Source organism: Petaurus breviceps, unplaced genomic scaffold (genome assembly GCF_028583685.1).
Source record: "Petaurus breviceps papuanus isolate PSGF00001 unplaced genomic scaffold, PetGlider_PUasm1.0 90925, whole genome shotgun sequence".
NCBI lineage: Eukaryota > Metazoa > Chordata > Mammalia > Diprotodontia > Petauridae > Petaurus > Petaurus breviceps.
In genome coordinates, this window is record NW_027187380.1 from 13012139 (window position 1) to 13132715 (window position 120577).

The 120577-nt window shown below is 41.1% G+C and overlaps 5 protein-coding genes across 11 annotated transcripts in view; 3 read left to right on the forward strand and 2 right to left on the reverse strand.

Annotated features, from left to right (window-relative positions):
• The window catches only part of SUMO2 (small ubiquitin like modifier 2), a 12732-nt gene extending 6162 nt beyond the window's left edge, over positions 1-6570 (forward strand). Inside the window, exons 3-4 of the mRNA XM_069076455.1 lie at positions 2624-2695; positions 5903-6570. Of these exons, the coding sequence (XP_068932556.1) occupies positions 2624-2695; positions 5903-5965 (135 nt within the window). The 3' untranslated portion in view covers positions 5966-6570. The remainder of the gene's footprint in view (positions 1-2623; positions 2696-5902) is intronic.
• A 28615-nt stretch (positions 6571-35185) lies between these two features.
• On the forward strand, positions 35186-50922 carry JPT1 (Jupiter microtubule associated homolog 1). Of its 3 annotated transcripts, none has more exons than XM_069076456.1 (5): positions 35186-35397; positions 41792-41934; positions 42330-42421; positions 44122-44140; positions 49922-50922. In XM_069076456.1, exons 1-5 carry the CDS (start codon positions 35342-35344, stop codon positions 50068-50070), a joined length of 459 nt encoding a protein of 152 aa, XP_068932557.1. In that variant the 5' UTR covers positions 35186-35341; the 3' UTR covers positions 50071-50922. The 3 variants fall into 3 exon arrangements, with proteins under 3 accessions (XP_068932557.1, XP_068932558.1, XP_068932559.1); XM_069076457.1 differs by lacking the exon at positions 49922-50922 and adding an exon at positions 48787-48881; XM_069076458.1 differs by lacking the exon at positions 35186-35397 and adding an exon at positions 36047-36065.
• Positions 50923-53869: 2947 nt separating this feature from the next.
• Positions 53870-55707, forward strand: NT5C (5', 3'-nucleotidase, cytosolic). Its single transcript, XM_069076465.1, is given in 6 exon segments — positions 53870-54108; positions 54418-54510; positions 54610-54670; positions 55071-55148; positions 55150-55196; positions 55288-55707. Coding segments are annotated over 6 exon segments (585 nt in total). The 5' UTR covers positions 53870-53929; the 3' UTR covers positions 55415-55707.
• A 528-nt stretch (positions 55708-56235) lies between these two features.
• On the reverse strand, positions 56236-82661 carry ARMC7 (armadillo repeat containing 7). The gene is made up of 5 exons (XM_069076464.1): positions 82476-82661; positions 80189-80340; positions 77817-77978; positions 72991-73134; positions 56236-57460 (listed from the first exon to the last, which is right to left on the reverse strand). Exons 3-5 carry the CDS (start codon positions 77905-77907, stop codon positions 57123-57125), a joined length of 573 nt encoding a protein of 190 aa, XP_068932565.1. The 5' UTR covers positions 77908-77978; positions 80189-80340; positions 82476-82661; the 3' UTR covers positions 56236-57122.
• A 4054-nt stretch (positions 82662-86715) lies between these two features.
• On the reverse strand, positions 86716-113344 carry SLC16A5 (solute carrier family 16 member 5). Of its 5 annotated transcripts, none has more exons than XM_069076460.1 (6): positions 113167-113344; positions 112491-112689; positions 99958-100175; positions 92286-92429; positions 91077-91874; positions 86716-90474 (listed from the first exon to the last, which is right to left on the reverse strand). In XM_069076460.1, the coding sequence occupies exons 3-6, from the start codon at positions 100154-100156 to the stop codon at positions 90224-90226; spliced, it is 1392 nt and encodes a 463-aa protein (XP_068932561.1). In that variant the 5' UTR covers positions 100157-100175; positions 112491-112689; positions 113167-113344; the 3' UTR covers positions 86716-90223. The 5 variants fall into 5 exon arrangements, with proteins under 5 accessions (XP_068932561.1, XP_068932562.1, XP_068932560.1 ...); XM_069076461.1 differs by having other exon boundaries at positions 112491-112692; XM_069076459.1 differs by lacking the exon at positions 112491-112689.
• Positions 113345-120577: the final 7233 nt, after the last annotated feature.

A 120577-nucleotide genomic window follows, 5' to 3' on the forward strand; every position in this document is an offset into this window, starting at 1 on the left:
AAAGACAATATAAAAGTTACTGCTTAACCTGCGTCTTTTTTTTTTTTTTTGAGGGGGAAAGGTAGGGCAATTAGGGTTAAGTGACTTGCCCAAGGTCACACGGCTAGTTTTGTGTTGTGTCTAAGGCCAAATTTGAACTCGGGTCCTCCTGAATCCAAAGCCAGTGCCACCTAGCTACCCCCTTAAGCTGCATCTTGAAGGAAGAAGAGCATTGTGTGAACTGGAGGTGAGGAGAAAGTGAATCACAAGTATGAGAGAGAGCTAAGTTTCAAGGCACAGAGAAGGTCAGTTTGGCTGGACCATAGCAAATATGATATCTATAGTGTCAAAGATAAGTTTGGGGCCAAGTCATGACGGACTTAAATAGCCAAATAGGAGTTTATATGTTCTCAGAGGCAGTAGCAAACCTCTAAGCAAATACTTTTGCTTCTGAGCCTCATATTCTTTATCTGTAAAATATGCACAGTATCAGACAGCTGTTGAGAATCAAATGAAAGAATGTGTACTTTGTAGACCTCCAAGCACTGTATAAATGTCATCTGTTACTGTTTCAGTTTGTTATAAACGAAATAACTATTTGGGTGCATTTGTGATCTCTGAAGTGAATAGCCTTACTGGTGAAGATGATAAATCCTCCATCCTTTCTTTTGTGTGGTTGTCACCTGTCTGGCCCTAGATTTAGCTGAGCTCTATCACCAGCTGACTTACTGGACAATGCAAACTGAATGGATGCCTCATTCAGATCTCAAACTCAACATCTCCTAAGAAATTACCCTTTCTTTCAAAACCCATCTCTCTTCTCAAACTTTCAATCCATCAGTCACAGTCTTTGTAATTTTTGATCCTTAAATCTGTGTTCCTGAAACATCTTCCACATCACTTCCCTTTTCTCATACAGCTACCATCCTACTTCAGATCTTTGTTACCTCTAACTTAGATTATTATAATTACCTCCTAGCACTCCATTCTCTCCCATGTAGACATTTCCACACATCTCTTATAGTGATATACCTAAAACAAAAGTCTGACCATATGATTCAGTAAACTCTAAATGACTCTTTATTACCATGATGGTCAAATATCAAACCCCTCTGTATGACATTTAAAGCACTTAGTGACCTGACTACAAACCTACCTTTCCAGCCATATTATAATTCCCATTCATGTATTCCTTGGTCCAACCAAACTGTTGTTTCTACATGATTTCAATCCCCCATCTATCTTACTTGCCCAGACTTTCCCTTATGCCTGAAAAATGCACTTCCTCTTCACCTTCTAGAATCCCTTGTTTCCTTCAAAACTAAACCCTAATTTCATCTGCATGAGACCTTTCTTCATTGTTCTCCCCTCAAAAGTTAACTTTATATGTTTTTAATGTATGCACATGTTGTCTCCTGTGTAGAGTGTAAATTTGAGAGATTATATTACAAACTTTTGTGTGTTTTTTTCTTTTTATTCCCAGTGTCTGGTGCATGGGTGTTTAATAAATGCTTCTTGATTGGTTGATGTAGCTCTTTCTTAAAGGATCAATCTACCTTATATTCTAGAGGTCTGTTTCTCTATCTTCATACTTAGAAAATACCACAATAGTGTAGAGAGGAGTCAAGTAATTGCATAGAATACAGGCCCCGAAATCATGAAGACCAGGGGTCAAGACCTCTGACATCTGCTAGTTCTGTGATCTTAGCAACCTTCCGTGCCCCAGAGAACTTCTGACTATGTTACTGAGAAGCTGGTTTTTCATATCAGTGAAGAGAGACCAATTTAATCTGTAAAGATTAATTCCTATCATACCCCCAATTTAGAATAATTGTAGCTCTTAATCTATCCATTATTCCTCATTCTTGATATATGAACAGAAGGCCTCACTTTCTGACTGTGTGTTCTGAATGGTGCCTACCCTACTCATACACAAATCACCATTAGCTGCATGCTTTAGCCTGTATTGATCTATCATATATCTTTCTATTTGGATCACTTTGGATGATAAGATATACTGAATTAGAGTTCTTGTCTTTCTTGATTTGCTTTTCTTTAATTGCTACTAGCTTTTAGATAGAAAAATTTTATGCTTTTAAAATTCCCCATCAATTTATAACCCAGTAGGGAACTATTTTATACAATGATTAGACAAGTCACCAATATTGGTTCCTATATAAGCCACCTTGGAATGTAACCCTTACTTAAAAGGCAAATTAATCAACTTCAGATAACTTCAAAGACTGTGAATGATATTAGAAAATGCTTTAAGAGATCAGCTACATCAACCCTTTCATTTTACAGATGAGGAAACAGCAAGACAGGTTAAATGCCTTATCAATTGGGTCACTAGTGGCAGAGATGAGACTAGAACCCTAGTGGTGTATATTCTCAAATTGAGGTAAATGGTTGATGTATATTCAGGCACTGGTTCTGGAACTTAGAGTAGCTTATGGCTGGCAGATACTTGCCCATGGTCAGAGACAGGGATTTAAGCCTAGGCCAGCTCTTTGCCTACTATTGTACACTGATTCTAGAGTGTATAAATTGAGCCATATTGTATACATCTAAAGTTAGGGTCAGGCCTCCATATAGCCTTACAAGTAGTAGTCATATCATAACCTATTTTTTGTCCTTTGTTCAGGGTTTGTCAATGAGGCAAATCAGATTCCGATTTGATGGGCAACCAATCAATGAAACAGATACACCTGCACAGGTAAGATTTTCCATTATAATTTCTAGAATTCTTATTTCATATAATTTTTAGGAATTAAAGTGAAGTAATTGTAACAATGGTTTATAAAAGCTTCTCTTTTTGACTTAATCCCAGTCACCCATGTTCTTCTTGTAAAATCATCTCATTCATTTCTTCCAATTTCTTGTATCTGATCAATCACTAGGTTTCATCAAAATCTCTGTAATAACTTTCATCCATCTTTCCATTTCTATTATCACCACTATAATTCAAGCCCTTGATTACTTAACATTGGGCCTATTGTAAGGTACCTAAAGTAGGCACCCATGTCTACCATTGTACCAGTTCGTCCTATACATCACTGCCAGAGTAATCTTCCTAATGCATACCTCTAACCATGTTGATAATAGCTTGCATTATATAACATTTTCAAAATGTTTTCCTCTCAACAGTCTTGTGAAGGCCAGTTCTGTAAGTATCAACATTTTATAGGTGAAAAAACTCCAGGTTCAGATTTTCCTTACTATTTCTCATTGTGGGGCCTGGCCTCTGCTGAAAAACGTTGAGCCACATCTCAGTGTCTGCTAGGTAAAGCTCAAGCTTCCTTAACATCCATGTCCTTCTGCAATCTGATTCCTACCTGCATCTTTATCCTTAGGCGCTAGGCTGGTGGCTGACAACTGACTTATATACTCACTGTTGTTACACTTTACCTTCTCTGCCTCCTTTTCTCATCATTGTACCTATGCCTGTCATCTCACTTTCTTCCCAAATATATCCACTAATCAAAATCTACATGGGTATTTCCTTCAAGGACAAGTTTAAATGCTCCCCCTCCTTGAATTGTTTCTTGACCTCTGAGGCCAGGTGAATCTTGTTCCCTAGTTGTTTGACTGCTGATATTACATGTGCAATGAGTGTTTTGGCTACAAAAACTCTTAAAGACAGTCTATTTTGAGGTTGTGAGCTTCTTTGGTAGAAGGCGTTTTCACTCTCATTAATTCATAGATTCATTTATTAAGTGCCTTCTGTGTCCTAGGCACTGAAGATACAAAAAGAAAATGCATGAAACAACTCCTTCCTGCGAGGGTGTATTTTATAGGGGAAGCAATACAAATAGATACAGAATAAATAGAAAGGAGTTAAAATATAAGGCAGTTTGAGAGTGAGGGCACTAGCGGTTGGTGGTATCAAGGAAGGCTTCCTGTAGAACTTGTATCTTCCCCAGCCTATGCTGGCGATGTTCTTCACATAAGCACTTAATAAAATGCTTACTGAGGGGCAGCCAGGTAGCACAGCGAGTAGGAGTACCGGCTCCAGTGTCGGGATGACATGTAGATTGGAGTACCGGCTCCAGTGTCGGGATGACATGTGGATTGAATCCGGGCTCAGACACTTATTATCCACCCAGAAACACCTGGCTGTGTAACCTTGAGCAAGTTACTTAACCCCAATTGCTCAAAAAAATAAATAAATAAAATGCTTACTGTTTGTCCTTTTATGGAGATATGTTGACACATTCTTTGGAAACTACTTGTTTTAGTATCAGTAGTCTGAGTAAAAGATATAGAAATATTTCAGTTCTAAAATTTGATAATTTGTGACAGCTTTATTTTAGTGCTGGCATGGTGGAGTCTTATATCTTGGGGATCTGAATTTTAAATGTTTAATCTTGTGATTACTATAAAAACCTACCCAGTCAAAAACAAGTCCACTAGTTTAGTAAGTGAGGGGTGTTTAAGTTTTGAAACTAAAATGCATTCAACTAATTAGGATTTTGCTATCTTATGCCTTCAAGAATAATAGTGCATTTTGGAATTGCTCAGAAATCTTCTGATAGCAGGGAAAAAAAATAATTTTATTCCTCCACTTTAGTAGTAGTAGCATCTCAATCATTAGTGATATACTCTAGCCTTGAAAGAGGTACAAGAGCTGTACTTGGGATCTCAGGTACACTGTCAAATTTCTGCAGTGTTTTTTGCAGTATAATGAATAATTATCTGTAAGTAGTTTTAAATGCTGTCAGATGGTGAACAATATGAGTCAAATTATATTCATGTCACTTTGCTTTGCCTTCTATTTTTGTGATTTGTAATTGCATGTTGGAAAACAAATATGTTTCTATAGCATGTTAATAAGCCTTTGTACATACATAGTAGCAAATTTTTATGCAAATCTAAAACAGTATTTAGAGATAAGATAAACCTATTCACTGCAAAGACAAGATGAATTATTTTGTCATTAGTATTACTTTACCCAAAGTATTTGGGTTCCCTCCCTGCCTCGGACCCCCTCACTGATAGTTTCTATTTATCATATTCATTAGTTGTTTAGTAGTTTCTATTTATCATATTCATTAGTTGTTTAGTAGTTTCTATTTATCATATTCATTAGTTGTTTAGTACCTTAGCGTTCAGCCTCAGTTTTGGTGAACTTGAGTTCTTAGTTCTTAGATGATTATCATGACATCATATAATATAGTACTTTTGATGGTAGTACAGTGTTTGGTTAAATATGTATAGTAACTGGTTGTACACTTAGGGTAAAAAATGACTACTTTTGGGGATCGCTGGGGGGATGCAGTGAGTAGAGTGCCGGCCCCAGAGTCAGGAGGACCTGAATTTGGATCTGGCCTAAGACACTTAACGCACACACAAAAATAATACAAGCCGTGTGACCTTGGGCAAGTTACTTAACCCCAATTGCCCACCAAAAAGAAAAAAAAATGACTACTTTTCTCAGTACATGATCCCTACAATAAGTCTGAGTTGTACTTATATTTTTAAATGATGAGAAAATGTTGCTATTTTAGAAGTTCAACCAAAACAGTGTTTTCAGTGAACAAAATGTCCCAAGGTTTTGAGAAAGGAAGTTGGTTTTAAATTTTGTCTAAGAAACACATATCTGGAACAGCTGTTTATAATATAGTACACTTTAGCAATCCTTTTTTCAAAAATCATGGGCAGTTTAGCTATAAGATTTTTTTAAAAGCTATCTGCTACAGGGAGAAGAAAAAGTTTTAAGGTTTGTAATGGATTGACAGTAAGTATAGGTTGTAAGATTCCCGAGATTTTGTAAAATCTAGGTTTTATTTTGCAAATCTAGGTTAAATGGGAGCTTATAACTCTTCTCAGAGCAGCCAATCAGGTCACAATATTATAAATATAAAATGTTTAAAGGATAATAAAGCAGAGCTAAAAAGTTTTCTTTTTTCCTTGTGCTATATAGTTGGAAATGGAGGATGAAGATACAATTGATGTATTCCAGCAGCAGACAGGAGGCGATTACTAAAAAGAGAATCTACAACTCTACTCCAGAACTGTGCTCCCAAGGAAAACAATACATTCACAATTAGAAAACCAAGATTTGGTTCATCCACATCCTGACTACTGCAGTATAGTTTTCTCTCTTCTTTGATTATTCCCTTCCCCATTCCTTTATTGTACATAAAGTAACTGGTGTATGTGCACAGGCATAATGCGTATTTTTTTTTAACTAAATGGCCGATGGTATGTTTTGATCAACATGAAATGGAGATGGGGAGGGGAAAAAACAAACTGGTTCTGTGAAAATATCCCTTTTCTCCATTAGTGGCATGCTCATTCAACTTTTATCTTTATATTCCAGTAAGTTATTTTGCTCTCACTGTTTAACAACAAAAAAAAAACCCACAAAAAAATCCTTGCATACCTTGTTTGATTGGATAATTTCAATGTTTTTCTTTTATCATTGTAAAACCAAGGACAATTTTATAACTTTTTTGTACGTAGCTGTTACATGTAGGGCAATCTCTGTCTCTCAGTAGGGATAAATTACTATAAAGAAATTGATCCTAGATAGTTTTCCCTTCAAGTCAAACATCTTGTTGTTTAAATAAACTTCTTGTTTAAAATAAACTGTTTTCTTTAATTATTCTCAAGAAACTGTTAAGAAATGGTGATGTAGAGAAACATAGTTTAATTAGCATACTAAAAGAGAAAGGTTAAATGATTAAAACTTATTTTCTTAAAATTAGCAGTCAGTGAAACATTTCTGTTGGCATTAATGATTAAGATTTAGTAAATAGTCTTTATAAATATATTTTCTTGTATGCTCAGTTTTGCATTGATTTCAGAAATTCAAAGGATTATGTGAAGATTAAAGGAAGAAAATGAAATGTGATGTGCAATGTATGGCTCTCTTGTGCTCATTATTCTGTGGAAGGAAGGTTTAGCTTCAGAAGAACCGAGGAAGGCAGTAAGTTGAGTGGCACCAATCCCACAAGAAGTTATCCCATAGTGAGACGAGATTTGGGAATTTGTAAGTATATAATTAGTAACAGGAACAATAACTTTAAATTTCATTTGTTTTTAAAAATTATGAAGGTGGCAATAAATGTCTTATTTTGGGGTTTTCTATCTCATTCATTCTTTGTCTATACATACTTGACAAACTGAGGCAGGAGAAGGGAGGAGGTGGTATTTTTCTGCTTGTGGTATTGGCAGAGGAAGGAGGAGGAACTGTCCCTTGGTTCAGGTTCACTTTTGGTTTTGATTTTTTTCCGTTTTTCAACCGTATTCGTGTGAGAATCTTAAATGGGTTTTTAACAGAGATACTCCCATCATTCACTTGGAAAATTCAAGCTGATTTTCATTGTTAGATAAGTTATATTTGAGTGACATCATTCTGAAAGCTAATTTCCTTAAGAATGCTGTTTTAACTTGTGAATATGAATAAGGAAAGATTAGTTGAAATTTTAATTTTTGAAAGGGTAAGAAAACAGCTGCTAATATTTATAGAATCTGTGACTTTCTGTAGATCTATTCCCCCCATAGTAGAGAGTGTTCTCCATCTCTGACCTAGTGAGTGCTCTTGGAGAGTTTTTTGGCCCATCTGGTTATGAGCCTCTCTGAATTTAGCTAAGCTGGTCCTTGGATGTGCAAATGTACAGTCTATCACCAGGTCTGAACTTAAAACCTTTCCAACTTTGTAGGATTTGCCAGATCTTGTGTTCTTCTGGAAAGACCTTTGAGAACCAAACCATTGTCACCTCATGTCATGATCATAGGAGAGCTTTTTATCAGTTGTATTGTTGAAAATAATAGTAGTTGGAAAGATGTTAAATCTTTTTGATGATTTTTATTTCTTTTTGGAGGGCAGTTGGGTTAAGTGACTTGCCCAAGGTCCCACGGCTAGTAAATGTTAAGTGTCTGAGGCCGAATTTGAATTCAGATTCCAGGGCAGGTGCTCTATTTACTGTGCCACCTAGCTGTCCGTGGTGATTATTACTGGTAAAAAATTAATGATTTCTAAGAGGGTACAGTCTTAGTTCTGAGGCTGTTCCTTTCCCCTTCCCCCTCCCCTCATAGGTTACATACTTGGAAATGAAACCAGGCATTTATAAAGTGAATTTATTCCCCATCTTACTCTAACATCATATGAACTTATTCCACAATGTAACTTGGAGGAAAACAAATTGTTCCAATTGTAGCAGTGGGTCAGAGACAGATATTAGACTTTTGGGATTATACCTATTCAAGATTTTTTGCAAGTTATTGAAACTAAAATTACAAAAGGAGTGCAGTAAAGTTCAGTCCACAAAAGGTTTGTGTTAGCATACTCGAATTTGTTCAAGTGTGATGTCTTTGAGTTTGTGTCTTAATAGTTTCAGCCTTGACCAGTAAAATTTAATATGTTTTTAGCTTTGTCAGTATAAGGATGGGAAGTTTCCCTTTGACTTATGAAGCATGCTATATATTCATTTGCTATAAAAGTATTTTCAAAATCACAGTTGAGTTTCAAAATTTACCTTTTTATTAGCCAGAATAATCTGTGGGGCTTACCAAATCATGCTTCTTTGCGTCACTTAGGATAACTGAAGCTATAGTTGTAGAGTCAGGAAATGTGAATTCAATTCCATTTTGTCCTTCTGAATCTTGAAAACTGAAACACTTAGGCTCCAGAACTCAACTATACAAATATAAAATGGAGAAATACGATAAAACAGTGATTCCTGAAGAAAACATCTGGTGGTTTTGTTGAAATTCTAGCTCAGGGAAAACCAAATAAGCCTTTTGTATGTTACATACATAGATACTAACCAGGAAGCTTTGGGAGAATTCTTGTACAAGTAAGTAGTAGTTATCAGAAACTCAAGTGCTTTTATCTAGAGGACCTAGTGAGAACTCCATCTCATACGTAAATTGGAGTTCCTACTCTTGAAGTTGGCAGTCGTTGAAAAATTCTGACTTTGGCTATGGAGCTAAATTTTAACTAACCAATATCGAGTAAGATGTTTGTTTAGAGATGGGTAGCAACATTGGCCAGCTATGAAATTGTACCCTATCTATCAGGGAAGACAGAAATGAGTCAAGTAAGTAACAAATATAGCTGAGAGTTAGAGCTTTACCATAACACCAGTGCATATAAACTTTATTTTATTGAACCAACCCTTTTCCTCAATTGTGTCAGAGCAGAGGACTGATGAACTGTGAGCAGAAATACAAGCCAAGAAACAAGGAGGGGTGAAAGTAAAAGGACTCAAATTCCATACTCTAGAGAGGCACCTTACTATTGAAACAATGGCAGAAGTTGGAGCTGTGCAATGAAGTGCTGTACCCGACTGACATCCCCTACGTGGTGCTAGAGAGCAGTTAATGCTGCTCACTGTATCTCAGTCTGTGGGTATAAAGGTGTACTACATGATGGTTTGGGACTTTAGGTCAAGAGAGAACACTCAACCAGTAAGAAACAAGATTTGAGTGGCCGAAGAGCAGATGCCATTAAGAAGTGGGGATTGTCCTAGATGTGTTAAAAGAAAAGTTACCAATATGTATTGCCTATTTGGAAAATGTAAGTTCAAAAAACTTGCTTGCATTGGTTTTGGTTTTGGTTATTTTTTTTAGTTTTTGAAAGAAGTGGAAATGGATCATTTTACCAAATACACCTACATGCATGTGCTACCTGGAACTAAAAAGCTTTCATGGTTGTTGAGATGTTGCAAAATCATTTTTCAGTGTATAAATTCCCTTCTAGGATCCCTTCTGAACAATGCTGAAACTTTGAGAACTTGTCAATTAAAAAGTTAACTTTGGCAACTATTAAGAAATCAAGAGTTTTAACTTACTGTCCCCAAGGAGACCCACAACCTGTGTGTTTCAGTTGCACATAAATGAATGTGATAGGAAAGCTGAGACCTAAAAAGTTTCAGTGGAGCCAATGTAACATATTTAGTGCATGAGTACTACTCTACTAGAAATGATACAAACATGTTTGGGTAAGAGGCAACACTTACCTATTGACTTCTTTTTTGGAGTTGTAGCAGTTAGAAATGATACAGATAAAACTAGTAAGTATATTTTATGGTTGAGAAAGAAGATGAAGAAAGCTTAGCTAACTATAATTTTAGCTCTAAAAAGCTTTCTCAGAAATTAAACAGAGGTGTGGTCTGAGTTCCTTATCAAGAACTAGTACCAAGTGAAAGGTTTTGAAGAGGCTTCATGACTCAAGGCACATGCAGGTTAACAGACAAGATGCTATTTTGCTTTAAGAGCCTGCGTAACTTGCCATTTTACAGAATTGGGGGAGAGTTGTCTAAAAATTGTTCATATAACTTGCTCATAGGCTCCTGATGAAGAGGAGAACTTAATAATGGATAATTAACCAGACTCCAAGGATAGCAGACTGGCCACTAATTGCTTTTTTTCAATTAGCAAACATTATTTTCTCCTTCCCCCAATTGTGAGGAAAAACTCAAAATAAGCAGTCAAGCAAAATAAGATTTTGAATTGATTATGTTTAAAAAAATCTACATCACATTCGTATCTTGTATCCATCACTTGTTGAGAGGTAGGTAACCTGATAAATCGTTAGTCCTCTGTAATTGTGGTTGATCATGTAATTGATCAAAGGTCTATCAAACTTTTTGGTCTATACAGTGTCATTGTATAGCTGCCTACTTGACGCATAAAAGTCTGAGCAAGGAACTAGTTGAGTAGACATTGTCTTCAAATGAAGAAGATTGTGTCATAATGCAGTCAACTTACCTAGAAGGGCTATGACCTCAACACAGAAGTAGGATGATCCTGCGTAGGATTTTAGCTGTAGAGCACCATAGGATACAACAACAAATTTAAGAGTTTCTAAATGCAGATTATCAGCCTGTACAATCAAGTAAAATTGTTTATATGTTTAGCAGTATCAAATCATAAACAGATTTTTCTTACGTTTCATGTTTGCCATTTAATTTGGTCCTTAGCCTTATTAAATACTAAGTAATTTCAGATAACATAAAAATGTAAATAAGAAATCTAGACATCTTAACCAAAAACTTTGTGTAGACAATTGAATTGATCAGAGTTTCTCAGGATACAAAGCTAACTCACAAAAAGAATCTACATCATTTTCTGGTACTAAAAGTAATGAAAACATCTTAAGAAAGGAATGCCCTTTTTAAAATACTAATTAATAACCAACAATTATTTGGGCATTAGCTTACCTAGAAATACACACGATTTGGATTAGATTAAGTATAAAATGTCAAAAGTAAAACCTAAATAATTGAAGGGCCATTTGATTGTTTATATATGGGTTGGATTAACAAAGTAAAAAACTATATATGCAGATACTCCCGAAAGTAAGTGTATTTATTGAATGTAATGCAAGTCAAAAGAAAACAGAAATGTTAGAGGGTAAAACCAGTTTAAAGTAAGGTTGGCAAGAGATCCTTAGTAAGCTAGGTTATTTTTTTTTTTTAAGTATGAAATGCCTCCCCCCCCCAGAAATGTGTGTGTGTGTTTAAAGTAAGTTTTTTTTTGCCATCAAGGACAATAAAACCATATTTGGACAGTTACCATCCCAGCCCCAGATTATAGGAGAGGGAGAAATAAAACCAAAGAGAACAAAAATGGGAGGGGGACAGGAAGCCATAGGAATTAGATCAGAGGAGATCCATGAAGAAGGAAATCCAATTGTAAGGGACCTAAAGGAAGGGAAACTCATAGTTTAAAAAGACCATTGAGAACATAACATTAAGAAATACTGACCTCTTGGCCTAATCTCTCCTCTGTGTAAACTCTGTGTGAAACATAAACATGAATCAAGGATATAAGATGCAGGAGGCAAAGATAAAGAAAATGCTAGTCATGCTTAAGGAGTTTGTTGGTCAGCAAGTCTAAGTATTTACTTGGTGCTAGGCACTGTATTTACAACTTGATACAGGATTGTACAGGAGATAATAAATATGTAGAAGAGATCAAACCAGAACAGAAGAGCCTCAAAAGGAGTTGTCACTTCTTATAGGATAGCAAGGGAAAGTGTCACGATATTGGTAGCATCTAAGGATGTCAGCCAGCAAGAAAGAGAATCCATTTTGGACATGGGAATAAGCACATGTAAATGAATAGAGGTGGGAGCCAAAGATTGGAGAATAGCATGTAATGCAATTTAACTGGAATTAAAGTGGTGTAAAATAAGGCTGAAAAATTAGTGATGCCAAGTTGTGTAGATCTTAAGTGTGCTAGGAACAGCTCTTCATGGGCTAGATTGTTTTTCTCTAAAAGCAATGAAACCCTCCTCAAGACTTAAGTGGTCTTCAGAATCCTTGTGGCCACATAAATCAGTAACTGTTTCTGACAAGGTATGCCTATCATGGTCATGGTCAATGTGGTGGCAAGCTACAGCCACCTGAACCAATGCTACGTAACATTGTACCTACAAACGTACAGATATCTTGCCAAATATTTCCTTGCTATTATTAAGTAAACTGTTAAATGTTATGTTGCATATGTGTGTCTCACTTTGTTCCATTCCCAAGCCTGAACAACCAGACAAGGCAGAATTGGGCCCGATGGTGGCTGAAGTAGGAAAAGGGCAGTGAGGAGAAAAGGGAGCACCTGTTAGATGCTCAGTTTTGGGAACTTTGTACCCTGTGACCACTGTGCTTCTGAGCAAATACTCCAAATTCTATCCATGATAGGAAGGGGAAGCCCCAGCTAATCCAGTGGGATTACAAAGTAAACTATACACATGTCAATGTGACTGAATCGCTAAGAACCACATACTGAAAATGTAAATGTGCTTTGAATTTACAAAACTTTGTGTTGGGGATGATTGTAGCACCAGGCCCATCTGCTTTAATGGTAGGACCAGGTTCTCCCTAAACACTAATTTTGGGTCTTCCAAGAATTGTATTGAATATGCTGCTTGGGGCTCCTCCTAGCATTTAGGAGGCTCTTTAATGCATCATAACATTGATTTGGTTAAGACTCTTTAGTTCAAAATACTGGGGAAGGCACTTACAAAGATAATATGAATTCTCCCCAGTCCCTCAGAACTTTGTAGGATTGGGGATGTGTATAAATGAATTAAATTAACCCTAGTTGATTTACTGAGGTCAGCAAATATTTAAGGGGAAAATGAAAATGAATAATAGGTCAAAATACAATGTTGATGACAAGGATCATTAAGTACCTATCATCCTCAAAATAAATAGCCCTTGCCCTCAAGGAGCTTGCATTTCTATGCAATTAGGGACAATGGTAACAATGAATTGGTATAATACACAAAGAGCCCAAGAGGATCAAAAAAACTAGTTAAATTAGTATTGCTATGTTAAAATCAAAATATGTATCATTTGGGGTGGTTTAGTGATCTATAAGAAATACAAGTTAGGGACACAATCATTTGCAATTCCACGTTTTGTAGTTATAGCTTGGATGAACAATTTGTTCTGTTCGTGTTCATATATATGAATCACTTTTCAGTGGATGTAAAAATAAAATGTATACTTGAAAAATAAAAGTAATTGTTATTGCAAACTATTTTCTCATGTGAGCCTCATAACTCTTTAAAATTAAATAGTAGCTCCTACACAAATAAATATGTACAAAGTGCTTTCTGCATATTATTTCTTTTCATCCTTGAGATCCCCACCACTTAGGCCCTGTGAGTTAAAGGCTATTTTCCCCATCTTACAGATGAAGAAACAGACCTCAGTCTGTTAAAATCACAGCTATCATGTGAGAGATGGGATTTGAATTCATCAAGTCTAACACTATCCACTATCTAGTTAATAGAGGTATGTTCATCTTTTGTTATTTTGAAAAAACATTGATTCATACACTGTTACTCCAGCAACAGATTAAGACCACCCTAGCCAAATCAGGAGCTCATCATCAATTTTTTGTCATTTCAGTTGTGTCCCACTCTTCATGACCCCATTTAGAGTTTTCTTGGCAAAAATGCTGGGGTGGTTTGCCATTTCCTTCTCCAATGACAAAAACAAGGTTAAGTGACTTGCCCAGGGTCACACAGTGTCTGAGGCCAGATTTGAACTTGAGTCTTCCTGACTCTAGTCCTGGTGCTGTATCTACTGTGCCATCTAGCTGCCCACTCATCAATAGGCTATTTGATAATGAATTCTTCAGACATGACAACCCATTAAATAAAAATACAGAATGACTCCTCAGTCCTTTTTATGCTTCTGCAGAAGAGTCTTAAGAATGACAGGGTTTTTGACTGTCTATAAACACTAATTTAGATATTCATCCCCTAAACGTGAGGCCATTTTCTGGCAAATGTACTTTAAACCACTGGAGGAACTTTGTTATATAAGTTTTTATATTCTCAAAATGCAAATTAAACCAAAAGACAAAAAGTTGCAGGATGTCAGTTTTTCCATAGAGATAAAAGGTGACAGATTTAGTTTTATTTTGTATATAAGACCAAAAAGAAACATTTGGTAGGATTTGGGGTCATAATATTACAGTGTTCCTGATGAGTATTTACTGCAAGAGCATGTTTTCATGTCAGTTGGTTTGCAGATTTTTTGAAAATGGTTCACATCCCTATCTTTTGAAAAATGGCTCCCTTAAGTCTCAGGTGGTAGGAGCAGCATCTGCCCTCAACCAGGCTAGGCCACTTAGTCCATAAAGGGAATAACTGTCCTCAAGATTGAATTGTATTACAATGATCTAAAGCAATTCCAAGACTCATGATGGAAAATGCTATTCACATATGGAGAAAGAACTATGGAGTCTGAATGTGGATCAAATCATTCCATTTTCACTTTTTTTTCTTATGTTTTTTCCTTTTATCTGATTCTTCTTTCACAACATGACTAATGTAGAAATATGTTTAATATGATTGTACATGTATACCATATCAGATTGCTTGCCATTTTGGAGGAGGGGAAGGAAGGAGGAAAAAAAATTTAGAACTCAAAATCTTATAAAAGTGAATGTTGCAAACTAAATTTTATTTTATTTTTTTATTTTTACTTTTTTTGCTGTGTGGAGGGCAGTTGAGGTTAAGTGAAAGATTGAATTGTATCAGAGAATTTAGGTTCAGACCATTAATATAGCTTCCTGACTGCATAAGTAAATGCAGTACACAAGAAATTGGATCTCCATGCTTGAGACCCTCAACTAACTGGGTCAGTGACCATGGCATACATGGAGATGGGACCTACATTGAGCTGAATCTGTGTTACATTCTTGATTATCTCCCTGCTATCATCAGGCAAACCTTTTTGTTAAAAGTTACATGGTCCCTGAGTGTCTCATTTTGTTCTGATCCTGGATCATTGGAGGAACCTGAGTCAGACCTGGCCCAGAATATTTGGCACAGCTAAAAGGAATTGACTTGAATGATCTCCTAAAAGTGAAGGAAGAGCAATGTAGAGGCAGGTAGGAGCCTAGGTAAGACAGTGCCTTGATATGTGACCATGGCAACCTAAGGTTCTGGCCTATTATCATAAATCTCAATGGGACAGGGAAGGAACATCCATTAACTCTCTAGGATTTGGGATTAAACAGTCTACATATTCAGCAACTAGAGATATGTCATGCACTGAGCCTTTAAGAATCATACACTAAATATAATAGACATTACAAATTCTTGAATTTGTATAACTTTATATTGGGGGGTGATTGTGATCTCCAGATCTTTTAGCTCTGGTGGGCCAGGGCCATCCCTGAAGAATGTTAATTTTAGGATTACCTAAAACTGTACTGAATAGACTGTCCTTGGAAGTCTATATGCATCATTAAAAACTGTCACATTTGGGGCAGCTAGGTGGCACAGTGAGTAAAGCACCAGCCCTGGAGTCAGGAGGACCCGAGTTCGGTTCCTGCCTCAGACACTTAACACCCACACAAAAAAAACTAGCTGTGTAACCCTGGGCAAGTTACTTAACCTTGATTGCCCTCCAAAAGGCAAAATAGCCCCCCAAAACTGTCACATTCGGAGTGGCTAGGTGGCGCAGTGAGTCAGGAGCCCTGGAGTCAGGAGGACCTGAGTTAAAATCCGGCCTCAGACACTTAACACTTACTAGCTGTGTGACCTTGGGCAAGTCACTTAACTGCCCTCCAAAAAAAAAAAAACCCTGTCACATTCACTTGGTTGAGACACCCTTTTCCCCAGGAAAGACACTTGAAAAAACAAAGCTAGAGCTTCTCAAGGATTCTCAATCTCAAGGATTCTAAATAACTTTCCAGAATTGAGGATATGTACAAATACAACTTAGCTTATTTCCCGAGGGGCTGATGTATCATGTTTCATAAGAGAACCAACTTCCACTCTTGCTCTAGAACATGTGGCATGTAATTTGCTGAGACTTCCAGTGTAGGCCCTGGGTGTCTTCTCTCCACCTTGGCAGAAAAGGAATAATTCACACATGAAAACTAGAATACATGTCCTGGCCTAGACAAGCCTGAGACTTAACTAACTCCTTTTCTTCATGTTTTTTTTGTTGAGCATAGGTGAGCTCTGATCTCAAAATGAACACTCTACCCTTGATGGCAGCCTCATGAATTCAAGAGATTGGGAGCTCCTGGATCCCTCAGTTGGATCTGATGGACAGAAGAAAGACTCTTCATTGGAAAAGAATGATTACCAACAGAAGGAGCCTAAGCCTCTGCCTGACTGGTCAGAACTCCAAGCTATTCATATAGTTATTCCTGACCTTGTCAATATGTTGGACCAGCCAGTTGCAGTGACCCCTTGACCTTTGGACAGTCGTAGGGGATAGTAGAGTGAGCCCTGGGAGGAGGGAAGCAGTGGAATCACTCTGACCATGGCTGAGGAGCAGTGTCAGCATGTGCGACCCTGTCAGAGGGGTCAGTGCAGGTCCCCGTTGGAGGGTATAGAAATGCGAGAACCACCAGAAGCAATAGCAGACATGTCCATAGTGAATCTTTTGCTTATTACACTTTAGACTTGGTAAGACTCCTCCACATTTCTGCCAGTATAGTACCCAAGGGTCAAAGAACAGCTTTTCCCAGGGAAGGATAGGAGGAGCAAGAGGTTGCATTGTTGGGTAGGGCTGAAACTGCCTCCACACACCCACCCAAATCCTATGGAAGATGGAACAGTCTCTCAACATTGGTCCTTAATATTTGACAAATATCTGCTCTCCACTCCCAAGGCCCTCACAAAAGGACTCCCAGGAAGGGGAAAGTTCTAGATGATGAGCTGGAGAAATGGTGGATGGGTAGCAAAGAGTCAGTGTCAATCCTACCACTAGCATGCTACAGGGGAATGGAATCACCTCTTTGCTAACTGCATGTGACTTACATGTAAGGAGAATTGGTGGCTGTGCTGTAAGTGACTACACTTACTAAGCTCTGGGCTTGGTACTGCTTCTGCTCGCTGAGACCCTTTTGAATATTCAGTAAGGACACAGGCCTGCTTTTATCCAGTGTGAACTTCAAAGATTTGGCATCACACACCACAGGCACCAGAAGCAGAGGCTCCCAAAGTGGGCAACACCATCCCCAGAGGGACATTAGAGATCCAGGGGGGTGGTAGTAGCCTCAGGTGTAATTGGGGGGCATTAAATAAAAATAAGAGGGTGGTAGAAGCATAAGGAAAGAAGAAAATAAAATTTTGAAAAATTCATTCATACATGTTTCATCTGATAGGTAACAATTAAAATCGGAGTGATTATATTATTTTCCAAATAACCACACAAAATACAAGTTATAAGAGATTAGTGGTCAAGTCTGCCCAACAGGTCTTAACAAGCAAGAGTTGGCAAGTTGGTGGCCCCCCCCTTGTGGGGAAGTCAAGTATGCATTGGCAGGAATATTTGCATGTAATGACTTGATTACAATATGATACTATATGGTTATATGATGCAATAATGCATAAAAAATTTTCAATGCAGGAAAAAACCCTCAAATTTACAAAAAGTTATCAAATTATAAGATGCATCATTTGATAAGATTCATATTTTTTTTGAAGTGACGAAAATAAGAAAGTAGATTCCCAGGAGGGCACTAAGTAAATTTTTTTTTAAAGGGGGCAGTAGACCAAATAAGTTTGGGAACCTCTGCACTAGATGGAGATCCAAGACTTGGTCTTTCTGAAGCGGCTAGGTGAGCCTGGGATTTCTGGGTTTGTTCTCTGTGGCTACCTTTGTATTCTTTCAAGGGACTCTATATATTAATATCATTTTGAGGTCTTTTGGTTTTAGTTTTCTTTGCACTTAGCTGCTCCAGTGTTCTTCAAGCAGGTTTCTAGAATCCTAGAGGTCAAGATTGTTAGGTAATGACCCTAAAGCCATTTAAATGCAGGATCCCCCTAAAAACTAGCTACTTTGCCATCAAGAGTTTGGATGGAATAGGTGCTAGTTTTTTTCCTAAAAGGCAATGGAACTATTCTTAATATTTAATTGGTCCATGGAACTAGGACTAGAATTATTTTTTAAATATTTTATTTTTCCCCCCGATTACATATAAAAACAATGGAGTGGTTTGCCATTTCCTTCTCAGTGGATTAAGGCAAATAGGGGTTAAGTGCCTTGCCCAGAGTCACACAGCTAGTAAGTGTCTGAGGCCTAATTTAAACTCAGGTCTTCTTGACTCCCAGCCCAGCTCTTTATCCACTGAATCAAATAGCTGCCTCTTGTTGATACTATATCAGTTACTTTAGTTATTTTGTATATTGTTCCTTTGACTCTGATTTCTTCTGTACCTTAAAAAGGTAGTAAAAGGAGTGTTCTTTTTGTTTTACTGCCCCTTTATGAACTTATTTTCTTTTTTAAAAAAAATTAAAAATTTTTTTTTCAGTTGCATATAAACAAAAATTTTTGACATTTGTTTTTTAAGATTTTGAGTTCTAGGGTCGGGTAGGTGGTGAAGTGAATAAAGCACCAGCCCTAGACTCTGGAGAACCTGAGTTCAACTTCAGCCTCAGACACTTAATACTTACTAGCTCGGGCAAGTCACTTAACCCCAATTGCCCTGCCTTTCCCCCTTTAAAAAAAGCAAAATAAATAATAAATAAAGCAGATAAAAAAAACAGACTAATAAAGTTTTTTAAAAGTACGCTTAAATTAATATTCATTAAAAAAAAGATTTTTGAGTTCCAAATTCTCTCCCTCCCTTCTTCCCCTTCTTGAGAAGGCAAGCAATTTTATATAAATTATACATGTGCAGTCATGTAAAACATTTTCATATTAGCTATTTTGCAAAAGAAAATGCAGACCCCAAAACCCAAGAATAATAAAGTAAAAACAGTAATGCTTCAATATACATTCAGATTCCTTCAGTTCTTTTTCTGGAGGTGGTTAGCATTTTTCATCATAAGTCCTTCAGAATTGTATGAATTTATTTATTTTCTATATATAGCTTTTAAAATAATTGTTTATATGTATATCTTTGGGAAGGGGGGAATTAGCTTTCTTTCCTCCATCAAATTGACTCCAGTGCTTCATTTTGGTATGGAAATGGCATTGCATTCTGGGAGGCTATGCTAGCAGAAAATGTGCTCTTCAAGGTTCTATCACGGTGGGTAGTTTTCAAATAGGATTCCAAAAATAGAGTAACTGCTTTCTGAGGCCCAGCCTAAAATACAGAGAGGACAATCACCAGTGAGCTAGGTGGCCCAGAGTGCAGGTCGTGGTGTCAGGAGAACCTGAGTTCAAATCTAGCCTCAGACATTTACTAGCTGTGCCACTCTGGGTAAGTAATTTAACCCTGTTTGCATCAGTTTCCTCATCTCTAAAAATGATCTGAAGAAGAAAATGTCAAACCACTCCAGGATCTTTGCCAAGAACACCTCAAATGGAATCACAAAGAGTTAGACATGACTGAAACAACTTAACAATAGTGGATAGACTTCTTCATGAGTTCAAATCCAGCCTTACTAGCTGTGTGATCCTGGGTAAGTGACTTAATCCCTGTTTACCTCATTTATAAAATGAACCAAAGACTCAGATATAACTCAACAACAACAAAGGTATTTAAAAAATACTTATACATTTTCCTCCCATCTTCATGGATAAGTAAGCTTCTTAAAAAAAAAAAAAACAGCTACATGGCCCAATGAATAGAGCACCAGCCCTGGAGTCAGGAGGACTGAGTTCAAATCTGGCCTCAGACACTTAACACTAGCTGTGTAACCTTGGGCAAGTCACTTAACCCCAATTTATTGGCATACAGTTGGGCAAAATAGCTCCTAATCATTGTTTTGATTTCCTCTTCATTGGTGGTGAATTCACCCTTTTTATTTTTGATGCTGGTTATTTGGTTTTCTTCTTTCTTTTTTTTTAAATCAAATTAACCAAAGGTTTATCTGTTTTATTAGTTCAATATTTTTCTTAATTTCAATTTTATTAATCTCTCCTTTGGTTTTTAGAATTTCTAATTTGGTATTTAATTGGGGATTTTTAATTTGTTCTTTTTCTAGTTGTTTTAGTTGTATGCCCAATTCATTGATCTCTTCTTTCTCTATTTTATTCACATAAGCATTGAGAGATATAAAACTTCCCCTAAAAACTGCTTTCACTACATCCTATAAATTTTGGTATGTTATCTCATTATTGTCATTCTCTTGAATGAAGTTATTGATTGTTTCTATGATTTGTTGTTTGACCCTCTTAGATTATTATTAGATTATTTAGTTTCCAATTAATTTTTAGTCTATCTTTCCATGGCCCTTTATTGCATGTAATTTTTATTGCATCATGATCTGAAAAGGTTGCATTTAATATTTCTGTCTTTTGAATTGAATTGTGAGGGTTTATGCCTTAATTCATGATCCATTTTTATGTAGGTGCCATGTACTGTCAAGAAATAGGTATTGGGGCGGCTAGGTGGCAAAGTGAGTAAAGCACCGGCCCCGGAGTTGGGAGGACCTGAATTCAACTCTGGTTTCAGATACAACATACACACAAAAAACTAGCCGTGTGACCTTGGGCAAGTTACTTAACCCCAATTGCCCTCCAAAAGGCAAAAAAAAAAAAAAATAGGTATATTCCTTTCTAGTCCCATTCAGTTTTCTCCAGAGATCAGCCATATCTAACTTTTCTAAAATTCTATTCATCTCCTTAACTTCTTTCTTGTTTATTTTGTGGTTAGATATATCTAGTTCTGAGAGGGTGAGATTGAGGTCCTCCACTAGTATAGTTTTGTTATCTATTTCTTCCTGTAACTCCCTTAACTTCTTCTCTAAGAATTTGGATGCTCTACCACTTGGTGTATATATGCTTAGTAATGATATTATTTCATTGTCCATGTTACTTTTTGTTTTCCTTTTTTTTTTCTTTGGAGGGGGGAAGGCAGGGCAATTGGGGTTAAGTGGCTTGCCCAAGGCCACATGGCTAGTTTTGTATTAAGTGTCTGAGGCCGGATTTGAACTCAGGTCCTCCTGACTCCAGGGCCAACACTCTATTTACTGGGTCACCTAGCCACCCCCATGGTACTTTTTAGCAGGATTGTAATTTCTGTCTTTATCTATTTTAATTAGATCTATTTTAGCTTTTTCTTTGTCTGAGATCAGGATTGCTACCCCTGCCTTTTTTTACTTCAGCTGAAGCATAATATATTCTGCTCCAGCCTTTTACCTTTACTCTATGTGTATCTTTCTGCTTCAAATTTGTTTCTAGTAAACAACATATTGTAAGATTGTGGTTCTTAATCCATTTTGCCATTTACTTCCATTTTATGGGAGAGTTCATTCCATTCACATTCATAATTACAATTATTATCTGTGTCTTTCTCTCCATCCTATTCCTCTGCTGCACCCCCCACCTGCTATTTATGCTTTCCTCTCTCCTTTTTCCCTTGCCCTCCTTACTAGAATTTTGCTTTTGACTACTGCCTCCCTCAGTCTGCCCTCCCTTCTATCCACCCTCTCCCTTTTCTTTCCTCTTTCCTCTCCTACTTCCTATATGGTAAGTTAGATTTCTATATCTAACTGATTATGTTATTCCCTCTTTGAGCCAAACCTGACTAGAGTAAGGTTCAAACAATGCTCTTCTCTCTCCCTTCTTTCCCTCTCCTCTAATAGGCTTTTTTTTTTTTAAGCAATTGGGGTTAAGTAACTTGCTCAAGGTTACATGGCCAGTTATTTCTGGGTGTGGTGCTAAGTATCTGAGCCAGGATTTTATCCCAGGTCATCCCAACACTGGACACTGGAGCCAGTGCTCTTACTCGCTGTGCTACCTGGCCGCCCCTCTAATAGGCTTTTGTTTCTTTTCATTTGATGTAATTTACCCTTGTCTGTCTCCTCCTTTCTTATCCTCCCAGTACAATCCCTTTTACCTCTTAATTAGATTTTTTTTTATCATCACAACAAAGTCAACCCATGCCTTCAGTCTATGTATAGCCCTTTTAAATGGCATAATAACAGTACATTTCTCAAGAGTTACAAGTGTCATCTTACCTTGTTGGGATGCAAACAGTTTGCTCTAATTAATTACATGTTGTTGTTTTCTTTTCTGTTTACCTTTTCATGTCTCTCTTGAGTCTTGTATTTGATGATCAAATTCTCTGTTGAACTCTGGTCTTTTTATCAGGAAGTCCCCTATTTCACTGAATGCTGTAATGTAATACCAAGCAAAGGCAACTTCCCAGGTTCGAAATACCAGCATAGGTGCTCTCTATTTTATTCAGTAACAAACCCAGAACGGAGAAGATCAAAACATGACATCATTCAAAATACAGCATTTACTAAGTGTGATTAAATAATCTCCAAGGCCTACCCCACCCCAGGACTTTCCAATCATTCAATCAATTACAAAGTCTCTGTTCCAAATACTTCTCCACCCCTAGGCTATACCTTAATTAAGTCCACCACAAAGCCCCTCTTCTCAAATGGAGATTAGTTTCCAAACATAAGTAAAATACATTCATTTGCTCAACCATAGAACACAAAAAGGTCAAAAGTTCCCCACCCCTGGATCACGATTGAATCTACCCCAGAGTTACATCAAGTTTAAACACAGCACTTAATACCCAAATGGAGGTCTTTTCTTCATCTTGACACGAGGCAAGTTCTCAGCAATCTTAGTTCCTGGGGAGACAAGGCTTAGCAAGGCCATAAGATACATTGCCAGTCCCTTCATGAATTTATCCTCTGTCTGTAGAACAGTCCTAGAACCCCTGAACACATTAGCAAAGCCCTCTCCCAGGATTTCTGTAAACATACAACAAGAAAATCCTTCTTCAGGGCTTCTAAACCAACAGAAAGGCTCCCAGACCCCTGCAACAACAGCACTGTCCTTCACCAGTGGACAGTATTCATTCTGTCTGCCGGACAGTCTCCAGACCCCTGCAACAACAGTACTGTCCCTCACCAGTGGACAGTATTCACTCTCAGTACTGTCCCTCACCAGTGGACAGTATTCACTCTCTGTCTGCAGGACAGTCTCAGGCCTTCTTAACCAAATGCCAGGTTCCAGGACTTCTTCAACAGGACAGTCTTTCACCAGTGGACAAATCTGGCAAAATAACATCAAAACAGACAGACAAAGTACCAGCAAAACAGCCATGTCTCCTCAGTCCTTGGCAGCTCAGGGGGCAGGTCTCAAAAGTCCAGGGCAATTCAAAGCGGCCACCAGCAATCTCTCAGTCTCTCTCTCTTCACGAGGTGCTGCTTCCAAAAAGAACTTCCGCCTCTCTCTTGTCTCTCCAAATCTACGTCACCAGCTCCTCCCAGTCAGGACTTTCTTTTCACATCAAAAAGTCCATCCCACAGGTGGGATTAACAAGCTCTGGGTTTTAATACAATCAATTTGAAAACCAAGCCAATACAGGGGAATCTTTAATTGCCATTACTATCACAAATGCTCACCTCCTCCCCTAAAAGATTATGCTCAATTTCAATGGGTAGTTGATTCTTGATTGTAATCCAAGCACCTTGGCTTTATGGAATGTCATATTCCATGCCCTCTGATATTTTAATGTAGGATCTTCAAGGTTCTACATAATCCTGACTGTAGTTCCATGATATTTAAATTATTTCTTTCTGACTGCTTGTATTTTCTCTTTGGCCTGGTAGTAGTTCCTCTTTGGAACTTAGAAACAATATTCCTTGACATTTTGAATTTGGAATCTCTTTCAGGGGGTGATGAGTGGATTCTTTGGATGACTATTTTACCTTCTGGTTCTAGAACCTCAGGGCAGTTTCCCTTGATGATTTCTTGAAAGATGCTATCCAGGCTATTTTTTTTTTCATTATGGTTTTCATGTAGAACAATAATTTTTAAATTGTCTCTCCTAGATCTATTTTCCAGATCAGTTGTTTTACCAATAAGGTATTTTACATTTTCTTCTATTTTTTTCATTCTTTTGTTTCTGTTTGACTGATTCTTGATATCTCACAAAGTCATTAGTTACTTGCCCAATTCTAATTTTTAACAAATTTTTTTTTTGCTTTTTGGAGGGCAATTGGGGTTAAGTAACTTGCCCAAGGTTACACGGCTAGTTGTGTGTGTGTGTGTGTGTGTGTGTGTGTGTGTGGGTGTGGGTGTGGGTGTGGGTGTGGGTGTGGGTGTTAAGTGTCTGAGGCCAGAACCAAACTTGTGTCCTCCTGATTCCGGGGCCAGTGCTTTACTCACTGGGCCACCTAGCCGCCCCTAAGGTTACAAAAGTAGATCCAGGGGCAGATCGTGAAAGCCTTTTTTTTTTCTTTTTGGAGAAGGAAAGGCTGGGAAATTGGGGTTAAATGACTTGCCTAAGGTCACACAGCTAGTAAGTGTTAAGTGTCTGAGGCCGGATTTGAACTGAGGTCCTCCTGACTCCAGGGCTTTCACTGCGCCACCTAGCCGCCCCAACAAATTGTTTTCTTCTATTAGATTTTGTACCTCCTTTTCCATTTGGCCCATTTTACTTTTTTAGGAGTTCTCTTCAGTGAGTTTTTGTGCCTCCTTTTCCATTTGGCCAAATCTACTTTTTAAGGAGTTGTTTTCTTCAGTGTACTTCCCCCCCCCCCCCAATTTGGCCAATTGCATTTTTAAAGGACTGGTTCTCTTCAGGGTACTTTTTTTTTGGACCAATTGTATTTTTTAAGAACTTGTCTTCTACAGTCAATTTTTGTCCTTCCTTTTCTAAGCTATTGACTCTCTCATATTCTTCTTATTTCTTTTCCCAATTTTTATTTTACTTCTCTTATTTGACTTTTAAAATCTTTCTTGAGCTCTTCCAAGAAGACTTTTTGGGTTTGAGACAGTTCATATTTCCCTTTGAGGTTTCAGGTGGGAGTATATTGACAAGGTTGCCTTTTTCTGAATTTGTGCCTTGATCTTCCCTGTCCCCATAATAAAAATCCGTGGTCATTGTCCGTCTCTGATTTTTGCTCATGATGTTTTCCTATTTCCTGGTTTTCAAAGTTGAGCTCTCCTGCTACAGTGCAGGGTGCACTTATCCAAGCTTCTTGTACTGGGAGCCCAGAACCTGGCCACTGACTTTGTATTTTGGGGCCTCGGGTGCTGGTAGCTGGAGACTGTAAGGGTCTGGCAGCTTACCTGGTGCTGAGCTGAGTTAAGCAACACTGGAGCTCTTGGAGTGGGGATGGGGAGTCTGGCCCCTGGGGGATGCCTGCTCATTAAGGCTTCTTTAAAGAACCCAAATGTTTGGCTGCTGGAGGATGTCTGTCAGCCTAGAACTGTGCCTCCTGGAGTTGTGCTGAAGAGCTGGGAGATCTGGCTGCTGGAGAACACTGATGTGGTTTTCCAAGCTGGTATCTACCTGTAATGGCAAGCAAAGAAGTAGTTAACACCTTGTTTCAGTTCATGATTATATCATTTATTAAGATACAGAACTTGTGAATCCCACAACTTGTGAACCCTAGAAGTTGTGAACTCCTGTTGCATTAACAACAGGAAGGGGAGGAGCTAATGACCAAATATAAGGAGAGGCCCAGCCTGGAGAGAGCAGAACTGGGAAGGGAGCTCTTGTGGTAGAGAAGGAAAAAGCTTTTGGTATCCTGGCACTCCATGGTTGTCTGTTCTGTCCCTGTTGATGTTTGTGATACTGTCTACAGAAGCCCTAGGACATTACGGGAAGCCCTGAAAGAAGATTTTCTGGTTGTCTGTTTACAAAAGTCCTGGAGGAGGGTTTTGGAGGTTTTGGGACTTTACTGATGATTTGTATTGACCTCTTGGACCTTGTTTGTGGATCTGTGTTGATTTCACAGGCAGATAGTGAATTGATGATGGTGCTGGCAATGTGTGTGAATATTATTGTGGCTCTGTCAAGCTTTGTCTTCCCAGAAACAGGAACTGTGAATGACTTGAAGTGGACTGGACACTGTGAGCTTCAATATGGAATGGAAACTAGACAAGAAACTGGATGAAGAACTAGACAAGGGGCTTGATAAGGAACTAGGAGCTGCCTGCCTTTGAACCCAAGTGACAGTTGTGTAAATTCAGGCAGTAGCTAGGACCATGGAAGAGGAACCATGGAAGCTGAGAGCCAGCCAATCAAGATGAAAAGATTTCTTCTTAGCTACCTGATGCTGACTGAGAAGATTATGATTTACTGTGACCTAGGGGTAGAGAACTTTGACCTTTGTGCTTTGTGTCCATTAAGGAGACAAGCCTCTTTAAGGATGATTGAATTAAGGACTTACTAAAAGATTGAGTTACTAAGTGATTGAGTACTTTGTTTAAAACTATATGTGGCCACTTTGGTGAAAACTATGTGGTCATTTTTGTGATTAAGTTGTTATTTGATTTCTGTGAATGTTTTGCCTTAATTTACTGCTGAATAAATAGAGTTCACTATATTATGTAATCAGAACCCTGAAGCTGTTCCCAGAAGCAGTCCTCTGGAAAGCTGCCTGTGCTTGGCTTTACAACTAGTTCCCCTGCCTCTGGTGAGGTACTCAGGGGTCCTGGTATTGGTGCTTGTCTGCTCCACCACCCTGGGGCTCAGGATCTCTCCCTGGTTTGCTGAGGGGGGATTGCTGCTGGCTTGCTGGGATGCCTCCCATCCTTTACTGCTCTCAGAGTGAGAGGGACCTTTCCCATTAATCCCCTAAACTTCCTGGGAAACAAGACTGTTGCTCCCCATCTTTCTGCTGTTCCAGCGTTTTTCTTAGGGTGATATTTTCTGGGTTTTCAGAGGTCAATAAGGAAGGGTAAGTGCAACTTAATTCTTACTCTGCCATCTTGGCTCCCAGAAGCCTACCTGTACTCTTACCAATATCAGAGGGAGATGAATCAGGATCTTAGGTTGGTAAGTAACCCAAAGAGGCTCCTGGTCTCTATAGCAAAGAGCTGATTAGAAACCTGGACAAAGGGAAGGTCAAATTTCCTGAGCCAGACAGCAGGAGAAGAGTAGGATATGGGAAAAATCTGCCCTGTCTAAATTCTCCCATCCTTTTCATTCCTGTTATTTCCCATTATTCTTACTGATCTTTTTTCTATATAGCTTTTATTAATGTTTAATGTTAAATCTATAGAATATTTCAGATGATACAGCTATCTTTACTATACTGGCTTGACCTAGTCATTTACAATGATTATCTCTCCAATTGCTCCCTTATTTCTATAAACAATATTTTGTAGTATCTTTTTTTTTTGGCCTTTTTTTTGAAGGGGCAATTGGGGTTGTGACTTGCCCAAGGTCACATGGCTAGTGTGAAGTGTCTGAGGCTGGATTTGAACTCAGGTCCTCCTGACTCCAGGACTGGTGCTCTATTCACTGCTTCACCTAGCCGCCCCTGTAGTTATCTTTTAAATTGGTCTTCTGGAGATATGAGAGAATAGTTCACACTGTTTTCTGGACTACAGCATATGGTGTCAGACATTTTCTATATCTTGAATTGCTTTGCTGATTTTTCCCCTTCTTTTTTTATTCTTTGTTATAAGGGAATGGTTGTTTGGGAGTGAGGGAAGAGCAGGGTACATTGAGAAATGTAGATGATGTAAAAACATGAGATGTGAATAAATATATATTTTAAGAATAAATAAATCTTCTTTGTGACTTGGTAGGTATTTGATACATTTTGCCCAAGAATCTATTACATTTTTACCATTATTGCAAATGATGTTTTTCTTGCTGTCTCAGTTTCCTCATCTATGTACCTCAAAGGATCCTTGAACTATCTCATCAGAGACAGATGTGACAACAAAGTACCATCCAAATGCAGGCTATTATTGTTGTTGATATCATCATCATATTGTTAACGGTGTTACAGCATTAGAACACATAGTTATAGAGATTAGTTATCCAGAAACTTGCAATAATTTTATTGTTTTTGTGTGAAGTATACCACCATAGCCTGGTCTTTTTGATGTCATACTGCTTTTCCTAATTTAACTTTTCCTCATAATTCATATTGGAATGTGGTGCTTTTCAGCAGATGTGTTGACCTAACAGAGACAGTATTTGGTCAGTATGTAGCCTGCTTAGAGCCCCAGGGGTTAATCCAGGCAAATGAATGTAGTCATTCTCTAAAAGATTTTCAGCTACCAGAGCTCAAGCTTTCTGGCATAGTCTCTGAAAATATAGGATCACTTCTACACCACAACAAAATGCTGCTAGAGTAAAGATTTAGTGGGGCTTCTGTGATGATAGACTCATATGTCTTTCATCCAAAGATCAGTCTTGATAAAATGAGAAAGGATTACTACTAGTATGGCTGTAGGTTGATGAGGTTGTTTTTTAAATTTTCACTAGAGATACTCTGCAAGACAATTTTAAAGTTTACAGAAGGGTTATGCATTTTCTTTGTGGAGGAAATAGCCACATTGATAAAATCACAGATTCTTGAAGTATTGAAAGACTCATCTTTCTGAGTTCAAATCTGACCTCAGACAGTTACTAATTGTGTGACTCTAGGAAAGTCACTTAACATTCTTTACTTCATCTGTAAAATGAGCTGGAAAAGGAAATGGCAAACCTCTCCAGGATCATTACTAAGTCCCCAGATGGGGTCATGAAGAATCAGACATGACTGAAAATAATTAAATAATAACAACGATGAATCATACTGTGGCATTTTTGTAGGCATAAGCATAAATGTAATATTAGAACCCCCAGGCAAAATTTTGGCAAAGATATTAAGCTCTAGCCATTGCCCCTATAAATGCCATTAAAGTTCAAGGATACTGTCTTTGTGCATCTTAAAGTATTTTGTAGGATACTTGATTTGATAGCTGTGGCCTAGCCATTCCTATGGATTTAGCAAAAGTAATGTTATGACCTGAAAAATTTGATTGGATTGGATCATCATTCTATTAGGTTCTTTTGCTTCTGTATGTTGTGTACCTAGTATGTTCTATTGATTGACTTTTCCATTTTTTTTTTTTTAAGCAATCGGGGTTAAGTAACTTGCTCAAGGTTACACGGCCAGGTGTTTCTGGGTGGGTGCTAAGTGTCTGAGCCTGGATACAACCCCAGGTCATCCCGACTCTGGGGCCAGTGCTCTTACTCGCTGTGCTACCTGGCTGCCCCAAAAGCTTGCTTGACTTTTCCATTTTTTAAAGCAATACCAAATTATCTTGATTATTACAAAAAATGCATCATTATAGAGTCCCCACAAAATTTTCAGATATATCTACTTTTCTATATTTTTCTTGACTCTTGCATTTGCATTTCAAAGTTTCTACTCAGCTCAGATCTTTTCAGTGGAAAGAATAGAAGTCCTCTTACTCATTATAGTTCCATTTATCTTTCTCTTGTAGGATTTTATTCAGTTTTGTTAGATAGGTTATGCTTAGTTGAATTTTTCTTTTGCCTTTTGGAATATCATACTCCAAGCTCTCTTCTTCTTTAAAGTGATAGTGGCCAAATTTTATGTGATGATGACTGTGGCTCCTTGGTATTTGAATTATTTATTTCTGACCGCTTGCAATATTTTTTCTTTGACATGGAAGTTCTGGATTATTGCTATTATATTCCTGGGGCTTTTCATTTGGGATTTTTTTTCAGGAAGTAAGTAGTGGTTTCTATTTTTTATTCTCTGGTTCTAATAAGATTGTGAAGTTTCCTTTCATGATTTCATTCATTACAGTATTCAGGATTTTTAAAAATTGTTTTAAAAATAATTTTTAAATTAGGTTAAAAAAAGTTTTCAGCTAGTCCAGTGATTCTTAGATTATCTTGACTTGGTTTCTATGTCAGTTGTTTTTTGATAGGAAATACCTTATGTTTTGTTCATTTTTTTTTCAATTTTTATATTTTGTTCTATTATTTCTTGTGGTTTCAAGAAGTCATGGATTTCTGCTCAGTATATTGTAATTTTCACAGATTCTGTCACTTGGTTAAGGTTTTATACCTGTTGTACCAACTATTTATTCTCCCTTCAATTCTTTCCTCTAAAACTCTCATTTTAAATACCATTTTAAACTCTTGGTCCATTTCTTCTAGGAATGCTAGAAGACTGTGATCAAGCTGTGTCTTTGTTTGAAGCTTATAAATACTGTGACTTTTTTTTCTTCTAGATTTGTGTCTTGACCATCTGAACTATTTGTTGCATTTATCATTGCTGAATTGTGTTTTTTTTTAAAAAACTGGTTTTCTAGTCTTACACTTTAAGTTGGAACATTCTGTAAGAGCAAAGCTCTACTCTACATTCTGGAAGGAATGGTAGTTCCTTGTTTGTTCTTGATTTGTATTTGCTGGTGTCTTACCTTCAATTCCTTCAAGTACTAAGTGCTATGTTCTTCAAGGATTTTAAAGCCAGTATAGACCAGAGGGCAGTTTACTTTCAGAGCCCTAGGATATTATCTGATCTCAGGCTTGCTCTCATCACTGCCCTGGGGCCTGGACTTTGCAGATTGTTGACCTCATTTTAGGTTTAGAACGACATGGTCTTATCCCTACTCCACCCCTTCCTTGGTTCACCCCAAAATACAAACTTATGGGCTTTTGGTTTCCCTCTTCTACCCCTGGTTCTTGTGTTGGGTAGATTCTTTGTCCTATGCTTCCAGACTTGACTTTTCAGACTGGATCTCTTCCCTTTTCCCAAGGGGAACATAAGTGAACTCTCCAAGGTTCCATGCATCCCTTCTGTTTTGCAAGCTAAGAGGTTTCCTTGTGCTGTAGTTCCAGGCTGGACTTTTCTGGTTATCTTTTTCTGAGATCTATGCTGGAAAAACACATTCGCTAATTTTTTTTCCTTGGATTTGTTTTTAATAATTCAGTTGGTACTCTTTTTTAAAAAAATACTTGTTGGGATTAAGTGTGTGAGAACTTGGTTATTCTGCTGTTGCTCACTCTACCATATTAAATCTCCGCTAATCAACAGAATTTTAATAGAATGAGTGGTGTCCTGGACACACTGGTAAATATAAGTCCCTAGCTCTCTAGAAGATGACATTCTAATAGAACAATGAATAATGTAATTTTTTACATTTTTGTAGGTGCTGAAATAAGGTGGATTACTGAAATCTACAGTATTTAAAACCGCCTCAGTGGCTCAAATGGACTTATCTAAGTGCATAAAACCTTGGAATTGTAATGCAAGTGTTTTGGAAAAATTGTAAGTAGGACAGAAAATAGCGTTGAGGGGTAAAAAAGGCCTCATCAGGAGGAGATAACCATCTACTCTACTTTTACCCCTGGTATTTGCTGCAGGCTGTGATATGGCAATAAGCCATCCTCAGAAGTTCCAAATATTTTTGCATTTGTTGCAGGGATCTGTTTACCCCAACAGGTGGAAATGTGTCATGCCTAAAGGATACCAACAGCTGCAGGAGCCTGGGCTTTTCAGAAGCGGTCTTAAGGAATAAGTTGGAGGCCATTCCTTGTTACTGTGGCACAAATGAAGTTTGTCAGAGTCCCCAAACTGAAATAATGGCTATTTTTGTCAGCTCCATGTCACCTGTTACATCTAAATGTAAAATGTGAAAATATCAGGTCTTAGCCACGTGCTATGAAGGATTCCCCTTCCCCACATTCTTTTGGAGGTAGAATAATTCTGGAGGATTTCTGATTTCACTTCTACTACTGATTCAGTGCCTCCAATTTGGATTTCAGTTTGCCTACCTGATCACACAGCAGGTGTTTAATAAAATGATGGTTTAATGGTAGTTGTAATAATATGTACTTCTTATACAAATGTGGCATTACTTAAGCAGTCTACCATCAATTTGGCATATGATGTGAATTATTTTTCCAGTAGTAGTAATGGATTTTCTCTTTGCATTTTGATATTTTAACATAGAAAGTCAAAGCTGAGAGAGACCAAAGAGATCATCTAGTCTCAGCTCACATTTTATAGATGGGGAAATTGAGGCCCAGAGAGGCAGACTAAGTTTCTAAACTGGCAGAGTGGCTAGTGGGAGAGCTAAGAACTTAAGCTGGAGTCACTATTCCCAAATCACTGCTGTTTTCCATCACACCATGATGATTTGCAGTTTCATTTTTTCAGCACCTATTTATTGCCTATTCTCTTTTGTAACCGGGGAAATATATTTTTGAGACAACTGATCCTGAGGAAAAGTATGTGGGCATGGGATGGCAGCTGTAGCAGAAAGACACCCTGCCCTAGGAGTCAGAAGACCCAGGCCCTGGTCCTGACTCTGCCACTAACACTATAGAACTTTGGAGTTCTTGATTTTCAAACTTTTTGATTTCTACCTCAATTTTTTCCCCTATAAAAAGAATTTAGACTGGAGAATTTCTAAGATCTTTTCAAGCTCTTTCTGTGGTTGTGGAATCAAATCTATGATTTTGGTTTCATCAGTCCTGTCTTGTAATGAGCAGAGCTAACAAATCACAGCCAGCCATTTTAGGCTCCCCGGAAAAATTGCTATTTTGTTCAATTCTACATCTGTTACATTTGGGTATTAGTATTCAAATATAAGGCCTTGCCAAAGGATTCTCCCTCTCCAGCCTTATTCATCAAGTGGGATGAATGTCAATTGTCTAAGGGCAGAGAACTCTTAGGAATGAAAAGTCATAGACAGTATAATATGGAAGTTGGCATTCTCTTGCTCTTTTGTTCCCCTATCAAGTACTTATAAACCTTTGCTATGTCCAGGTCACTTATTATAAGTGCTTTGAAGGATAGAGAATGGACAATGAAAGGATCACAGGCTTTAGAATTGGAAGGGACCTTAGATGTAGTGGCTATATAGATGAGGAAACTGGGACTTGGGGGTTGTGGTGGGGGAAGTAAAGACAAATATAACAGTCAATGTCAGAAGTGACTGGAGGGGATATAATATGGTGTAGTGGAATGCCTAATGATCTTTCTGGGTCTGTTTCCTCATCTATATAGCCACTACATCTAAGGTCCCTTCCAATTCTAAAGCCTTACTCTAAATCTAATGCAAATATCCACCAAATATTCAAACATCAGGGGCAAAATTTTGTTACAAAATGAATCTGCTGGACCAATCAATCTACCCACAAGCATTAAGTGTCTACTCTGTTCTGCATTGTGCTAGGTGCTGGACAAAGAAGAAAATGAAACAATCCCTGCTTACAAGGAGTTCACTTCTTACCAGAGGAGACAACATGTACATAAATAATATATACAGAATAAATACAAGGTAAATTTGTTTGGGGGTGGGTGGGTGGGAAAAGGGCACTAGCTATCTTTAAATCGCTAAAAAAAAATGAAAAATTCTTCTTTTAGTTGAAACACCCTGTGATGAAGTACAAGAAAGCCTGATGATTCCCAATAGTACTGAAGTACCCTAATATTCTTTTTCGCGTTTGTTGTTCAGTTGCTTTTAGACTGTCTGTTTTCAGACTGTCTCCAACTTTTTGTGACCCCATTGGAGTTTTCTTGGCAGAGATACTGGAGTAGTTTGCCATTTCCTTCTCCAACTCATTTTTCAGATGAGGAAACCAAGGCAAACAGGATTAAGTAAGTTGCCCAGGGTCACACAGTTGTATCTGAGGCCAGATTTGAACTCAAGAAGATGAGTCCTCCTGATTTCAGGTTGGACACTCTATCCACTGTGACACATAGCTGCCCTGCCCCATGTTCCACCTCCACATTATTATACAATTTTGCAAAGAGTTTTTCATTTAATAGACTTTTTTTTTAAGGAATGCATAATGAGGTTATAAAGTCCAGGTAGGGCCAGGTTGTGAAGGGCTTTAAAAGGCAAAAAAGAAAGTTTATATATTATCCTAGAAACAAGAGGAAGTCACCAGAGTTTATTGAGTCACTTAACTGATATGGATCTGCCCTACACTTTAAAAATGTCACTTTGGTAGCAGTAGAGGATAGATTGGAATGGAGAGAAACTAGAGCCCCCGGGAGATTGGTTAGAACCCTGAACTAGGGTGATGATTGAGTGGAGAGAAGGGAGTATAAAGGAGAGACATCATAGAGACAGAAATGACAAGATTTGATGGAGTAGATATGAGGGATGAGAGAGGAGAAGTCAGGATAACCCAGAGATTGTGAACCTAGGTGCCTAGGAGAATGATAGTTCCCTTGACAATAATAGAGAAGTTTGGAAGATGGGTGGGTTTGGAAATAAAGACAATTCTGTTTTAGACATTTTGACTCTGACTTGACTATATCCAGTTTCCAATGTCCAACAGGTGGAGCTCAGGAGAAAACCTGGGGCTGGATATATGGATCTGGGAATCATCTGCATAGCTAATTGAACCCATAGGAGTGGATGAGATCACCCAAGGACATAATACGTAGAGAAAAGTGGAAATGGATAAAGCATAGGGAGACACCCAAAATGAATGGGAGAGGAATAGAAGAAAGTCCAGTTAGAAGACTAGGAAGGGAGTGGTCAGACCGGTAGGTGGAGTACAACTAAGACGCCTAAGGAAAGAATGTCCAGGAGGAGAAAGAGATCAATATTGTTAAATACTGGAGAGAGTTCAAGAAGAATGAGAATTTAGAAAAGACATATTCGATTTGGCAATTAGAAAATCAAGGGTATCCCACAAGCACCTAGCAACAGTCCTTACACACAGTAGGCGTTTAATAAGTGTGTTGAACTCATTGAACCTAGAGAATACTAAATAAAAAACCAACCTTAAGAAAGGTCACAAGGCTGCTCAATTTTCAAATGTTAAGCTGTTGAAATAAGAAGGAGGCCTTTTTTCTTTATTCCTTCCCCCCCACCCTCGGCCAGTAGTTCTCTTTATTGTACTCCCTTATAATTGACAGGGAGTTTAGCCCAATCACCTCCACAGATTTCGGGGAGGGGGGCGGACCCTGCAGAACCACGGCTTCTCTAGGAAAGGGGGCGGGTCTCCGTGGCTTCTTAGACCGCGGCATTGTGGCTGCCTGGCAGTCCATCGAACCAATGGAAACGAAAGGACCGGTTTGAATGACCCAATCCCAGGTGGGGAAGAGGTGGGGTCTTGGCCCCCTATAAAATGAGCGGCCAGGGGCGGAGTGGGGTAGAGGGTGGGTTTTTTTTGTGTGTGAGTCAGTGATTGTGTTCAGTGGGACCTTGTGGAGAGCCTCGCCGCTCTCTGTTCGCCCATTCGTCCACCCCCGCCCCGGTCCGGCTCCGGCTTCGTCATGACCACCACCACCACCTTCAAGGGCGTCGACCCCAATGGCAGGAATAGCTCCCGGTAAGCGGAGGAGGAGGAAGAGGAGGAGGATCCCCGGATCGGGGGAGGGGAGGGGAGAGGAAGGGAAGGGAGGGGAAGCCTGAGGCTGGGACCCCTGATCCCGGAGTCCGGCCCGCTCGGCTGTGCTGGAGGGCGTGGGTGGAGCCGTGGGATGCCTCGGGTGGCCGCCGATTTGGGCAGTTGGCCGGCGTCCCGTCCCCCCTGCTTTTCCTCTGGGCTGGCTGAGTGGGTCCCCCCTCCCCTGGGCGATGGAGAAAGAGGGAGCGAGCGCAGGCTCCTTTGTGTGAGGGGCCGAGCAGGCGCTGGCCGCCCCACCCGGCTCACCTGCCGGGACGTGGACTCGGGGCTTGTGGTCCGAATCCCCTGCCCAAGCCGGGCCGGCCTGGGCTTTGTAATGGGGGGGCCGGTGGCCTTCTAGGGGAGGCGGTGGGGAGCTGCTCGAGAACCCCCTCTCCCTCAGCGGTACAGACACATACTCATCAAGTTCAGCCCCGCTCCCAGCCTGAGGTACCTGTCTGCAGTAGCCCGGACTTGTCTCGTCTCGCCCCCCACCCCCAATGCCGAGCTCGGTCTCCCAGCACCCCTCTTCCTGCCCCTCTGCCGGGAGGGTGTTCTAGTGTGTATCCCACTCTCTCCTCGCAGGACTGGATTGGGAAAGGCTTGAGAAAGTAAGTAACCTTCCCGGTGACAAAGGAAGGCTCTCCACCCCACCCACTCTCTCCCCTGTCCAAGCCCACCTGAGAACCAGGGGCCCCAGAGATCCTCTCTGCGGGCCCCCCTTTTGGACATCACCCTTGTACTCCTTACCCTTCCTGCTTTCCCCCTCTAACATTTCTCCGGGGACTTTATCCTCCCCTTTCCCCGCTGCAGTAGCTTCCTGCACTTGGGTGGGGCAGGAGGCACATCCATTGTCTCTTCTGTGGCTCCTCCACCTGGGAAGAAGCCCTTTTGCAGGCCGGGAGGCCGAGTTATCAACTTCTCTTTAACTCTACCTGGTGGTTTTGGGGGAAGTGGAGGTTTATGGTGTCCTGGCGGAAACCCTTTAGGCCCTTCACTTCCTGGAAAGGTTGGTTGGATCCTGGCTTTCTGGAAGGTGTCTACATTGTTTAAGCTAATCGGGTCCTGTGGCTTTAACTGTATTCCAGCCAGCTTGAAAGGAGCATGCTCCCTCTGCTTTGGAGGAGGCTTGCATTCTACTTTGCTTTGAATATTGTTTCAGTTCTCCAGTTGATCACACAACCAGTACTATCTTGGCAAGTAGCTGCTATTGGGGTCCTAGGGAAATGTTACATAGGGAGCCATTTTGTGGGGCGAAGGAGGCAGAGGCATGACAACAGCATTTCATAGGGGCGATTGGAGAGGGGTTAGAGTATTTGAACAAAAAGCAGTGTGAGACACTGGAGTCTTTTCAGGGAGCATCTGGGAATCATATCGTTGATACCACTTTTGAATTCACCTGAAATAAATGTTTATTTTACAATATTAATCAGGTATGGCATGGCTAGCCTTCTTAGTGGGTGGTTGGAGGCAGGGAGAGGGAGAATTTGGAACCCAATTTTTAAAAATGAATATTAAAAACAAATATAAAATCAGAATGGATAAGGCTTTTTTTTTTAAGTAGTAACTAATACTAGTGGTTTATTGGAGAAAGGTGAGAAACATTTAGTAGGTGAAACTGAGAAAGTGCTTGCTGCTTGCCTTGTCATGTTTGAGCTGGAATGTAATTACACACAAATTAACTTTTTGAAAGGGTAGTTTTAGGAAGGAAACCAAGTCTTGGTTTTATATTTCCTTGGAAATGTCTCTTGCTATTTCATCAACTTTCAGCTTAGCTGCCTGAAATGGTTAGAATGAGATCGAACAATGTGAAATTTTTAGTTCACCTTTTGGAATTGATGATAATAGTACATATATCACACAGAAGCTTATAAATACTTTTTTTTTTTTGCAAAACACTTAAGATGTTGAGTTTTATTGAAAGTCTTTATTGTCTAATTAGCATTAATTTACCATGAAGATTATGATTGCCATGATTCATCATGACCCTGTATTATTATTTTTTGCTTTCCCTGTCTTATGTTTCCTGTATTTCCAGAACTTCCTTGTCCCCTCTTTGGCAGATTTGCACAACAAATTAACCTAGTTCTTAACCCAGAGCCTGGGAAGTTTGTTTCTTAAAAATATCTTTAATATAATTTATTTCCTTTGCAATTTTATGTATTTACATTGTTCTGAAAAGGTGTCCATAAGGCTTCACCAGCCTTATGGAGGGGCCCACGACACAAAAAAATTTTAAGAAAATGCTCTACATAACTGTTTGGTTTGAGGTTCTCTTCCTCCTCTCTCCCCATCTTGGTAAAAACAAACTGATTATGAATTTTAAAAAGATAAGGTTGGGGAGTTTTTTTCCCCTCAGAAAATGCATTCTACCACAGATAAATGGGCATAGTGTTAATACTTCCTTAAATGTTTGATCCAGAATTAGTCATAGTTTGTAATATCCAAGGAAAGAACATATTCTACATTTTAAACAGAAGTTATGTGATTAAAAAAATATTTATTTATTAAAATACTTATTTTTAGTTTTCAACATTCATTTCCACAAGATTTTGAGTTACAATTTTTTCTCTCCATCTTTCCCCTGCCCCCACCCCAAAATAGCAAGCCTACTGAATATCCCTTTCTCCAATCTGTTCTCTCTTATATCCTCCCCCATAACCCCCCCCCAAAAAAAGTTGGGGGGGGTTGTTTTTGTTTCTCTTTTTGCTTTTTGGAGGGGGGAAGGCAGGGCAACTAAGGTTAAATGACTTGCCCAAGGTCACACAGCTTGTATTCAGTGTCTGAGGCTGGATTTGAATTGAACTCAGGTCCTCCTGACTCCAGGGCCAGTGCTCTATTAACTGCACCATCTAGCCACCAGTTATTTGATTTTTAAATCTCCTGAATCTTTGTTTGGGGACTTTTCCTATTTACTGCTGTAAATGTCATCAACTACAGCTTACTCTGTTTTGGGAGGCCACGATGTTGGCAGTTGTAGACTGCCAACATATCTTTAGGGTAGCACAAAGCTTTTGCTTTTTAAACTGTTGCTAGACTAAAAAAAAAAAAGACAGCAAAACTCAATGTCAATTCTGAATACATTTATCTACAAATAGTTTACTGTGCCTTCCTTCTTAATTAAAAGAAACTTTCTAACCCTGAGAGTGAAGTGTAGGTGTACTAAGGTTAATTGAGGGGAATAATTCAAGTTGCTTAGCTGATAACATTATAGATTTAGAACTGGAAGAGATTTTATTAGCCCAACCTCATTTTGCATAAGAGAAAACTGAGGCTGAGGTCCTTTTATTCCAAGTCTGGTGCTCCTAATGTATGTGTATGCACCTGCTTTTGTGGCTTACAAAGCGCTTTCCTTAATCACCTCTGTTCATGTATTATCCCCATGTTATTAATGAGGAAACTGACTCCATTGTGACTTGTCCACAGGTGACACAGTTGAGAGTATGGTGTATGTACAGTGGATAAAGTGCTGGGCTTGGAGTCTGCTAGAGTTAAGCTCAGATATCACAGCTGATAATGTTTAGCTGGAGGAGTCTCTTATAATCAACAAGCATATATTAAGTGCCTTTTGTGTGTCAGCTACTAGAGAATAGAAAAAAAGATCAAAGAGTCCTGACCTCAAAGAGCTTATACAGCATTGGAGGATACATCTATTTCTATCTACATATAGATATAGATACACACATACACACAAAATAAATACAAGGTAATTTGTAGGGACAAAGACAGAGCTTCTAGGAGGGATCAGAAGACACATTCTGAAGATGGCACCTGGGGTGATGGAAGCTAAGGATTCTCAGGTAAAAGGTGAGGAAGGGAGTGCATTCCAGGCATGGTAGGGGTGGGTGCAGTCAGGACAAGGGCTTAGACACAGAATATGGGTTGTTTTGTATGAAGAACAGTAACAAGGCCAGTTTGACTGGAAGGGGATGTGTATGAAGGGGAACAATGTATTATGCCTAATAGAGCAGTTCGTATTTGACACTACAGGTAATAGGTAGCCATTTGGAATTCATTGAGCAGGGAAGTAAAATGATTAGATTTGTGCTTTAAGACATTGATTTTGGTAGTTTTATAGAATGTGGATTGGAAAGAGGAGTGTTGAGTCAGGGACACCAGTTAGGAGGTGACAACAGGAGTCCAAGTGAGGGGTCATGATTGCATAGGCAATATATAGGATGGTGATTTTGTGATTTTAACAGGACAGTTTTTAGCTGTTGAGGTAGAATTGACAAAAATTCAGCAAATGGGGTATGTAGGGTCAGGGTTATGAACCTGAGTTACTGGAAGGAGGAAGATACCCTTAATAGAAATAGGGAAGTTTGTATGAGGCTTGGGGGGAGGGGGAAGGAAGAGAAAAAGTTCTGTTTTGGACATGTGGGAAATGGGAAATGTCCAGTAAGTTGTTGGTGATAAAGTAGAGCTCAGGAGGTCTCTAAATTTGGGAACTGTCTGTGGAGAGAAGATAATTAAACCCATAGGAGTTGGTGAATAAACCAAAAAAGTATAGAGAGGGCCCAGGATAGAGCCTTGGAATGTAATCAAATTGAAGAGCTTATATGTTGAATGAAGTAGCAAAGTAGACTAAGAAGGGGGGGGTGGTCAGGGAGATAAGAGAATCTAGAGACCAGTGTCACAAAACCCAGAAAGGAGTTTCCAGGGAGAGAGGATGATTAACAATGTCAAATGTTGCAGAGAAGTCAAGAAGGATGAATCAGATTCCAGATGGATCAGAAGTCCATCAGATTTCACTTGAACTAGGGGGCAGTGTAAGTGTAAATAGCTTTTTCTAGTTTACTTTGAAAGAGAGGAGAGAGATTGTTGGATCTAGTGAAGACTCAGAGGGCAGGAAGAGATTGATTATTAGAAGAATTGTAGGGGGGGCAAATGCTGGAGGATATGTGATCAGGGATATACTTGTTATGGGGTTGGTCTTGTCTCTTCCAGAGACAAGGATTGATTTGGGGATGATGTCCAGGTCTTTTGAGATGGAGAATTGGATAGAAGAAGGAGTTCATGGTAATTGACTCCTCTTGGTAAAGTATGAAGGAAGACTTCATTGTGGGGGGGTTGTGTTGGGAGGCTTGAGAAGAGCTATGGAATAGCTGCTAGTGAGGGAGGAGTAAAGAGGCCTCCTAATTTGGACCAAGGAAATATGTTGAGCAGGATGTAACTGAAGAAAAGAGTTTTGGCCTGAAGGTGCAAGACCCAGGGCCCAAACAGTTAATGCTCTTCTTCCAGAAACCAAAATGGGGAACTAGTACCTCTAAGTGGGAGGCTAGGCAGGGCTTCTTAAACCTGTTCCACTTGTCACAGCTTCAGCACTTCTTAAACTGAGGAGTTGAGATCCCCTATATTAGACATGTCTGTCTTCTACTGTGAGGATAGGAAGTTGTTTCTTTTGTTCCCAGGGACCTTCGATGTTTTTTAGTGATCTCTTCATTTATATTGCTATAGACAGCCATAGTTTTCTTTTGGTTCTGCTTATTTCATTGCATTTGTTCACACTTTTTTTCCTGTGTTTCTCTGTGTTCTTCATTTATTATTCCTTATTGCATAAAAGAATTTTATTTCATTCACCTGCCATTTTTTCCCTAGCATTCCCTAGTTGATGGGCACACTTCATCTGTTTCTACTTCTTTGAGCCCAAAATTTAAGATAACGTATCTTTGCCAGGAAATCGCCAAATAGGGTCTCAGAAAGTCAGACATTATTGAAACCAACAACAACAAACGAAACCATTAGGATTCTAGAAGGAATCCTGGATTCTAAGCATATTCATGATACTTCAGAATAATTTTTAAACTTTTGAACTAAATGTGTTTGCCTTTGTACCTAGTTGCTAATTTTCATTAAAGGTCACAGGCAAGTATTGAGCTTCTTAAATGATGCTGAGATTGAAAATATTACCTTATTTTCTCCCATAATCTGTGCCTCAGTAACTGGTGGAAATTCACTTAATACCATTTTTTCATTTGGTTTCTTGGGAAATAATGATAGATGAACCACTCTGGAGATTAAAATCTATTCCACTCTAAAATCCATTCTTGTAAATCAAGAAGTACAAGCTTCTTTGCAAAAGTGCTCAGCTGTGCCTGGGCGGTTTTAGTCTTCTTGAGAAGCTTTCGTGTTGGTTTACCAAGGCTTCCAACAGATCTTCCATTTGTGATGTGATGTTATCACTTAGAAGTGAGTTTGAACTGTGAGTTCAGTTTTCCTTAGTGGGCCTCTGTACATTTCTTCCTAGGAAAAGTTTTTTTGAAACCCATGTTTTGTTTTGTTTTAATAATTTTAAGACTGTTAGGCTATTGATGAAGCTTTGTTCTTTTATTCTTAGGGTATTGCGTCCTCCAGGTGGCGGGTCTAATTTTACTTTGGGCTTTGATGAGCCTACAGAACAACCAGTGAGAAAGAACAAAATGGCTTCTAATATTTTTGGAACATCTGAAGAAAATCAACCTTCTTGGGCCAAGTCAGCAGGTATTTCTTACTTCAATGAGCTCAGCTTACCTTTCAGAAGTGATATACTCCCTACTTAAACAATCTCTACTGTGTAGTGTTCATGAGGAAAACACTAAGTCTTAGTATAATCAGTAATAAAATAAGAAAGTTTAATTGGTTTTTAGTGAAGATATTGTCCGGAAAGAGTAGACTATCCTTTGAATGAATTGATAAGTTTTTCAAGACTGTTTTGATGTTTTTTTATTTATAATTAATTTATTTTTAGTTTTCAACATTCACTTCCATAAGATTTTGAGTTTTAAATTTTCTCTTCCTCCCTTTACAAGACTGTTAATCCTATAACGGCACTAGGTGGTGTGTTTTTCTTTTTAGTTATTACATTCTTAGATTCTAAGGCTTACTCTTATTTTTAGGGGCTCAGTCTAGTAGGGATAATTCTGAACCATCTGGACTCCAAAGAAGAAACTCTTCTGAAGCTGGTCCTGGAGAGTTTATAAGTCCAAAGGTTAGTATGCCACATTGTAATGCAAAAAGAATGCTTTGGGATAAAAAAAAAAAAGCAATAGCTAACACCTGCGCAGTGTATTAAGATGTATAAATTGCTTTACATATCTCACCCCAAGCAGCTTCATGTGACACTATTTCTATGGAAGGAGTAATCCACACATGAGAATCAAGACCCTTGGCTTAGAGGCTGAGCTTAACATCTACTTGAACTTCTCTCTTAAACCAAAAATTACTTTTGTTCTCTTATATTTAACTATAGTGCTTTAGAGTTGTAGACTCTGTCCAACTCACTCGCTTTACTGATGAGGAAATTGAGGTCTAGAATAAAGTTGTAGCTTCACCAAAACTTCACACTAAAGTAACAAAACTGGAGCTGGAAACTAGGTTTCTGAGGTGTGATGCTCAGATCTGGTGGCTACCATTTCATATAGAATTTGAGGAAAGCTAGTTTAATATTTTGGCAAATTATTCCTAATTATCTGATCAGGTCTTAACCCTCACTAGACTATTAAAGATACAATGTGCTTGTCTGTTTTAGCTAAACAGTGATATACATGACAAGAAACACCTCAAAAAATTGAATCTCTATTCTTTTACTACTTAAAAATTGTCAAAAGTGCTCAGATCATTGTTAGATCATTGTTGAGGAAGTTGAATCTGCAGGGGCTTCCTCATTGGGCTAGGTCAATCAACAAGCATTTCTTTAGGTAACTTCTAAGGTCCCCTTCTCTTCTAAATCTATGCTTCTGTAATTTTCAGGGGATTTGGAATTGATATACTAGATTCTTTCAAGGGTTTGGGATAAGTGGGTTTCATATTCTGATAAAGAGTTCAAGTTTTTAAAAACAAACAAACCAAAATCGACCAACCCACAACTAAGTGACTGTGAGCCACAATATTAACTTGATGTTGAGATTGTTCATAGAATTATTTCTTTCACTTTCAGTTTCGTGCTTTTTTTTTTTTAGTTAAAAGGTAGAAGTTATTTATCACGTGAATGTACACAATCATAATGTCTCAAGCTGAAAAAATAAAAGAATTTTTAAGAAGGTAAAAGGGAGGGGGTGGCTAGGTGTCGCAGTGAACAGGGCACCAGCCCTGAAATCAGGAGGACCTGAGTTCAAATACAGCCTCAGATACTTAACTCTTACTAGCCATGTGACCTTGGGCAAGTCAACCCCAATTCCCCTCCACAAAGCAAAAAAAAAAAAAAAAGGTAAAAGGGAATACACATATACACATACACACACATAATATATGTACTAATATGTAATATATCTCAGACTACCTCAGTCAAAGATTAGGACTGAACAAGTTTAAAAAGCTTTTGACATACCTAGATTTTTCTTTACTGTGCTTCATTTTGTCTCCTGTGCAAATATAAATTTATTAGGAGCCATTAAAGATAAAAATCTTAAAATAGAAATTTCCCCTTGAGTTGATTTGTAGATTTCATGATACAGTTTTTAACAAGAACTGAAATACCAATATCTTTATCATTCTGGCTAGCTTTCTTTTATGCCAAAACTCAGTTGGATATTAGGTTGAAAAGATTTTTGTAACCACTGTCTCTGTTAAGCAGCCTCTAAGTGAAACAGAAATTATAAGTCTCTGGCTGCTGGGTTCACATGTTGTATCTGTGTTGTCAAGTGTTGGATACAAAATCTTATTTTTCCTTTCCTTTCTTTCCCTTTGTAGGGAGAAGGTGATATACATGGTGAGTACTACTAGTTTGTTTTCAGCTTTATATATGGTTTTATAACAAATAGTTTCAGACCAACTTGTTTTGGAAAAAATGAGGGTGGTAGACTGTATGTTGGGTATGAAATTGGATCCTGCTGTAATTGATAAAGTGAGTTAAATGTATTAACAGTGAGAAGAAAAATACTAGGGGCTGACTCAGTGTATCCTATTAAGCACCTACTATGGACCAGGAACTGTGCTCAGTTGTGCCCAGCTTTGAAAGTATTATACCAAGACATCTCATGTCTTAATCAGCAAGCTTTCATTAAAAAACATGCAACAAACCCCACAAACAAACAAAAAAAACCAACAACCTCCCTTTCCCCATTCAAATCCACAAATCCTGAAATTGAGATTACCTTTGTCTTTGTCATACTTAGTGAGAGTGTTCCTGTAGATAACTATAGGTATGTCTGGCTTCTCAAGTTCAGTAAACAATCTTTTAAGGCATAGTGTGCACAGGACTTTTGTAATTATTCAGTAAGAAAGAGAATTTTACTTACTATTTCATGAATGCTGACCTTTAGAGGTTGGTTCTAGGTACATAAATTGAAAGCTAATTTGATAAATGTCAAATCTATGGTTGTGATGAGAGGAATACAAATGTCAATTAGTATTGATGATTTTAAAAATAACTAATCTCAGAGTGATATAAAGGTCTCAGAGTCTGATATATATATATGCCTTTTCTTGGTCGAGTCACTGCTATATACATTTCTTACTTTGAGACTGAAACTTCTGGAGAACAAAATAATAATCTGCTCAAGCACATCCGCTCAAGTCTTTGGTAAAGAATCAAGTCAGTTCTTTAAATTTGAGTACTATTTGAATTCTCTGGAACCATTCTTGGAAAAAAAAAGCCATTTCTTTATTGGTCCAAAAATTTGCTTGCATGATTTAAGGTGAAGACTGTCCTTCTGGTGACTGATTGCTTTAGTGATCTTGACTAAGAAAAAACAATAGACTGTTGTTCTTATAATAGCATTTAAGTACCTACACACTTAAATGTTATTATAAACTGAAATACTGCTGTGAGAATTCTAGTCCTCATTTAGGACCAGTATTGTGGTATCTCTCCTTTGGCTGCAAAAAGACAAGTACTTAACTAAATAGTGTAAAATCTAGCCTTTTAAATATTATCTTTGTATGTAAAGAAGTGGTAGAAAAAATGTTATTTCTATTGCTTTAGATCAGATTTATATTTCTTTTGATAGTTCAACTTATTCCTTCTGTATAGTTTTGTGGAAGTTTTTGCTATAAAAACATACCAGGACATGACATTTAGTATGACATTGTCCACATGGGTCTTTGTTATAGATGGGGTTTTTATAACTGTCTTTCTGGTGATTACAGTAACTAAACTTCCTTGCAAAGAATCCTAAATTGATCAATATTAGCTGAAATCCCTGCTATGGTAGAAGTATATCATAGGGAAGCTCCAATGGTAATATGACTTTTTGGTATCATTTATTATTATTTACATATTAAAACCCATTCAAGTAATATATTTCTCTTGGTTAGCATATTTTTGGCATAGTACTTTAAACTCTTAATACACTGGCTTAGCTAATCTGGTACCCTCTACCATCATCATAATCATAGTTGACATTTATATTACACTTAAGGTTTACAGAATATGACTAACTTGTGATCCTTCTTAGCTACAGAGCATGGAATAATCTGTGATTGTATTTATTAAAAATGTTTTGGTTATGCAAGCCCTTTTAAACTCCTCACCAGTCTAGCTTTACTTTCCCCCTAGTTTACTATTCTTCTCTCTCTACCCCTTTCTTGTAGGTAAATTATATGTGGGACTACATGGAAAGTTAGTTTTTTTTTCTTTATGCTCATATGGCATAAATCCCCTAAACATTCCAAGCTCCTATATTTTCCATTTCCATTGAAATGTATGTTCCAACTCTGCCTGTGAAAATAGCTCTTATGCTATCTGAACTCTGAGAGTCAATTAGTTAGGGCTATCTTCTTTTCAGAAATTTCTTACAAACTACTTTAATCATTATATACTTCCCCTTATACTGTTTTCCATCCTTTGGTTGAACATGAAAAAAAAGTGACTTGTAATGTTTAAAGTAATAATTTCTATCTGTGGTCTCTTTAAGAGAATGTACATTGGTCTCTTGAGTGATTTAGACATTGATTTGGCCTTCAAATAGAACAGATGGTTGAGTTTCTTCTAAATCTAGGATTCAGTGGACTTTATAATCTCTTCTCAACCCCCTTCTTTCTCCCACCCCTCCCCCAGGTCTTTATACACACTTATTATTAGTGTGCTAGAGAAGAAAGTAAGTAGAATTTCCAGTTGGTTAAATAAACACTTAGATTCCCAAGGTTTGTTCCTAAATCTTATGTGGGACATTGGTTCTATCTTTATAAAGACCATGTTCTTCTTTTGATATAAAACAGACATAAGTATGACTGGGGGGAGAAATAAGTGATGTGTTCCAAAACTGACCTAAGGAATTGAAAGCTGCCATTGTAGAATTGTAGATTGATTCACTGTGCTTCAGATGTATTCATTAACTGCAATCCAAACAAACAATGAAGTATTGAACATGAACCAATTAACTCAGACTTTCAAAAGTTCTTTATAGTGCTGAGTGGATAGGAAATGTCAGATCAACTTGAGGATAACATCTTGAATTGAGAAACTATCTGGCTTTACCCCAAAATCATGACTTTTTAAAACATACGAAATTCGGTACATAAATTCCAAAAACTTTTCCATTTTGCTTTCACTCTGAACTGTCTTCTCTTCTGTTAGTTTGTAAAAAAAGAAAATGCTTCCTTGATGCTTTTCTTTCTTTTTTGACATTGTTATTACTACACCTACCCCCCAATTTTTTTTATCAGTTTTCCCACTCCTGACACATAAATTTTGTAACAAGATAACATAGTTATTCAAGACAGAGATTTTCCATATGCAAAAATATGGGCCTGTCTCATTCTTCACCTCTCTGTCCTCAGGTTTCTCTGAGAGGTCATAGGCAAGACCCCTCTCCACCAAAAAAAACAAAAAACAAACCCAAGAAAAATAATGAAAGTTAAAAAAAAAAAACTATGCTTCCATCTGCATTCAGATTCCATCAGTTCTTTCTTTCTTTCTTTCTTTTTTTTTAAAGCAATCGGAGTTAAGTAACTTGCTCAAGGTTACACAGCCAGGTGTTTCTGGGTGGGTGCTAAGTGTCTGAGCCCAGATTCGATCCACAAGTCATCCCGACAGTGGAGCCAGTGCTCTTACTCAGTTGTGCTACTTGGCCGCCCCCATCAGGTCTTCCTTTAGAGGTGGAAAGCATTTTTCATCAAAAGCCCTTTGGAATTGTCTTAGGTCTTTGTATTGCTGAGAATAGCTAATAAGTTATTCAGAGTTAATCATCTTACAATATTAGTGTTACTGTGTACAATGTTCTGATTTTGTTCACTTTGTATCAATTCATGTAAGTTTGCAAAGTTTTTCTTAAACCATCCTGCTTGACATTTCTTATAGCACAATAGTATTCTGTCACAATCCTGTGCTATAATGTGTCCAGCCATTCCCCAATTGATGGGCACCTCATCAGTTTCCAATTCTTTGCCACCACAAAAAGAGCTGCTATAAATATTTTTGTGCGTATGGGTCTTTTTCCTTTTTTTTGGATCTCTTTGGAATACAGACCTAGTAGTGGTATTTCTGGGTCAAAGGGTATGCAATTTTATTGTCCTTTGGGTATAGTTCCAAATTGTTCTCTAGAATGGTTGATTCAGTTCACAATACTACCGTGTTTCCCCGATAATAAGACACTGTCTTATTATTTTTTTTTTGGACAGAAAAACACCAGAGGGCGTATTTTCAGGGGAGGGCTTATTTTAATGAACATTGACAGCAATTTTAATAAACAGGTAAATGTGAACAAAAAAATGTACCTTTATTCAATAAGCAAATCACTGGGGAAGAACAGGATGACGTGCTCACTGCTGCAGCTCTGATTGGATGCAACTCGGAGTGCAGCGTGCGTTTCACCGGGGGGGGGGGGGGGGTGGGGGCGGACGGTGCATACAGAGGGTACCGTAATGTAGCGTGTAGCGCAGGGGATCATCTTCACTACAGTAGCAATCTCAATAGGGCTTATTTTAGAGGAATCTTACACAGTAAGGGGAGGGCTTATTTTCGGGATAGGTCTTATTATCGGGGAAACACGGTACCAAGAGTGTACTAGTGTCCCAAGTTTCCTGTATCCCCTCCAACATTTGTCATAATCCTTTTCTGTCATATTAGCCAATCTGATAGGTTTGAAGTGGCATCTCAGTTGTTTTAATTTGCATTTTTCTAAACCAGTTGTGATTTAGAACACTATTTTATTTTTTTTTAGTAAGAGCGTGCTTTAATGTCCCAGTTTCTTAGAGTTTGTAGGGAAACCATTTTCCCCACATTGATAAGACTATGGAGGTAAGTTTTTTATTAGCTACTCTTTTCAAGGCAATAATTTAAATCTTCACTTTTTACTATGAGTTTCCTGGCTAAATTAAAGCATCAATCCTGATTATAAGTGACTTAGTACTAAAAAAGCTTCTAACAGACTTGATAGTTTGGAAAGCTTTTCTGTATCCTTTGGTGTGGGGCAGGACTGCAGCTCCTCCTTTCCTTGACACTCACCAAGAATCAGGGTACCTTTGGAGAAAACACTCAACTGCCCTGCTCCTGATTTACCATCTCCATAAGATGAGGACACGTGTGATGATCCTAAGGTCTTTAACAGCTCTGACTAGAAACCGTTCTGTAACTACTTATTTCATTTGATTAAATTTTATTGGACTTTTGTGTGCACGTTTTTTAAAGGTATATTTCTACTGAAGCAAAGCACAACTTGTATTGATGAGTTTGCCTCCATATTTCATACCTTGCATTGATGTAGTGCCTATCCTTGAATTTTAGCTGGAAAATTTGTCCACAGTTTTGGGAGTTACTTCACCTAGAAAGATATAGTGAAGAAGTCTGATGTATTTTATATCTTTAAGATTTTTAAAATTCTTTCATGGTTGTCTTGATTTGTTAAACATGAGCTGAATTAACCCGTTTTGACCTTACGATTTGTTTTATACAAAAATGAGTTGCTAGAGTTAATCTTTCAAAATCACTTAGGGTATGAAACTAAAGTATGTATGATCAAACAGTGAAATCAGCCTTTGCTGGAGTGAAAAATTAAAAAGCATATTGTATATCATAGTAATTTCTAACACTTCTGAGTTCATTTAGCTGTTTTTAAAAAAGCAAAACACGCCAATAAAGATACTAGATTATGCAGAAATGAGGATTTGTGTTTCTTTTAGACTATTCTCTATAGTGGGATGAATTTCTATCATAGGCGACTGTTTCTTTAAGGATAGCTCCTAATTGGGAGTTAACCAAACTGCCCATTTAACTTCCTGATATTAAGCAAACGTCTAAACTTGGAAAATGACTTACACTATGAAATTAAAAGGCAAATAGAAATGGCATTGGAACTTGTATTGTCTAACACCCAGGGTGGGGAGCCTGTTGCCCTTTGACTGAATCCAAATGTCACTAGGTTGTTTGGATTCAGTTAAAGCAGCACACTTGAGGACCTGGAGGGCCACATGTGGCCTTGAGGCCCAAGGTTCCCCACCCTTGGTGTAACACTTATGCATCCAAAATGACATTTTTTCAAGGGAATAAAAAAGGGAGGTCTGGGAGGTAGAAAAGGGAGGACTGTCTAACTTGATTTTTTTATCATGCTAGAAAATGTGGAGGCAGACTTACAAGTTGACCTGGGACAGAATGAAGAGAAATCTGTGCCTGCTGCACCTGTTCCCAGTCCAGTTGCATCAGCACCAGCACCATCCAGAAGAAATCCACCTGGTGGCAAGTCCAGCTTAGTCCTTGGTTAAATATGACTTTTTTTTCCTCCCCTCCATGCTTGTGAACTGCACAACTTGAGCCTGACTGTACATCTCTTTAAAATTTCTTTCATTAAAAAAGCACTTTATGTACTACTGCCTTTTTTTTTTTTAAAGAACAAGTAATCCCCCCATTTGTCCAGGTCTGCAGGCCATGGCACGAGTGTTCTCTATAGTAGACTGCTGAGGGAACACTCTATGAAGCTTAGTGATATGTTTTCAAGAACTAAAAACCCAGTTCTAAATGTGTTAGAGAGTTTTTTGTACCTAGGTGGTTTTTTAAACTCCATTTTTGATCAACCTTACTGATCAATTTAGGCTCAATAAATTCGTGTAAACAGTCGAAGGTACAGTTCTTCTCAGGCCCTGAAACACAAAGTTGACTTTATCCACCACTGTCTCTTTGGTTTCAATCTAATTTATCCTGTAAATATCCTTTGCTACAAGCATCCACACTTTTTTGTGCCATACAAACCTGTAAAGAGCCCTGGGCCTCATATGCCTTGCTGACTGGAAAGCAGAGAAACTGTCTTTAGGTTTTGAAGACAGGAATTAAACCTGGTGTAAAATTGATGTCTGACAAGCTGAGCCTAAGACTGGGGAAGGAGTTGAGTGTCCCAATTGAATTTAACTGGATTCAGAAACAGAGCAAGGGGAGTGAATCATTCAGAAAGTGAGTGTTCATCAAGGAATACCTGCAGGGGTATTTTTCCTATAAAATAACTCAGTGCTGTGTGCATGATCATGCTGGTGCTTGACCATGAAGTGAAAGTCTCATCTTTAACATGTGTTGTAATTTCATTAATCTGGGCTGTTTAAAGTAAACAACAGAGAAGTTTTGAAGTGCTGTGTCCTGTGTTTGTTTTTTTTGGTTGGGGAGGGGGCAGGAGAAGCAGATTTTTATTCTTCTGTTTTGTATTTTTTCCTTGAACCTATGAATTATTCATTTCTTCAGTTATTTTTACAACTTGCACTTGGGTTTGCCTCCATGGTTTTAACTTTTTTTAAGAAATGGCAGAATTAAAAGACAAGTAAAGATTTGCTATCTCCAGAAAGGAGACAGTGGAAGAGTGTGGATAATACTTGGCTAGTAGAATCCAATGGAATCAAATGCTTACTCTCTGAAACATTTTTATCAGACCTGCTGGACAAACATTTCTCTTGATATCTGTGTGTCACAATGATGACTATAGCTGAAGGCCAGAAAGTAGAGAAACAAAAGGCTTGGGCCAGTCAAAGGCTGGATCATTCGTTAACCACTGAATGATGGAAAGTGACCAGAATTAAGATCTAATAAAATTATGTTTATAGCTGGTCTTAATTTGGTCTGCAAGACTACAGTTAAGAAAGGAAGAAGGGCCGCTAGGTGTAGAAGTGAATAGAGCACTTGGAGTGCCCCCTGGAGTCAGGAGGACCTGGGTTCAAATGTGGCCTCAGACACTTGACACTTAACTAGCTGTGTGTCCTTGGGTAAGTCACGTAACCCCAATTGCCCTGCCTTCTCCACTACCCCCAAAAAAAAGGAAGAGAGAAAGGAGAGGAGAGGAAGACAATGCTTTTAGCGTTAGGTGGATTAGGTATCAAAGTGGTTAGAGTGCCAGGCCTGGAGTCAGAAGACCTATGTTCAAATCCAGCATCAGACCCTAGCTATGTGACCCTGGCAAAAATCACACAACCCTGTTTGCCTCAGTTTTTTCATCTATAAAATGAGCTGGAGAAGGAAATGGCATATCACTCCAGTATCTTTGCGAGGAAAACCCTAAATGGAGTCACAAAGAGTTGGACACAACTGAACAACTAAACAATAAACTACTATTGGAAATTTTTATATGACTTGGAGGTAGCTAGATAAGCCACCCAAATTTTAGTTTAGCACAAGAGACTTATCTTCGAGGGTTTGGGACTTATACTTATTCTTGGCTCTAGGTTTCTTGCCTTGCCTGAAGAATGCTTATTTGGAAGAATGTCTCATCAAGTACTGACCACATTTCTTTTCTTGCAGCCACTGCAAAACATTTTATTTGATAAAGTGAAACTATAATTTTCACCTTCTTTTGTATCCACCTTTAACCAAATCAGGCTGAGTCAGACGGTGTTAGCTTACATTTTAAGAAACTGATAATAGATTAATCTTTATGCATGCAAAAATGTGATATCTCTGATCCTAAAAAGGACTCTGCTGTAAAAGGCTGTACCAAGGCTCCCCCTCCCTATGCCTATCCTCCCAGACACTACGGGCAGGGCTAATTTCCACGAAGACTTTAAATTTATGAGCATTACAGTCTGGTTACCTCCCTTTGCTTTACCCTTGCCTCCTACTTAGGAGCAGAGATGTAGAATTGGAAGGGTTCTCTGAGGCCATTTAGTCCAGCCTCTCATTTTTAAAAATTCTAATTTATTTTCAGTTAAGTCAAGAAATATCTATTAAGTGCCAACTATGTTCCAGGCACTGTATTAAGTGGTGGGGATACAAAAAATGGCAAGACAGTCCCTGCCCTCAAGAAGCTTACAATCTAATGGGGGAGACATAAAAAGCAAACGATATACTGAAGGAATAGGACAAAATTAACCAAGAGAAGCACTAGAATTAAGAAGGGCTTCAGAAGGTTTTCTGTGGAAGATGGGGATTTTATTTGGGAAACCAAGGAAGTCAGTAATAGAATATTCCAGGAATGGTGAAAAGAGAAAATGCCCAGAGGTGAGACTCCAGTGTCACTGAGTTGAAGAGTTGTGAATTCTCTCCCTCCCCCACCCACTGAGAAGACAGGAAAAAAACCCATTACATGTGTGCATAAACATGGAAAACAAATTACCACATTAGTCATGTCGCCCCCCCCCCCAAAAAAAACATGCAAACAAAACCCCCCAAATATATTTCAATTTGCACTCTTGAGTCAATCTTTTCCCAGTCTGGAGGTTGACAGCATCATGAGCCCTTTGGAATGGTGGTAGCTCGTTATTTTATTTTGCTTTTTTTTTTTGGAGGGGGGAAGGAGAGGCAATTGGGGTAAAGTGACTTGTCCAAGGTCACACAGCTAGTTTTGTGTAACTTGGGTTCTCCTGACTCCAGGGCTGGTGCTTATGAGGAAATGAACCCAGCAGTTGTCAGAGGTGGGTTTCTCACTCCCCACCCTTGCCAGGGTTCTTTTCACTGTACCATTAACATCCTTAAGGAATAGACGATTCTCTTAATCCCCTGCTTATGGAAAAAGGAAGGTGGCTTTCCGAGGTAGGCCTGGTGCAGTGGCTATGCCAAGTCGGGGCTGGACAGGGATCCTTTTTGTTGTTCAGTCGTGTCTGACTTTATGACTCCTTTTGGGGTTTTCTTGGCAGAGAACTGGAGTGGTTAGTCCTTTTCTTTCTCCAGTTCACTTTACACATAAGGAAACTGAGGCAATCAGAGTTAAGTGACATACCTATAGGGTTACACAGCTAAATAAGTGTCTGAGGCCAGATTTGAAATCTTTCTAACTCCAAGCCCAGTGCTCTATCCAGTGAGCCACCAGGGATGGCAATAGACCTTTAAAGCAGATTGCCACTTTCCCTGGGGCTCCCCAAATCAGAAGGTGCTCTGCCACTGGGACTGATGAGGATGCCCCAATGAAGGTTGCCCTGCCTGCCAATTAGCCTCTCATTAGCGGCCCCCTGGAGACGTGGTTACTTTTAGATTAGAATAATTTAGAAGCGGGGCCCCAGGAGGCTCCAGGTGGGAGCGCTGCGGGAGTGGAACCGGGTTACCACCCCTCTGGGCCCCGCCCCTCCAGACCCCGCCCCAGGCTCCGCCCCTCCACCTATAGCTGCCGCTGCCCGCGCTGCTGTTGCGGTTTCAAGGCTCTCCCGGGCCACGGAGATGAAAAGACCACGTGCGTTGAGAGTGCTGGTGAACATGGACGGTGTGTTGGCCGATTTTGAGGGCGGCCTCCTGCGAGGCTTTCGTCTCCGCTTCCCCCAGGAACCTTACGTGGCCATGGAGGAGCGGAGAGGCATTTTGGCCCGGGAGCAGTACGGAGCCCTGCGGCCCGACCTCGCGTTAAGAAGGGGCGGGCCGGCCCCAAGCTTAGGGAAAGCCTGGCGAGCTCACAGCACCTCCCGCCCTCTGCTAGGCAGGGTGGCCCGGGCTGAGCCGGGCACGTGTGAGCGACTGGGCACGGAGGAGTCAGCTCCTTCAAACCTGCCCCGTCCCCTCCTTTGGTCCTGACCTCAGTACATCTTTCGGAAACTTTGGGACAGGCCAGTTGCCCCACTTAGGCATTCCTTTAGCCCGACGACCTCCATTAGAGGGAGAGCCAGAGGCTGGTTGAGGAGGCGAGCTTGAACATTGTGTCTTTCAGGAGAAAGTGGCAAGGTTTGTGAGGCACCAGGGTTTTTCCTAGAGTTGGAGCCCATCCCTGGCTCCTTGGAAGCCTTGCAGGAAATGAAATGCATAAACGAGTAAGGAAGTGTGTGGGGAGGGAGCAAGGGAGAGGGAGTATTGAGACTGAACCAATTCTTGGGGCCTCCGTTTCTCAGAAGGGTCTGTTTATTTTGCAGTCCTGAAGTCTTCATTTGCACAAGCCCACTGCAGAAGGACGATTACTGCGCTAGTGAGAAGGTTGGACTTTGTTGGGTTAGCATGTTTTAGAATTTAGAGACTCATATAATGGGGTGGATTAAACTAGTTTACAAAATCCTAAATTAGGAAAAAAAAAAAAACCCAAGACCAAACAGCTCCCCTTAAGAAAACACCTTAAAAACTTAAAAAACACCAAGCATACGGATATCTTGGGTAGGGAGGAATGGACAGGAGGATAGGGGTGGAAGGGGATTATGCATTGTCTGGGTACGGAGGCACAAAGCTTTTCCAGTCGGGCTACTGGCCAGTTTTCTCTCAAAATTTGGCAAAACCACCAAGTTACCTATTCTACTGTCTTGGCATCCCAGCTCACTGGAAGGAAGCCAGAACTTGAGTGTCAGAACATGGCTGACCACTCTGCTCCTCTCCATTACAACAGTACCACTGGGTGGACAAATACCTAGGTCCCGAGTTTGTGGAAAGAATGATCCTGACCAGGGATAAGACAATAGTGTCCGAGGGACCTGCTCATTGATGACAAGGATACTATTCAAGGTTTGGACATGTACTTAGAATTTTTTAAGATAGGGGCCTACCTGCCAGCACCAGAGAGGGAACTTTTTGTTGGCTGTTGTTAAAATACTGTTTAACTCCAGTTCCTTTCTTGTGCCCTGCCCCAGGCCAAGAGGAGAACCCAAGCTGGGAGCACATCTTGTTTACTTGTTGCCACAACCAACAACTGGACCCACTCCCCTCCAAAAGAAGGCTTCGTTCCTGGCATGACAACTGGAGAGCCATCTTAGATTAGCGGAAAGTAAGCCTAGAACAGGACTGAGAGGGAGTCCAAAGGAGGAACAAAGAGCTCTGTAAGCCCCATCAGCCCATGTAGGGAAGAGCAACTTCCAACAAGAGGAGAGTGAGGGGAGGGAAGCTGTATGGGAACAGAGTTATAGTCCAGGGGTGACCTCCCCAGCACAGACCCCCCCCCCAATCAAATACCTCCAGAAATAACTGTACCATTATCACAGTAACAACATGGGGCTGTGGGTCATGTGTTAATAAAAAATTTTGACTCTCAGGCCTCCTGTCTATTTGGAATGGTGAAGGGCCCAGAAGACCTAATAGTTCTTTTCCCATACATTAACCCATATATTTTCTTAAGTGCTGTCTACACACATACTCTCTCTCTCTCAAGCCTCCTGCAGATTAAAGTACAGAAGGGAAACAAAACCTCTTACAGCCCTTCACTGCAGAGGTGGGAGAACATGGGTATCTCTAAGATCTTTGTTATAAGGAAGGGATGTTTCCTTGAGTACAGGGGAGTTGCGAAGTATGCACTAGGAAATAAATTGCCTTAGATTGCAGCTAGGTAGTGTAATGCAGAGTGCTGGGCCTGAAGTCAGGAAGACAACTACCTGAGTTCAAATCTGACCTCAGACACTAGCTGTGTGACCCTGGGCAAGTCACTTAACCCTGTTTGCTTCAGTTTCCTCATCTGTAGAATAAGCTGGAGAAGAAAATGGCAAACCACTCTGGTAGCTTTGCCAAGAAAACCCCAAGTGGGGTCACAGAGTAAGACACAACTGAAAAACAACCAAAAAGCATCAATAACAATGAAATTTTTATTTAAAGGACAGGCAGAAATATACAGCCACCTGTGGCTTTAACTCTCACCACAAATTAGCACAGGTAACAATTATGCAAACATGTAGCAATCCATTCCAGATAATGGTCTTGTTATATGTAAACATTTGCTTAGCCTCATTCCCTGTATGTCTTTGGTCCCACATGAGCACAAGATTTATCCATTCCTAAGGGGCCAGAGGCTGTATTCAAGTTATTTCATGGCCCTTTAACAAGGATGATTTTATATAAACCTGAGGGGGCAGATCCTAAAGGTGGATGGAGGATAAAGAGTGGCCTAAACCACTGGTATTATAACTGATCTTCCCTACTCGTCGTTACTCTTGGACACAATCTCATTTGATCCTCACAATGACAATTACTATACCCATTTTGCAGATGGGAAAGTTAAATGCCTTTTTTAATAAAGATCACATGGCTGGTAATGAGGCAGAGCCAGAACTAGAATTCAGTTCCTGGTTGGTCCTCTTTCTTTTACACTATCACTCCTATTTAGAGTAACAAAACTGTTTTTGGTGGTGTACGGCATTCATTTCAGTGCTTTGTAGTTATACCTTGCGATTTTAAGGGATACTAGATATTACTAGTGTGCCTTGTCTGTCCTGAGATTCCTCTTCCAAGGCCTCCCCTTCCTACCCACAAAACTGCCTTTATTGTTTGATGGGACATTTTTCCCCTGCAGAGTCTTGTGGTCTTTCTTCTCTTTAGCCCAGCTTAAATTGGTCTCTTCCCAAATTCAGCTTCCCTCACTTACATTGCCCTTCTCACAAGCCTCTCCACCAACTGTGCAGGGTCTGGCTGACAACCCAGGGTTCCCAGGGATGGATACCACCTCCCTGCCATAGTCTCAGTCTTTGGGGAGTGGGATGCCCACGGCAGTATGTGCACTCAGATTCTGGGCTTCCTGCACCTGACTAGGGGAGCAGTAGTCTTCCAGGAAGATAGTAGCCAGATTGCTAAGTCTCTTGTTTGCAGAGAGGGAGAAGCGTAGCATGCATTCCACCACAGGCAGGGCTGTGAGTTCCTGGATGGACTGGGATGTGCTCAGATACATGAGTGTTGTGACTGCTGACATGACTGTCTCCTCATTGGAGCTGGACAGGCAGTTAATGATGGGTTTGATGCCTCCCATCTGCAGAATATACTCTTTGTTGACTTTATCCAGGCACAGGTTGCAGAGGCCACCTACAAGACAAAACAAGTCAAGCATCTTGGCCTTGGACCATAATCCTTGGAGGTGAGGGGTGGGTGGGAGAGCAGGGGAGGAGATGGAGAGGAGGGGGAGGATGCCATACTTCTGCAGTTCTAAAACTTTTTCATAGAATCACATCACAGGATTTTTGAGTTGGAAAAAACCTCTGGCATTCTAATCCAGTGGACTCTGTTTTCAGTCATGTCTGACTCATCGTAACCCCATTTGGGGTTTGCTTGGCAGAGAGACTGGAATGCTTTGCCATTTCTTTCTCCAGCTCATTACAGATGAGGAAACAGGCAAACAGAGTTAAGTGACTTGTCAGGGTCACACAGTAAGTGTCTGAGGCCAGATCTGAACTCAGGAAGATGAGTCTTCTTGACTCCAGGCTTGGTGCTCTATCTACTATGGCATCACCTAAGCCACCTTTCTAGTCTAACCCCTATCCCAAAAGGAATTCCCATCACAGAATACCTGATGAGCTAATTCTAGGGGCTATGAGGTTTCTGTCATTTTGGACATCTCCTTTAGAAAAATCAATTTCTGCTTGAAAAAATTCACTGAGGGTAAACCCACTACTTTCCAGGGACCAAGCCTAAAAGAAGAGTCCCTCCTAATACTCACCCTCAGGATCAGACCCACTAGAAGAGGATCCTGTTACAAGACAAGCAAGGCAGGAAAGACTAACTTTCATCACTGGTTTTGAGTTTCTCTCTCCTTGGATTTCTTTTTTCTGGCTCTTTCTTTGCTCTGGAGCAGGTTCAATTCATAACCACCCTTTTCCCTAACCAGTGATGGGTAACTATCCATATTTAACAAAAGTATAAGGGAAAAAACAGTGCTTTTCCTTCAGTTCCCTTGAAAGAACTAGTTTACCAAATGGAACTTTTATTAGGAATCCATAGGAAAAAGGAAAGAGATAAGCACAATGATGTCCATGTTTTCTGAGTCCTGATATTAACCTAATTAGAGTTTAGGCCCAGGCGTGGCTGTGCCTGAATGCCTGAATTCTTGTCCTCTCTTTAACCCCATCCTTTTAGCTACACCCAGCCTCAAAAACAGCTGAGTGTGACATCATGCTGCTTCACCCACCAGTGAGTGTCTGCCTTGTCTCTTCCTGTCTCCAACTCAGCTTCTCTTGGAGTACCCACTAAGTTCCTGTTTTCTGTCTCACTTGTACAGCAGAGGTGATAAGCCTATCATCTCTTTTCATTCCAAATTATTCTACTTGTCACTGCCAGAAAAGTCTTCCTAAAGCAGCTATGATCACGTGTGACAGGACTAATATCTGTTGGTAGTTCTTCACAACATGGGCCCACCCCTCCTCCTTCCTTCCTGGCACACGGGGATTAGCTTTTTTTTTTTTAAAGCACTTGGGGTTAAGTAACTTGCTCAAGGTTACACGGCCAGTTATTTCTGGGTGTGGTGGTAAGTATCTGAGCCGGGATTCGATCCCAGGTCATCCCAACTCTGGGACCGGTGCTCTTACTCACTGTGCCACCTGGCCGCCCCTGGGATTAGCTTTTACCAAAAGGAGACAAAGCCGGCAGTCTGGACCTGATTTGCCCCCATTCTGCTGATATGGCCTCCCCTTTTTGGAAAGATGGCTCTTCAGGCCCAGTGGGCCTATGGATGGATGTGGAGAGACCAAAGTTTCATCTAAGGGCGCAAAAATTCACAGCTGCTGAGAGCTGCATATCCCAATTTGGTTAGGGCAAAGCAAACTGCCTTTTGGTTAATTGTTCAGTGGTTTGTGAGCACCTCATTTCATCCCAACAGGGATCCTAAACTAACAATGTGCTAAACTTGAGCCACTTCCAACAGCATATAACCCACCTTTCTCACCTCCAGCTACTCAGAACCCTCCAGTGGTTTCCTTCCTCACTGCCAAATGAAGACAGTGGAAGCTTCTGAACTGGACCCTCCGAGGCCCTCCACCATTTGGCCCTGGCTAACCTCATCTCTATTTCCATCCATATAACACAAGCTGTAAATACCAAAAACATTCTTTGCTATTTTCAAACTATGCCTAAATATCTCTACTTCTGGCCATCTCATCACTGTCAGAATCACAGGACTGGATTTAAAGAGAACACTGGAAGGAAAGAACAGGATCCAGAGATCTGGATTCTAATTCTGGCTCTGCCACATGCTTTGAGGATATTCTGCCAAGTTTCTTTGGCTTTCAGTGCCTCAGTTTCCTCAATCCGATTCTTTTATACATAGCACCACTTCCTTCACCAAACACTGAAGAGAGGATAACAAGCACACAGGCAACAAACTGACCAAACCAACCCCCAACTTAATAAATAGCTAGCATTTACGTACAGCTTTAAGGTTTGTAAAATGTCTTAGAAATATTATTTCATCTGATACCAGTAGCAACCCTAGGTGGCAGGTGCTACAGTTATCCTCTTTTTACAGATAAGGAAATTGAGGCAAACAGAGGTGAAGGGACTTGCTCAGGGTCACATGGCTAGTACTCCTTGATCCAGTGACACTGGTTTTCTTGCTATGCCTCAAACAAGACACTCCTATCTCCTCATTCTGGGCATTTTTGATGGCTGTCACTCATGCATGGAATGTTCTCCCTCCTCATCTCCACCTCCTGGCTTCCTTCAAATCTCAGTGAAGATCCCACCTTCTACAGGAAGCCTTTCTCAATTCCTCTTAATTTTAGTAACTTGTTTGTACATAGCTGTTAGGCGGCTAGATGGTGCAGTGGATAGAGCACCAGGAAGACCTTTGTTCAAATCCAGCCTCAGATACTTGCTAGCCATATGACCCTGAGTAAGTCATGTAACCTTGTTTGCTGCTATTTCTTCGTCTGTAAAAAATGAGCTGGAGAAGGAAATGTCAAGTCACTTCAGTGTCTTTGCCCAAGAAAACCCCAGATGGGGTCATAAAGAGTTGAATACAACTGAACAACAATAAATATAGTTGTTTATAAGTTGTCTCCCTCATTAACCTGGGGGCTCTTTGAAGGCAGGATCTGTTGTCTTTTGCCCTCTTTGTATTCCTGGTTCATAGCACAATGTCCCCGATACCTGGTACATAGTAGGTAGGTACTCGACTGACAAGTATCCAAGGCTATATTTGAACTCGTCTTCCTGACTGCAGGTGTTCCACTGTTCTTAATGTCACAGACTGTGCTTTTTTCTGTTTTCCTCCAAATATTATCCCCCAAACTGCCAAAATTCATCTAGGCATTGCATTCACCTAAAGTTGCTTCTGTTTCTCCTTTCTTGAAGGCCTAGCACTCAGCTCTTTTACTTAATTACTTCTCATTTCTATTGCTATTTTTCTCAACACTTCCTGTCCTATCTCCTCTGCCCCCCTATTCTCCCCCAACAAAAAAACCTAGCATTGTTTCTTATCCCAAAGATTACGACTCTATAATGTTAGTTAAGGAAGAACTCTCTGAGGGCTTCAGGCACTGCCAAGGGAAGAAGAATTCACTTTGTCCTGGCCTCCTGAAATCTTTGGAACCACATTCCAATTTGGAATCTCACTACTGACTGAAGTCTAAGGTCAACAAAGCATACATTCGTTCTGTAAGTCTCTTGGTTAAACAGCTGTGGTCATTACAACAATGCCTCCCATCCTGAAATTGTGTGCCCTGATGGCCTACAGAACTGTTATTAGCAGATGTAACTACAGCACTATACACTGTGGAAGCATATGAAAAATGCCTTTAGTTCAAATGAAAATATTAAGAAATAAATACTTCTTCAGTCTAAAGTTCCTTCTAGATCTACTTGAAGGAAACCTTATCAGTACTGATTCAAACCTCTTAGGAAATGCTTTGCACTAAAATTCTCTCTTGGACCTATCCTTTTTTTCTTAGGAAAGTACATAAAAGGTTAAGAAATAAACCTAAGGCCCTGGGAAAATGGTATATAAGATGGTAGCTAGTCTTAGAATGAGAACTATCTAGGTCTAATTAAGGTCACTGTTCTCTATTTAATGATCCACCTACTGGCAGAACCCTCTTTCAGTATTTCCTGAAGGGATTAGAATATTAGGAGGCCCCTTGGATTACTTCAGTTCCTTTGTGACCAGCTGTGAGAGAACCCTTGAGGGTAATGGTCAAAGAGGAATGAGGTGAATTAGGAAAATGACCCTCTGGATAAAGTTGCTATAGTACTGTTATATGAAGTAAAAAGTTAACTGTGAGCTGTGTAACTATCATGAAGTTCTCTTTGTTCAAATTTCCTAGAAATGTTAACTTCAAAATGTCTTGTGTCAGAGATAACTGCTGAAGGCATGAGGGGACTGTGCCACTTTGCACCTCTCACTCTACCAGATTAATGCTTGAATTTAGATTAATGTTCAATGAATAAAAACTTTCTGACAGACTTGTGGCTATAAGAGAGTAAATTATTAATTTTTCTTCCACACTAGTACCAAGAGGAAAGCAGCCTCATCAATCCCAGCTATCGCCTTCTGAAACCAGAGCTCTGGAACTGGCGAGATAAGACAGACCAACAAGGTTCTAAGTTCAGGGGCAGTTTTCTATTTCTCTGTACCTTCTTTAGTACAGGCTGTAGTAAGTTGGTGCTTAATAATTAAAATTGATGGGGGGAAAAAGACAGCCAAATAACAAAAGAATAGCAAAGTAGGAAATGCAATCATTCCAAATGGGAAGATAAACAACAGAAAAAGCCTAGAAAGGAACAAATTAGCAAAAAAGTTTTGGAAAACTGAGGAGTGAATTTGTATTATTTAAGAAAAAAAGATTCACCTAAGCTGATCTGTTGCTGTTGAAAGCTACACTTCATACAGAACAGCTGAAAGGATGAACTCCAAGCTCTCTTAAACACAGAATGAATGAGGAGGACTAGATGACCTCTAACGTTTAAGAGTTAAGAGCTGGCAAGGACCTCGGAGAGCTCCCTGAGGAGGTAAGATTCTTTTCTCTGGTTCTAAACTATGGAACATGGGAGGCCATTATAAGACAAAAAAGTAAAAAACTTCTGGGGCATAAAAAAGAAGAAAAGCAGATCTGATCTCAAAACTGGAACACAAAGGTCCTAAGTGAAGGAAGGATAATAATAGCTCACACTGACATAAAGCTTGGTTTATGATGCATTTTTGTCAAAGGAGCAACATCTATCCCTACTATATCCCAGACTAAATGTTTCCTTAAAAGGTACTGAAACTGTCCTTGAGACTTAATTTGTTCATGGAGTTGGACCACTGAGCTCCCTTTTCTCGTGACCTGAATACAAAAGCTAACCTATGAATAGTCAGGAGCTCCTTTCTCAGGCTTCACACATGACAGAGTCAATGTGGAGGCCAGGAAGTGACACTCAACAGAATCAATGCTAAGTAAACTTATTAAAAAAACATTTATATTTTAAGTCTTTGAAAAAAAAATACTAACAGTTTAAGGATTCCCACTATCATGAGAAATGAAAACTAAGACCACTCTGAGGAATCACTGCTGGTAGGACAATGGACTGGTGCAAGGCTTTGGGAAAGCAAAAAAGAATTCTACAATAAGAACCAAGAAACTAATTGAAGTGACCTAACTGCTAGGAATATACCTAAGAATGAAAAAGGGAGGTTGGGAGGAATCAAGATGGTGGAGTAGAACCAGGACCTCTGCAGGGCTCCAGCTCCCACCTTCCCCAATCCATGTAAAAGGGGACTCTGAACAAACTTTGGAGCTACAGAACCAACAAAATGACACAGAGAAGCTAATCTCCCGCTGAGGACGGCCCGGAAGGAAATGGCCAGTGCAGTGCTCTGGGAGCCGAGCCCAGCCACACTCGAGTTGAGATTTTAGTCCCAGGGTGGGCCTGACCAGCCACTGGCTGGAGGGACTCCAGATTACCAGCAGCTGTGGCCATCTCCATAATTATCAACACACAGATGCAAAGAACAAAGTGAGAGGTCAGTGCAGTGTGGACTTTGGGACCCAGTAGTTGGGAGTGCATCAGCTTTTGCCCCCTGGGGTGAGAAGTTGCTGAGGACTGCAGTGCAGCCACATGGTAGCTTCAGCTCCTGGCCTGCAGAGGGTAGGAGAACCAAGCACCAGTCTGAGGGGTAATCACTCTTGCTTTAACCTTCTTGGATCTGGATTGCAGTCTAGGGTGGAGGTCCGGGGCTGTGTGACCAGCTTGCCAGAGCGTGTGTGGAGGCTGCACAGAGGGCACCCAACTAATACTTCCAGCAGCTGAGAAAACCCCAGCGTTTGGGACGAAAGCTCCCCTGTCTGGTGGCAGAGTCCTACTGTGGCAAAAGGCCCAGGGGTCAAGTGACTGAGTGGCAACATGACCAGGCACAGGAAGCAAAGCAAACAGAAGAATCCAACATTAGACTCCTATTTTGGGGACAAAAAGGAGCAAAGCATGGAACAGGAGGAAGACAGTGAAGTCAGAACTCCTGCACCAAAAGCTTCAAAGGAAAATATGAGTTGGTTACAGGCCACAGAGGACCTTAAGAAGCAGATAAGAGAAGTGGAGGAAAAATTGGGAAGAGAAATGAGAACGATGCAAGGAAATTATGAAATGAGAGTCAACAGCCTGACTGAGGAAAATAATACCTTAAAAAACGGACTGACTCAAATGGCAAAGGAGGCTCAAAAAGGCAATGAGGAGAAGAAGGCCTTAAAAAGCCAAATTTGCCAAATGGAAAAACAATCTCAAAAGCTCACTGAGGAGAATCATTGCTTCAGAATTAGACTGGAGCAAATGGAAGCTAATGACTTTATGAGAAATCAAGATGCTGTTAAACAGATCCAAACAAATGAAAGAATGTGAAATATCTCATGGGAAAAACCACTGATCTGGAAAATAGATCCAGGAGAGATAATTTAAAAATTATTGGACTACCTGAAAGCCATGATCAAAGTAAGAATTTAGAAATCAACCTCCAGGAAGTTCTCAAAGAAAACTGCCCTGATGTTTTAGTACCAGAGGGCAAAATAGAGGTTGAAAGAATCCACCCATCACCTCCTAAAAAAGATCCCAAAAAGAAAACTCCTAGGAATATTATAGCCAGGTTCCAGAATTCCCAGATTAAGGAGAGAATATTACAATCAGTCAGGAAGAAACAATTTGAATATTGTGGAAACACAATCAGGATAACCCAGGATCTGGCAGCTTCTACACTGAGGGATCGAAGGGCTTGGAATATGATATTCTGGAGGTCAAAGGAGCTGGGATTAAAACCAAGAGTCACCTACCCAGCAAAACTGAGTATCATGTTTCAGGGGAAAATATGGTCATTCAGTGGAATAGAGGACTTTCAAGCATTCTTGCTGAAAAAACCAGAGTTGAATAGAAAATCTGACATTCAGAAACAAGAAGCAAGAGAAGCATGAGAAGGTAAACAGGGAAAAGAAATCATAAGGAACTTATCAAAGTTGAACTATTAACATTCCTACATGGAAAAACAATAATTGTAACTTATGAACCTTTTCTCAGTATGAAAATAGTTGAAGGGAATAGAAATATATATATGTCTATATTGGAGGGTATACTGGCGTATGAATATATATGTGAATGTGTGTATATATGTTTACAGGTATACATAGATAGAGGGCACAGGACCAATTTAACAGGAAGGGATGATACTTAAAAGGTGAAATTAAGAGATAAGTGAGGAATATAATGAGAGGAGATGGGGAGAGACAGAATGGGGTAAACTATCTCATATAGAAGAGGCAAGGGAAAATGGTTACAATGGAGGGAAAAATAGGAAGGCAAAAGGGAATGGGTCAACCTTATTCTCATTGAATTTGGCTCGGGGAGGGAATGACATACACACTAAATAGGGTATCTCACCCTACAGGAGAGTAGGGGGGGGAAGGGGATGAGAGGGGGGATGATGGAAGGGAGGGCAGGCTGGGGGGGAGGGAATTTGGAAGTGCCCACTTTTCAAAAGGGACAGGATCAAAGTAGAGAATAAAACAAGTGGGAGGTGGGATAGGAGAGAGGGAAATATAGTCAGTCTTTTACAATATATCTACTATGGTAATGTTTTGCATTAGCTATACATGTACAACCTATACTTAACTGCTTATGTTCCCAGTAAGGGTGGTGACAAGGGAGGAAGGGAATGAATCTGGAATTCAAAGTTTTAAAATCAAATGTTTAAAATTTGTATATTATTAGTAATACTATTTTACATGTAATTGGGAAATAAGATATACAGGCACTGGGGCACAGAGATCCACCATGCCCTACTGGAAAAGTCGAAGCGGGTATGGGAGAAGATATGAGAGAGAGCAGATTGGAGGAGGGGATATCCTGTGGGACTGCTATTTTGGGGTGGTGGGTAGGGGAAAAATGGGGAGAAAATTTGTAACTCAAAATCTGGCGGAAATGAATGATGTAAATCAGAGTTAATAAAGCATTTGAAAAAAAAATGAAAAAGGGAGCTGTATAAAAGGACTCACAGCACCTTGATTTGTGATAGCAAAAAACCCAGATCACCCATGTATCTTACAATTGAGGGATGACTGATGGTTAAATTGTGACAGATTTTCTTTGGACACAATAAGTACTAGGATAAAGGCCACAAAGAAATATGGGAAAATAGAGGTTTGGATATAGAACAAAGACAGAACTCAAATGTACTGTGAATACATAATTATAACATCAAAGGAGGTAGTGTGGTATAGGGGAAAAAGTTCTGGGTTTGGAGTCAATGGCCCTGGGTTGGACTCTTGGTTGTAATGCCTACAATACCCCTGACCCTGGGTAAGTCACTTAACCTCTGGGAGGGGGGTGGTGTTGGACTCAAGGGTTCTTAGCCTGCTGTCCTTGAACTCAGGTTTTCAAAAATATATATTCTGAGAACTTTGTTGTTGTTGAATTGTTTCAGTAGTATCTGGTTCTTTGTGACCCTATTTGGGGTTTTCTTGGCAAAGATACTGGAATGGTTTTCCATTTCCTTCTCCAGCTCATTTTATAGATGAGGAAAATTAAGGCAAACAGGGTGAAATGACTTGCCTAGGGTCACAACAGTAAGTGTCTGAGGCTGGATTTGAACTCAGGTCTCCCTGACTTCAAGTCTGGTGCTCCATTCACTGTGCCACCTAGCTGACACATATTTTTACCTTATGTGTTTAAAAACATTCTGAGATGGGATCCATAGGTTTTTAACAGACTACCAAAGGAGTCTATAATACAAAAATGGTTAAGGGAATCCCTGGGTTACATCATCCTCAAAGTACTTTTAACCTATAAATCTAAGATTTTAAAAAATCTATGAAAAGTAAAGTAAAAAGTATATAACAGGGGTGGCTAGGATGTGTATGAATAGAGCACCAGCTCTGGAATCAGAAGGACCTGAGCTCAAATCTGGCCTCAGACACTAAACAGTTACTAGCTGTGTGACCTTGGGCAAGTCACTTAATCCCAACTGCCATGCTTTCCCCCCTCCAAAAAGAAATTAAAAAAAAAAGAATTATTTTTAAAAAGTATACCACATAAAAAGCTCTTTATGAATTTCAGAAATTAATAGTGGATGGGTCCTGGGTCTAAGTGACACAAATGTCTTCAGACAAAGACAATATTCTCCATGAATGTTTTACAAAACAGAAAAGAGAAGAGGTACAAGTCTCACAATGGATTCTTAACCTTTTTTGGGTCATTGGCCCTTTCAACAATTAGTCTGGTTTGAAGCCTGGGGGCCCTTCTCTGAATAATATTTTTAATATACATAAGATTACAAAGGAAACTCATTATATTAAAATACAGCTATCAAAAAACATCTATCTATATCTATTAGTAAACAGTATCAAAATATATGTTTTTTAAGAAGCTCATGGATTCCAGGTCAGGAATCCCTGCCCTAAATGAAAATCTGGTCCACTGTCTATTTCACCTTCAAACACCTCCTGCTGAAATCTCTTTGTATTTGTTTTGCATACATTTTGCATTTACTTATGTGTATATATGCTGTTTCCCCTTAGTATAGAACATGAGCTACTCTGGGGCAGGAATTATGTTTTGTATCCCCACTACAGGGATGGCAGTTACAAAATGGAATTTTTTTTTTTGCCTTTTTGGAGAGCAATTTGGGGTTAAGTAACTTGCCCAAGGTTACATGGCTAGTATTTTTGTGTGGGTGTTAAGTGTGTCAGGCTGGAACTGAACTTGGGTCCTCCAGGGCCAGCGCTTTACTCACTGCGCCACCTAGTCGCCCACAAAATGGAATTTAAATGAAAAACAGGACACCTTATATTTGTGCTGACACCAAAATTTAATGGCCACATGGTTTATCCCTAGTGCTTGTAAGTATAAAATCTACCCCAAACAGAAGAGTTGGATTTATTCCTCATCAATTTTAATGGAGAGCCAATTGTCTGACCCACAAGTTGATGGCACCTTGTCAGGCATTAATGAAATCTGTTAAGACTTTACATACACAGGTCCTAGAGACCCTTCCTTGTGTCAAAGCTAAATTATGCTACTCCCTCCAGCCCAGAGCCTGGACCTAAATCAATTGGCACCATTAAAAGGACTGCATTCTAGCCTCAATGGCCCCCTTACAGCTGTCATGTGTGCTAGTGGCACCACCTGCTGGCAGTTCCAAGAAATAAACTATTCCTGGACAACACATGGTTTGCAGAAATAAAGTGCTAGGCTTTGAGTCATGAAGACTCATCTTTCTGAGTTCAAATTTGGCCTCAGAAACTTAAGTCAAGACATCACCCTTGTGATGGTCACTGGTCCTCTTTGTGAATGAAGGACCAACAACAATAGCTGTGTGCCTCAGTTTCCCCATCTGTAAAATAAGCTAAAGAAGGAAATGGCAAGCCACTCCAGTATTTTTGCCAAGAAAATTCCAAATGGGGTCATGAAGAGTCAGACATGACTGAACATCTATTTAATACTTATACTATGCTCCAAAATGGGATGATTTGGGAAGGTCACAACGATTTTTGGGAGAGCTTCCAATCTAATCACACTCTATAACTTATCCAGAGATACCTTCCATGGGAGATCAAAATAGTCCTATACTGATTTAACTGGACTGACTGTTGTACTTGACTTTACTGGTGGCTGTTGAGCCTATATGTTAGGCTAGACCTGGCACTGCTCCTATGGCTATGTTTTCCCATATCTAGTTAGCTGGCTTGGGTCAATTAGTAATTGTTATTAATGCTGAAGAAATAATAATAGCTATCAATTATATAGTACTTTATGGTTTACAAAGCAGTTTACAAATATTTTGTTTTATTCTCATAACAACCTTGGGAGACAGTAGGTTCTATTTGTGCCCCCATTGTACAGATGAGGAAAATGAGGCACAAAAAGGGGAAGAGACTTGCCCAGGGTCATATAGCTAGCAAACATATGCAGTAGGATTTGAACTCAGGACTTCTCCTCCATTATAGCCTTCCTACTGATGTCAAAGATGTGCCCTAAATAAAAGTCATCTTCATATGGCACTTTAGGGTTTGTAAAATGCTTGACAATATATCATTTCATTTGATCTTCACAATTATAGAAGGTAAGTACTCTATGTATTACCTGGAGATACAAGACAGTTTATCATGGATATCATCATCTACCAAGTCATATGGAGGGGGTGGAATTTGCAATGGTGAAGGGTATGCTTTGTTGTTTTCCAGTTGTTTTTCAGTCACGTCTGACTCTTCATGACCTCATTTGGGGTTTTCTTGGCAAAGATACCAAAGTGGTTTGCCATTTCCTTCCCCAGCTCATTTTACAGATGAGGAAACCAAGGCAAGTAGGGTTAAGTGATTTGCTTAGTTCCTAACTCTGAGCAGCTAGGTGGCATAGTGGCTGGAGTCCCAGGCCTGGAGTCAGAAAGACTCTTCTTTCCTTAGTTCAAATCTGGCCTATCCACTTACTAGTTGTGTGATCCTGGGCAAGTCATTTAACCTTGTTTGCCTCTGTACTTCATCTGTAAAATAAGCTAGAGAAGGAAATAGAAAACCACTTCTGTATCTTTGCCAAGAAAATCCCAAATGGGGATACAAAGACAAAGAGTGGGACAGGCCTGAAATAACAACTTCCTGACCTCAGATCTAGTGAGCTGTGCACTATGCTGTCACCTAGTCACCTCTAGATGATGGTGGAAAGAATAGAAAAACATACGGCATGTTACAGAACTAGTAAACATCAAGATCTGGCAACTGACTGGATATGTGGGGTGAAGGAGACCTAAAGCCTCTGATGCCCCCTTATGGCATGGAAGCGACCCATGAGTTCTTTTCTTTTTTTTGGAGGGGGAAGGTAGGGCAATTGCGGTTAAGTGACTTGCCCAAGGTCACATGGCTAGTTTTGTGTTAAGTGTCTGAGGCCGCATTTGAACTCAGGTCCTCCTGACTCCAGGGCCAGTGCTCTATTCGTTGTGCCACCTAGCTGCCCCCCCCATGAGTTCTTAAAGGCCGTGCCAGCCCACTCTAAATTCCCAAAGGAGAGGCTCATCGCCAAGCAGCTGGAGGAAAATGTATTTTATTCACAGAAACTCTCAACTACCATCTGCTAAATTACCCCAGGGCTATCATCTGTATTGGCAGACACAGACCTGCAAAGTAGTGAAGCTGCTAGCAGAGAGGAGCTCGGACCTAACTATCTGTCTGCTGATGCTGTCACTGACTGATACCTTGGACCATGCCACAGCAAGCTTGAATCAGTGATTTTTTTTAATTTAATTTTTTTTTCAATCAGCAAAAATCTTCCCTTTTGTCTGCCCACTCCTCCCTTATACTGAGTGGATAACAAAAAACAATAGCCCTATATTACAAATATGTATCATCAAGCAAAACAAATTTCTCTATCAGCCACATCCAGAAGTAAACTAAATAAATAACTGAACTTCCTAGGGTATTCCTTTCTTCCTCCCTTTCCATTCTTTTTGGGTTTTTTTTTTTGAGCCCATCAGGGTTAAATAAATTGCCTAGGGTCACACAGCTAGTGTCGGAGGTGATATTTGAACCCAGGTCTACCTGACTCCCAAGTCCACCAGTCTCTTTACTGCGTCACCCTTCTTTGTACATCTTGGCATTACAAACTGCTACATGGAATGTAGGGAAGAGAATAATGAAGGGGCATATGCATTTACTAAGCACCAACTACATTTCAGGCACTGTGCTAAATACTTTAAAAATATTACCTCAGGGGTGGCTAGGTGGCACAGTGAATAGAGCACCGGCCCTGGAGTCAGGAGGACCTGAATTCAAATCCAGTTTCAGACACAACACACACAAAAAAACTAGCCGTGTGACCTTGGGCAAGTCACTTAACCCCAACTGCCCTCCAAAAAGCCCAAAAAAAAAAAATCACCTCATTTGATCCTTACAACAACCCCATGAAGTAGGTGCTATTATTATCCCCATTTCATAGCTGATGACACTGAGGCAGACCAAGGTTAAGTGACTTGCCAGGGATCACACAGCTAGAAAATATCTGGGGCTGGATTTGAACTCAGGTCTTCCTGAGTCCAGGCCCAGAAGAGATATACTGTGTCACCTGGCTGTGTATGTAGGGATTCCTATGGCCACTTTAACCTGTACCACTGAAGTAACAGCTTATTTCTCTGCGTCCTGTCATTTATTGTGTTTATAATGCCCTTTGACTTACTCATGAGAGGTAGCTGCTTTGATACTTTTTATTTTATTTTTTTGAGGGGGGAAGGCAATGCAATAGGTCTAAGTGACTTGCCCAAAGTCACGCAGCTAGTAAGTGGGTCAAGTGTCTGAGGGCAAATTTGAACTTGGGTCCTCCTGACTCCAAAGCTGGTGCTCTATTTACGATGCCACCTAGCTGCCTGTGCTTTGATACTTTTTAAAAGAATCTGAGTACACTCTCCAGCTAAGCTAGTCAGCCATCTTTCTATTCCTCACATATAGCATTCCCAACATCCCCCAACTTCAGGCCTTTGCTGGTTCCCCAAAGGCACAGAATGGCCACCCTCCTCATCTCCACCTCAAGAGGTAGCTCAAGTATGGACCTTCTCTATGAAACCTTCCTCTGATCCCCTCAATGGCTAGTGACCTCTTTCTCAAGTTACCTTGTGTTTAACTATTTTCTATTTCTTCTCTTTCTCGTTAAAGGTCCAGTCAGAATTGAAGCTCCATGTGAGTGGGGATTGTTTCATTCATTGTACTTTTATCCCTGAACAGTCGCTTTGACTTTTGTCTTGCCACTGGACTTAGCACATGATAGTTGCATAATAAATACTTGCTGATGAACAGACTGGCAGGGCCATATGCTAGACACCCAAGCTATAGTATATGTTTTGCTTTTGCTATTGTAAACTCTGTTCATATGGTGGTGGAGTGAGTGTTTTAAAAAATTTCATTACAAACTCTTACGCTTTGTGCAAGACACGATATTTATGCTCAGAAAACTCATTAGGAAGTAGGTCTGTGACTGTGGGAAAGTCACCTTGCCTGAGTCTCAGTAAAAGGGGGGTAATACTACAGTTATTAGGAAAAAGTGCTCTGGAAATGTTAAAATGCTGCATAAACACAAATGAATATTAATTAACACTGAGCATTTCTATGGCACTTTTACTTGAACATTAATTTTATTTTTTTAAGTGCTTTTTAAACTTTTCTTTTTGTGTCTAGACCTTTCTTTTTTTTTTTAATTTTATTGACTATTTTTGTTATATTTCTTCGGTCCCCTCTCCCTGGACAGCTCTCTCTTGAAACAAAGAATAAAAAAAGGAAGAAAGTAGCTTAGTAAACGTAATCAATATACCATAATTTTATTATTTGGAGAAATTTTCTTGTGTGGAAAACCCCTGCATAGATGCTGGTCAGCAAACCATCTATAATTTATGGTCCCTGAGAGATGTCTGAGATGTTAAGCTACTTGCCCATTGTCACACAGTTATATATGTCAAAGGCAGGATTCGAACCCAGGTTTTTTGACTTCTAGGACAGCTCTTTCTTCATTATGCCATACTGTCCTTTGTTTGATCTTATTATTTTAGTCTCACGCTATCTTTCTAAGATAAGCAGCAGGTATTATTATGCCCATGTCCCACAGATGTGGAAAATGAAGTCAATATATCCCATCCTGCATAGCATGAGAAATAATTAATATGGACCCCAACTCTATTCTAACCAGTATTAATCATTTGATATTTTACATAAATCATACAGGGATAATTAGATAAGATATATCTTACAGTAGGCCTTTATAATGGGCCTCAAACTTTAATGTAATGTTCACTACTTGTTTACCAAGTGAGGAAGGTCTGAGGTCAACTTTATTAGAGGAGACTATGGATCCTTTAATAAAGTGCCATTGCCCCCGAGTTCTGCCTGAGAGGTTTTTCTTGCAGACTGGGCAATTATAATCTCCACAATAGGTTGCAGAGAGAGTTAATGCATGGCTATCATAAGTAGATGACGTATTTCCAGCAGATGATGCATTATCATCACTAACAAATTATTCAGCCCAACAGCCTGAGCAGAGAAGACTCCAAAGCTCTTCCAAAGCAGAGAGGGAGGGAGGCGGGAGGGTACAAGGTTACAAGACTACGTTAGTTCTTCCACCACCCAATCCCACATGCCCTTTACCAACGGCAAATTCCACTAAGGTATCGCTGTCCTCGCTCAGTACATCAAGGAATAAGTCCAATACTTGTAGCTCCCGGAGATACTGGTAGTTGTTGGGGTCATAGGCAAAGTTTGCTAGATTGGCCAGGACCTGCTCCTTGGCTTCTGAAATGGAAAGGAAACATAAGGCTCCAGAGTGGATGAGGGGCACTGTCCCTCAGGACAGAAGAGGGGGAAGAGAAGGATCAGGGGCTTTTTCTCAGGAAAGAAAATGTCAACGTTATTAAGAGGTGATAAATGGCTATTACAAAGTTCTAACCAGGTTTTTACGGCTGAGATGTAAACACTCAAATGTTCAAAAGAATGAGGCTGTAAATCTCAACCAATATGGAGAATGGGACCTATGCAGTAATGTGTACACACAGGTGTGCAATGTTTGTTTTTCTGCCACAGCTGTGGTACTGGTTTTTGAATATCAAGTGTAGTCTGATAGTCTTTATCCCTAGAGGAGAAAGTGATGGGACTAGAAGGATGCTTCTCTAGACTCAAGGTTCTTAGGGAGAATGAAGGGCTCCTAAGGGAAACAGAAGACTCCAATGGTAAAAGAAGGGATATGATGTGACATTCATGCTTGACACACTGAACATCCTTGTGAGGACAATAGAAAATTGAAGAGTATTAAACAGGAAAAGAAGAGCTGTACCATTAGGACTTAAATAGATTTGAAAGGAGAGCTGGATGCTCTGAGGAAGATGAAGCTGTTTGTCCTCCAAAGAAGGAGAGGCACAGCTCTCAGGCAGGAGAGGATCCTACAAGGGACAGAGGAAAAAAGCGAGAAGAATCATAGTAACTGGTGATTCCTGCTCACTGGGACTGGGGCTGGCTACTTGTCAGGGCCTGAAAACAACAAGAGAAGTGTGCTGTCTTCCCTTCCCCCAAGAGGGACCCTGCCAAGACCTGTCCAAATGGATGACACTTCTGGTCATTCATGTAGGCACAAGTGACCCCTGATGGAGGTACCCTAAAAGAAACCTTTCTTTCTGCCAAAGGCAGAGCAGCTAAGAATTTTTTAACTTGCTTTTGTGAATTCCATCCTTGAAAAGGTACAGGAACCAATTAGGAGTAATTCTCCTCTGGATCTGAATCTCACTAATCAAGAGAACCTGGTTGTTGGAATAGAAATAATGGGAATCCTGGAGGTAAGTAAACACTCTTTCTTAAAGTTTGGAATGGAGGAGAGGGGGCCATCTCCAGTTGTCCTGATCTATACCTTGCCACTGGACCCAGATGGCTCTGAAGGAGAAACTGAGGCTGGTGACCTTGTACAGTTCTCCCTCACTTAAATCCAATTTACTTGCAAGTCATGGCATCATCTTCCTGATATCAACCTCTTTGAGAATAAAGGACAAACAACAATGGAGGAGAGGAAATCTAAACATTGTGTGACGTGAACCCTAGATTAAGAGAAAGAAGATTTCAAAGGGCCCTGAGGTCAGCTGGATCAAAATGCTCCAAAGGAAGGAAATCTAGAAGGGAGAGGGGAGATGTTCAAGAATGAAATTCTGAAGACACAAAAAGGAAACAATTCTAATGAGAAGGAAAAATGGGATTTGTCTAAAGGGACTGATGTGGCTACACAGGGAATTCACCAACCAACTTAGATTTAAAAGATAAATTTACAGAAGGTGGAAGCAATGACACATAAGAGAGAATTACTATAAGCATGTGGCATGGTTCTATAAAAATATGACAGGAATGCTAAATCTCAGAAGGATCTGAAGCTATCAGTGGTAAACAAATACAAAAAAAAAGGTGCACTGTAATTCTCCTGGAAAGAAAAGAAGGATTCAAGAAGGGACAGAGCTTCTGCTTGCGGTAGATGGGCTACTGATAACTAACAACAGAGGGAACACAGAACTGCTTAGTTATTATTTTATTTCTGTTTTTTTCTGCCAAGGAAAATGACCTTTATGGTGGAAATGACAAAACAAAATGGACCAAGAGGAAGCTGATCCCCAAGATAATTAAGAAGACAGCAAGAAAGTATCTTGCTAACCTTGACGAAAATTCACCTGGCCCAGATGAACTAACTACACCCCCAGGTAGTGTAGATGAACTAACTACACCCCAAGAAAATACTTGCAGATGTGATCATAGAGCCACTGTTTGTGATATCTGAGATATCTTGAAAATTGGGAGAGGTACCACGAGTTTTAAAGAAGGGCAAATGTCATCTCCATTTTCAAGGAAGGGAAGATAAAGCCTATAAAAATAGACCAGTGAGCTTGATTTCAATTGCTGGGAAAATCCTAGATCAGATCATTAAAGGAGATGGTTGGTGAACATCTAGAAGGGAAGTGGTGATTATGAAAGGCCAGCATTGGCTTCATCAAGAACAGGTCATGCCCAACTCACCTCATCTCCTTTTTCTCAAGATTACTAAACTGGCAGATGAGGGGGAATGCTGAATTTAGGAATGGTTCATCCAGATTTCAGCAAAGATTTTGATAAAGTATCTCATACTATTTTCATGGAGGAGATGGAAAGGTATGGATAGATAATAACATAAATCAGATGATTTTAGAACCGGTTCTATAGTAAAATCCAAATAACAGTGTTAATGCTTGCAATGAAAACATGGCATGGTGCCAGGGAAGTACCCCAGGGGTCTGTGCTTGGGACTGTACCAGTAACATTTTTAGCAATGACTTGGAAAAAATCCTAGATGATATCCTCATCAAATCTGCAAGTGACACTAAGGTGGGAGAGATAGGTAATACAATGGATGACAGAGTCAGGATCCAAAAGAAATCTTGACAAGCTAGAGCATTGGGCTGAATCACTAAGATGAAATACAATAAATATAAATGTAGAGTCAACTTTCCAGACTGGAAAAGATCTGGGGGTTTTAGTACAAGTGCAGTCTGAGTCAGCAACCAAAAAAAGCTTAATGTGATCTTGGGCTGCATTAAGTGTGGCACAGCTCCCAAGAACAGGGAGGTGATAGTGTCACTGTATCCTGTCCTTGTCAGACTTTATCTGACATAATGCAGATGTGTTCCAGTATGACCATTTCTGGGTGGCCTGTTTTAAGAAGGATGTTGATAAGCTAAAGAATGACCAGAGCGGGCGGCCAGGTGGCTCAGTGAGTAAGAGCACCAGCCCCACTGTCAGGATGACCTGGGGGATTGAATCCAGGCTCAGATACTTAGCACCACAGCCAGAAATAACTGGCCGTGTAACCTTGAGCAAGTTACTTAACCCCAATTGCTTAAAAAAAAAAGAATGACCAGAGGAAGGCAACCAGGATGCTAAAAGGCATTGAGTCCATGACATACAGCCACCTGAAAGAACCTAACATGTTTAAGGTATAGAAAAGATTTGGCAGGGAAGCAGGAAGGGGATGGTGGTGGAGGTTGGGGGAGTGGAGGGCCAGACATGATTTAAGTATTTGAAAGGCTGTTAAACTGAAGAGGAATAAGGTATATTTTGTTTAACCTGAGAGGACAGAACAAGGAAAAAAGGGTAGTCACTGCAAAGGGAACAATTCAGGCTCAATGTCAGGAAAAACTATGAGAGCCGTTCCCAAGTGGCATGGCCTCTTTTGGGAGGTACTAGGTTCTTCCTCTTTGTAGATCTTCAAGTAGAAGGTTGGGTGAGTACTTGTTAGGTATGTTATCGTGGGGATTCCTTTGGTGTATGGGTTTAGACTAGAAAACTGCTGAGGTCCCTTCCCACTCTCAGGTTCTGTGAATCCCTCAGCTCTTTTTCCCCCTTTTCTTCAGAGCATCCTAACTGGTCAAACTTAAGTGATGTGCTTATCCAAGAAGATAACTCTTGAAATTTTTTTATCAATAGAGAAAATGAAATGAAGCAATAGGTGCTGAAGGAAAAAAAAACATAAAATGAAAAACTCACTTGTCAGGACAGTACTTTACTGTTGTTTTTGGTTTCTGTTTTTTAATTTAAAGACATGATTTTGGTTGAGAAAAAAAAAAAACACAAACCCTAACAAAATATTAAAAAGGTGATGGCGCCACTAGTGGAGTTTTGTTTTTCTTTCTGATAGAATGAAAACTGTGTAATAAACATAAAGCTGCTGATGTTTTATATGCATCATATACCTCCTTGTTTTCAGAATAAGGGATAAGGACTAGACCTGTGATTTCACTGTTGTAGGAAGTTTCTAGAGACAAACTTACTCCACCAAGGCAAGCTGGTACTCAGCAGTTTATAGTCCTAGGAAGTTGCTAGGTCAGCCAACCAGTATGTATCTAATTTGTATTTGTTGTTGTTCAGCCGTGTCTGATTCTTCATGACTCCATTTGGTCTTTTCTTGACAAAAATACCTGATTAGATTTGCCATTTCCTTCTCCAGCTCATTTTACAGATGAGGAAACTGAGGCAAACAGGGTTAGATGATTTGCCCAAGGTCACACAACCAGTAACTATTTGAGGCCAGATTTCAACTCAGGTCTTTCTGACTCCAGGCCCTGCATTATATCTCTTGTGCCACAGTAGCTCAAAAGAAACATGAGATGCACAGATTTAGAGACATCTCCACTCCACATGTTCATGTGGACTATCTGTGTCCTACCTGTGGTAGAGCCTTCTGAGCTCATATTAGTCTGATCAACCACAGTGGGACACAGTGTACCTTGACTCCAACATAGTGATGTCATTTTGGTCCCTTTCCAGAACAAAGGACAACAATGAAGTCTAATTTATAACAAAAACATTAAAATAATAAATGGCATGTGAGCTGTTTTTTTGGGGGGGAGCAGAAATGAAAGTATGCCAGTACAGGAAAAAGGACTTGGGTCTGAGAGTACCCCCATCTCTCTCACCTTGGCTCTCTGTCTCCTGGAACTCCGTGACCAATGCCTGGAGGTATTCTAGCCGTGTACCCACTGGCTTGGCTCGAGGCTTTGGGTCCATGACCAGGGTGTTCTGGGGAACACCTTAGAAGGTGTTTATGAATAAGCAGCAGAGCTAGACAGGCAGATAATCTATAAAGAAACAGAGAAAACATTATGAAGGAAAAGCACAAAGGTGAGGCTCTTATGGATGGACAACTAAGTTGGTCCCTCTGTATATATATCCCAGAGTGGCACAGCAAAAGATTAGCTGGACCCAGAACTAAGAATAAGAAAGTGAGCTGGACTATATTTGAAAACCTCAGTGTTTCGTGAACACAAGCTTGTTCCTTAAAAGAAAAACCTGACTTAAAAACCCATACTCCAAAAAAATCAATATTCCTCCAGCAATGGTGACAAATCATTGCTGACAAATCATGAACCAATACAATCTTACGTCACCAGACTGCTGTCTCAAATAGGATCATGCATATAAGCTCTTTGCAACTTTGAAAACATTGTCAGACATCAATCAATGAGTGATATCAACTATTCTTTACTAATATTATTATTACTAAAAACTAAAATGTTAAGTAACCCAAAGGCCAAATGGAGAGGGGTATATATATAGGTTATGCTATATGATCAGGGATGAATGATGCACAAAAGATTGTGTAAAAATCATCAAAGATGAAGAAGCAGGAAACTAATGTAAATAACCACTCCGACAATATAAACAGAAAGAACAATAAAATGAAACTCAATGTTGCATAATTATAAAGACCAAGATTGGCCCCAGAGAAAAGATGAGAAAATGCACCTTCCTCCTTTTGTTGAAAAGGTGAGGGACTACAGATGAGGAATACTGTCATCAGAAATGGTTGAAGAATTAGATGGTTTTGCTGAACTAGATTTTTGTCATGAGGCTTGATGGGTATGGAAGCAAGAGGGCCAAATTTAGAAATCAATGTGATATAAAAGTCAAGAACCATCAATAAAACTTATTTGAAAAGCTATAATCAGGGGCTGATAACAGGAAAAGGTGGTGGGCCAGTCATATATGAGACTGAAGGATAATAGCTCTACGACTTCAGTGCTGCACTGGTACTATTTAATGTTAAGAGATCTAGAAGGTCTCCAATACTGTGCTCAATCCCTCTGGAGAATATAGGAGAGGTCAAGGGAAAGAACTGCACAGGATAAGGTAAGGATGGATTGCAATTGGGGTCAGCGAAGGGCACACTCACAGAAATGCTCATAGATCAACAAGCAAAGAACATCTATTTAAGTCATCTGTGTGACACATGCCTAAGGAAGGAAAGGAGAAAGGGAGAAAGAGAGGGAGGAAGGGAAAAAAGAAGGATAAAAAGAAAGGAGAGAGGGGCAGCCAGGTGGCTCAGCAAGTAAGAACACTGGCTCCAGTGTCAGGATGACCTGGGGATCAAATCCGGGCTCAGATACTTAGTGCCACACCCAGAAATAACTGGCCTTGTAACCTTGAGCAAGTTACTTAACCCCGATTGCTCTTAAAAAAAAAAAAAAGAAGAGAGAGAGGGAGGCAGGAGAGAAGGAAGAAGAGAGGGAGGGAAGAAAAAAGGGAAAGAAAGAGGTGGAAGGAAGAAAAGGAAGAAGGAAGGGAAAGAGAGGAAAGGAAGGAGGGAGGGAAGGAAGGAAGAGAGGGAAGGAAAAAGGGAGACAGGACGGAAGAGAAAAAGGGAGGGAGGAAGGAAGAAAGGGTATAAGGGAAAAAGGAAGAGAGGAAGGAGGGAAGGAAAGAAAGGAGGGACGAAGGGAGGAAAGAAGGAAAGGAGACAGGGAGGAAGGGATGAAAGAGGGAAGGGAGGAAAGGAAGAAAGAGAGGGAAAAAGGAAGGAAAGGAGGGAGGGAAAAAGAGAGTAAAAGGAAGGGAAGAAGGAAACAAGCCTTTATTAAGTGTCTACTATATGCTAGGAGCTGTGCTAAGTGGTTTGCAAATATTTCATGTGAAAGAGCTGAAATAATGTCCAGGGCCACAAGGGCCTGATGCCCCAACTCAGTGCTCCTGCCAATACACCACTGCAGGTAACAAAAAGGATCAAAGACAGAGCTGGAAGAGACTTTGGGAGTTATCTCATCCAAGCCCCCCCCTTTTAGGGAGGAAATCTATGGGGGTAAGTGACTTGCCTAAGGTCATACAATTATTAAGCATTAGGAGCTGATTTTAAACATACATGGCCTCTACATTCTTTGCTTTCCATACTTTCTCAGTCCTAGGCAATGTGGCCTTTGACCTTGTCACTCAACTGCAAATGCTCTCTCCAAAGTTAACAAGTGATCCCTAACTGCCAAATCTAATAGTTGTTGTTTTTTTTTTCAATCCTTACCCTTCTTCACTTCTCTCCAGGGATCAATACTATGTTGGCTAAACTCTCCCCATCTGGCACGGCTCGAGGCTTTGGGTCTATGACCAGGGTGTTCTGGGGAACACCTTAGAAGGTGTTTATGAATAAGCAGCAGAGCTAGACAGGCAGATAATCTATAAAGAAATAGAGAAAACATCATGAAGGAAAAGCACAAAGGTGAGGCTCTTATGCAGTGAGATGGGCAACTAAGTTGGTCCCTCTGTATATATACATATATATCCCAGAGTGGCACAGCAGAAGATTAGCTGGACCCAGAACTAAGAATAAGAAAGTGAGCTGGACTATATTTGGAAATCTCAGTGTTTCGTGAACACAAGCTTGCTCCCTAAAAGAAAAACCTGACTTAAGAACCAATACTCAAAAAACCCCAATATTCCTCCTGCCATGGTGACAAATCATTGCTGACAAATCATGAACCAATACAATCCTACCTCACCAGACAGACTGCTGTCTCAAATAGGATCATGCATATAAGCTCTTTGCAACTTTGAAAGCATTGTCAGACATCAATCAATGAGTGATCCTGATCATGACCCTGATCTCTGTTTCTGTTCTATATGACCACCTATTTTCAAAATCTCCTTTTTGGATCATTCACCCCCCTGCCAGTATACCCCAAAGCTTTGTCCTGGGCTCTTTTCTCTCTCCACAATCTGGCTTGGTGGCCTCAACTGTTCTTAGAGGATTAATTATCATCTATATGCAGATATAGCCTATCTACATCTGATAGACCTATATATATGGCCCTAATCTCACTCCTGAGTTCTTGACTTGAATCTTCAACTGCCTACTGGATATTTCTGGATGTGCTGGAGGCACTTCAAAGCCTATCTAAAACAAAATTCCAAATTTCCCCATTCCTACTGGGGGCAGCATCATCCCCTCAGTTACCTAGAACTGAAACCTAGGTGTTATCCTTGACTGCTAACTCTCACCCATCAGATTCAACCAGTTAAGTCCTACCATTGAAGCATCTCTCCTACATATCCCTTTCTCTCCTCTGCACGTTGGTGTAAGCCATCATCCCCTAATACTTGGGACTATTTTGAAAGCCTGTTGGTGGGTCTCCCAATTTCAAATTTCTCCCCACTCCGGTTCATCTTCCACTTAACTGACAAAGGCATCTTCCTAAAGTAAAGGTGTGGGGGAGGCTAGATGGTGCAGGGAATAGAGTGCCAGCCCTGGAGTCAGAAGGACCTGAGTTAAAATCTGGCCTCAGACATCCAACACAAAAACTGTGTGACCTTGGACAAATCACTTAACCCCAGCTGCCCTACCTTCCCTCCCTCCAAAAAGAAAGAGTCATGTGACCATGTAACTGGGGAGCAAAGTGGCACCCCATCTCCAGGATCAAATACAAAATCCTCTGGTTGGCTTTTAAAGCCCTTCACAACTGGCCCTTCCCTACCTTTATGGTCCTTTTATGCCTTGCTGCCCCCACATACTCTGTAATCCAGTGGTGTTGGCCACATGACACTCCATCTCCTCAATCAGTGCATTTTCCTGATGAACTGAGTTCCCAATGCCTGGAATTTTTTTCCTCTTCATCTGTCTGTCTCCTGACTTCCTTCCCACCTTCTTCAAGAAGCCTTTCCTGGGACCCATAATGCTAATGCCTCCCTTCTGTGACTATCTCCAATTCACCCAGCAAATATCTTGTTTGTACAAAGTCATCCGCATGTTGTCTCCCTTGCACTGTGAGTCTGGGAGGGCAGAGGCTGTTTCTGCCTTTCTTCATATCAGCGCTTAGCCCACAGTTAAGTGATTAATAAATGCTTGTTTTTATTGGCATTCCTTCATGCACTCTTCCTATCCATCTCTTGCACCGGTTTCCTTCAAAACTCCTTGTGTTCTATAAGATACCTTTCTTCATTCCCCTCTCCTTAACAGTCATTATTTTGCATACACTTACGTAAATGTCCCCTTGAAACCCCCTCCCCCCACTCCAATCAATGTAAGCTCCTCAAGGAACTTTATCCCTTCCGTATTATTCCCAAGAGGTGGTGTATAGTAGGAGCATAATAAATGCTGGTTGACTGACTGACTGACTTAACTTGGGTGCTCTGATTCCAGAGCCAGTGCTCTGGACTAGGCCCCTCTCCCCAGCACACATGGTCTCGGTAAAGGCCAAAGCAACGTAACAAAAATAATTTCCTGAGTTTCAGGGTTCCTGCCTCGATTTCCTTAAATCTCACTATGGGGAAGAGGGGGCCAGGGAGAGAGACTCGGCAGGCGCCGGGGCACAAACCATGGGCTTCACGGGCAGGAAGTCGCCGGGATCTGTCGCTTCGGGACTGATCTGGGGACAAGCAAAGCCCCGTCGCAGGGACGCCGCGACCACAACCCCAAGCCCAACCCAAGGCACCTCCCGCGCCCGCTCGCCGTCTCAGCTCCTCCAGAGCGGAAGGCTGCGCTGACCTCATCCCGGTCGGCGGAAGGGGCGTGGCCAGGCACCGCCCTTTGCAGATCTCAGCGGGAGGTGGGGTGCGTGAAGCCGAGGGTTATGGGGCTGCAAAGCTAGGGCTCCGGGCTGGACGCCAGATGGGAACTCCGAGACTGGCGGATAATAGCAGCATCCAACTCCCAGGATTGCTGTCAGGATCAATTACTAACTTAATCTCCAATGAAATTAGTACTTGGAAAGCACTTTGCAAACCATAAAGCGCTATTATGAATGGTGCCTACTATTACTGATTCACTCCGGCCTTTCGTTACACACAAAGCTCCGTCTTCTTTTTTGGTGCCTTTGCACAAGCAGTCCTCTTTTTGTGCCTCGATTTTGCTTCTTTCAGCCCTAGTTTCCTTCAGATCTAACCTCCATCACCGCCTTCTACATGAAGCCTTTCCTGATTCCATTAACTGTTAGTGGTTTTTTCCTCTTCTCCTTCCACTAAATTTTCTTTCCTTTATTTTGTATGAGGGGGCAGCTTGACCTGAAACTGACCTAGTACCCTAAAGCAATGTTTTCCAAAGTTGGGACCGAGCCCCCAGAGGGACTGTGACCCCTGGACCAAGAAGGCCAAATCTGACTGCAAGGGATGTGACAAAAATCCATGAGAAATTAGCAAGATTGATGAAGCCTGTTCCCTTCCATTTCCCTTCTTCCTGGCGTCCCAGTGTGAACTACTTAACCCTATTAGGACTATTATAACCTAAACTTGTGCCAGTCATGCTCAGAAGTTGTCTCCCTCCCTCACTATCCTCACACCCAAATCCCTTCAGCAGGTGGGCTCTGCCATCTGGGGCAGTCAAAGGTAAGATCTCATTCCTGTACCCATTTGCCTTTTGTTTTTGTTGGGAAAAGTAGTATAAGATGAGTTAATATGGATTGGTTGTGATGCAGATATGTATTTGATATCTCACTGTTGCCTCTCCTCCCAAAGACCCACACCTCCTCTGAACACCCCTGTCAGAGTACCATTATCCTTCAGTCTGCTAGGTTCCCAAGTTCAGTATCCTTGACTACTCTCTCAACTTAAACTGTTCTTTTCATAGTTTCTAATGATTTCTTTAATCGACAAATCTGATGCATGCTAGTCTACTCATTGGTCTGTCATTGATTGGCCAACCAAAGGTTCCAGACCAAGCCCTACTTGGTCATTGTTTGGGCCCTTATTGGTTCAGAGTGAATGTAAATAGCAGTTGTTTCTGTTTTGGCCAGAAATCCTGAGGGTTTTCCCCTCCCTGATTGATTTTTTTTTTTTTTAACTAGGTAAAAGAGGCCATTCTCTGCCTCATTTCTTACCTAGCCTTAATCATTGAATGGGCTTTGCCTCAGTCAGACTGAGAATCGGGAAAGACCTTAGCTGAAAAAGGCCAAGGTCTCCCACTACATCAAGGGGCATCTCCAGTCATCCTGTTGTATATCTTGCCACTGGACCCACATGGCTCTGGGAAGAAAGTAAGGCTGGTGACTTTGCACAGTCTTCCCTCACTTAAATCCAATTCACCTGCATGTCATGGCATCACCTCCCTGATGTCATGGTCCTCTTTGAGAACGAAGGACAAACAACAACAGCCAAACTTGATGGACTTTCCCTAGTCATTTTCTTGACTTCTCTGCAGCATCTTATACAATGGGCCACACCTTTTCCTTGACCACACCTGAAGAGATACTCTTTCCCCTCAGAAAATGACTTAGGTTTGTTACCTATTAAAAAACTCCTATAAGGAAATTAAACAATCGTGACTTTACCATGTAACAAACATAAGGGAAGATGCTGCCATGGGTTAGGAGTGATCACATGTAAATCTTGGTTGGGTACTTAAGTTTAGCTCTCAGGTAAAGCTGCTACTGCTTGACTGAGCCCTCAGAGGCTGGGGCACTCACCCTTCATGTAAAGTACCCACATATAAAGAACATAAAAATAAGGGTAGTATCCCCTGCTGTATCATCTTACAAGGGAATAGGGGCCTTGGTTGCAGGTTTAATAGGAAGAATTCTATGTGTAGATAACTGGTAAAGAATACCATGTGTGAAGTTTACCTGTTAATGAAAATTCCCCCCCTTTCCAAGTCTTGCCTTTGCCTCAAGGGCTTATTTCTACTAGGTCTACAGCAGGGGTGGGGAATCTGTGACCTCAAGGCCACATGTGATCCTCTCGGTCCTTAAATGTGGCCCTTTGACTGAATCCAAACTTTACAGAATAAATCCTCTTAATAAAAGAATTTGTTCTGTAAAACTTGGACTCAGTCAAAAGACGGCACCCAAGGACCACAAGTGACTTAGAGGTCACAGCTTCCTCACTCCTGCTGTAGGAGGGACAATTTATATTTATATTAATCTATCTCATGGGAATGTTATAGCCTCAGGGCTTAAGGCTCTAGCTCGGGTCTGTTGACCTCCATCTGTATTGATAATGTGGCTTCCAGGTCATCTAAGGGCATAATAAAAGGCTCATACTGATGGAGTTGACACCTTCAGACTTGGAAGATGTCTAAAACTACAAGTCACCACACCCTGCCCTACCAGATCAGACATGTTTGCATATAGAGTGGTAAGTCCCATCTCCCCAAATTAAGTGTTGCAGTATCTTTGGTGAATATCCTTTCTATGTATGCTATGGCTAAATAGACCTTGTGTCTAATTGTTGAATGACTAGTGAACACTGAACCTAAACTAATGGACTGACTAGACTCAAGTCATGCCTGTTATGGGGAACTTGTGCTAGCTGGTTTAGGAATATTATCTCAATGAACCTTAATTGTATTTGTGAGTTCTCCATGGATTCAATTTGCTCTTCCCTCCTACCCTGCACCTCCAACTGAACTGAAATGTTTCTTTTTTTAACCAGATTCAAGCCTTTTCCCAAGTCTCTATCGACTCTAGCACTAATCACACAACATAGGCTAGTGACGGCCAGATTTTCTTTTAAATAAAGGAGAATAAAATAATACCAATGCAAGGAGAATGGGAAAATGGGAGGAGAACAATTCATTTGGATAAAATGCAGCAAATGCACATGCAGAGCAAAAATGGCTTCTCCTGCTTTTATTTCTTTAAATCCCTCATGGTGAAGAGGTAAGGGCAAAACTCAGAGTTGAGCAACTAATGGGAGTTGCTCCCATCCCTAGCACAGGATAGTGGAGATGAAATTAATGTCTTACCAAGTCATCGATCTTAGTTGTCAGGCAGTCTCTTGGCCCCATTTTTGTCCACTCAAAACAACTGCAGTAGCAGTGGTGGCAATGCGAGTCTGTTAGTCTCAAAAAGGAGGAGCAGGAGAACACATCTATTGATTCAGCATGTGGCTCAACCCTGGACTGCCTCTGCCTACCTGGCATCAAGATGGAGGTTAAGCTCTTAAACTTACTTCCTTTGGTGCCCCTTTCCCAGAAATACCCCAAAATACTCCATTATGAACTGGTGGACTCTGGGATAGCATCTGTTTGAGTGTCTACCGTCTCCCAAGATGTACAGGTGCTATGCTTATATCTGCAGTTATTTAAAAATTGGAAAAAATTTTCTGAAGCATTTAAAAATTTTCCCAATGAAGACTTTCAGGAGATCTTGAACCCATTTGCTAAAAATAGAAAAATGCAATTAGTTTGCAAGATCAGTTGTTATCAGGAAAGAAAAGTTTGGTGGTTCAATAAAAACCTTTGTCCATCATTGGTAGAATGTAACGAAAAAAAAATGAGGACTGTGATTTAGTCAGTGTAGTGAACAATGTGCTTCTTACATTTGGGGCCATATATATCCTTGTGAAGTATCTTCTTTGGCTACTACAGTCATTTAGAACAAATATCAAAATAAACTGTACTTATGATAAGACCTTTGAACTGCTGCATCACAAAATGTTAAACCAAAATTTTCACGTATAATGAAGCATATTCAATCATTTTGTGCCTTTCTTGGTAACCCCAGTACTTATTATAGTACCTGGCATAGTGAGCAGTTAAAAAATGCTTGTTGACTGACATTCCTTTGACTAAGATATCATTAATATTTTTAGTGAAAACAAAAAGGGGTTGTAGATCATTAATAATGAAATCATATTGAAAATATTTTATTTACTCATTTTAAAAATTTCTATTTTGTGTACAATGCATACTATTAGTTCAGTAGTACATATATAATTATAAATAAGTAAATATACGTATATTAGAATTATGTGCTCAAATTCTTGACATGTGCTACATGATCAGAAAAGTTTGGCAAGATGGTCTTGGAGTCAGGGAGCCCTGGGTTCAGGTCCTACTTCTTATACACACTATATGACCCTCAGGTCATATAGTCAGAACCTCTCAGCATCCCCAGACAGCTCACTAACACTGAGTTGCAGAGCAAATCTTGATCTGCAGGTGTAGAAGGAGTTCCCTTATCAAGAATTCACTCTAAAAATGAAATCACAGGTCTGCTCTAAAAATATATGTATATATTTTTTGTATCTATTTACATACATGTCTCCGCAAATAGGGAATATAAGCTTCTTGAGGGCAAACTTATGTGCTTTGTCTTTGTATCCCTACCACTTAGCCCAAGTGTTTGGCATACAGTTGGTGCTTAATAATAAATCCTTTTTGATTGATTTATTCAACAAATGTATAACAGGTCCCTCTTATTCACTGGGCTGTGTATGCAGGCAAACACTAGACTTTAGACAAAGACCTTGGCTCAAAATCGTGACAAGTTACTTCTCTTCTAGGGATAAGGGGGAAAATTAGCTGTGCCCCAACTACCTCCCAAGGTGGGTGTGAAGAGAAGATTTGCAAACCACTAAGTTTTCACTTACTAGTAAATATGAGATGAAAAAGACAGGCCCTGCCCACAAGGAACTTACAGTCTAGTAAAAGAAGACAATGTGCATTGAAGGATGATCCTTCAGGACAATCCTACTTGCTTCAGCAGACTTGGTCTAGCAGCAGGTGAGCAAGGGGGTGGGTGGTGAGGGTTGGTAAGGACAGGTACTTAACTGTAGTTAGCTGCTATTCACTTTACAGACAATTTTAATCAATATGCACTTCACCTAGCTGCTTACAATTCCGGCACTTTTTGGGCCCATCTTCCAGTGGTTCTACAATAGGGCAGAGGGAACCAAAGTTAAATAGTTTGTAACATTCATGTGTACATATGTGGACATAGAAGACAACGTTTAGTAGGAATGGATACAAATCCAAGGGGATATAGAATTTTTCCCCCCAATGAACTTTAGAACTAGAAAGGAGATCAATTCCAATTTTCTCATTATATAGGGGACAGAAATAGAAGAGAGGGGAAGTTACTTCCCCATGGTCATACAATAACAGAAAAAATCAGAAATCACCCAGGTCTTGATTCCCAGTCTAGACCTTTTCCCACTGTATGATGATACCTCCTCAATCATTTCTCTTTTATCTGATTCGGTTTTGTGCTACTAAGTATATATGGGGGCAGGGAAGGGAGAGAGTCCAACAGATCATCCAATTTACCAATGAGACAGGTAGGTTGACGGAGTCACCCTCCCAGCATCAGTAAGGTTGGGAAGATTACTCTGACCCCTGAATCCAAGTCTCACAAACTGCCCAATGAGACCCAAACTCTGTTCAACAGCTCACACATGGGCCAAGACCATAGCTTTGTCCTTCCTACTCCTCCAAATAAAATGGTATCCTTATCCCTATCAAACATGGTGCTCTTCGCCAGGGCTGAAGCTACTGGGGGGGGGGGGGAGCCTGGCCTCTAGGGGGAGTTAATGTACCAGTTTGATCCTATCACCCAGTAGAGAAATTGATTCCACCCAGACAGAACCATGTATCTTCCAGAGCAATGAGGATACTGAAGGAAAAGATAATCTAAATAATCTTTCTGTTCTAGGCCCTCTAAATGTTTGTGGTGGGAGGAAAGACAGATGAGATCCAGATTAAATATGTCTTCTTCTGCAGTGGTCTTAGACCACTGCTTTGGAAACCCCAGAAAGAGAACTGGGGTATTTCTGGGTCTTTTGAGGAAGTGGCTTCAAAATTAAATTTCTTCCCTCTGAATATCACCTTCCAGAGCCTCCCACTGTGCAAACCGATTCTCTGTCCTTGGTCCTTATCTTGCCCTGGGATGGTTGCCAGTATGGGGAAGCGGGGGTGGGGTGGAAATTTTGGGGAAGAGAGAGGAGAGCAAAGTCCTAGAGTTTTGAGACCATTGTGCAGGTAAACTACAATTTCAGGGATTAGTTTTTTTTTTATCAGGCCTTTGGGTTGCCCCCCTTTGCAAGGGTCATTCAGTTGTGTCCAACTATGTGACCCTGTACACAGTACTGTCCAAGAACAAGAACAAGTACATGTTCTTGGCAAAGATACTAGAGAGGTTTGCCATTTCCTTCTCCAGTGGATTAAGGCAAACAGGTTAAGTGACTTGCCTAAGGTTACAAATTGGTCTGAGGCTGGATTTGAACTCAGGTCTTCCTGACTCCAGGCCCAGTACTCTATCCACTGAGACACCTAGCTGTCTCCTAACCTTGCAGGGAAGGGGGCCACCAAAAAGCCAACCAAACAAAAAAAACCTTTAAGACCTGGTATTTAGCAGCAAATGTATGTGCCTGCTGGCCCATGCCAGACTCCCACCCTGCCCTACTGTTAGACCATGAGCTCCTTCAGAACTCCTAGTTCTCTCTGATGGTCTTTTACTCATTTTTGCATTCTCCAAGAAGGCCAGTGTAATGCCTGGCACACAGTGGGGGCACTTAACAAATATCCTATAAATCTCAATTCCCCTCTGACCTATCAAGAAACATAGTTCAATATAGGGGCTTATGCTAAAGTATCTGCCCCCCCCCCCCTTACAGCACAGGGGATAGGGAGGATTTTAGCACAGGGAAGCAGGGATGTGCAGAGTAGGTCCACATTCACTTGATTATGAGAGAGGGGGTGCCAGTGAGGGCACTGACTCATCTCTTCTGGGCAGAATCAGGGCCATGGCACTCCAGCCCTGCCTACATGCAGCAGAACAGAGAGTAAGTTTAGGTCATACAAAGAAAATCAATTCTTAAAGGTCCCTGAGAAAGCTTCTTTTTGGAAACTCAATCCAGTCAAATCAACAAACAAAATTCCACCCAGACTGCTCCTGCCAAGTGGAGGAAAAAAAAAAAGGAAGGGGTGGGGTAAGGGAAATAAAACTTACCCCAAACTTATTTTCTGTGCTTCATTAATTCACCTCATTAGTTCAAAGAGTTTTATAGCCAGCTGCTCCAAGAAACAATGTCCTTGTGTACAATTCAAACGTACTGTTTTTCTTGGTCTCTGCTAGGACAAATCTGGTTCCCTCTGCCCAGCGCTGCCCATAGTCTCCCCTAGTCATATGAGGGACCTTGCTGCTCCTTCCTAAGAGTCGAGAGAGGAAGGGGTTTCTGGTCACCTCAAGGAGAGAGAGCCAAGGGTTTGAGGAGCCTTCTGATCGAAGGGTAAGAGAGCTCAAGAAGCTAGTGCTTCACTGGACCCTGAGTGGGGAGAGACCAAAGAGACGTAATAAAGGAGGGCCTAGAGTCAGGAAGGACTGGTGGTCTATGCACCCTCGAGTTCCAAGGCTCAAACGCTCGTGACGTAGGTCACATATGTGACTGTCGAGTGTGACTTAATCACAGGCTCCTCTGAGTATCTCTGGTTGAGGTCCTTTTCTGGAGTAGGTTCCTCATGGACTCTGTCCATCATTTGCTTCTCCTTAGTCTTCTTGTAGAGGAGGAAGAAGCTGAGGCCTATGAATAAGGCAGCTGAGATGAGGAAGAAGCTGGACATGTAGAAAATATAGCTGTAGTTGCTAGTAGTGTCCAAAAGTAGACCTGCACGGGAGAAGGAAGCCAGGTTGAGGGAGGGGAAGGATGCAAAGCCCTCAGGAGCTATTTCTGAGGTTTTTCCCTGATAGACTCCTAGGTCCTTAAAAAAAAAAAATCACATAACTGACATAGCATTTTCCTATTTACAAAGTATCACTTTATGGGAAGCAGCCAAGGCAAGTAATATTATCACCATTTTATAGTTGGGGAAATAAACTTTGCCTTAGATCATAAAACTAGTTGTGGCCCAGCTAAGGCTTGAATCCAGGCTTTTGGAATCCAAATCTCCTGCTTTTTTCACTACTTTTTTCATCTCCTTAAGTCAGACTGTGTGATATATAGCAAGTTCCTTTCCCTGGGATTTGAAAGGGGCCTTAAATGCCTTCTAGTCTAGCTGTCTCATTTTTATAGATGAGGAAAACTTAGGCCTAGAGAGATTATGTGACTTGCCTGGGATTACAGAGATAGTTAGTAACAGAACCAAATCCAATGTTCTTTCCATGATACCATATTTATATATACCCTCTTTTTTTCTTCCCAAGGTAAATTCCCTTTCCCAGATACCACCCCCAGAATCCTTCCCCAACTGATAACCTCCCTATCCTCACCAGCCAATGGAGGAGATATAAGGATGGTGAAACTCTCAAGGACAGTGAAGAGACCCAGGGCACTGGAGAATCTGTTCGTGGGCACTATATCCATGAGCACCTGGAAGAGCAGAGCCCCGATGCCACTCATGGAGACACTGTACACCAGGCAATAGAAAACCAGCAAAGAGAAGCTGACCGGTAAGACACAGATGAGGTTGCTTAGCCCATTTAAAAAGAGTGCCAGGGCAAAAAGGTAAACATGGCGACCAGCAAACACTGACCAGCCAGCTACCACCCCAATCAGGGGCCTAAGGAATATGTTGCTGAAGCCAATAATGGAGATGAGCAGAGCAGCCTTGTGTTCTTCCACATGGTTGCTCAAGGCAAAGGGCACCAGGAAGATATGGGGAATAGTGAAGCCCATCAGCATCCATACCACACCCAGGGTGTAAAAGCGGTAGCCCTGGTTCTGGAGGAAGACATCGAAGGCCAGATGTCTCTGCAGAGCCTGACCACAAGTCAACAGATGGCCCTGTTCGGGGACCTTGCTGGATGAGTGATGGACTGACTCAGCCTCAGGAGCCACAGGCCTCATGACAGATCCACAGATGCAGCAATGAAGGAAGACCCCACCAAAGATCAAGAAGGTGCCTCTCCATCCGAAGACCTCCAGGAGGTAGCGGGAAAGCAGGGGCCACAGCGTGATACCAATGGAGACACCCGCTGAGGCCAGTGCATTGGCCATTGCCCGGTAGTGGAAGAAGTAGTGTCCCAATGCTATGATACCTCCCTGAAAGCTGAAGGACATGCCCAGGCCTGCAGTGGAAGGAAGGGGGAAGCAAAAGATGCCATGATCCTTCTAGATGGGTCTTCTAAAGCTTTGATGAGAGTTGAGGTCCATTCCCCACACCCAACAGTTCCTTAAGGTGGCAGTTTTGCCCCTTTCCCCACCCACTTACTAGTCCAGCTAAACATGGCTTGGCCTCTAGTCCATGATTGAGGCTGCCCCTGGGAATAAGCCAGAGATCACTTCTGGAGCAAGTCAGAATAGTACAGCACCCCTGCCTTCAAACAATCTACTCATTTCTTTCTCTCCCCAACTATACTTCTCAGATCTGCTGTCTTCCCTTCAACCTCCTGTTATTGCTCTTCCAAGCCCCCATCCCACCAAACCCCAGACTTAGGAGTTTAGGGGGAGAAAGAGAGAGGGCAACTGATGGCTGTCACCTGTGAGTAATCCGGCTGTGATGTAGAGCTGGCTAAGGGAGCGGGAGAAGGAGCCAGCCACCATGCCTGAACTGGCCAGGACTCCCCCAAGCATCACTGTCAATCGGCAGCCAAAGTGCTCCACCAGTATACTGCAAATTGGCCCTGGGGGGTGAAACCAGAAAGAAAGAGAGTGGGGCAGGTTAGGGATGGAGCCAGGGGGAAAGCCTGGAGTCCTGGAGAATAGCACGCACTTAGGGCACGAGGGCACATTTGGACCAAAGGGAACTCCTCCTTCCTATCCCATTTCGTAGATCAGACAAGCTCCCAGTTGAAAGGAATCTTCCAAGTCTAATGTTTTTCTGAACAGAAATCCCTTCTGCAACATTCCCAAAAGGACTTCTTGAGATCAAAGGGAGCTTTTCCATTCTATCGCACCCCATAAAAAAGCTCCAAGTAGAAAGGAATCTCATTGTCTAACATTTTCTTGAACAGAACTCCCTTCAGCAATATTCCTGAAAGTTACTGAATCTCTATGTACGCCTCTAGTGATGTTGAGCATGCCACCTCCTGAGGAAGCCCATTCTACCACAAGGCACCTAAGTGATACAGTGTATAGAGTGTAGGACATGGAGTCAAATTCAGCTTCAGATATTTTCTAGTTTTGTGATCCTAGTCAAGTCAACCTCTGCCTGCCTCAGTTTTCTCATCTGTAAAATGAGGATAATAACAGCACCTACTTCACAGGGTTGTGAGGAAAAAATGAATAAGACATTCTGCAAACCTTAAAGCACTATATAATTGCTTATTATTGTAATTGTTGTTTTTTGTTAGTATACAGCTCTATTTGTTAACAAGTTTCCCCTTTCACAAAACCTAAAGCTGCCTCTTTGCAATTGCTTCTAGTTCTGCCCTCTAAGGCTATCTCAGGTGATCTGTTTTTCCCAGGTCTTGTGCCCTAAGTAGCTTATTAGGTTGCATGAAGTTAATGATTAAAAGCTTATGTGTGGGTAGCCTTCAGACATGGAACTCTGGAACAAGGATTGGTTAAATCCATTAAGGTATGCTTAGGGGACAATCTTCAACCCATTCCTGTATCCATTTTTTCTCTTCCAATGAGGGCATCCCACAATCTAAGACATAGATGTTCGGAAATGAGCTATCACAAGCCATCTGCTTCTGGGCATCTAACCAGGAGAGCATGTCAAACCCCACCTCACCCTACTCCCAGTCATCCTATTAACTTCAGTCCCAATTTCTGTACTCACTATGACTCAGGGCTTTCTCAAATGTCACCTTTCTTAGTGACCTGGCAACATGAGAAAGTATGAGTATGTTTACAGATCAGAGTTGAATGGGAATGTGAGAGATTATGAGTGAATGTATAGAGGTGTGAGTGTAATAGTGTGGACGTGATAATACGGATGAGTTTGTATGTAATCAATCGTATGTGGTTACAGGAGAGAAGGGGTTGCGAGTGTGTATGTATATAGTAGAGAGAGCACAAGAGTTGGAATCATAAATCTGCAATTTGAATCTGTAATTTGCTAACTACATGACCTTGGGGAAATCAATTCAACTCCCTGAGCCACCTCAATTTCCTCATCTGTTAAAATGGGGCGAATAATAGTTATCTACTTCATAGGATTGTTCATAGTAAGAATTAAATGATGTAATGAAAACTCTGTAAAAGTAAAAATCTGACTGGTGCTGTTCAGAGCACTATGAATTGGTCCAACCATTCCAGAAGGCAATTTGGAACTATGCTACATTACTAAAATGTCAGTATCTTGGACCCAGAGATCTTGCTGCTAGAAATCTACCCTTAAGGAGGTCAATGATAAAAAGAAAAGTCTCCTAAATTCCAAAATATTTATTGCAGCACTTTTTGTAATAGCAAAGAACGGGAAACAAAGATGGTGGCCATCATGCTGACCAGGTAGAGGAGCATTATTGTGCTGTCAGATACACACGTGATGGACGTAGAGAAGCATAGAAAGACTTAGATGATGAACTGATGCAGAGAGAAGCGGGAAAACAATGTTCACAACAACTACAATGGAAATGGAAAAAATAATAAAATTAAACATCGCAATTACTGAAATAACGATACAATCATAATGACCAGGCTTAGCCCCAAAGAAGAGCTGTAAAAATGGACTTTCTTCCTTGCTTTTCAGAGTTAGAGAATTATAGGTATGGAACACTGCCTGTAACATCCAATTTGGTTTATGTGTTGGTTAGTTTAGTTGAACCAATTTTTAAAAATCCTTTTTTAATTCTTTATTATTATATCTTCTTGGCAGGAGGGATAGATTGAATAAGTTAGTCAGTTTGATCCCTATTAATTAGTTCAAAATTCCACAAACATTTATTAAGTAGCTATTATGTTCTGGGCGTGTGTACTAGGAAGAAAAAGACAAAAATTAAACAATACTTGCCCTTCAAGTAGCTTACATCTGATTAGGAGGGGAAGGGAATAACCATGTACTAAGGACCTGCTATGTACCCAGCATTATGCCAAGAGTTGAATAGATTTGTCAGTTGATCCATATAACAATCTTGTAAAGAAGATGCCATTATAATCCCCAATTTACAGATGAGGAATCTGAGGCAGACAGAGATTAAGTGACTTGCCCAGAGTCCCACAACTAATAAGTGTCTGACTACAAGTCTAATGTTCTATCCATTGTGCCACATAAGTTAGGGCATTTAAGGAAACATTGACATGTACATTAAAGTCTCTTAGCATGAAGTTCATATATGTCAGAACTAAGGCTTGAATCCAGGGCTCACTGACCCTCAGTCCACCCTCCCAGCAACTATTCCTTTGCATAAAGGGCCAAGAATCCTTCCCTTCTTCTCCTGCCAGGAGATTCCCTGGACTAGGGTCTTTTACCCCCTACTACTGGAGGGTGTGCCAAGCACAGGTAGTGTGTTCCCATCTCTTTGCCAGTTCTTCTAATCTACCTCACTACAACAAATCTCATGAGAAAGCAAGGGAAAACATTCCCTTGTGACTGGAAGACGGCTGGGGGACCCAGCATAGCATGCGCAGGGCCAAGTGAAAGGGGAAGAAAGGGAGGAAGAAGAAACCTGAACCGAATTGGGTTATCCTCCTCATTCTTACTAGGCCCAAGCAAATGGAGGTTGTGTGTGTGTGTGTGTGTGTGTGTGTGTGTGAGAGAGAGAGAGAGAGAGAGAGAGAGAGATGGACCCAGTCCAAGGGGCTGGCAGAGAATTTTCTCCTCTTTCAGCCACTCCTGAAAGAGTCTGGCTCCTTGCCCTGGTCCTCCCTGGAGACCTCCTTGAAGTGCCTGAAGTGAGGAATGAGGCAACCTCTTCTAGGAGGTTACCAAGACAAAGACTGAATCAGCACCTTGCCAGGAAGCAGCTACTGAAGGAACCTCTAGGGAACACGGGGGAAAGGAAGGTCCCAGCAGAGGTTGATTCGAGGTCTGCAAGGGAGAAATGATTTACACTTGTAATATCCTAAATAAATTTATTAACCTATAGCATCATAAGACAGGCAGTCCATCACAGTGAACATTAGGCTTTAAATCTAGGAAGACCTGGGTTCACATGAAGGCAAGTCACTTAACCTCCCAGAGGTCTAGGTGATTCTCTAAGGCTGTAATTTGCATAGAGGGTGCTGACCTGCACTGGGAGAACAAATTTCTTCACTTGGGGATTTCCGTACTAATGGAATCATGGGGTGGGGGAGGAGGAGTCCTTTTACCCACCATTAAGTGTTTTATATATCATTTTATTTGATCCTCAGAAGAGTTCTGTCAAGTAGATAAAACCAGTCATAATTGACATTTATATGCTGTTTTATAGTTTGCAAAGCACTTTGTGTAGCCTGTAAAGTGGCAATACATGATGGAGGGGTTCTTTCCCTACTTCCTCTCACTGGAGAGCAGGCACAGCTATCCCCTGACTGCTACCTGTCAGCTATGATGACTCTTAATTGGCTGCTGAGCTGGAACCCCTTCAAAGGGGGCAATCGCCATGCCTAAAGGCTCCTATTCCTGCTGGCTGCCAGATGCAAGGGTGACTCTTAGCTCAGAGGATTGGTGGGGTGGACATCTTTCCCCTAAGTATATTACATATAAAGTAGGATATACTTTATACTACATATAAAGAAGGGATGAATTTCTGGCCCCTTACGCAAAGGAATGGTGGCTGGGAGGGTGGACGGAGGGTCAGTAAGCCCTGGATTCAAGCCTTACTTCTGACATACGAACTTCATCCTAAGAGATTTTGATATACATGTTGATGTTTCCTTAAAGTGAAAAACTCTAGGGGTGGCTAGGTGGCACAGTGGATAATAGAGCACAGGCCCTGGAGTCAGGAGGACCTGAGTTCAAATCGGGTTTCAGACACTTAACACTTACTAGCCATGTGACCTTGGGCAAGTCACTTAACCCCAATTGCCAGCCTTCCCCCCTCCAAAAAGCAAAACAAACAAACAACAAAAAAGAAAAACTCTAAGCTTATAGCCTCCTAGAGAAGCCTGTATCTAGGATGGAGTTGTCCCTTCTTTGTATCTTCTCTACTTTGGAGGTACAGGGCCTCATGAGATCTCCAAAGGCAGCTGGCTCTTCCCTGGGCACTAGGGCATCAGGGTATTAGTTTCCAGAGCAGTTGGGGCATAAATAGTGGCAGAGGTTGACCAGCCAGTCAAGAGGGAAAGATTTTAGGAGATAAGAAAGAACTCACTTAGCAATGATGGGGTTGTACACAATGGAGGTAAAAGGTGAAATAGTTAATGAGTAGCACTGTGGCAAATATCTCAGTGTGGCCTTTTAAGGGATTATAATCATTCTATGATTCTTTACTGCTTGGCATTCCTCTTCATGGGAATAAAACTGTCTGTGTCATTCCTGATTCATCCTTGTTTGCATTCTGGGTATGTTTTTTACCTCCTCCCAACTCCGACTCTCCCACTGGGAAGAAGCCCTTAGACTAGGAGCAAAAATTGTTCCATGTTCATTGGAGCTGTTCATGTGGCTAATGTAGAAATATATTTTGGATGATTTATAATAGGTATTGTATTTCTTGCCTTCTCAGTGGGTAGGAGAGGAGGTAGTAGGAGGGAGAAAATTTGAAACTAAAAATAAAAATTTTTAAAAATTAAAACAAAACAAAGTTTTTCCTCTAAATTGAAGTGACCTCATCCACCTAAGTTTACAAAGCCGCTAGGTGGTATAGTAGATAGAGAGCTATGCCTCGAGTCAGGAAGACCCAAGTTCAAACCCAGCTTCTGGCACTTACTAGCTGTGAGAACCTGAGCAAATCACTTAATTTCTGTCTGTGTCAGTTTCTTTAACTGTAAAATGGAGATAATAATAACACCTACCTCCCAAGGTTCTTGTGAAGATCAAATGAAAGAACATTTAGAAAAGCAAATAACTGGCTGGCACACAGCAGGCACTTAATAAATGCTTATTTCCTTCCTTCCTTTCCAATTTTACCACCCCTATCCTCCAACTCTCCAGAAAGTACCAGGGAGAGTTGTATTTCTTGGCTCCATCTATCTCTCATGTTCGGATCTGTCATCTCCTTCTCCTAGTGATGAGAATTTTCGATATATCCAGAGCAGCCACAGTGATTGCTTCCTTGGTGGCTTCTACCTCCTCCTGGAATCAGCTACCTCATCCCTGAGGACAGTTCTGGGAACACTCCAAGGCTAAGGTCATAAGCTCATAGGATCCAGGTCAGAGATCTAGAGCGTGAATGGACTGTAGAGACCATGTCATCTAACCTCCTCATTTTGCAGATGAGGAAACTGAGACCTACAGAGCTTAAGTGACTTACCCAAGGCAGTAAGTGACAGGTTGAAGATCTGAACCGAGGTCCTGTTACTTCAAAGTTCAGTGATGTAAGTGACTGGAGAGTTTTAAGAATAATTACAGCATACTAGCAAGCACCCTATGACTAAATTTGGAGATATCCACAACTAGACTCATGCCAGTAAAGAGGGAATCCGCCAGGGCATAAGACTCAGTAGCACTGGGCGATACCACAAGGTGCTAATCCCCAGCCTAATCCCATTCCAATCTAGAAGGGGAAAAGAATCATCTGGGTAGGTTAGCAGGTAGGCAGGGGAGCCTGATAGAAAAGTCAATGGGTAGCCCATTTGTAGAGAAAAGACCTGGATTTGGATCCTTGATACTTCATATCAAAAACTGGGAAGTAATTCTAGGACCATCTTGAAAATTTTTTAAAATTTTGTTTCTAAATTTTTATTGAAATTACTTGTTTTTAAAATTTTCATTTTCCAACACCCTCCCCTTTATAATAAAGAATAAAACATAAAAAAGTATATCAGCCAAAAAAATCAGCCCAATCTATGATTACATGCCATGTTCCATACCCATAGTACTCCACCTCCAAAAGAAATCGGGGGAGGAGAATTGTGTGTTGTAATGTCTTTGCTTGAAGATATTTTAAAGAATTTTATCTGTTGAGAGCAGGGAAAGGAGACAGGAGTTGAAAAAGGGTCTTTGTCCAGCAATACCACTACTAGGTCTGTATCCCAAAGAGATAAAAAACAAAAATGAAAAGGACCTATATGCACAAAAATATTTATAGCAGCTCTTTTTGTGGTGGCAAAGCATTGGAAATTAAGGGGAGGGGTGATTAGGTGGCGAAGTGAATAGAGCACTGGCCCTGGAGTCAGGAAAACCTGAGTTCAAATCTGGCCTCAGACACTTAACACTTACTAGCCATGTGACCTTGGGCAAGTCACTTAACCCAAATTGCCCTGCCCTCCAAAAATAAAAAAAAAAGGAAATTGGAGGGATACCCATCAATTGGGGAATGCCCGAACATGTTATGGTATATGATTGTGGTGAAATATTGTGCTATAAGAAATGATGAGCAGGACACTCTGAGGAAAACCTGGAAAGACTTACATGAACTAATGCAAAGTGAAGTGAGCAGAACCAGGAGAACATTGTACACAGTAATAGCAACATTGTATGATGATCATCTGTGAGTGACTTAGCTATTGTCAGCAATGCAATGATCTAAGATAATTCCAAAGGACTTACAATGAAAACTGCTATCCATCTCCAGAGAAAGAACTAATGGAGTCTGAATGCAGACTGAAGCATACTTTTGTAAAACTTTATGTTTCCTTTTTTATGGTCTCTTTTCTTTTACATGACTTACATAGAAATATGTTTTATATGACCACCATGTATAACATCAAATTGCCTGCCTTCTCAATGAGAGGGGAGGGGAAGGAGAGGATTTGGAACTCAAACTTTGACCTTGAACAAATCACTTAACTTTTTTATTTGTAAAAGGGTAATTAAAATGCTTGAGGTTTCTATGAAGATCAAAGGACATGACATATGTAATGGTGCTCTAAAAAATGTTGCTAATTCATGTCAAAGGAATCTACATGGTTGCTAAGGTCCCTTCTTGTTCTCCCATTCTAGGATTCTATAATTCATTCCACCAACCAGATGTGTGACCTTGGACAAGTCATTAGACCTCAGTTTCTACTTGAGTGAAAAATGAGGGGATTATATTAAATGATCTCCAAGAAGCATTTTTCACCTCTAACATCCTGGTTCTAGGAGTCAGGATTCAAATGAGCATGAAGTCCCTGACCCCACTCCTTCAGGCTCATAGTCAGTGTCTCAATGTTTCCAATCCCTCCCCCTTGCAGGGAACTCACCTCCAGCATGCAGTAATGAGATCATGAGGGAGGGAAACCAGGATGTCTCACTGTTGCTGGCACGAAAGTCATGCTGGAGGTCAGCGAAGAAGATACCGATACAAGTAGGGAAGCCTAGTGTCAGGCCCTGAATCACCACGGTGGCCAGCAACACCACCCAAGACCATCTGCTCTCTGTCTGCTCTTGGGCCTGAGGCATTCTCTCCTGCAGGAGTCACCTAGGTTCCAGGAGGAGAAAGAAGGGGTCAGGAATCAGGCCATTGGCAGCCTGGGCTGCTCACATTCCCTTTTGGTCACTTGCCACATTCACAGGAAGAGCCTGGGCCCACACAACAGAAACTCGTCCCTCCTTATAGGCGTGGAATCTAGCGCTACCCAGGTTCCTATACGGGAGCACCACACTCTGACAGGAGGCAACTGGCCCATACTTTGGCTTCCAATCTGCTTTGACCCATTTCCTGGAGCCAGGTAGGCAGGAGATAAGGGAGGGGCCTGTAGAGAGTGAGTGGGAACAGGAATGTCAATGTGAAGATGAATGGGGCAGAGTGAACAATGCCTGAAGCCAGGCTCCTGAGCCTTTGAGAAGGCTAAATTAAATTCTCTACCCATCTCTTCCCCAAAAGTTTAGAGCTGAAAAGGAATCACAACCAACACCATCATTTAACAGGGAAGTCAACTGAGCAGAAAGGATTTGCTTATGGGCACACAGGTTATAAGGAGCAGAGAGAGGGGAGATTTGAATCTACATCTTTTGACTCCAGTCCATCCCCTCCCCTGGTACAACAGGAAAGGGGCACTTACTCTACCACACTACTGACCCCAAGCCCACAGGTGCACAAGGAAGAAACATTAAAAACTTCCCTGCCCAGGCTCTCTTAATGCTAAGGCTGATTATGTTTTTACTTTCAGGTGTTTGCTGAAGCAAGTCAATTGCAGCCTTAAAATTCACTCTCATTTGCCTTGAGAATGCAAGGGAAAACCAATTGAAAAATTAATCCTATACAGGTACTTACCAACCTTTGTTCTGCCACTAACTAGCTGTGTGATAACCTTCCTCTACCACCCCCCACCTCCCTAAGTTATTCTCTCCCTGAGCCTTAGTTTCCTCCTTTGTTGAACCAAAAGACCTCTAAGCTCTTTTCTCATTCTGCTAGAATTCTAAGGTTTAAAACTGAAAAAGCCTCAAATTCCCCCCTCCCCCTCCAAGATTCCACATCACTCTTAAAAATATAATTTACTAATACCTAAGTTAGGACTTTACAGAGTGTTGTAAGAATCAAAGTAGATATTAAAGTTTTGTGTAGCCCTTAAAAGCGCTAAGTAAATGCCAGTTATTGTTATTGTTATTCTTTTGAATGATTCTACATTCTGTAGCCCCAAAATGGAATTAAAGGTTACACACCATTCATTCATTCAGCAAACTTTGATGGGGGAAGATATATAGATGATATTTATAAAAATTATATTCATAATGATCTGCCACAAACATGTAATTCAAAAAACATTAAGTGCCTACTATATGGAAGGCACTGTGTTGCAGATACCCAGATGTACACCTGAGCAGGGCACAGACAAATTAGGGTCAAGGCTTCTGTGGAGGGACCCAGTCTACATTTCAGAGACAGAAGGGACCTCAGAGATTATGTAGTTCAACCCCCTCATTTTTACAGAGGGATCCTACTAAGGTAACTCATTCAAGAACCCTCACTAAGTGGCAGAGTTGGAATTTGAACTCAGAACTTCTGGGTCCCAATTCAGAACTTATTTCACTATGTACAAGTGGGACAAGAGGGAATAGGTACCACTTACCCTGAAACTCTTTAAATATCCTGAGATATTTAAATCTGTTACTTTCTGATCAATGCTGTCTCAGTAAGCATTAATTAAGACCCTACTGTGTCTCAGACACTATGCTAGGCCCTGGAGATGCCAAGATAGGCAAAAGACAGACTCTGCTTTCAAGGAGCTCACAGTTGAATACGGGAGAAAACATGCTAACAACTGTGCTTAAATGAGCTAAATAGAGGATAAACAGGAAATAGTTCAGAGGGAAGACTCTAGAATTAAGGGGAATGATTTCTTGTGGTGGTGGTGGTTTTGTTCAGTTGCTTTTCAGTCATGTCTGACTCTTCATGACCCCATTTGGGGTTTCCTTGGCAAAAATACTAGAGGGATTTGCCATTTCCCTCTCTAGCTCATTTATCAGATGAGGAAACTGAGGCAAACAGGGTTAAGTGACTTGCCCAAGGTCACTTGGTAAAATTTGAACACAGGTCTTCCTGACTCTAGGCTCAGAGCTCAGAGTAGATATACTGTGCTACCTAGCTACATTTCTTATACATTTCCTGTAGAAGGCAGAATTTTACCTGGGATCTGAAGGAAGCCAAGGAATTCAGGAGGTAGAGAGGAGAGAGAGCATTCCAGACATGGGGGACAGTCCGAGAAAATGCTTGGAACTGAGAGATGGAGTCTTTTGTTCTTGGAATAGCCAGGTGACCAGTATCCCTGGACTGAAGAGTACATATTAGGGAGCAAGGTGTAAGAAGACTGGAAAGGTATGGGCAGGACTATATTATGAAGGACTTTGAATGCCAAACAGAGCATTCTGTATTTGATTCTGGAAATGATAAGAAGACACGATATCTCTACCACTGGCCCAATGGGCATCTTAAGTTTTCCATAGTCCTAATTACCTCCTGAGTTCTGCCATCAAGTCTTCCTCAACACAGTGAGCAGATTGCCCTCAAAGGGGTTTGAATTAGAAGCCCATATCTTTGTTACAATCTTGGATCTGCCACCCATTAGTTGTGTGAGCAACTTGAGCAATCTTGAGAAAACCCTTTCCCACCATGGACCTCAGTTTCTCCATCTTGAAATGAAAAGGTTGGGTCTCAAAGGTCTCTTCTAACTTTGACATTATATGCTTGTTGGATTCCCCTCCTCAAATCGTTCAAGCCTTAAAAACAAAGCTAGTGTTCTCTTCTCAGCATTAACCTAGTCCCGACTCCTTCCTTTCTCCTAATTCAATAACTCCCTTTGTCTCACCTGTGGCAGCCCAGAGGTGAATGGATCAGAGGCAGTGACCCCGAACTCTCCAAAGTAAGGGTACTCTGGAAAATAAGGGCAGTCACAGAGGGGTGGCCAGGTGGCTCAGTGAGTGGGAGCACCGGCTCCAGTGTCGGGATGACCTGGATCAAATCCGGGCTCAGATACTCAGCACCACACCCAGAAATAATAACTGGCCGTGTAACCTTGAGCAAGTTACTTAACCCCAATTGCTTTAAAAAAAAAAAAAAAAGGGCAGTCACAGAAGCAGGCAAAGACTTCCCTGAAGCTGACTATCTCTAAAAAGCAGGCTGGCAGCTAGGTAGTGCAGTGGATAGAGCACTGGGCTTGGAATCAGGAAGACTTATCTTTCTAGTTCAAATCTGAGTTCAAATCTGAACTCACTTACTAGCTGTGTGACCTTGGGCAAGTCACTTAATACTATTTGCTTCAGTTTCCTCTTCTGTAAAATGAGCTGGAGAAGAAAATAGCAAACCACTCTAGCAACTTTGCCAAGAAAACTCCCAATGGGATCACGGAGAGTTGGAAACAATTGAACAACAACAAAAAGAGAGAGACTCTTACCAGGTTGCCTCTGCCTACTGCCTTCCTTGTCACCATTTAAAAACATCATCAGATATGCCCAAACACTTCCCTGACACCTGCTTAAGTCATTATTTATTTATTGCATTTTGGAGGGGGAAGGCAGGGCAATTGAGGTTAAGTAACTTGCCCAAGGCTAGTAAGTGTGAAGTATCTGAGGTCACATTTGGACTCAGGTCCTCCTGACTGCAGGGCTGATTCACTTAACCACCTAGCTGCCCTGCTTAAGCCATTATTAACACTCCTCAAAGCTGATATTTAATCCTTGGGACTGAGTATTCTGTCTGAGGGTGCTTTCTTTGAAGAGTCACTGAAATTCCTTCACAAGACTTGAGAGGCCTCTCACCTCAGCACACATCCATACCCCACCTGTCCCTTCCCTCCAGATCTAGTAGGAGGTGGTTAAACTGACATTGGCCTCCACCGGTAACATAGCCTCTTGAATGTTTGTTTCATCATCTAATTCTCCTGACTTCCGGCTTCCACTCTCCTCCTCTCCCCCCATAGCTATTCCCATCCCAAGGACCAGTGACTAGAGCAGACTCTCCTTGCAAATCATGCTCCCTTCACCTACTTTAGGATTTGTTTTCTCAGCAAATTTGAAAAGTCAAGGGCGGGCCATCAGCTGATACTACTCTGTTCCTGCCCTGATTGTTGGTCAGGTTTACTCGAACTTCTAATTTATGTAATAAACCCAGACCTACTGCTTATCTCCCAGCCCCTGATTTCTCTTCTGTCTCTTTTTCTTTCCCTTTTCCTTTTTTTCATTTTCTTTGGACCTGCCTGTGAAATGGAAAAAAATCAGCTTAGGTGACATAGTGGATAAAGTACAGGCCCTAGAATCAGAAGACATCTCCATCATCCTGAGTTCAAATCTGGCCTCAGACACGTAGCAGCAGTGGAACTATGGACACCTCATTTAATCCTGTTTGCCTCAGTTCCCTCATCTGTAAAAATGAACTGGAGAAGGAAGTGGCAAACCTCCAGTGTCTTTACCAAGAAAATCCAAAAACGGGTGGCTAGGTGGCACAGTGTATAACCAGCCCTGGAGTCAGGAGGACCTGAGTTCAAATCTGGCCTCAGACACTTAACACTTATTAGCTGTATGACCTTGGGCAAGTCACTTAATCCCAATTGCCCTGCCTTCCCCCCTCCAAAAAAAAAAAATCCTAAATGGGTCATGAAGAGTTAGACACAACTGAAATGACTGAACAACAACATAGCATGACTGAAGTGGCTAGATAGTACAGTGGATGAAATGCTGGATTTTGAAGTCAGTGAGACAGATTCAAATCAAGCCTAAGGGGATTACTAGTTGTGAGACCATGGACAAGTCATTTAACATGTGTCTGCCTCAGTGTTCTTATCTGTAAAATGAGGGTGATAATAATAGTCCCTTGATACTTTTTAGGTAAAAGTATAGTACAGGGGTGGCTAGGTGGCCAGTGCATAGAGCACCGGCCCTGGTGTCAGGAGGATGTTAGTTCAAGTTCGGCCTTAAACACTTAACACTTACTACCATGTGACCTTGGGCAAGTCATTTAACCCCAATTGCCCTGCCCTCTCCCCTCCAAAAAAAAAAAGCATAGTACACACAGTTCTTGCTTTATCTAAGTGAACCATTCCTCAGGTCTCTACTAAAGCAATTTGGAGGGGGGGGATGAAAGGAAAGGAGGGAGGAAAGGATCTGTGGGGTCTGGAGGGACAGAGAATATAGAGCAGGATGGGAGAGAAAGAACATGTGTGGGGGGGGGGGGGGGTCAGACACATAGACAGGAGAGGATGGGTGACAGTCTGGGCAGGGCTCTAGGAAGACAGATAGATGGGGCTTAGACCCTTGGGACTAAGGGGTGGAATGGAGCAAAGGTCTCTTTGGGTGATGGAGGTCTCCAGCCAAGCTCCCAATCTGGTAGCAACCTCTCAGCACTAGTCTATATACTACTTTCCCTTGAAGGGCTTTTTTTTCTGCATAAGTAATAACTTCCGTTGTTTATGGAGTGTTTTTAAAAAAAGGTTGGGGCTTTTTTTTGGAGGGGGGCTGGGTTAGGTGGAACAGAGAGAACAGTACTACACAGTAAAATTAAAAATTTTTTTTGGAATGATTTCTTTCAGGATTCTTTAATAAAGTCAAATTGTATAATGTAGATTATATAAAGTAAGAACTACTTGTAATGGTGTCTTTGGGTCAAAAGGTATGCAGTTTAGTGACTTTTGGGATGTAGTTCTAAACTGCTTTCCAAACTGGCTGGAACAATTCATAGCTCCACTAACTACACATTAGTTTGTCATCTCACAGTTCCTTCACCTGCTCTCATTATTCAATATAATGGTTTTGAAGTAGAATCTCACAGTAATTTCGATTTGTATTCCTCTTATTAGTGATTTGGAGCATATTTATTTAGTTGATAGCTTGTCATTCCTTTAAAAACTTGTTCATGTCCTTTGACCACTTATATGTTGAATTAGCTATTATATAGCTTTGCTGCGGAAGATTGTTCCCAATTAACTACTTTCCTTCTAATTCTAACTATATTGATTCCATTAAAATGTAACTATAAAATGTATCATCTGGGAGCCCAGTTAACAACACACAGGAATTATATGAATACATATACAAAAATCTCTCTACAGAAGCAGACAACACTAAATAGAAGAACAAATAATTGCTCATGGTTAAATCATTAACAATAAATTCAATTGACAATTTATAGATTCAGTACCAATCATTCTACCAAAGATTACTTTATAGAACTAGAAAAATAATAACAAAATCCAAAGTCAAGAATCTCAAGAGAAATAATGAAAAAAAAAATGGGAAGACACACCAGATCTCAAACTATATATAAAGCAGTAATCACCAAATCTATGTGGTACTGGCTAAAAAAATAGAAAAGCTGATCAGTAGAACAAGCTAAGTACACGAAACTCAAAAAGCAATGGAACATAATCATCTAGTGTTCGGTAAATCTAAGGATTCTAACTACTGGGTTAAGGACTATTTGACAAAAACTGCTTGAAAACTGGAAAGCAGTCTGGTAGAAACTAGGTTTATTTAAAGCAACAGCTCACATATACTACACTACAATAAGCTCCAAATGGATATGTGACTTAGAAAAGATCATAAAAACAAATTATAGCAGCTAAAGTCTGTTTTGCTTTTGACTGTTCCCTCCTCAGCCTTGCCCTCCCTTTTAGATCCCTTTCTCTTTCCTTGAGTTTAATATATGTCTCATCCAAATTCTACGTGTATATGTAAGTGTTCAACCATCATTTGTCTGATTCAGATATAACTGAGGTTCACAAGATTCTTTTTTAATTTTTATTTTGTCTTTTTGGAGGGGGGGAAGGCAGGGGGTTAAGTGACTTGCCCAAGGTCACACAGTAAGTGGTAAATGTCTGAGGCTGGATTTGAATTCAGGTCCTCCTGACTCCAGGGTTGGTGCTCTTTTCACTGTGACACTTAGCTGCCCTGGTTCACAAGATTCTTGCTTCCTTAATGTTACCCTTCCTTCATGTTTTGAATACTCTTTCTCAAGCACTCCAATTAAGAAAAGTAGTTCCGTCCCCCTTCTTCCTCACTTGTTTCTCTTTACTCCTTTTTCTTTTCTCTCTTAAAGTCAACAAAACAGAGCAAAAATACACTTGGTCCTTGTATCTGTATGTTACTTAAGTCCTTCTGTGACCTTTAAAGACAGTAGAATTCTCAAGAAACATTCCTCTCTTTTCCTATTAGAATGTGATCACTTCATCATTTTTTAGCTCCTTTCAAATTACTCAAATGTATTTACCTTTCTAAGTGTATCTTGGTCATTTCCTAATTGATAAATGGTCAAAAGATATGAACAGGTAGTTTTCAGATGAATTAAAGCTGTCTATAGTCATATGAAAAAATGCTCTAAATTACTATTGATTAAAGAAACGCAAATTAAAACAAAATCTGAGGTACCACATCACACCTAGATCGGCTAATATGACAGAGAAGGAATGATAAATGTTGGAGGAAGATGTGGGAATATTGGGATACTAATGCATTGTTGGTAGTTGTGAATGGATTCAACCATTCTGGAGAGCAATTTGGAACTATGCCCAAAAGACTATAAAACTGTGCACATCCTTTGACCCAGCAATATTACTACTAGGTCTGTGTTCCAAAGAGATCACTAAAAAAAGGAAAAGAACTCACATGTACAAAAATTTATAGCAGCCCTTTTTGTGGTGACAAAGAATTTGAAATTGAGGGGATACCCATATACCCAACTGAACAAGTTGTGGTATATGTATGTAATGGAATACTATTGTTCTACATAAGAAATGACAAGTGGGTGGATTTCAGAAAAATCTGGAAAGAATTAATGAACTAATGCTGAGTGAAGTGAGCAGAATATGAAGAACTTTGTACACAGTAAAAGCAATGTTGTGCGATGATCAACTATGATACTTTGCTCTTTTCAACAATATAATGATCCAAAACACTTTGAAGACTCATGATGGAAAATGCCACATCACGACTGAAAACTACTGAATGCAGATTGAAAAATATTATTTATACTTTCTTTCTTGTTCTTTATTTCCTTTCTCATGATTTTCCCCTTTTGTTCTGATTCTTCTTTTACAACATGACTAATGTGGAAATATGTTAACATGATCATACATTTATAACCTATATCATCAGATTGCTCACTGTCTTGGGGAGGGAAGAGGGAGGGAGAAGAAAGGGAGAAAAATTTGTAACTGAAAATCTTACAAAAATAAAAATGAATGTTGAAAACTATCTTTAAATGTAATTAGAAAGAAATAAAATAATATTAAGTGAGAAAAAATAAAATAGTATTTATAAAAAGGAAAAAAAACAACCCAAGTTTAACTTGGCTCTTATGTTTGCATTTCAAAGTTTCTGTGCAGTTATTGTCTTTTCATCAAGAAGGCTTGAATGTCTTCAATTGGAGCTGCTAAGTAGTGCAGTGAATAGAGCACAGGACCTTAGTTCAAATCTGGCCTCAGACACAACACAAAAAATACTAGCCATGTGACCTTGGGCAAGTCACTTAACCCCCATTGCCCTGCCCTCCTGTAATGCGAATGTAAATTTGGAAGATCTTCCCTGCCCCTAGGCTAAAGTGCACCTGAAGCCTGGGGTGGGAGGCTTGTTTTTCAGTAGATACTTCTTGATTGGCCAGTGAGTCCATAATGTTCTTACATTCTCTGAGCCAGGAGAAGAGTATATAAGCCCTGATGTGTAGCTTTGTTTTGGGGGCTCACTTTGAGAAGTGTTCTGTGATTTGATCTGTATTCTGGGAAGCCGTTGTCCAGGCCCCCCCCTTTGAAAAAAAACCCAGATGTGGAAGCCCAGATGTTGACTGGGTATGGATGTAATGGCTGGACAGTTTGGAAAGCTTTTTACTTGATCTGTTTCTGTCTTGATAATTCTGCCTGTATACTTTGAAGTTCGGGGTGCTGACCTATTTCCCCTGAACAAGGTAAACCATATATGGTCTGACTGATTAAAGTAAGCTTGTTAACCCATTTTGAGTTGCTTTCCTTTAACAAAGCAGATCCAAGAACCTGTGGTGGCGGCAAACCCTGGGGGCGCCGGGGTGCTTGCTGCTACACCTCCCTCCTTCAAAAAGAAAAAAAAAAGTCTTCAATTAAAAATTATATTTCCCTTCCCACCTTTATAGGACTTTACTCAGTTTTGCAGATTGTTATTCTTGTTTTTTATTTTAAGCCTTTAGCTTTTGCCTTTTCAGATACCAAATTCTAAGATTTTCTCTCCAATAATATTGTGGCACAGTCTTCTGTCATCATGACTGGTTCCCTGATACTTGAAATTTTTCTCACTGCCTGTAGTATTCTTTTGACTTTGGGGCTCTAGACTTTGGCTATGAAATTCAAAGTATTTTCAGTTTGGGGTTTCTTTGATCAATGCATTCACTCTAATTTCACTTTGCCTTTTGGGTCTAATAATTTCAGTTTTCAACTAATTTTTTCAATGATCAACTAATCAAGGAGTCTATTTTCAAGGAGTCTACTACTTGGGTGAGGTTTTCCACCTTTTATTCCAAATTATTTTCTGATTTTTTTCCTTCAGAGAGCTCTTATTCTAATTTTATTTTTTTTAATCTCTTGTTTCATTTCTCCCAGTCATTTTATTTTAGTCATTGTAGTATCTACTATAGTATTTGTTATGGGGTTATACTTTCTAGATTTACCCCTTGGGCTTCTCTTAATCTATAGTATATCTTTTTTTTTTTTTGCTCTTTGGAGGGCAATTGGGGTTAAGTGAGTTGCCCAAAGTCACACGGCTAGTAAGTGTGTCAAGTGTCTGAGGCCAAATTTGAACTCAGGTCCTCCTGACTCCAGGGCTGGTGCTCTACTCACTTCGCCACCTAGCTGCCTGCCCCTCTATAGTATATCTTAATTGCATTTGGTGAATTTCTAAAAATTTACTTTTAAATAATAAATTCTATTGTTACTCCATAAGGTAGAGTAGAGTAATATAATAATGATTCTATCACTACTCTAGAAGGTATTTTGAAGCAAAGCCAGGGGGTTAGGGAGTGTGTGGGGTCTTGGACACCCAACTGATATTCAGGGCTGGGTAGCAGAAGAGTATATATTGATCTTGTCCTTTGGCTACTGGCTCCTGGGTTTGTGGGTCATGAGTCTGGAAGGGAAGGAAAACACTCAGCCTAGACTTCCCTCAGCTCTTGGGGGCTGGAAGGTTCTAGATTTCTCAAGGGTTTAGGGTCAGGAGTAATGAAGGGTCCAGTTTACTTTTGCCCCACATTTGGCTCCCACTCCAACCCCTGGTCCTCAGGAGTCTCCCAAGCTGATTACAGATCACATTCAGGATAGGACAAATCTCAGCTCTGAGTTCCTCTAGGGGCAGGTACCCAGAAACTTCTAGCATATCTTTCATCCTGGCCTTTGTCAAGTACCTTCACTGCCCTCAACCTGCTGCTTCTCCTCTTTCTTCACCCCCTTTTTTAAATTGTCCCTAACATGTTTCTTCCTTTTCCTTCCCTTCTTTCTGGATTTGGAGTCAAAGGACCTGTGTTTGAATCCCAGTTTGGTTTCTTACAAACTGTATGACCTTGGGACCTCCCCTCTCTACCTGTTTCTTCCTCAGTAAAGTTGGAATAAATGACCTTTTAGGTCACTTCCAGCTTCAAACCTAATGGTTTCTGCATCCTAAGCTTTTTCAGAAACCCCTTCTCCAAAATCCCTTCAAGAATCCCACACAGGGGTAGACTGCTTTGCTCACCAGGACTTAGAGCCAGCCTTCCTCCTCCAAATTGGTTCCCCATTTGTTTCAGGAATTTCAAGTTGGTTGTTATGGGTTACATCAGTGTTGACCATGATTACTCAAATCATGCTGATCCATATGCAGAAATTTCCTAGTTACTTAAACTGAGAACTCAGTCTCACTCTTCACTGACATACGTCACTCAACCCATTGGCAGAGGTGATGCCTAAGAAAACAGGTCCATCTGGTTATCTGGGACTATCCCAAGAGACAAAGTAATGGCATCCCTACCTAAGCAGGGCTAAATATCTACAGGGTTACAATTACAAGTAAGAAAGAAATGGGTGACTCAGTTTCCCTATTTGCATTATCTTTATCTTCCAGGGAAGCTTACTTTCTGTTTGTCAGAGAAAAGCAGGGATAGTGAACAAAGCCTTCCTGGCCCATGTTTTCCAGAAAAGACTGACAGCAGACAGACCCTCCTACTCTTATCTTGAGGGTTCTAAAGCCAATTACTGCCCTACATAGGGAGCTAAGCCTGTCAGGGCAAAAGGAGGTACTTCCCGGGTCTTAGCTCTCTCTAGATGAGGGTTACAGTTTCTTTATCTTCTTTTGACAAATCTGTGCATGGGTCTGCACAGGACATCTTAAGGAAAACACAATCCTTATTCTTCTAAAGCCTTTTTCCCAATAAGGTACTCTATCCTCCTGAATTTCTCTCCTTAACACCTCCTTATCTAAATGCAGTGCAATGCTACACTGTACATCTTGTTCCTTGTCCTTTCTATGGGTTTCAAGTACACATCACTATAAATGTACAGATAACATAGGAACAAAATCCATGCTCCTCATGTAGAGAGCCTGAGGTAAAAGTCAGATTCAAAAGTGAACCATTAGGGTTTCATGTTTGTGAATCTCATGTCCCAAACTGTGGGGATCCCCCCTTCTTTTCCTACCCTTGTCCAGGCTGTGTCCTCTTTTCTAGAAAACAAACATGGGTGGCTGTCACCCCTGAAGGCTGCTAGAGGCCAAAAGGTTCCTCAACCATTTCCCCCAGATTAGTCATCAAGTAGGTTCTGAAGGCTTGAGTTTAGACCCCCAAGACAGGGGTCAGTATTCAAGTTAGTTCTTGCCTATCCCAAAGATCCCAGCGATTAGAGCTGGTACTTACCAGGCCCCCAGGGGCTGACAACAAATTATGAGGCACATCTGGCATGGGACCTCCCTTTTTCTGGACTCTTCCAAGGGAGAGAGAAACCAGCTTGAGATTTCTGGATTCTATTGTTGCCAAGGGAACCCAAATAAGTCACTGACCTCTCTTCTCCCCTTCTCAGTTCATAAATGTGACCACAATTTGTTCCTAGTATGGGGTGTATAAGGGGAGTACACCCAGAAACTGGGGAAACAGCAAGATTAGGTAACAGTGCCTGGCAGATGGGCAACTAATAGATGCTTTTTTGATTGACTGATTAGACAAGAGATGTTTGGACTCGGGTGAACCCTGTAGATGGAGTATTTCTCCATCTCCTCAAGGATATGGGAAGCAGATTTGCAGGAGAGAGACTGAGAAAAAAAAAGTACAGGTGAGCTCTAATCTCTGCTTTGTGACCCTTCTCAGTTGTTTTCGTTTTCACCTTACCTGCCTCTAGGCTGGGGGGGGGTGGGGTGGCTCCACGTACCCTGAGATTTAAAGGCAACAGCTGGATTTGCAGGAAGGGGCAAAATAGCATGCTTTGGTAGTCACTGATGCAGGCTCTCCAGGTCCACTGGGTTCCCAGAAGAAAACTGCTCACCCCACCCCATTCCAGCTCCCACAGGTGTGTCTCCCAAAGTAAACCCTGCTTAAGAACAGACAAGACTTTATCTAAGAGCCAAGAAAACGTATGTTTTGGCCCCCAAGCTAGCATTGCCCTCCAGCTCCTTAAACAATGATAATTAAATTTAAAAATTTAAAATTGTGATTAAAGAATTAAAAACAACAACCAACAGAACAATGAAACAGTCAAGAAGGGCAGGATGGATTAGGCAAGACTGGCTAGGGGGTGAGTTTTCTGCCAAGCCCCAGTGTTATCAAAAGGGTAGAGGATCCCATGCCTGGCCTCCATCCCTCTTCTCTTCCACCCTGAGCTTAGCGCGGCTTTTTAAAGGAATCTTCCCCCGGATCTTGGGCTTGCGGGGGTAGGGTGGGGGTTATCTTGGAAAAGTGCGGGGATCCCCAGCTATGGGGCGGGGTGAGGAGCAGGAGGTGTTAACCCTTTGGGTGTGGGGTGGGGGCGTCGGCGGGGGAAAGGTCCCTGCCTCCGCATTCAGCTCACCGGTTCACACAAGGTCCCCATGCAGAGTGACTCCGAAGCTAGTGTCTCCTCTCTCTTTCTTGCAAAGCAGGGAAACCGTTTTCTGCTGCGGGTCTCCGGTCGGCTATCTCCCCGAAACCCTCCCGCTCCCCACCTCTCGCTTTATTCTGCCCTCCTCTCTCCTCCTTTCCCCGCCCCAAGAGGGAGGGTTAAAAGGAAGGGAGGAGACTCGGGCCAGCCTAGGCAGTGTAGGTCCGGGGGAGGGGGTGGGAGTACAGCAGAGGCTGTTGGGTGCTTTCGCGGAGGAGAAGCGCAAGGACCCCAAAGCTTAGCCCCCATTCGTCCAATCTAAAGGATTTGGGGCCATCCCAATGCAGTAGGAGGGCGATTGGGGAATTTCCCTTGGGTTGCTGGAAGTGGGGGAGGAGGCCAGGTTGCTTTATGTGTTTGGGGTTTCGGGGAAATGGGTGGTGGAGACCAGGAGTCTGTAGCATTGGGACTTGCCTTTAGCCAGCCTCCAAGAAACTGGTATTAATTTGCCCACTGATTAGCATCGGTGTTGCATATCTCCGTTTTCTACCCTTTCCAACTATCAGCATCACAATACATAGGCTGGAGTGGCAGCAGCAAAAATGGAAAGGCTAGCTTTGGAGCCAGGACGGGGTGAATTTCCCTACTCCCAGAAGCCGGGATGCTTTGTGTGTGTTTGTGTTCCGGAAGCTGAGCTTGACTTTGGGGGGTTGGGGAGTGAGGAGAGACTGTGGCCTTGACCCATTCAGACCCCATTCCCACTTCCCAAGCTGGACCATGATTCAGGGAAGCAGTTGTTGGGAATGGAAGGAGACCTTTGACCAATGGATGCTAAAACAAAACACAATTCCATCCCCCCCTCCCGCCTCCCCCCACGGCGGCAAAGGGATAGTTCATAATTCTTCAATTATGAAGGAGAGACAGCTCCCCCCTTCTCTCCTCCTTCCTCTGTCCAGCACATAGGGCCCTTGAGACTCCAGAAGACCCACAGGAGTGTGGCAGAAAAGCAGGCACCTTTCCTCACCCTCGCAGCATGGTGTCTCTGAGCTCTCCTTACTGTCTTTGCTACTCAATGAGGACCAATAACATCATAACGTTGGAATCAATGTACAGTGTTTCCAACTGTGGCTGATCAATAGGAATGTGGAAGCCTCTACCACAGGTGGGGCACAAAGAGTCCAAAGGAACATTTGGAAGGGAGATATTTCTCAGTTTTCACTTCTCATATTTCTGTAGGGTGAAAATATTAAGAACCAGAGAACACAAGAAAAAGCTTGGTCCTCTGTAGGGAACCAGACTCCATCAGGACTGAACTTGGCCCAAAACCACTTGGATTAGCCTCATAAATAGTTATGTTCAGGCAGCTGGTGTCCAAGTGAATAGAGGGTTGGGCCTGGAGTTAGATTAGAGTTCTAATCCAGCCTCAAACACTAGTGTTTTGTGACCTTGGGCAAATCACTTGACCTCTGTTTGCCTCAGTTTCCTCATGGGTAAATTGGGAATAATAGCACCTATTTCTAAGTGATGGGGTACCGGCTCTGGGAAGCCCTTCAAATTCTCCCTGAATCTTCCCACAAGAAGAGGAATTTGCCTGAGGCCATAAGCCTTTCATTATCGCTAGACCCAAATCTCCATAACTCTTAACCTAGCCTAGCCCTCAATTGTCGGTCATCTCCAGGTAGCTCAGCTATTTCCCATTCCTGGAGTCTGACCTCAGTTCTTCAAGATCCTGCTTAGACCCCTCCTCAAGACCCTCCCCAAACCAAATCCAGACCACCCCTTGATCCTGCCCACAGTTTTTATGTATGTAAGATCCATCTTGCCTCCATAAAGGGGCTGAGATTTAATCCAGCCCAGACTCTATGTCAGATTGTTCTGTCCAGCTTGTCCAATACAAACATCACAAATACTTCTTAAGAGCCTATCCATTATGATGAATCTTTAATAAACTTTGGCTGAGAGAAGGCTTGAGTCGAATTCATTTGGTAGGACCTGGTGTGTTGGTATTTTGGGGTCTTGAGCACCCTTAAAACCTAAACCTCAACATAAAGGTTATTGTGAAACTCAAATGAATCATAGTAAAGTGCTTAGCACAGTGCCTGGCACACAGTAAAGTATATAAATGTTAATATCATTAGTGTTGCTACACTAAAATTGGCCCTTGTCACTTCTATCCCTCAATCTAGCTGTATTTACCCGGTAGAGCTGCTTCACCTCTACTTCTTTTCTCTTCAGAGCTGCCTTTAATATACAGGTGCTTTCACCCTTATGGAAAGGGAGTAATGTACAGTGTCATTTGTTGCGTGGGAATGACCCTGAGCCCTGCACCCCTCTTGGATCTAGGTCTAGCCTTAGGCATTAGAAGGGAGAAGAGAGGAGGGTGGCCAGGTAGCACAGCGAGTAAGAGCACCGGCTCCAGTGTCAGTGTCGGAATGACCTGGGGATCGAATCCAGACTTTGATACTCAGCACCACACCCAGAAATAACTGGTCATGTAACCTTGAGCAAGTTACTTAACCCCATTGCTTAAAAAAAAAAAAAAAAAGGGATAAGAGAAAGGGAACAGGAGTCAGTATCAATTCCGTTTTCCTTTCTCTAGCCCAATCTTAACCCTGTTTTATGAGTACCATAGTCAGTGGTGTGATGACAGATGTCCCTAAAACAAGCTGGGTATGTTCCCAAGAGCCATCTGAGCAGAAAAATGTCCAGGGCCCAAAACAACTACTATTCTCTTCCTCTTCCTGGAAAAAAAGGTCAAATTGTGGCAGTTCCTGATTTCCCCTCTCCTTCCCAGAGTCTCACCTTGATTGACATCTTCCACTTTCATGAGATAAAACTAAACCTGAACTTGTGGGACAGCTGGGAGAATGATATGGACCCCCAGAATGCACATCTCTGCCTCTTCCAGAAGGCACAGGAAAGCTCCTCCCCTGCTTCCAAGTGGATCTACTTTCAATGTAGCCTTTGAAAGCCCTTAGATGGGCCCCTCCTCAAGGCCCTCTGATTTGCCAGGGCTCTGGGGAAGTGGGTGCGGGGGGAGCAGGGTGGTTGGAGATTATGGAAGGAGGAAGAGAACAGAGTCCAGAGCTCAGTCATGGGACCCATTTTCTACTTAGGAACATCAGCTTTAGGGTATGGCAATTGGAAGCTCTCTTAACAGATTAAGATTTATTCATTAATCTATATTGACACATGTGTGGGTAGGCGTGTCCAGATCTGTGATTTCCTTGGGGGGACTCCTGTGTGAAAATCCCTTCTACCAATGTAGCAACTTGCCTCTAATTACCTCAACGGTAGAGAACTGGTTAGAATACTGAGAGGTTAAATGACTTATCCATAGTCACAGAACTAGTAAGTTTCAGAGGTAGGACTAGAACTCAGGTTATCCTGACTTTAGACCATCCCTCAAATGACTAGTTGACCTCTCATCACTACTGTTATTGTGTTATTATAATTAATAGTAGCAGTGATGACATTTCACCAACAACTGTAGAGTGTTTCTTTTCAGGACTGTATCCCACTCATCAAACCTACCCCCACACACACATTTAGCTTCCCAATCCTTGGTTCTTAAATATCCCTAGGAGTAATCAAATATTTTTCCATTATTTGAGTCATCATCTTTAGGACTATCTACCTCTTCCAGATTCCTCCCTTATTATCTCCACCCCACCCCCACCTCCCAATAATACTGTCATATGCACAGAGTAGCAATGAGCCTATATCCCTCTTTGACCTAGAACTGTACCCTTGTGTAAGATGGGTGTGGAGGCATCTGCCTTACTCACCTGTGCTTGGACCCTGTCCCTATTCTCTCCTTTCCATCCTCACCAGCTCTGGGACTAGTGTCTCTCCACTCAGATCCCTGGTCTTCATTTATCTCTTTTCTCTGGAGAATCTCTGTTGGGTGTGAACAGTATAAATCAGGAAATAAGCAATCATAGAACAAAGGGAGACCTTGAGGTGCCATGCAGCTAATTCTCTAGTTAACTAAAGATGTTCAAAAGAACCACTATAGGATCAGTCAGTGTTAGAGCCCTGGGAACCTGGGAACTCTGGAGACACGTCCTTCCCTATGACCTTCACTCCTTCCCCCAATTCCTGTCCTGCTGTATACTGAGAATTTGTCAGCTTCCATGCCCCAGCAGGCCCAATGGTGGCACAAATAGCACCAAACCCCCAGAAGGCCATGTTCATCTTACCTGTTCTCTCCTGCTCCAGCTGCTCCCTAAGACTGGGGCAGGAGTTGAAATGAATAACAAAAGTGAACCAGGAAGTCTGCAAGGCATCCTAGATGTACAAGGTTGAACCATAGTCAATTCAACATGGTCTCTTGTTTTCAGCTGTGCTGCTAGGTACTGCCCAGGAGTATCTTCCAGCTCTAAAATTCTATATGTTTGTGACATCTGTGACCATTGTCAGCACAGTCTTCACCTTGCTGATCACGACTCCACCCTTCCCTCCCCCAACTGATCGGTGAGCAGGAATTTCAGCCTAGGGTAAAATCCCTGTTGAGTGTTTCTCCATTCTCCTCCATCCCCTGCCCCCTCCCACCGGATATTCCCCATCCCTTACCCCCTGCTCCCTACCGGATCTTCCCCATCTCCTCCCATTCTAGGTTCTCTGTCCCTCAGTCTAGGGTAAACTTCGAGTGTGTGGGAAATTCAAAAATACATTGTCAAATCACTGATTGTAGTCTCGGCTTACATAACCTATTTATTGGAATCACTTTAAAAACTGGCACATTGTTCATGCCAACTCACTGTCTGATCTGGGTATGTGACCCTGGCAGTCCCAAAGTAATAAAGTCCACTTCCAAATTTTACTCTCAGGGATCTTTTGTCTCGCTCCTTTTGGCTCAACATAAATTGGAGGCCCCAGCCAGATCTTCGGTGTTCCTTGGCACCGCAAAAATCCCCAAATAAGAAGAGCTCTCAGGGGCGGCCAGGTAGCACAGTGAGTAAGAACACCAGCTCCAGTGTCGATATGACCTGGAGATCAAATCCAGGGCTCAGACACTTAGCACCCACCCAGAAACACCTGGCCATGTAACCTTGAGCAAGTTACTTACCCCCAATTGCTTAGGGGCGGCCAGGTGGCTCAGTGAGTAAGAGCACCAGAGCACCAGGTCCAGTGTCGGGATGACCTGGGGATCAAATCCGGGCTGTGATACTCAGCACCACACCCAGAAATAACTGGTCATGTAACCTTCAGCAAGTTACTTAACCCCAATTGCTTAAAAAAAAAAAAAAGAAGAGCTCTCAGCCTCGGGAGGTAGGCATCTGCTTGCCCCGATTCCTAGGGGGGCTAGCCCCTGAGGACACGTTCCAGGGCCCCAGTTCTTGAGGAGGGAAAGATTGCACCTGCCTCCCGACTTCAACTTGCTCCTCATTCAGCCTTTTCATGAATCCAGGACCTTCAGTCTGGGGGTGAGTAAAATTCTGTCCTGTTTTCTGGTGGGGGGGAGGGCTAGACATAGCCTTGTGCAGGGGGCATCTCCCCAGGCAAAGTTCCCTCTTACCCATAAATAGTCTGGTTAATGTCTATTTGTCTGTCTTTTTATGCATCCTGTGTTCATAAAGTTTTGTCTTGAGCTCATTTGCTTAAAGCCTCCCCGTTTTAATTCTGAAAAGCAGGTATTCGAGTGGCTATCAGACAAGCACCTTCAAGGAAGCTTTTCTGATTTCCGCTGGGAAGATATATTTGTTTATAAGACTATACTGTTTGTCTGTCTTTTCATCCTAGAACATGGGAGGTTCAGTCAGTACACCAAAAACTCCCCTGGGTTGTATACTAAGCCATTTTTAGCCTATCAGGACAGGGCAGATTATGGGGGCCCCTTGAAGAAGAGGAAACTCATTTCTTATTGCATGAATGAGTGGACCACGTGTGGGGTGGGCTGGTCCCCTCAGGGAAGTTTCAAAAGCAAATTATCCAATCAGTGTGGCAGGTGATCACAGGGAATACAGGACATCCAGATCAGTTCCCTTATATTGATGTCTTGCTAGATCTTTTCACCTATTCCCCTCCCTGGCTTAGGAACTGTTCTTTCCCAAGGGGTATCTGAATCCTTGTGGTCCACCCACTCTTGGACACTCCTACTGACCCTGAGGCCCCTAAAAATGCCCGAGCCCTAAATATTGCTTTTGTTTCCCAGTCCGTCCCTGATATTAAAAGGAAACTCCAGAAACAGGAGGGTTTTGAGGGTATGGTTATATCCCAGCTGGTAGAAAATGCCCAAAAGGTTTATGCCAAAAGGGAAAACTCCTCTGACAAAGCAGACAAGAAGCTTGCCCAGGTCCTTGTGGCTGCACTTCAGACTCCCAAACAGGGTGCCTGAGTGGGTGCCAAACCACGTGGTGCCCACCTCCCTCTTTCAAGGGACCAATACACCTACAGTAAGGAATTAGGCCAGTGGAAAAATGCATGTCCCCGAGGGAAAAAAAAAAAAACCTGCTCTCCAGAGGGTCTAGCACTCACTGATTGATGGGCCCTGGGATTTTCTCACTAGACCCCCTTTAGCCTCCTTCCCCCTTCACATTATGTCTACATTGTCCTGGATCTCAAAGATGCTTTCTTCACTATTCCCCCGGCCCCCACTAGTCAACCCCTTTTTGCTTTCACCTGGATAGACCCTGAGGGTGGGTATTCCGGACAGTTAACCTGGACACGTCTGACCCAGGGTTTCAAGAACTCCCCTACCCTCTTCTATGAGGCCCTCCATAAGGACCTTAGTCCCTTCCTCGAATCTCACCCCTCTTGCTCTCTAATTCAGAATGTTGATGACCTCCTCCTTGCAGCACCTACTGAAAGCCTTGTTTATCTGCCACATCCAACCTTCTTTCTCTCTTTCAGTCTTTGGGTTACCGAGTTTCTTCTAAGAAAGCTCACATCTGTTTATCTCAGGTCACCTATCTTGGTTACATTCTCTCAGGGACAGGGGGCACTCAATCCCTTTCCCCCTCCCGAATCCAAACCATTCTAGACTTACCAACCCCAAAGACTAAAAAAACAGGTTCGAGAATTTTTGGGTACAGTAGGTTACTACCAGCTCTGGATTTTGGGTTTTGCAGAAATTGCGAAACCTCTTTATTCTGCCATTGCTGGAGCTGGGCCCCTTTCTTGGTCCAGCCTAGAGCAAAAGGCTCGTGATACCCTTAAGGCCGCCTTGGCCTCAGTGCCTGCCTTAGCCCTACCTGATATTACCATGCCTTTCCATCTTTTTGTTGCTGAATCTAATGGGGTGGCTAAAGGAGTCCTCACCCAAACCCTGGGCCCATGGCACCACTCTGTCGCCTATCTTTCCAAACTTCTAGATTCAGTCCTTGCTGGCTGGGCCCCTTGCCTCCAGGCCATCGATGAAACAGCGGCCCTCCTTGTTAAGGAAGCTGATAAGCTTTCC

Coding starts and splice junctions, on each gene's coding strand:
- JPT1 (XM_069076456.1), top strand. CDS start 35,342: ATGACCACCACCACCACCTTCAAGGGCGTCGACCCCAATGGCAGGAAT. Junction 35,398..41,791: donor AATGGCAGGAATAGCTCCCG/GTAAGCGGAGGA, acceptor TTTTATTCTTAG/GGTATTGCGTCCTCCAGGTG. Junction 41,935..42,329: donor TTCTTGGGCCAAGTCAGCAG/GTATTTCTTACT, acceptor TCTTATTTTTAG/GGGCTCAGTCTAGTAGGGAT.
- ARMC7 (XM_069076464.1), bottom strand. CDS start 77,907: ATGGACCCAAAGCCTCGAGCCAAGCCAGTGGGTACACGGCTAGAATAC. Junction 73,135..77,816: donor CCAGGAGACAGAGAGCCAAG/GTGAGAGAGATG, acceptor TTTCCATTTCAG/AAGCCAAGGAGCAGGTCCTG. Junction 57,461..72,990: donor CTTAGTGGAATTTGCCGTTG/GTAAAGGGCATG, acceptor TTTGTCTTGTAG/GTGGCCTCTGCAACCTGTGC.
- SLC16A5 (XM_069076459.1), bottom strand. CDS start 100,156: ATGCCTCAGGCCCAAGAGCAGACAGAGAGCAGATGGTCTTGGGTGGTG. Junction 91,875..92,285: donor CACAGCCGGATTACTCACAG/GTGACAGCCATC, acceptor CTTCCACTGCAG/GCCTGGGCATGTCCTTCAGC. Junction 90,475..91,076: donor TATATCTCCTCCATTGGCTG/GTGAGGATAGGG, acceptor TCTCCCGTGCAG/GTCTACTTTTGGACACTACT.